This window comes from Amblyomma maculatum, chromosome 1 (genome assembly GCF_055883805.1).
Source record: "Amblyomma maculatum isolate TAMU_Amacu chromosome 1, ASM5588380v1, whole genome shotgun sequence".
Classification (NCBI taxonomy): Eukaryota; Metazoa; Arthropoda; class Arachnida; order Ixodida; family Ixodidae; genus Amblyomma; species Amblyomma maculatum.
In genome coordinates this window covers 79568911-79693176 of record NC_139344.1, presented here as the reverse complement: position 1 = coordinate 79693176, position 124266 = coordinate 79568911, and the positions used below count along the sequence as shown (strand labels likewise).

The 124266-nt window shown below is 45.0% G+C and overlaps 2 protein-coding genes across 5 annotated transcripts; both read left to right on the top strand.

The window, feature by feature from the left end:
• The first annotated feature begins 26988 nt into the window (after positions 1 to 26988).
• shi (dynamin-1 shibire) lies at positions 26989 to 94735 on the top strand. 4 transcript variants are annotated; one of them, XM_084588418.1, is made up of 20 exons: positions 26989 to 27337; positions 31425 to 31498; positions 31640 to 31789; positions 32366 to 32569; positions 35411 to 35509; positions 36149 to 36257; positions 39304 to 39498; positions 39912 to 40050; positions 40174 to 40380; positions 43120 to 43277; positions 44403 to 44420; positions 46747 to 46801; positions 52060 to 52071; positions 55628 to 55741; positions 57503 to 57612; positions 60776 to 61076; positions 69408 to 69464; positions 71267 to 71448; positions 76508 to 76696; positions 92400 to 94735. In XM_084588418.1, the coding sequence occupies exons 1-20, from the start codon at positions 27174 to 27176 to the stop codon at positions 92470 to 92472; spliced, it is 2610 nt and encodes an 869-aa protein (XP_084444544.1). In that variant the 5' UTR covers positions 26989 to 27173; the 3' UTR covers positions 92473 to 94735. The 4 variants fall into 4 exon arrangements, with proteins under 4 accessions (XP_084444544.1, XP_084444546.1, XP_084444545.1 ...); XM_084588420.1 differs by lacking the exon at positions 44403 to 44420 and having other exon boundaries at positions 57503 to 57613; positions 60774 to 61076; XM_084588419.1 differs by lacking the exon at positions 52060 to 52071 and having other exon boundaries at positions 57503 to 57613; positions 60774 to 61076.
• A 17723-nt stretch (positions 94736 to 112458) lies between these two features.
• On the top strand, positions 112459 to 115740 carry LOC146202874 (F-box/LRR-repeat protein 12-like). Its single transcript, XM_084588416.1, has 2 exons — positions 112459 to 112811; positions 113276 to 115740. The coding sequence occupies exons 1-2, from the start codon at positions 112636 to 112638 to the stop codon at positions 114231 to 114233; spliced, it is 1134 nt and encodes a 377-aa protein (XP_084444542.1). The 5' UTR covers positions 112459 to 112635; the 3' UTR covers positions 114234 to 115740.
• Positions 115741 to 124266: the final 8526 nt, after the last annotated feature.

Sequence of the window (124266 nt, the reverse complement as noted above, 5' to 3'; positions counted from 1 at the left end):
AATCAGGACTTATTTTAATTAGTCAGTTAATTGTGCCGCGTTAGCTTGCGGCCAGTGAACAGTGCGCGCCAGGGGATACGTTGAAACTAGATTGCATACGATCAACAAGTGAACCGAGCGTGTAATTGCTCTGATAATGTACCCGGGCGCAGACTATTTACGCTTAGGAACTGTATTCAATTACTGTGTGGCGTGGACCGGCAGCCTCGAGGGGGACCCACAATGCCGCGTGTATCTAATCGTTGCGGCATTAAGCTGCCTCCCAGCGAGTCTTCGATATATTGGGGCGATAAAAAGGGTCATTTAGAACTCCCGTGAGGGTGGTCTAATTTCGCGGATTTAGCAGTGCCGTACGAGCTCCCTCGAATGCACTTTTTTTTTCCCCTTTTTATTTTTTATTTTGTGTCCGTCGTTACCTTTCCTTCACTGTTCTTCAGGCTAGTGATGACCGGCTAGATGCCCTTAGCTTTGCATTAGTTTCCTCGGTATTTCAGCAGGCAGGGGGAAGCTTTTCGTTCTTTTTTCTTGCCCGCGATAATGTATGTCTTTCCGCTCGTTACCGTCACAAGCGGGATTCGTGAAGCGAGGAATTTTGTGAGAATGGCGGAAGGCTGCTTAAGTTGCCTTCTAGCGCGCAGCGCAGTCTTATTTATGACGTGCATTAATCTGCCCAAGGGAAACGAAGACGGGAGTGCACGCTTTTAGTTTTCGTCCCGTCGAGTAAAGTATGCAGCAGCGGGAATCGTCGTTCGCGTAAATCATCTGCAGAGACGATCAGTGCAGCTAAAGGCCACGACAAAAGCTGTAGAGTTTTTGTTTTATTGTTGGTGCATGTGATATTGCTAAAACGCCGCCAACAGCGTTTATTCGGAGTAAAAAAGTTTCGATCACAATGCATTGTTCGAAATTTTTTTCCCTACGTCAGTGTCGAAGTTTCTTAGAAGTCTGCGGCGGTCATTTTTCCACGATGGCCTTGCATCCGAATCGCCGCTTTGAAATTGCGTTTTGTTTTTTACGTATTTGAGTTTGCGATTTCTCTACTCCGACGGAGAGCGGGAGCAACTCGGGCGCTTGCGTTTCGTATTCGTGTACAGAGGAGTCGTGGTTGGTGAACAAATCAAAGGCGGTCGGAAATGGAGCCACACAAAACCACTTAGATCAGCGTGCCTCGATTGGGCCTTGCATTCGACCAGTCCATCTTCGTGCCTTGGTAGGGCCTCCATGTGTCTATGCTACAATTGTTTGCACAACTGGCTGTTACTCATCCTTTTGGTGATACGCACGGCCACTCGCTGCTAAAAAGGTGTTAGCGATAACGACGAACTATCTCGCTTCGACCGAGACGATTAGGTCGCGCGCGGCGTGGAAGAGCAGGGTGCCAGGCCGTCCGCCCCCCAGCACAGGACGAGCAGCCCCGTTACAAAGCGCTTGCGTGGACGTGATGCTGTTGCAACAGGACCTCCAGCCACCCTCCCGATCCGCGCGATTGCCCGCCGTTTCACGTTCCTACTCCGCTGCGATGACGCCGAACGCGCGCCGAGGCTCGGCCTCTGCGACTTTGACCTACTGGACGCCCGGCTTGCTGACGTGGCCGCGCGTCCTTTCGCGTCAGCTCGCCGTTACGTAGTCGTGGCTGCGCCTTAGGCGTGCGTACTGCACCTGTTGCAGAAACTCCAGGCCGAGGCGCCCACGATTGTAGTGAGCTCAGCGACGCAGTGGTCGCGGTCTCCTGCAAGTGTTGCAAATAAAAGACACTAACGACGCTAACAAATGAACGGAGTGGTTTGCGACCACTGTGAAAAACAAATGTAAAAATTTCGGTTTTCAAAAAATGCCGTGGAATGCGTGTTACTGCCATGCATTTCATGCTCAAATCTACTCCCGACAAGGAGATCGACTGTTTTTATTTTTGTTTATGACCACTTTCTCCAAAAATCAAGCAAACAAAACTGAAATTTCTACTGTCACTGCTATTACATGACAGTACATGACAGGTACTTCATCTTGTTCCCCGCAAAATTAAGATCCAAAAAGCACTTCTAAAGGAAATTCTGGCTGTCGTCATAAGTCTGTCGTCATAAATTTACAGTTTGTTATAAAAAATACCAACTGCGAAGAATTTCGAAAATAAGGGTAGGTGTGATTTTGTCTTGACTACCTTTTTTTTCAACTAAAAGTCATTTCTGCACATGTAGGACCTTCTTTTTCGATGGTGTGTGATTAAAGGGTCACAGTTTTTTTTTTTTTTTTTTTTTTTTTTTTTTTTTTTTTTGAGGGCGGAAGCCTTTCTTGGCTCACGCAAGGGATCACGAATTGACACTTAAAATCAGTCTCCATCGGGAAGCGAACCACTTTCCCTCCGATCTAAGCCGAGCGCTGCGCCACGCCGGGCTCGCGAGGAACCGATCGTAATTCTTGTCTAGCGTGAGGATGATAGCAGCGATGAAGATGCATTTAGTGATAATGATGATAATGGCGCTGCAGCTAGTTAGCGGCGATGGCAGTAGCATTATGTAGGCCTATGCATTTAGTTGATAATGATGATAGTAGGGATAGTGAGGATAATAGGGATGACACTATAATGATGCAATTAGTGAAAAGTCTTGTGAAGTGGTTTTCGCCATTTCCGCTCTTAAACTGACTGGAACGCAGTCCTGTCATTTGGCGGGGGGGGGGGGGGGGTAGAACTATGCAGCGACTTTCGTTCTACTAGTGGCAGAAAAAAAGCCGAACGTTAAAGACAAGCGGTGAGACCCTGCTTTTATCGAAATTGCGAATCGCAGATTTAGAGTCGCTGAAGATGGTTTCTGCAGAGGTGGAGGCTATCGCCAAAGCTATGACCGCCTTCCCGGCCTCTTCAGGCGCTGGGGAATGGAGCACGGAACCAACGGCCGTTCACAGTGGTTTACTACCACGAGCGATAAAGCATCGCGATCAGGGTATTCGGCTGCGTGGACATTGACCGCTGTTCGATCTGTCAAATGCCTTTTGTGCGGGGACTTCGCCCTGCCCTTGCGGCGAGCGACCGTGATACACAGGGTGCATGTTTTTAAGGATAGGAGGAATGATAAGCTTACCATGGATACGGTACGAAAGCTGGGCCCTGCCGGCGACGGTCGCTTCAAAGTTTATTCCAAAAAATAAATAAATAAATAAACGAGACTGCGCGAGGGAAGGAGTCAAGGCAGTTGAGTATAAGGACGACCACAGTGGTTCTCTGAAATGCTATGGCTGCGACAAACCCACCCATGTGCGGTGGAATCGCCTTGACCGAAGGTGCCTAGCCCCCAAGCACGCCGCAAACAACAGGACACTATATGATAGCTGCGAAGGCCGTGTACGAGCCCTTAGCCTAAGCTGATTAGGCAGTGAGCGGGTCAGAGTCGGTATCACGGCTCACCTGGGTAGGCCTCGTTTGTGGAGAGCGCGCCGAATCTAGGCCGCCTCTGGTCTGCCTTCTTCCAACTGCCCTGCTCCCTGCCGTGAATAAACCGCCTTTTTCAAGCAGTATCGTCTGACCTGCAACGTACAGTCATGAGAAATATGAGCTAGAACAAAGTTTGAGCATTCATTTATTGATTACTGTATAATTTTATTGGACAAGAACAGATTATTTATTTTTTTTTTTTTTTTTTTTTTTTAAGAGGTTTCCTTTGGATGCATAATGTATAGGTCGCCATCATATTTAAGAAATACCGAGAATGTTCGCAATTTTGTGCAAAACGTTTGTTCTTTCTCATATTGCTCATGGCTGTACGTGTCTCCGGACGAGCGAGTGAAGGAGCTTGGCTTTCTTCGTCCGACGCCCGATCATTTCATCGTGTCATCCCAATATAATAAGCCCGCAGAACCTGGAAGGACTGAGAGACCTCATTACGATCAGCGGACTCGGCCAGGCAGAAGAGCCACACATACGTCATGGACCGACACAAAATGAGCGTTTAATTGTGAGTGGGGTCGTACGAATATATAGGGGTCTGCGTCCCTCGGCCTTTCGGACAAAATAAATTTTTGCTTTTCCTCCCGCAGGTGACCGCTAAAGGTGAGATTGGCTGAGGCTGAAGTTTAACCCTAGTTAAGCGAACCGAAAGCGTGGTTTTGCTTTGGTTAGGCTTACGTTTAGACATGGTTTTGCAGCGATTAAATTGCCGATACTATAGAGTCGAGCATGTCAACCACACGAGGGAACACGTGATGCTGTATATGCCCTTAAGAGCTGCCCCGCTGCGGTGGTTTAGTGTTTAAGACGCTCGACTACTGAGCACCGGGTTCGAACCCAACCGCCGGTAGCTGCGTTTCGGTAGATGCAAAACCGAAAGGTTCGTGTGCTGTGCGATATCAGTGCACGTTAAAGAGCACCAGATGGTCGAGATTACTCTTGACCCCTCCACTGCGGCACCTTTCTCTCCGCTTCTATTCCCACCTTCCTCCCTCCTTCCCTTACGGCGAGGGTCAAGTGTCCACGGAGGAAGGTTGACGGATACTTTCCTTTAAACCTATTTACTTTTTTTTTATATTTTTTCTTTAAGTTAGGTTTTGGGGAAAGGAAGGACCAGTATACTTTTGGGTGCACACCACAGAATGATGGACACCTACACTTCATCAGGTCAAGATCACACCACCTTTTTAAGGCTAAGCGGCCGGACAGGTCGACCTTGGCTAATAACATGGCGTAGTGAAGCTTTCGGTTCAAAATTATTTTCAGCCCCGCTTGGTGGTGCAGTGGTCAGGGCGCTGACTGCTGTGCCCAAGGAGATGCGGGATCGAATCCCGACCGCTTTTCGATGGAGGCGGAAAGCAAGGCGCCCGTGTGCTGTGCGATGTCGATGCTCTTCAAAGAACCCCAGGTGATCTAAAAGAACACATCGCCTGTCATATGCTTTTATATGAGGCCGTGTTCTAAATTTCACGCCTGATTCGGTTCAGACACTGGCAGTGTCTGCTTCTTTGCTGGCATGTTCAAAATGTTTTCAACACTGTCTGTTTTTTGAAATCATCACTATGTGCATAGTTCGACCCTCTTCAAACTATTTTTGCGATATATTTGTGCTATATGATCAGCTTAACATCTTAGCTTCAGAAACTGTCATGATAGTCTTCAATAAATTCTCTTTCCACACTATCATATATATATATATATATATATATATATATATATATATATATATATATATATATATATATATATGGGGGGGGGGGGGGGTGCATGTTAAGACAATCTACCATGGCGTCGCTTTTGAGGCAAAAGCTTCACTATATGTTGGTTAAAGGAGTCGTCGCGCAAGCCTCACTTTCACCTTCAAGTGACTTTGACAGATACTGCGACTTTCTTTTCTTATAAACCGATATACAATTGAAGCTCGTGAAACGTTTTATTTCTTGCAGTCAAAGAAGACGCGGGCGGGCGAAGATGGTGAACGCCGAGATGGCGAGTGGGGGTAGGAGGAAAGTGGGGACTAGATTGGCCTGTCCACACCATAGCCTCCTTTAGTATAATGGAGGCTATCGTTGAACTTTATCCCACATGGTGTTTAGATGCCAACCTAGTCCCCACTTTCCCACCTGCAGATACTGCAATCGCCAAACTCTAGCGCACCGGGGACATGGTGGGCCACATGCTGGGGCGGGTATCGAGCCGGCGCGGGGGTCTGCGGGGACGCGATGCACTCCGTCTTGCTCAGGCCCACGTTACCAGCCGCATCCTAGAATTGAAGTGAAAGCTTTACTACGCTATGTAGAGCTGGTCTTCGCGCGGTACTATAAATTTGGCCTTCGAGTGACTTTGAACTAATTAAGTGTGGTGTCCACGATTCCGTGATGTCCACCCAAAAGTATACAGCGCCATCATTTCCCCAAAGCCTAACTTAAACGGAGAGGCAACCCTGTGTTGTGCGATGTCAGCGCACGTTAAAGGGCCCTAGGCGGGCGAAATTATTCCGTAGCCTTCCACTACGAGACCTCTCACTCTTTCCGCTTTCACTCCCACCTTCCTCCCTTCCCTCAAGTCTTATAGATACTTTACAAGAAAAGAAAAATGTGAAAACGTCACCTTGACCTGGTTAGGTGTAGGTGTCCGCCCAAAAGTATAAGGCGACTTTATTTCCCAAAGAAAAATTATGAGAAAAAAAAAACCGCGGATTGAAAACGCGGATGTTACAGGGGCTATCGCCGCAACACTCACAGCTTTCGCTCTATTCATAGTATCAAGCCATGCTTAAACCCCCATAATTTCTTTTTTTTTTTTTTATTTCAAATGCGACCCGAGGAGCCGGCGCCACGCTTCGCACGTGCACAGCGCGGAGACGGCGGCGCTCGCTTCTTCCTTTCTTTCTGCTGCCTCCCTTCGTACACCGGCTACACCTGGCAAACTTTATTCTCACTGGTCCTAATATCCGCATATGTACAATATTGCTTGACACAACGCCTCGCAGCCTTCCAGCTCCCTGCCTACCCTTTCCCTCCACCGTCAGCGCTGCCCGTCTGGCTCACATCCCAGGACCGCCCCCTTCAAAATGCCCTCATCACCTTCGGGTCGTCCAGACCCGGCTGTGGTGTCTTTGAGGTTGGCAGCTGGGGTTAAACCACAACAAACCGTGCCTGGCCATTGCCTAATCGAACTCGATTATCTATGAGTCTATAACCTGGCTTAGCAACACAGCACAACAATGCTTTCGCTTGCATAAGCGGGCTTAGCCGAGCTAAGTCGCAGCATTCTTTAGAGCGTGAGCTGCGCATCGCATTTGACCTTGAGCCGAGAGACGCCGTAGTGGAGGGATACTTCGACCTCTTCGTACTGCGTCTCCGAAGGTCTTTCACTTCCACGTTTCACCTGGGGTTCTTTAACGTGCACTGACACGTGGCTAGGCGGTGGGTGTTCAACAAGTGCTTCACCGGCGCTTGGTTGCTGTGTCTCGCCACGGCTGAGGTGCGTTCCGATCCGAGTGTGTCAACGCTTTGGCGCAGGCGTCAGCCTCATGACATGCTTAGCAGAGCTTACGTTATTTTCCTCTTTTTTTTTTTTTTCGATAAGGAGGGGGATGGAGGGTGCTCTACAGTTGCCACCCTGATTAAGGCCCAGCTCTGTCGCTGTTCATTTGCCATTTCCCGCTGCTGCTCCAATATCAGCCGCACGTATATGACACCTCACAGATACAAGCTCTCGACACGACGTCTTCAAGTATATATTCTGGTTCGGACTGAGTTCTTAGCCGCCAACAGTGAGTACGTGGCGTGGTGCTGTTAGTTTTGGTGCGTGTCGTAAATCGGTGCGCTTGTAATGAATCAAGCGAATGACTTAAAAATTTTAAAATTGGCGTTTGAGGAAAGAAAAGGTGCAGCATCTGTCACACTTTCTCTGTGGACACCTGAGCCACACCGTGAAAGAAGGGAGAAAGGTGGGCGTTAAAGGTGAAAGAGAAAGAGATCATAGTCTAGGGCTGTGGATTTAATTGCGACCATCTGGGGATATTTAACTCGCACTGACAACGTACTGCGCACGGACACCTCTGCGTTTCGCCTCCATCGAAACTCGGCCGCCGAGGTCGGGTTCGAACCCGGGTAATCCGGTCTGCGCCACCGTGGCGGCTAAGAGAATGGCATTCGGATGTACTCGGAGTAACTAGCAATTTTTAATTCGAGAAATAAAGCTTCATGGACATTTTTGTTTGCAGTACACAGTAGTTGGTTGTGTTGTGTTCCTGTGAACGCCTTCTATCAACCAGGGTCTCCGTCTAATTCATAGCAATCGCAATGAGGCCTCCGGCATGTGTCTACTGTATCCGCTACAGTGAGGCTGCGATATCGTGCGATTCGTTTAATTCATTCGGCAATGTCCAAAAGGGCGCCGCTCGAAGACTACTCTCGTTACTGTCAGCGTGAAAAGATACCTTTCCTTTTACCTGGAAGGTTCAAATTCAGGATAGAGCTACGTCGATGGGGAAGGTGCAGATGCGACAAAACGAGAACCTAGCCACTATTTGACAGATTATGTGAAAGCAGAAGTTCAGCTAAATTGCTAGTTACTCCGCGCACGCCTGAACGACTTGATTTGCTGCAAACGCACTGAGATTACAATTTGTAACGAAACGTATAACCTCGCGTATATCCCTGTTAGCGGTTAAAAGGCTGGCTCCACAGGCGACGAGCTACGGATACCAGACACAGACCGCCATGTTAACTGAGGTAAGCGGGAAGCTGAAAGTACCTATACAGCCTGTTGTCGGCGCGCCTGCCGCATTCCAGCGCCTGCGGTTGCGCGTTCCTGCTGCGCGGCTCATTAACATCGCCCTGAACGATCGTCGCGGATGGTGCACAAAGCTACCGCGCAACGCAGACCGCGTGCCTCACTGCGGGCCTCCTTGTGTTTTCTTATTTTGCCTCGCCTGTTTCAGCTGCGAGGGAACAGAAACGTTGCGGCGTGGTTGAAGCCAAACATATGGCCTGTTTCACCGCTTGCCGCGCAGGTTAAACAAAGCTACAGCCTTCAGTATGAGGGGAGTGCCGCCTCTCGCCGTATAGAGAAATTGACTTGGCTTTGGAAAGTTTGTTGCCATTGTTTAAAGCGATTTTTATAACGAAAGCTGTAGCTACTGCATGTGCAAACCAAGCACATCTCTAAGAATAAAAATGTATGCAAAATGGTTTGTATAGGAAAGGAAAGACGCAGTAACTGTCACACTTCTTCGTGGACACCTTAACCACGCCGCAAGGGAAGGTTGGTTGGTTGGTTGGTTTGTGGGGTTTAACGTCCCAAAGCCACTCAGGCTATGAGAGACGCCGTAGTGGATGACTCTGGAAATTTCGACCATCTGGGGTTCTTAAACGTACACTGACATCGCACAGCACACGGGCGCCTTGCTTTTCGAGTGAAGGTAGGACTGAAAGAAGAAAGAATTGAAGTTTTGTAGGGGGGGGGGGGTGAAGGGTGGCAGTTCCTGGCCCTACGGGGCTGGAACGGTAGGTCAACGTCGCTTGCGGCGGGGGCTAGCCAGCCACCAAATTTTATCTGTTGTAGGCCGTCATTGCACCCGCCACTGCTTCGGTGGTGGACGACGGCTGTTGTTGCGGCGCGCGTCTCTCTCTCTCTCTCTCTTCTTTTTCCCTTTTTCTCTTCTGTCCGCACGAGGCAGCGGAGGTGGCTCAGCTACAGAGCCAGTAGCAGGCCCGTGCATTTTCTTTTCCTTCTTCCTACAGCCACAGCAACAACAACTCCCCTGATGGGGCTGGGACAGGTAGGTCACCGCCGCTTGCGGCGGGGGCTTGCCTGCCACCGAATTTTTATCTGTTGAAGGCCGTCACTGCACCCGCCACCGCTTCGGTGGTGGACGACGGCCGTTGTTGCGGCGCGCGTCTTTCTCTCCCTCTTTCTTTTCTTTCTTCTCTATTTTCTCTTCTGCCTGCACGAGGCAGCGGAGGTGGCTCAGGGCTCCGGAACATTTTCTACAACCTGGGGATCTTTAATGCTCACTGACATCGCACAGCAAACGCATGCCCTTGCATTTCGCCTCCATCGAAACGCTGCGGCCGCACTCCGGTTCGAACCCGAGTACTCCGGTTTAGTAACCGAGCACATAACTACTGAGCCACCGCAGTCGGCGGTGTCGCTCTTTTTAATCGTGTTTAAGAAGGGTTAAACCTGCACCATTCTTTTTTTTTTCCTTTTTTTTTTATCGAGGATTCTAGCGGAATTACTGGTCTTATCTGGGTAATTTTATGACAACTTCTATTCGAGTCGATCAATGTCACGTCGAGGAGAAAATGTACCCTAACTGAAGTCCGATAAAATTACTGCATAGTATATCGGTTTTTCCCCGGTCGCATTTTCGTCTTTGCCCGGTTGACAACCTCTTGGAAGGCGAGTCATCCGAACAAGTATTTGAAAAGTGATACAGATGTATCGGTGAAGTTGGTTATGGGACGCGCGTGAAATGAACAAGGAGCACTCGTCATATCTTGATTTGCGTCCCTATTTTAGACTTTACGCATACATTACGCATACATTGTCGCTGGAAAAAATCTCTGAGGCGCTGTCACAAGTCGTTTATATGGAGAGGGAGCGCTGATCCGAACTTCACTAGTCCTTTTTTGTTCATTTACCGATCTTCCGTGATCAGCTAGCGAATATTATGCATTCGTATTATCCGCTTCTCTTGGTCGTCCGCTCTTCCGGGACAAAGGAACATCGCTCATCCAATTCTGAAGTAGCCAAGATTATACGCCCCGCCGCGGTGTTGCAGTGGTTAGGGCCCTCGACTGCACTCTTAAAAAAAAAAAAGTCGTGCTACTTACTAAGGTAAACCTAGTAAGTTCTTGTCACATATGTTGCTAGATTCTTAGTAACTGCAGTTAGTAAATGGAGTGGTATAGTGGTATAGTTCAAAAAGCTAGCCCCTGTAACTAACCTATCCAGGCGAGCCTAGTAATAAAAACTAGCTTTTGACGTGCACCCAAACAACGCAAAATGACGCCGAAACGTTGTCTGAATGTCTTCATATATCAGTCCGTAACGTTGCAGATGTTTTGACAGAGCACGTAATGCACACCGCGGATCAGGTCGTATATATCAGTCGGACAAGAACTACGAAGCGCACCATCGCTCTGCACGCGCACACAAAACACCTTTCAGCGAACTTATATCCGACCCTACATGATGACACCCTGGTTTAGTGCCAGTGATACTCGCAGGTTCAGAGAAGATTTTTCAATTAATTTTGCTCTTGAAATGGCAAAAATGAAAAATACAAGCATGTATGATTATGTTGCTAATATTTGTAATTTTAAATGTCCGCTTTGCTGTCTTAGTGCGAGCCTTGTCCACATTATTTTACAAATTTATGTTCACCTTTTTAGTCCTAGTAACTGCTGCTAGTTCAGTTCTAGTAACTAGTAATCGCTGCGGCATCAACTACCTTGGTTAGTAATAATTCCAGTTACTACCTGCACTGTGTTTGGGGTAATAAACAATTAGTAGCGTTGCTAGGGGCTCTATGTACGTAAACGTCGCGCAGAAAGAGAATGCGGAGGCTAAAGGAGGAGGAGAGACGTTGCAGCGTCCGGTCGCGGCGCGGCCGCGCCGGCTTAAAAACAAAAGTGACGTCAGGGGTCAGGGCCTCTCCTAAGTTCTTTCCTTCCTCCATGCATGCTAGCAACAGTCGCGGAAAGGTATAGTAATGGCTGTGGTTTCTAGATTCCTTTGTAACTCGCACGAGTTTATTTTTAAGAGTGTGCTGTGCCCAAGGATGCTGGATCGAATCCCGACCACGGTGGTCGCTTTACAGTGGAGGCGAAAAGCTAGGCGCCTGTGGGCTGTGCGATGTCACTGCACGTTAATTGGATTGGATTGGATTGCAAAACATTTATTTCATCGGTCAAGCAGGTCTAAGGAGAGACGCACTAGGTGGAGTCCATGGCTGGCGGCGACCTCATTGGCCCGCTCGATGGCCCGTAGTTGGATCTTCTGGTCCGAGCTGATCAGCACGCCTTCCCACCGCTCGGGAGAAGGGAGCTGTATTAATTCCACCGCAGGTGGATCATTTGCGCAGTTCCAGAGAATGTGATCGTATGTCGCTCTTTCGCCGCATTTACTGCAGTTTGGGTTGTACTGGCCTGGGTACATCAGTGCAAGCACCGCCGGATTTAGGAGAGAGCGTGTTTGTAGTCGGCGCCAGGTAACTTCCTGCGCCTTTGTTAAAGATGAGGGGGGGGGGGGGGGGGGGGGGGGTTATATGCTCCTTTCCAGCCTGAAGTGGTGGACAATATCATGGAAAGAAATTAACCCGTCCTTCGTGAAATTCGAGTCGGAGGGCGCGCTCACTGCCGGTCGACGAAACCTCTGGCTTGCGCGTGAGCCACCTCGTTCCCCGGATTAGACTAGTGGGCCGGGACCCAGATTAGTTCAATTTCTCTAATCAGAGCAGCGGTACTTTGGAGGATGCGGAGGGAGGTGGATGTGATGCGGCCCCTTGCGAAATTGCGAATGGTTGTTTTAGAATTACTGAATATAATATCAGCGAACGTGTTTGATATAGCTAAAGCTATGGCCGCTTCCTCCGCCGTCTCGGAGGTGGCTGCGATTGATGCGGCCGCCGACGGGGAACCGTTCCCATTCACAGTGGCCAGTGCGAACGCTTGTCTCTGGGTATGGCGATATTCCACCGCATCCACATACGCTACATAGACGTGTCGGCTGTACTTGGCATGTAGGGCGCGAGCCCTCGCCATGCGTCGACCTTTGTGGTGCGCGGGGTGCATATTCTTGGGTAAGGGTTTAATTAATAGTGCTGTCCTAACGTGTGTAGGTAACTGTGTTTTCACATCCTTCTCTGGAAGTGCTCGCACGTCTGTAGTCTGTATAGGATGGCCCTTCCCGCGTTCGTGGGAGTGAGTCGTCCGAGCTGGGAGACAAGGTGTGCCTCGCACAGCTCCGATAGCGTGTTGTGAACCCCAAGGGGCGGCAACCTTTTCGTAGACATGCTGTGCGGGAGGCCAAGGGCAGCCTTCTAGGGAGGGAGTAGACAATCCTCCTACTCCAATCCTGCTCAGTACGAAAGCCTGAACTAATCGACAGAGATATTTCTCTTTGTTGTGCGGGAGCCCAAGAGCAGCCTTGTAGGGAGGGAGTAGACAATCCTCCTGCTCCAATCCTGCTCAGTACGAAAGCCTGAACTATAATCGACAGAGGTCTTTCTCTTTTGCTCCCTTTCGTTTGTTGGCGATCCGTCTGATGAGTAGTACAGCCTGATTGACCGTGGCCGTGAGTCTTGATTGTTTCGGTGTTTTTGCGATTGTTCTGTATTACATGCCCAGTATGCGCATGGTTTGGACTTCCCTGACCGGTTGGCCTCTCACACAAACATTCAGGGCGATCGAGGGGACCTGGTTTGCATTTTTTCCGCGCGGCTTGGCCCTGAAACCAGCAGTTCCGATTTCGCGTGCTAACATTCAAGGCCCGCTCCCGACGCGTAAGTTTCGATTACGTCGACTGCCTGCTGCAGCGTATCCTCTATTTGGCCGTCATTCCCCGTGGTTACCCACAGGGTGATGTCGTCGGCATAGAATGTGTGCTGCAGCCCTGGCAGGGCAGCGAGCTTGAGGAGAAGTGTAATGAGTGCAAAATTAAAGAGGAAAGGCGAGAGCAGCGAGCCTTGCGGCGTGTCTCGGCTTCCCAGAGGAATGGGATCCGATTTAAGGCTATCCTAGAGGGATCTCTGCTGTCCGATCGGATAGGAATGGTCGGACATAATTAAATATCCGTTCACCCGGGTCCAATTTAGAGATTCGTGAGGATTGCCTCGTGCGAGATGTTGTCGAAGGCTTTGCTCAGGTCTAGCCCGAGTACCGCCTTCGTCCCGGTTCCACATGGAGGGTCCAGCACGACATTGCTGGAGGAAGTAAGTCGCGATCTTCCGCTTAATTTTGCAGCCGGTTAAGAATGACATGTTCCATTAGCTTTCCGATGCAAGACGTGAGGGAGATGGGCCGTAGATTCTCGATCGAGAGTTTCTTGTCCGGTTTTGGAATGAAGGTGACCCGCGCGTACCTCCTTTCCTGAGGGATCTTGCCTTCCCTTCAGTAGGTGTTCATTAGTTCCGTCAGGGCCGCGACAGACGTGTGGTCTAGGTATCTGAGCGTTTTGTTTGACACTCCGTTAGGTCCCGCCGCGGTGGTGGTACGGAGCTGACTGAGAGCTAACCAGACCTCGGCATCTGTTATGTCGGCATCCAGGGTGTCGTTGGGGAGACCCTCATACGCTGGTAGGGGGTCTGTATGGGACGTGTTCTGGTAGTGTGTTCGCAGTTCTGCGGTGAATTAATTTTGGGAACCGGCCTCGTTGTGTGCATTTTGTCTGTGTGGGGTCGAGCAAGTGTCGGAGGAAGAACCATGTCTTTTTGTTTCCAAGCTGCCCGTTCATATTATCACAGATTTGGCCCCATTGTTTTTCTCGCAGGTCTATAGTGTATGCTGCAATATGGCGTTCGAGTTGCGCTATACGCTTGCGTAGATTTCTATTGTGTCTCTATCTCTTACAACGTTTTCGTAAGCTGGCATGCGCTTCATGTGGAGGAGTTTGGAGTCAGTCGTCTGGTGCGGCTCTTCAGTCGGCGTCTCGACCGTGGTGGTCTTGACGTTCTCTTTAAGTGCAGCGATCCACTCCGTTAGGTTGTTTATCTGACTGAGGGCAGTTTGCTCTCGTTAAGTGTCTGAACCTATCCCAGTCGGTGATGCGTGTGCGCATGGGCTCCAGTTTGTGAAATGTTGTGTCAAATGTCGTAGCTATTATGTAATGGTCGCTTGCTAGTGTGTTTCTCGTGTTGGACCAGCAGGCGTCGCTAATGTTTTTGGTTAGTGTGAGATCGGGTGAGGGGGTATCTGCGCTAATGCTGTTGCCGACCCGCGTGATCTCTTGAGGATCGTTAAGAATTGTGAGGCCCAGGTTCTGGATAGACTGCCACAGCTTTGTGCCCTTGGGGTTGTTCTTCCGATAACCCCAAGCCGAATGGTGGGCATTAAAATCACCCACCTCAAGGAGCTGGGTTCCCGCGGCGAGTCGAGTTGCCTTACACAGCAGGTGGGGAATTCCTGACCCCCTGTCTTTCGGTGAACTATATTTTGAGTATAAAGAGATTTGCGTCACCCTTTTTTCTGGGCACAATTTCAAGTAGCGTGTACTGTTCGCTTGAACTGTCGATGGTTGTTGTATAGCCGTAATGTTGCGTTGCACAATGTGGCTGTGAATGGGACTGTCGCCATCGTCCTTGCCTTATATGGGGGAGTAAACGCTTTATAGCCCGGTAATTTCACCGGACCGCTAGCTTCTTGAAGTGCTATTACGTCCAGTTGTTGTTTAGTTAGGCTTTGGATGTGAAACAACAGGTTACTCCATTAGTTGCGGAACCCCCTGCAGTTCCCCTGCCATACCTCAATTTGCTGGCGAGAGGCCATGGTGAGACATCGGAGGGATAATTACGGGTACTGTCGCGGATGCCAGCATTACATTACGGCTTGCCTCCAGGGCCGCGAGACGCTGCATTACTTCCTAAAAAAAAAAAAAAAAAAAAAAAAAAAAAAAAAAAAAAAACAGCGATGTTTGTACCCAGCTCAGTTACTTCGCACGTGATAATGTTAACTTGCTCCTCGAGACCGCTAAATTTGTTCTTGAGTGCGCTCATTTGTGCTCTTAGCTTGTCTGCGGACTTATAGGTAGTCGGTTGCGGGTTGGCATCTTTAGACGCTTCCGCAGCGCGTTTCGATCCGGAACCCTCATCGAAAGGAGCCGGTATTTTCAAGTTAATGCAGCTCTCCGTCTCCATTGCATTACTAGTGGAGGGTATAGCGCTTCGCGAGGCGGATGAAGGCGCACGGTGTACTGGTGCAGTTGTTTTTGCGGGTGGTTGTAGAGATTTAAATCGACTTTTCATTTCTGCTATTTCCCGTTGCATTTGCGCAATGTGTGCGTCTCGAGACTGTATTTTAGCTAAGAACTCCTTCTTCCGAGCGGCGAGAACCCCCGGTGGTGGAAATTTCCGGAGCCCTCCGCTACGGCGTGTCTCATAGCCCGAGTCACTTTGGGACATTAAACTCCACACACCAAACCAATATTATGCGGGAGCAGCCGCCTTTTTCGCCATGTCGCCATTGCCCGCAGAGGACGCAGCATTCACGCTTTTTCCAGGTGGGACGTGGTGCACCGTCTTCGCTGTCTACATATTTTTCTCTCGGTTCTGCCTGTAGAGAGAGAAGTACTTTATTACTGTACCTCATGTACGGGCAGCTTATTCGGTGTAGCACCTCTGCAGAAGCCGTGGATGGTGGAAACTTAATAAGTTTACCCAGGCTTAGTAATAATGAGAAACGACGTACAAAACTTGGAGTTAATTGTCAGACACCCCTCAAATTTACTTTTCTGCCATGTCCTCTATACCCGCATGTGGCTCCCCCTTTAGACGGGACCCCATCCGCTGTCACAGTTGGGCAATAAGTGTCGATAAGATAACTCAGTTTCGAGGCAGTATAATACGTGGGCGCTATCGTGGCTTCTGGTGCAGCTGACGCCCGCTCGTGTAAAAAGTCTCCAGTGTATTTAGACTAGAGACGAAGTAGAGAATGGAAACGCCTCGTGAGTGTAGCGACCAATATGTGCCTCTGGCCCTCAAGACTCCCGCACATGGAGCGCGCGGCTTAAGAAAAAAAAAAAAAAGACCTCATTGACGCTACACAATGTTCGTGATTGATTGAAAAACACCATTATTTACAGAGTCTTTTAAGACGTTTTGGTGGGCCGCCCAGTCCGGTATAGTGTACTGGTTATCGCTACCGCATTGGCCCTCCTTATGCTGACGGTCAGAATCATCGCTGAGCAGAATAGCCTCCCACTGTTCTCGTGAAAGGTTTGGAATGAAGTCAGCTATGGAATTGAATAGGCATGCCCGCATCATGTGGTATAGGTTAGCGATAGCATTCGCATGGTATAGGTATAGATGGCATACCTCTGTGCCATGTGGTATATATAGGCTTAGTCATGTATACAGTCGTGAGCAAAAGTGGTGTACAACACTCAGCCGGTGGTGGAGCTCGATAAAACTGCATCTAAATGCCATCTAGTGACAACGACAGGGAGAGCGACAGCGGCACATGCATCTCGATGAAATTGAGCACCATAACAATTGTCGTGATCCCAGATACCTGTTGCTTAATAGCGTTGAAATGCATTTTTTCCCGAGCCCTGCCAGCAGCTGCGTGTTGTATATATCACTGTTGCTCACGACTGTACATAACATCCCAGCGGCAGCCGATGCCCCTGCAAGTTCGTGAGACCATCGAGCGAGCCTTCATTCTTTCCCAGTGCCACTGCAACGGATAACAGTGCAATAACGGTGCACAATGAGCCACCGCGCTATCACGCGCAGCGCACGTTCCCTGCTTTTTCCGCTGTCGAGCGCTATCCGTGAGTGTTTGGCTTCGTTCGCATGTAAGCCAGAGTGCAACAACTGTATATTTTGTTTGGGCCATATAGCGCTCTCCTTTCTTTTTTTCTCGCCGAGGCTGCAACTGCTCGGGACACAAGAGGCGGCTTTGAGGGCCCGCGCAAACAGAAGGAAGGGGTGCTTACGCAAGCAAGCCTTCAGATTATATAAATCGCCTCTCGTAACCCCACGTTCTCCGCTACTTCATCGCATAAGGTGCATGTAGCCGTGGCGCGTTCCAATCTCAGCAAGGGCTTTTCGCGCTTAAGAACGCTTAGTGGCCAGTCGCCTCCTTGCCACATCGTCCGCTGGCACTCTGTAGGTCTTATATAGGCGAACAGCGCACTGTGAGTGCGGGCAACGGGTAACCACGCTATCATATCCCTGCTGCTCACAAAATGCGGCGACAAATTAGGTTGATCATACTGAGGACTACAGCGCAGTAGCAACGCGAAAAAGAACACGGGAGACGGGCGCAAACACGGGCGCTGTTTGCGTCCGTCTCCCTTGTTCTTTTTCGCGTTGCTACTGCGCTGTAGTCCTCAGTATGATGAACCAAGAAACCGCCATTGCGTATTAAACAAATAAGTTGATTGAGGCTTTCGATATTTTCGCTTTTACGCAGATCGTTATGACGCAAAGAAGGAACACTATGCATGTGAAACTCAAATTATCGTATTTTCGGGAAGGGAAGGTGGTACAGAGGAGGAGGAGGGAAAAGCTTTAATGTGGCGCAGTATTAAGCTTCAAGAATATCCTAAGCCATCAAGGTCACCAAGGCTGGACCGAGGCTTGCCAAGTCCACCACAGATGTCGCCACTTAGGTATAGTAGAGGAGAAGACGACCATACGACCACGTAAACGAAGATCAAGCTTTTTAGGATTCTCGCTACTATACCAGCTGCCGCGATATATATATATATATATATATATATATATATATATATATATATATATATATATATATATATATATATATATATATATATATATATATATATATATATATATATATATATATATATATATATATATATATATATATATTCCAAAAACAATTGCGAAGCGCGACTCAAGTTCGTCGAGTGTACACAAGTAGTACAATGTGTGCTAACTTTCCTTGTCTTGCGGAGGAGACTTTATTTTTGGCCAATCGAGCGTTGCCCCATAGAGATGTCAACAGAGATGAGCAAGTGCACGAAAACAATACTAAACCTTGCATTTCACTCTAAAATGGCTTACTGCTCGTGCCACCCGCAGTTTTCAAGCACAGTTGTCCCAGTCTCTTGTTTCAGGCAAGAACTTGACATATAAATTCGTGAAGCGTTTTTCAGTCTGTCGCCCGAGTACTGCTTTACCACTACACCACTCCTACAGATGGAAAAAATAAATATAATTTATTCGTTCCGCGTAGCTTCAGACTTCTTTTTTTTTTTTCCCCCTCTCTATGCATAGGTATGCTTGTCATTTCTTGTATTGTATAATGTCTGAATGTGCCCCTCCTGCTAGGACCACGCATGATCCGCAGTATTTCAATATAAAATAAAAATAAATAAAATGAATACGCGACCAATCGCACACACATGCATGTTCCGCCATTCTTTCCCTGTCACGTATAGCTGTTGCGCTCGGGCATGCGTCTGCCCTGCTTTGAGTATACAGTGATCAAACAAGCGTACAAGTGAAAAGTTGCTCTCAAAACTTCGTTTAGTTATGAAGTAAGCTCGTCAACTTCACCGTACAGGCACAACAGCTAGAAGACTGGCTGCACGCCGCAACGACCGAAGGGCGGTTACGTTAAACTAATTAGCGCACTCGCATCAACAAGGAAAGTCTTCGTTCGAAAGAAGCGTTAGAAAGGCGAAGAACGATGGGGAATTCAACGTGGCCCATGGAGACCATATATTTACTCTACAGATCTATATACGAAAAAGCGCCAGCTTAGGCAGCGCGCGTGACTGTCGATGTGAGCCTTCTCTCCCGTCGGTAGAAGGGAGCGAAGGCCTTCTCAGCCGCCGTTTACTCAGTAGCGTTGCATACGTCGCGTCATTCCGCCGCTTCTGCACGACGGAATGAGCCCGCCTGGTGTAACTGTACTTGCTCACTCGAGGACCTTAAGTCCTTAAGTTCTCATCATTTCTTGTGTCGTGGTTTGGAAATTACAAGTGTAGCTAGAGGCACTTCTTTCAGAATTTTTATTCCTCGCTGACTTCATGCTTGACAGCATTCATCATGACGGCTTGTTCGGGCCGGCTCTCAGCGCAGTCGATCAGGTTGCCTGAGTGAAAGGAAGAGCAATAAGAAGTGACACAGGCTGCTTGAAAGCAAACACATGATCAGCACTCGTAGAAGATAAGCAAATAAACATTAGCGTGGTGACGCGAGCGCGTTGCATGCGAACAGCATAACAACGGTGCTTGTGTACCTTGCAGGAGGACTTAACCCGTCCCCGGAGTTCAGCAAGGCTGTTTCATGGGCTAGTTTGTGGAGTCTGCTCATTTTGGCTGAGTCTGAAGAGAGAGAGAGAGAGAAAGGAGACAGGGACGTGAGAGAGACACAGGACAAAGCGCCCTGTCTTGTGTGTCTCTCAGGTTGCTGTCCTTTTTGCGCTTCAGGCTTCGCCAAAATTAGCAAATAATTTCTCCGGAGCCCTGGAGCGAAATTCATAGCTGTTCGTTCTGTTTTCCTGTTTTTCGCTTCTTACATTTCTGCAGTCACATTGTTTTTGTTGTTTATTTTTTGTTTATACAGAAATGAGCGGAGAATGTAAAAGTGGATGCTAAGGAGTAATCGCTCCCTAAATTATTACAAATCTAATCCACCTTGGGGGATTCCCCTAATCATTTGTCCAACAGTGTTTTCGCTTCGAGTTGCTGATTAAATGGCTCTCGCCGTATTATCTGCTTGGTGGCCGTCCTGGTTAGCTCAGTTGCTATAGTGAGTACCCCGGACAGGCGGTGATCCCGAGTTCGAACCCGACGCTATCGTAGCGGGGGATTAGTTGAAACAAGTGAAAAGGACCGCAACGGCTGGTTTGGAATTGGGGATGGGGGCCGACGCCCATGGCTACATAGACCTTATTCACTATCAGGTTTAGCAGGCGGCAGCTTTGGCAACCCTGCATTTCGCATCCGCCATAACATCGGGCGGTTTGAAACTTTAGAAAATAAACAAATAAAATGTCCCAGCGGTGACGGCGCCGGTCTACCGGCGTCCGTGCTGCGCGCAGCTAATTTGCCGGACACTTGAGACGCTTTGCAACGCCATCCAACCAGAGCTCGGATTTCACCGACGCCGATTCGCCGTAGGCCCTCTCTCTCTCTTTCTTTCTCCCTCTTTGATGTTGCGTCGTGCGTGCCATGGTTGCCAGTAGAGCTACAACGACGTCACGTGAATAAGCTCTATAGGATTGCAGCCAAACATCACATAGGGATCCCTTGTTTTGAAGTGTGTGTGTGTGTGTGTGTGTGTGTGTGTGTGTGTGTGTGTGTGTGTGTGTGTGTGTGTGTGTGTGTGTGTGTGTGTGTGTGTGTGTGTGTGTGTGTGTGTGTGTGTGTGTGTGTGTGTGTGTGTGTGTGTGTGTGTGTGTGTGTGTGTGTGTGTGTGTGTGTGTGTGTGTGTGTGTGTGTGTGTGTGTGTGTGTGTGTGTGTGTGTGTGTGTGTGTGTGTGTAACATTACAATAGCATGAACTTAAAGCTTAGTGGTATAACCGTTCGGCGACTACAGAATCCCTGGTTCCATGGCTGATAAGTACATATTCAAGATTTTCTTTTTCTTTTTTCTACTTCATGACCCACTTTCTTCTCACCCATCCTCTCCTCCCCACTCTTTCGCACCCACTTTCCCCCCTCCCCAGCTTTTCTTCTTCGGAAGCAAAAGCGTATTTAAACCCCTGCCAGTGATGATCGCTATGCCCAGACGAAGTCAAGTCCACTTGTCGAAACGTTGGCTCATCTGCGACCTGAGGCGTACCCTATTTACCCTTGTTCGGTTCTTCTTTTTTATACCGTGCAAACCATCTTCTTCCTTTCGTTCTATCTGAATCCTAGTACAAATTACGTAATACGAAAAGTGAAAAGCCGTGCCCAATTAGAAGGCACGTAGCGAAGCGACAAAGTAAGTTACAAAAGCGCAAACAAGCAGTGACATGTATCAGACCTTGCGCCCTCTCTTGAGGCGAAGAAATGACTTGGAGGGCTCTGCTTGCCACGATCTCATAGCCTGAGAGCTCCCATCGCAGGAACAACTAGAGTCGCCTAAACAGGCACGCTGCGCATTTCTCGGACTCTTCTGCCTGTATAGCCGCTACAGGGCCAGGTTGCAAGCCTGCGGCTGCTTTACTCTCGATGAGCAGGGTGATTAATATCAAATGACAAACTAGAGCGGCACTTATAGGCTCTCGAATTCATACATACCACGTTATGATTGCACCGAGACAAAACACCGGGGAAGAAAGGTGCAGGTGGAAGCATCCGCCTGCCTGCCCGCATATGTTTACGAGGCTGCCACTGACTTCGGGGACCCTGAACTACATGCACTGGCGAAGCGACGACCGCCCGCGGTGTGCATGTGCGCTGCGGTGTTCGTCATCCCCGACGGAGCTGGCAGCGGGAGTCGTCGCCGCCCGCTGCCTTTCTCGGCTCGCGAGTGGCACGCGGCGCTCCAGGCTCCCCGGTGACAACCTGCGGCTTCCGGAGCCATGGAGGTCCGGAGCGCTCACCACTTCCTGCGGAAACGGGAGAATTTATTCCCCCATTATGCGGTCTCCTGGGTGCACGTCAAATAAATGCGTCCAGCAGAAGGGTTCGTTCTGCGCAATGCTGAGACGGGATGTTATTTATACATACTGTTCGTATACGCGCTACAACCGAGCACAGCCCTGACCCAATTCGCGCGTTGCGGCTTAATTTCTCGCGGGTTCTACAACACAACGTGCGCGGCGCTGATCAAGTTTTACGGCCACGAAAGATGTAGCGGAGAAAGGACGCCGCTAAGCCGCTGTAAAAGGCCACGAGCACTAAGCACTCGTGACAGTGTCCACCGAATTCTCTGTCGTTCGTCTTTTAAGTGATTCATTTCCGTACAAATTAGACATGTGGTTTAACAGCATGGTTTGTACGCAAACCAACTCGCCCAGTTTTCTGTCCTTCGAAAGTGTTTTCCGTCGCTGTAACTCGCTTATTACCGGCCTGCAAAAATTTGTATAAAGTAAAAAATAAGGTTTTGGAGTTGTCGCATTCTCGGTGGACTTTTCAACCGCACCACGAGAGAATGGGGTGAAGGGTGGGCAAAGAAATGAGGGTGAGATAAAGGAGGAGCAGCTCCAAATTAAATTCTACCACTCAGGTTCTTATAACGTGCCCCATACGGATGCCGCACAACACGCAGTTGCTTGTTACCTTAATCTAAATCCGGCCGCCAAGGCCCAGATTCCTTCTAGGAATCTTGTGCACTTTCATTTGTCCCAGCCTTGTCGTTCTGGGAACATGAACCGCGACAGTCCGACGCACTCGTGTCCTGTCGCTCCCTGCACAACTTGTGACCTCAGCGCAGCGAACGACCTCAAGTTGCGTGCTTCCGCGCTCGTAAGCGGAAGCTTTTCTCCCGCCCGCGCCTCCTTCTCTCCTATTGAGCGCTAACCTCGCGGCTCGAGATCAGTGACGGCGCGCTTGGCCTCCGAAGAAAGGTTCGTTTACCTACCGAGCGACATGTCTGCTCACTGAGCCCGCTGTGAAGGCAGCTGCACGCAAGACTTGAAAGGTCGCCAAACGCGTGGCTGGGCTCATTGCAAAAACAAGGCCGATGGCTACGCCCCAGGGGAGAAGTAGTGCACCTGCAGCTCTCTCACGGGTGCACACACGCGCTTGGTGTTTGTAAACGCGTTTTCGTGAGCGTGTCAGATACGCATATTTATTAGCCATCCTCCGAGAGAATTCTGGTCTCCTGCAACAATGCTCGTCCAAGAACATGCCGTACCACGTTTTCCCAAGGACATTTGAGGTTAAGACATCGGACGCTGAACTAACGATAAACGGAACTTATCATTCACTCTACTTGCTTCGCCCCCTCTTTAATTCATCCCATGCCTCGCGTCTTGGTTGAGGCGTCCACAGACAGAGAACTATTGATTACTGCTTCTCTGCTTTCCCCAAAACAAAATAGGAAACCTGACGGCCGGTACGTGTAAGTCGAAATAGCCAACAGAGCTTCTAGAACAATGTCGGTAAAGTCTGCCTTACCAAAATACACCCCGTAATCGTCCGACGCTATGCCCATCGACTTGCTAGCCCTTGAGCACTATATCCGGTCGCGCACGCATCGCGCGCGGGACAGCTTGCCTCACCTTGGTTTTGTGAATACGACATATAAGTTGCCGGGTCGTCTCTTTGGGTACTTCGTTCGATGAAACTGTTCCTTCTTTTATTATGTTATTATTAGAGCCGTGGATTTAGGAACCTACTCTAAATCTCTTGCCGCTACGTCCAATTATCACTTGCAGTTAACGTACCTTTTACAAAGCAGACTATGCCAGATATAAAATATTTATTTCACCTTGTAATTCGCTGTTACGTACACTAATGTTCTAGTGCGCTTAGACCGCGTTGTTTTAACGAATCGTTGAAGGTTTCATGAGCCAAAAAAATAGTCATTCGAAACAGCGAATTAGTCACAGCGTAATCGGACTTCGTGGCGGCGAGGCCGAGCAGCGTCATGAGTCACGCAGCAGCTGGCGAAGTATGCAAGCAAGTATGCAGGCAAGCCGAGAGAGCGTTCGGTCAGGAGGAGGACAAAGCATCACGCGGCGAGCCCCCTTTCGACATGTGCGGACGCCGCTGCAAGCAAGGTCACACGCATCCTTGTCCCCTCGATTCCCGGATGGCGTTCCTCTTGCTGGGCTCTGGCCTTCGCCCCCCCCCCCCCCCCCCCCCCTCTTCCCTACAACACACACTCCGATAGCGAGCCGATCAACACTTTTGCGGACTGGGATGGGAGGACGCGAAAAAATTTTTGAAATAAAAAAAGCAATTGTTTCTTCCTGCTTTGTTTTTCCTTTTTCGAAATGTAGAAAGTAGAAAAACCGGGCGCGTAAATATATTTAGCAAATATTTCAGAGAACATTCCAATCGTGATGACCGGCTAAGTGCGCGCCCTTAGGGGCGTCTAATTTAGCGTTATGGTTCATTTCAATAATAATAATGATAATAATAATAATAATAATAATAATAATAATAATAATAATAATAATAATAATAATAATAATAATAATAATAATAATAATAATAATTGGTTCACAGGAAAGAAAAAGCGCATTATCTGTTACACTTGTTCTGTGAACACCGGTATTTAGCCATTTCATCACGTTTCTCTGTCAGTTGGCAAAAAAAAAAAAAAGTGATATACGTTAATTTCGCTGTTCCTGTTCCTCATGACAATGCGGCTACGTGTGAGGAAGCATTTGCGTTCTTTTTTTTCTTTTTTTCGTATACTCTTCGATTGCTTCATCCTCCTGTCACGTCCAACCGCCGAGAGTTACCCGGTTATGACGATAGTTGGACGGCGTCTTGTGAACGTCGGTTACTAGCAACAATGCTGCCCCACAGGCACCCGTATATCTTCGGCACCTCAACAGGAATCTTAAGGGCCCTTTGGTGCTGCTCAATAGACGCTTCTAAAGTGTACATTTTTTTTTTCTTTTTTCAATTTCCTTCCTTTCAGCTTTTGACAGGATACCGGCGGATCTCAATTCACTAGATGGATTTCTGGAGAGACGGTAACCGGACGGAATCCCTGAAACACCATCGCTTAAAGGCTGTAGAGCTAACCTTCCTGTGCCCAACTTCCCGCAATTTACAGCGGTGCTCCGCATGCGCCTTCATTTGCCTCTGTGAGTGGAACCAAAGTACTAAGAAAGACTGGTACGTGAAGAATTCACGACAAGCATTTTTGGCATCAAACTTTTGGCGTCTTTGGATAAAAATTATCAGCACATTCTTGTTCTGAATAGCACACCAATGTTTTCAATATTTTCTATTTTGTTTTGTTTGTTCAGTCTCAAAGTTTCCGGAAATTTTACAGCTCTAGCTGCGCCGTTCCCCCATTCCCCCTAATTCTTTCCTCTTCGTCCCCACGAGAAACTTTTTCGCCGAAACTCTGCATTGGTCCCTACTCCCTCTTTTTAACAACTTATCAAAGTCATGCCGCAAAGAAGTAGTTGCTCCCCATGCTTAACCATGACACACGATCTATAGCGCCATTCAAGCATTGAAGCAATAACGGCCCACGAGACATTAATAATATGTAGTAAGGATAAAATACCCCATAACAAAGTGAATAATCAAAGCTACGTTACGCCTGACGAAATAACGGCCAGGACGTAGTTACAAAAAGTCAAATTTTCGAAGGAAATTCCCAATTTATTTAACGTCTTACTTTTTACACATCTGTACGCGTGTTTCCCTGAAATCGCTCGCAAGTCTTAACACAGACTGAAACTTCCTGTGCTTTAATTGTTTGGACGGCTACAGGTTACGTTACAGAACCATATAACTAGAATTGAACCTACAAGAAAATGTTGTAGTATAACTATCATAATTCATATCAGAACCTTCCGCATCATCAATATCTTTAATTGGGCACCCTGGTTTTCGACATTGCAATTACATTGTCGACAATGCAAAAATGTTTGTTTTTTAGGTACTGAGTACTTTTGCCTTACGTACTCTGTCAGGAAACTGAGGCTTAATTAAATATTCCTTATCGTGCGGTTCTGGTATCTACTGAGTACTTTTGCCTTACGTACTCTGTCAGGAAACTGAGGCTTAATTAAATATTCCTTATCGTGCGGTTCTGGTATCCAGCATCAGTTGGCGTCAAACAAAAAAAAAAAAAAAAATGACATGAGAATTTCGTTCACCTTTTGCCCAAACAAATGTACTCAATCATTTCTGGAGCAATACATTAGTATTTCAAGTGTTCTTCGTGGATTGTCGGCCTTAATTACGTCATACGCCCGTGCTTTCTGTTTCTCATACACGCACCAAATTTCGTTACACACTCTATCATATCAGCCAGGCATATTTAACGCTATTTGAAAATTATTTCCTGCGAATCGATATCGTATTCGTAGGAACGTAAATAATTTTTACACGCCGACTAATCACGGGTTGATTTCGTGTCACTATTTGTGAAATATTTTTGGGGGTTATTATATTCCTGTGGGGCGCCTTGCACTTTATTGTTTGTACTTTGAACTGATCATTTTCGTTGTTCTTTCCTAAATGAGTCTAATCTAATTTCGTGGCTTTCTTGCTGTTTATATAGACAGGTTTCACATACGTGACAAGCCGCTCCCCGATTATGACCGACCTAATTTGTGCTAGTTTGTTATTATTGTTAATATTATTATTGTGAGTTTTGTGCTTCCAGCGCAGGCCTGGAGTTCCCCTAATCCATACCAGATTTGGTCGAGCAAGGCGCGTGCGCAGGATTACGTCCTCAAACGTTCCGGAACGGAAGTGTTTGAGGGCGGCTGTTTTTTGGAGTGCGCAAAAACATCTGTTAAGGATTTAATTTTCTTTTGCAAATAACATTATTGTTATCATTATTCCGCAAACATAAACCTATAAACGCAAGGAAACGCTATGAATAGGCTGGCAATAGCGCAACCTAATAGAGTTGAATATTGTCTTTACGCAGATGCGTTAAACGTTCTGGTAGTTTTTTTTTTTTTTTTTTCTTTTTTTTTTTTTTTCAAAACGCAAGAGGCAAAGAAGTGTCGACCCAGATGGGTGCCGAGAAGCGCTGAAGGAAGAAAATGAAATACAAGCAGCCCACCTAATATGCGCGAAACCTGCTTCTTGGCAACTTCGCAGTGTATGTATGTACTCTGCCCCTTTCGGTCGCGTGCAGCCTGAAACCTAAGATACGCGCAATCGTCGAGCCAGTCGAACGCTTGATACTAAAACGTTTCCCGGGAGGCGGCGATGCGCCACGTGCTTTTCTGTGGGATCGTTGCGTTACTTGTATTGATCCTCTCTCCCAGTGACGTCTGCTGCACCCGGAACGCGCATGCGCTTGTCTGCTGCAGCCATTTTGATTTCGGCTTCAGCTGCCGTCACGACGAAGCCAACGGAGAGCATTTGTGATGCCTGTGCGGTGCGAGTTTTGCTGAGTGCTCGAGCTATCTTTCCAGCTGGAGGCCGCCGTTGAAAATGAACGGTAACGACGGCATGGAAGGCCTAATTCCTATCGTAAACCGACTTCAAGACGCTTACGCTCAGCTTGGATCGAGCCTCACGCTAGACTTGCCTCAGATTGCCGTGGTCGGCGGACAGAGCGCTGGGAAAAGCAGTGTGTTGGAGAATTTCGTCGGCAGGTAGGTTAACCATAATCATTTAATTCAATAGCGTGCTTAAGAATATTTTATTCTGGCTCGCTGTATGATATGCGGACTTTAGTTCACTGGCCGCCCCTGGGATGTATTACAACGGTCAAGCGACCGCCTCGGCGTCGTTAGGCGGCCGCGAAGCGGGTAGAGGAGGGAGGCAGTTTTGTCATTTCGTCGATTGCATTTCTTGAGTAAACATGTATGTTTAAATGAGACCTATCAGTAGTGCGATCGAGCGCGACCCGACTTCGCCGCACCATTCTTGCCAGCGAAACGAACCGTCACTGGCATGATGTTGACAGCGGAGGCGGTGGTCGCGCCGATGTTCCGACGCGAAACAAATAGGCCTACTACCGCACTGTGAACTGTAATCGATTTTAGCTTCCCTTTGAACGCCAGTGTCGTAGACTTTCCATGTTTTTAAACATTGCGTACGGCTTCTTATACGACGACTAGGCGGAATTTGAGGGTCGCTATGGCTTGACTTTCAGTTTACATTCCGGTTTCGGTAGAGGTGGGTCTGAGTAGTCGATTACGAGCTTTTTTCCTGGAAACACCCCCAAGGCTACGTATGCTGTCCATATCGAAACAAAGAAAGCTTTTCCCGAGTATATTTTCTCGATGTGGGAGTCATGATTGGTCCAAAGTGATTTCGAGATTTGTAATTTTCCTTTATGCGGTTTGTGTTCTCAAGTAGCATACCGCTTCACCTAGCCGGTATTAGATAATGATTGTAATGTTAGGAGTTGGCCCTTGTCCGGACCGCATTGCGATAAGGCCGAAGGTCGCATTATGAGCAAACCTTGAACATCGTACTTGTCAGGGGCGTGTTTCTGCGGCAGGCGTGATCGAGATCGGCTTTCATGCTGGACGATGCATGTGAAATGACGTCACTGAGTACACCCAGGTGTATTCTCCGCCCTCTTACTGATCAATATTGCTAAGGAATAATTTGTGCTATTTCCTTAAAATTAAGGTAGCGCGTCTTTGGAGCACTGGGGTCAATCTGAGTACGTACGTACTTAATTGGTCGCAAATGTATTTTGTGTGGGCGTATTTCTGTTAACCATTTTTCATAAAGTATTAGTCAAAGGCGCAAGAAACTACTCTCGTGAAGGAATGCATTCGTTGACAGGGTGCATTATTAATTTGTCCCTTGTGCGAAGCAGCGCAAGTCACACTTTTGCTTGTGTGTGTTTAGTGGCTCATTGTATATGCTGTGTAGGTTTGGCGTTTCGGTATTCTGTGTAATTAAATGCAAGAAAACAGGCCAACTTCCAATAATGGATGACCGCTTTTCGATTTCAATAACTATAGTATGAACTGTGCTGTTGCAGTGAGCTGCTTGGGAAGTCCTGCCAGTGGTGAAGGTTTTTACCGGCAGGGCTGTAGTCGTGTATAAATCTTGCAGCATAATGAAAGTGGTGGCGACAACATAAATCGGACATAATAATCTTGCTTTTAGAAAATCTGTGAGCTGTGAAAGCATGTGGATTTTAAGCTTGCATGTTATGTGAAACACAGAGACCTTTCTGTTGTTTTCACGATATGTGGAACGGTTAACCTCTGTCTGTCAAGATTGTTTCTATGGTCGTCTGAATCTAATGCAAATAAAATTCATGATCACTGGGGTAACCCTGCTTTATTTGAAAAGGCTTCTGTGTTAGCCAGAGGCAGAGGATGTATTTATGTGAGAACAGAAGGTAAGCACCTACATGTGAAGAGGTTTACAACAGTGCATGTAAGCTACATGCCACCTGGTCTGAATGAACACACTTCTAAAAAGTCAGGCTTATGTTTAGTATTGATGAATTGCTACATTTGATAATGGTTTGGGGAACATGGCACTACTTCAGCAATGTCATACGTGAATAGATGGCAGCGAGAGCATCGTGAGGTTGCAGTGGCATAATGAAGGAAATTAATATACTCCACAAGAGCATGCGTGAATGTAATGCACAGTATATTGAGAAATAAAGGCAGATTACCAGGGATAATGAAGTGAGTAATAAGCATTTTGTAGACCCCACTTTGGCTGAATGAATATCATGCAGACAACAAAACATGGTGAAGCAATTTTATGCCACCTACTCATTAGAAATGTGCTCTTAGATCACATTTTATCCTCGTGCACAAAACTTGGAGTAAACAATATTTTACTCTTTTCTGCAATGAACACGTTCCTTTTCACCCTGTTTTGCTTTTAGGTGGAATTGAACTTGGTGGTTTTTTGTCAGTTTTTTTTTCTCAAGAACGCAATTGTTTTAAATGGCTGGTTTTAGAAAATCAGCTTTAACGAGCATACAGACATTTCAACACTTTTTGGCACATGATAGTTCTAGGTGCTTAATTGCCTCAGCAGCACATGCTTTCTCTTAGGTTGTTTTCTTACCTGTTCATTGAACTTGCTGAAGCAAAGTACATGTCATATTGTTCAGCCATCTCTGCAAGCTTTACTGCTACAGTTGTGCAGGTCGCATTGTATCCAAAAGCGCATCACATTACGGTCACTGGCATTACTGAATTCCTTAGCATCACTTTCTTAGTGTAAATTTCTCAGAGTAATGCTTGCAATTCAATGTTTCTTACTTTTTACAAAAGCTATCCAGAATTGATTTTAGTGGGAGCTAGTCATTATGTGCGGTATGCTTGTCATTAATGGGCTAATGACTTTCCACAAACTTATTGGCTTCTTTGTATTCCAAAGCTGCCTGGAAGTGGTGAGGCATATTTTGTGAAAGGCTTTTGCAGTGGGTTATTGTTGAAATAACCATTCATTATACATAACATTTAAACATTGGCTGTCTTTAGTCTAGCCTGGCACCTGGGAATTTTCTTCTAGCAGTGATGGGCTTGCTTTGTTAAACCTAGCTTGTAAGCAAGGGGCTTAAAGGCTTTTTGTGAGCTGCAAGCTAGCATTTAAAAGTTGAAAGCACAGATAATGACGGAATACAGTATGATGGCACCTGATCCAGCAGCTGATTGCATATGCACATCTGTGTTTAAGATCTCCACTGCATTTGTGCCTGCCACTCAAATTCTTGAGCTAGTTATTCATAGCTGCTACTACATCACAATCCATGCTCACAGAGCTGCCTCATATGATCTGGTAGGTGGACATTCAGCGTTACATGTATTAAATGGAAATGTGAAGTGTGTATACAGCTGAAGGTTTTGACAGGAGGTGATATCTTGTTTTAAACATGTTAAGTGAATAAATAGAAGCTTTGCAGCACTGTATTGTGAACAGGCAATTTTGACTTGTCTTGCTGTTCAATGCTCTTGGTGCAAAATCATTGCATTCTAGATGCAGGAAACAGAACAAAACAAAGTCTGGAGAGGACTTGTTGCATGTGCCGTGAGCTCAGTAACTGCCAGCTTTGGCTGTAACTTTTGTGTTAATCTCTGCAGCCCAGCAGAGCTTGAAAGCTCAACCCATGACTTCATTATTGATGGTTAGCCTCGCTGTATAGAGTTTCATATTAGCCGGTAACTGATCAAGGCCCTGAATCAACCTTACAACATATGCTCCACTTCAGGCATGCTTGAGGTGTCTTGTAAAACCATTTCACAATGGATATGCCTGTGCTTGTTCTGGAGATTTTGCTGGGTTTATAGCTTGACCAACGCAGCAATACAAGGCAATGCCAATGCATTTCAAGTATTTGCTGCGTTTTCTCTTTTGCTCACTATCATATGAAAGTGGATCTTCATATGCAGAAAATTTGTCCAATGTATTATAAGCAGGGGTGGAAAAGCTTTTAGAAAGCATGCAGAAAAGGCGGCCACAGCAGTATTTTTAAAGGGTCTGGTAAATACTTGTGCACTGGGATTCAGTGGCATTATTTGATTGTAGTGCATCATGATCAAAAGTTTGCCTGTAGACACAAGGCTCGTCCTTGTTTTTCTCAACTTCTCACTGTATCTATGCGCAAAATTTTTCAGTATGCATTTCAGCCAACTTGCCCAACTTTCCGCTCTCCTAAGTAGTGAATCACTTGAAATGGGCCTGGCTGTACTCCATAGTTATTTTCAGCATAGAATCAACACGAGGCTGACACGACCTGCTTTTCAGGGACTTCTTACCAAGAGGGTCTGGTATCGTCACTCGTCGACCGCTGGTGCTACAGCTGATTAACTGCAACACAGGTACTGTTTAGTCGTATTGGGAATTGAATTTTGTTCTTTTCAGTACTATCTTTGTGGTCATTCTTAGACTTTTGTCTTTGTGGCCATTTTTAGACTTTTGTCGCTATTTTTCGGCGGTCAACCGATTCTCTGCATTTTCAGAGCATGGAGAGTTCCTGCATTGCCGTGGGAAGAAATTTACAGACTTTGATCAAATCCGCAAAGAAATCGAAGATGAAACAGATCGGGTGACAGGCACCAACAAGGGCATTTCAAGTGTGCCCATCAACCTCAGGGTCTACTCTCCGCATGGTATGCAACAATTTGAATTCTGCGTGAAATACTTGGAAAAAGATCAAAGTTCGGTTTATTTTGGCCTTCCACAACTAATAGACTTCGACTACAGGGGAAGCTGACTTTGTGGGTGGGGCAGATCTACGGGTCGTTGTAGGATGGGGCCGGTGGGGGCCCTTGCACTGCACTCCCCCCTTAAATCTGTCCCTGAGCCAACTAATGATGACCTGGACATCCTTCCTTTCATTTGTTTATATAAAGCGCATGACTGCAAGGGTCTTTACATGGCTTGCAGGGTTGGATGTGGTAAAAAAAAAACCTTTCAAAGGTATGTATGGTGAATAGGTTGCTATTTGGGAATGTTTGTATACAGTGAAAAAGTTTTGCATATGTCTCATAATGAAGTAATTACTAAGCTTTGCTTTTAAGTTTGGGGCACTCTCCGCTGAAATATGCCCCTTTGTGCCGCTTTTTATTGCTTTTGAATTTTGGGTGGCTAGTCATATTATAGAGTCCACTTGCATTAGATGTCCTGCACTTTTTTTCCTACGCTTTCATCACCTTGCTCTAAATGCCCTGTGTGGCCTCCCTCAGTGCTGAACCTGACCCTGGTTGACCTTCCGGGGTTGACCAAGGTCCCCGTGGGTGATCAGCCTGCGGACATTGAGCAACAGATCCGGGACATGATTCTCCAGTTCATCCGCAAGGAGAACTGCCTTATATTGGCAGTCACTTCAGCTAACCAAGATCTGGCCACTTCAGACGCCCTGAAGCTCGCCAAGGAGGTTGACCCAGAAGGTACTACTGTGAACATTTTTAACTGTCCTTTCTTTCTTTCTTTCCTTCTTTCCTCTCTTGGCCGTGGGCAGTGCTGAACCTGACCTTGATTGACCTTCCGGGGCTGACTAAGGTTCCAGTTGGGAGTCAGCCGCCAGACATCGAGATGCGAGTGCGGGACTTGGTTCTGAGCTATGCTTCTCGGGAGAACACAATCTTGTTGGCTGTGACACCAGCCAATCAGGACTTGGCCACCTCAGATGCGATAAAATTGGCCTTGGAGGTAGACCCGTCAGGTTAGCGCAACCATGCCAGTTGGCTTGGTGTGTGCACAGGTTGGAGTGATTTGGCTTGCTCTAGGTACTAACCTCGGTTGTTTTGCCAGTGTTACTAGATTATCAGTGTGTTAAACTGCTGCTAGTGTGTTAGGCAAATACACACACAGTTAGATCAGCGCAATGAGAGTGTCCGACTGCAGAGTTTGCAGGTTCTAGGTCCACATCCAGAGGTGGTGGTTGGAGGAACATGTCACAACTAGAATACCTTGTAGGGGTGCTGTCATCTTGCGGTGGCTTTTTTAGAACATCTAGACAATGCAGTACAAGAAATCTATATTGCTGGCTACGTGACATGAGAAAGGTGGATAGTTTGTGGCTTCATGACCAGCAGCAATTGCTTCATTAAAATTGACTGAGCTATTTAATGTAGTTGGTTAAAATTCCTGAATTCGTAGTACCATATTTTTGTTTTAGCGCCTCAGCCTCATTCCAACCAAACCTATGACGGATACTCTTGGAGGCGGGCATATTTTATCTTACCATTATTGACACAGGTTTTGTGTGTTGCTTGCAAGTGGGGCACCTTTTGAAACCACTGAGCTCATGGCTGCTTAGAGTGGCTACTCTCGCTGATTCTGGGCTTAAATGAAGTTTTATGTAGCTTAAAAGGGTTGCTGCAATGGCTTGATTCAGTTTGGCCTTAGCGTCTTGTTCTTGCCCGTATTTGCACCAAATTGCACCATCATGCGTAATTTTGCTTCCATGTGAATCAGTCTTAAATTTGGCCAATTGATGATCTGATCCCGAGGGCAGCCTATTTTGTAAGAATTGTCCACCCGTTGATAACTCTTCTGGCCTACTGAATGAAAAATGCTACTAGATTTCTTTTTAGCTAAGGACTCTCCACCTTTTTTACTGGCATCACAGTATGGGCTGCATTGGCTCTGTTCGGTCTCATGTGGGCGAGTGATGTTTGGCCAGTAGTCATGAAGGGAGACCAGAGATGGGAAAATGAAGAAAAACAGTATACTCCTCATGCCACCTATGATTACTTCAGTTCTGCCATTTCCTACATAGTGAAAGTCATACAGTAACCCAAATTTGGGGTTGATGCAGGGACATCACTGGGGAGGGTGGTGGATTTTTATGCTACACATACCTTGCTGCTGTCTTACAAGCAAGACACAGGGAGTAGTTGGGAGATTTCATGCTGAACAGAGATAAGGAGAAGCAGTATGGAACAGAAATCAAAATGTTACTAGGACAAAGAACGAAACATTGGGGGGGGCCAATGGATGGCGGAAGTCATGGTAGCTCTTGTATTAGCACTGGTTCTTTGTGAAACAACCTTAGAGCAGATCCTGCATAATTCAAATGCTGCTAACGCAAAATGATAGGCTTTTACTCCCTAAGAGCATGGATTTTTTTTTTTTTGTTATAACCATTGCCTGTTACTAATACGTGAAAGAGGTGATTATTAGTTCAGAATTGTCAGTTATGCTTCAAGAGTGTATTTTTTTTGCAGGTTTGGTTTTATTTTATTAATTCCAAAGCTGGACTCTTAAACTTTCTTCAATTTGTATTCATGAGCAATATTTATTTTTTTTTCACAAAAAATATGTTGGCTTAGATTGGTAACCCTTCTAGTTGCCAGTAAATGGTTTTCTTACAAATTTTGAACACATTCTTGTTTCTTGAGTTTGGAAGTTTGGACAAGTCTTCAGGACAGGTGTGGTTGGATGTCTGGTGGTCTTAATTTTTTGGAATGTATCGAATCCCAATGGTAGTTTAATCATTGCTTGCATGTTTGGCATTCTGTTTGCATTGCAGGTAATGAGTCGGGTAGTTGTTTTGCTAACTTTGTCATAGTTAGTGGTATTAACCAAATAATCTGTCATGTTGCTTTGTCTTTTTTGTTTTTTCACCAAACTTACTCACCATTGTGTGGCACGTATTGGTGTGCACATTTTGTTTCTTGCGTGTATTTGGCTAAGCTGCATGGATGAAGTTCAGGGCGTAGACACCAAAGTTTTTGTTGCATTTGTTTTGCTTTGGAATAGTGTGTAAGACTTATAATGTACATGAATCGCCATGCGAAATTCGCTTGCACTAGCGAAATAATTTTTAATTTTTTCTCGTGCAGTTCCGGTTTCAGCCACCGAACAACAACTGGGATGTCATATTGACATGTTTTGGTCACCTGAGTAATGAAAAAGGCTTCGATGTAATCATTGCTTATGCTTATTCATTTTTTTGTGACTTTTTTTTTTTTTTTTTGCATAAAGATCTATGCAAATTAAAATGATCAAAGCAGCGAGACTATACTGCAGTTTTTTACTTCTCGCATGACCTCAGTGCATCCATGAAGTCATAGCAGTCATTTGGCGGTGGTAACCAAAACTGCAACTACACTGGGAAAAAGAATTTTAACTGACTTGCCGCATTTTCATGCAGTCCACTTGGCCATTCATGTTCAGTACTGTGCTGCACATCTTTCCACAGGCAGAATACTCAACAAAAATTTGGTGTGTCTACTCCTTTAATATTCATAGCCGAGCTTTTCATACAGTCTTTGTGATTTCAGGTTTGCGCACTATAGGTGTAATCACCAAGTTGGACCTCATGGATGAAGGCACTGATGCCAGAGACATTCTGGAAAACAAATTACTGCCACTGAGGAGAGGTAAAAAAGCATTATTTTTCATTGAAATTGGGCAGTCCTGTGAAGGTATTGCTAGCTCCCTTGGCACCAGTGAAAGTGAAGTCTTGATATGGAGAGGGCTCTGAGTACTGTGGCAACTAAGCTTAAGTTTTCCAGATACGTAGCTTGCCGAGTTGGCATAATTCAAATTGTATACTTGAATAACCACACAGAACAGTCAAGTTTCATCATTCAGTCGGGTAACAATATTTTGCACAGAGAAAGCATGTTTTGCACTGTGAAATGAAATTAAGATAACATTGATGGGTGCGTGAGTGGTGCAGTGGCATGCCCCTCTAAGCACCCAGACGTTATACTGCTTGCATGCCATCTGTGGGGCAGTGACATATATAAGGTTAAGGGGATTTTCTGGTAGACTTTGTATACTGCTGCCACTGAGCCGCGCTTTTCTGAAGAATTTTCGCTCCAACCGTTGGGGCAGTGACGCTGGGTTTTCTGCGCTTTGGGAATCTCGTGCTGTCACCTAAAAGTGAGCAAGGCTTGTGCAGTGTCTTTGATGACCCCAGAGGGGTTGTGGGCTGATTTAAGGGTTACTGGAATTCAGTTTTGCATTACTTGCTGAGTAGTGTCTCACCTTTTGTGTGGGCCGTGTTCTTTCAGGATATGTAGGCGTGGTGAACAGAAGCCAGAAAGACATAGAAGGCAAGAAAGACATCAAGGCTGCTATGGAAGCAGAGCGGAAGTTCTTCCTTAGTCATCCTGCATACAGGTCAGTTTTGCCTTGTGGACTGTTATAAGGTTGTGAATGATGCATTATGTTTGAAGAACGTATTCCAACTGGTGCTCCAGAATTTCACTGCATGCCTCCTGGCATATCAGAAGTTCATCTTGAACACAAGTGGCCCTCCCCTTCCCCAAAAAAAGGATGAATATATAAAATGGTCTTGCAGTGAGATCGTTACGAATACAGTGACCTTTCATTAAGACAGACTCGTCTAAATTCTTGGATGAGGTGAACAGTGCGAGAATATATGGTTACTTTCCTGTAGGTTTAACATAAAAAGATCGAAATACTTTTATAGTCGTTCCTAATAGTGGCAGATCTGCAAGAAGCTATCCGTGGAGCATGCACATGGAGGTGTACTGAGGAGAAAAAAAAAAGAAAGATGGCTTAGCTCTGCTATGCCTGGGTATACATAGTGAAAAGCAGTGACTGGCTCGGGATCAGTAGTTAATTTCTCCAGTCTTTGTGCCGTTCGCCAGCAGCTACACTCTCCTTGGCTTCCATATAGAGAGGGTCTAAGTTAAGCGGCATTCTATAATTCGTTGCAGGAAAGGAAAGGCGCAGCATCTGTCACTCGTGGAAGGCAAGAAACGCTGCCCGGCGGCATTGGAGCGCACTCGTTCCCGCTTGGTCCTTATATCTGACAGCAGATGGGTGACGTCACATCCTTGACGTCACCCTATTTGAGTGACTTTGGTACTTTCAAATTGCGCGCCAATCGCAGTATCTGTCACTCGTGGAATCCCGCTATCTTCCTCACGGTAGACAAGTGGAATTATGAAGAGCATTTCACGACCTGGGGCGTGGCACAGCGCTAAAGCGCTCAGCTGGGGATCCAAGGGATGGAGGTTCGATTCCCGGATGGACTAATTCTTTTTTTTTTAATGAGGAGGAGTTGCGCACCTCTTAAGCATTGCTAGGCAACGCTGGCAGAGCTTGGCGAGGGGGCTGCGCAGCTGGCCTTGGCTGTGACGTCACTCGGTCGTGGCATACGGCATACTTAACTCGGTTTCACGCATGCGCAGAACTGGCAAATCTGTGCACCGGCTCACGCGAAGCTCGGCTCCGACCCTCTCCACACAACAGCTTTCATACACCTTCACTCAAAGTGCTGAGAAACTGTCTTGTTTGGGTGTGCTTTTTGGGGGATCTAGCCATCTTCCAAAAACATGGTCAGACCTTGGCATTTAGTGCATATCGCATGCTGCCTGTTTCCTCCAGCAGAATGCAAGGTGCTTGGGTGTGGAGTGCGCATGTTTGTTGATTTAGGGTTTAAACATTTGAGGGCTTAATTTTCAACTGACACATAGCACAACACGCATGAGTGAGGAACATAGATGGCCAGATATTGACACTGCATGTGTACCGTCTGGCAGACGGTGTCATTGAGCATGCTTGCCATGTACAAGTCTTCAAAAGTGAGACGTTAATTTACAAGTACTGCAAAAACTCTTGTATAATATGGACTCTCATATAATACGAGGTGTAGGTGTAATTTTGGGATAGTGAAAACTGGAGATAATGTTTTTCCTTATGCCAGTGAAAGAAAATCAGGAAAAGTATTTATTTACACTGCATTTTGTGGTGGCTCTGTGAGGCATACGCACTCCTTGCTTTTGCGTCTGTCGACCCGCACTAGGCGTCTCAAATAGTGCCACGCACCTTCATGTGCCGGTGCTCCCCTTCTCGCACCAACATACTTGATCAGGGAATTTCATGCAGCTTGAGAAGAGCAGCTCACATTCTCCCCGGCAATGGCAGAAGCCACATGGTCTTCCCGTTGCTGTAAATCAGTAGGCCGCTTCCAGCTCGCATGTGGGACGGCAGCGCACGACCTGCCGGTTAGCACGCGTCGCACCAACACCTGCTCGTGTACATCTAGCACCGCGTGCAGGTGTGCGGCATGTGCGTCCTGGAAGTGTTTTCGAATTCGGTGTTTTCACGATCACCGTCGTCCAGCGTATTGTCTGCTGAGAGTCTCTTGCTAGAGATATCCTGTAGAAACTCTTCTTCAGTACATATAAACGAGTTCATTATCCCGTATTTCTCGAAAGTGCGACCCCGGGAATGCGAGTCAAGCGTCCGCTGTTCCGGTGTAGGGCGTATCCAGCATGGCTGGGACGCCCTGCGAGGGTTGCCACTGGGCCTTAGTTATTTCGGCTTTTCTGGATGGTAGCGATATGATGTGAAAAGTAAATGCAGGAAATTAAAGGTTGACCTCCGGCATACCCCATACTCGCCATATCACATGGTATCACAGCACCAGCACTGCAGCAGTGCAGCCAGCCCGTCTCCACACGTGGAAAGTGATCAGAGAGTGGCGTTAGAAGCACCACATTCAGGTGTGCAGTGTGCTGTTCGATAGGTCTGACCACCAGTGAAATTGTAGTTTGATAGCAGTGCGACTTTCCTGTAGTTCTACTCGGGATTGTTCGAGGGGATAATTTTTATGCCGAGTGGTATAGCTAATAATTTGAGAAATCCGGGTTCAATATATCTAGGAATAACTGTGTATATACATGTATATGTGCACATGCATTTGTATGGAGTGTTTTGAATTCAAGCAGTTGGATTTTTGTCATTGAACTTTCCTTGAACTTTCACTGGTAATTAAAGGGTGGACATTTTTAGCCATTATCAGTGAATAAAGTGCATAAGTGGAACTGTTGAAACTGGGATAACATATGCGTGCATTTCAGCTTATAAAGGACTGGAAAATTTCGGGTACTTGTTCTGGAAATAATTTGGCTTTTGAAGGATTGGGGACCCTGCTGCTGTGTTAGGGTGATCTACTACAAAACCAAGGGACCTAGGTTTGATTCTGGCATGGCAGCCCCAATTTGATGGAAGCGAGATGTAAGGTGTCCATGTACTGTGTGGTTTCAGTGCTTGTTAAAGATTGGCCGAAATTTTCGGGACGCCTCCACTATGGTGTCAGTCACTCTGGGACGGTAAGCCTCCTAAACGAAACCGAATCTGGACCAAGGAAACTTAACAAATCAAAAATGTTCATTTTACTGTGGGTGTGCAGGCACATGGCTGATCGCATGGGCACACCTTACCTGCAACGGGTGCTGAACCAGCAGCTGACAAATCATATTCGAGACACCTTGCCGGGCCTTCGGGACAAGCTGCAGAAGCAGCTCATTTCCATGGAGAAGGAAGTGGAAGAGTACAAGAACTTCCGCCCAGATGACCCATCCCGCAAGACCAAGGCTATGCTTCAGTCAGTTACAGCAGTTTTTTATGCGAAATAGCCTATGGCACTATGTGGTAACACTTGATAATTGCCAGAATAGGCTGGTCACTTGTTCATTCTAACCAAATTTTAGCTGATCAGACATTTTTATTCCAGCATTTTTTTGTTCTAGGTTGTGACACTTTTTTTATCTGCCATTGCGGTTTCTTTTTCAAAGTATCCTAGCTCACTTTTGTCATTTGTATTGTGGAGCCTTGTGTGTGCCGTCCTTTTACCCTGATAACTGTATCAGCTGTTAACATACTGGTTTTCTCTCATAACTCCCACTGCACTATCTTGTGTGTTAAGATGTGTCCTTGCTTGAAATGGTTTCATATTTGAACTGTTATGCATGTCTCTTATAGTGGGAAAGCGCCAGTTGCAGAATGTTTTCTTTTCAGAATGATCCAGCAGCTTCAGACGGACTTTGAACGCAACATTGAAGGTTCTGGCTCTGCTGCTATCAATACGTCCGAGCTCTCGGGTGGTGCCCGCATCAACAGACTGTTCCATGAAAGATTCCCTTTTGAAATTGTCAAGGTATGCTGGTTTGCTTTTTGTTCACGGTTTTTTTTTATTTCTTGCCGTCATTCTAGGTTGCTTTTAATTAGATGGTGTTTTAGCGAGTTTGTTATTAATGATCAAAGGGAATTGATTTTTCAGATGGAATTCGATGAGAAAGAGCTGCGCAAGGAGATTGCATTCGCCATTCGCAACACTCATGGCATTCGAGTTGGCCTGTTTACTCCAGATATGGCCTTCGAGGCTATAGTGAAGAAGCAGATTGCCAAGTTGAAGGAGCCTTCCATCAAGTGTGTAGACCTTGTCGTGGCTGAACTGGGAAATGTTATTCGGCGATGTGCTGAGAAGGTGTGTGCCTATTCACTCATTGCTGCTACCCAAGAATGGACTGTGCTGTCATGTGTGTCATAGTTGAGGGAAGGTCGATATTTTCCAGGAATTAGATGATTGCTGTCTTTGTCTTACGATTACCACACTTGTGATGAAAACTTGGAAGCCTATTGTAACGAAAAAAGTACATGTACCTACGAATTGTCTAATATTGCTGGTGCGTGTAGGTCTTGAAATACAGTCAAATCCACTTATAACAATATTCAAGTGCCATGAAATTTTCATTGTTATAACCGATAATTGTTATAAACGGTTTACACGAAAAAAGCGTAACAACTGCAGAGAGGGGTCACGGATGACAAGTGACATGCGAGCTCCGCTGAGACATCGTTTTGGTGGCCCCGAAAGGGGTCTTGTAAAAAATATGAGAAGGTTGCCGCGGCTTTTTATTTAAAAGCAGAGTAGATTGGGGCACGCAGGCCCCTAGGATGAAATCGCCACAAGCATCTCGCCACCTACATCTCAGTGGCTTGCACGAGAAAACCCCATGTCCGTTAACCTTGCTTGCCTCACGCGAAGTGTGTCGACATCCTTCTCCATGGCATCTAGGTACACCACGTAGTGCAGCGGAAGGTCCCTCGCAAAAACAAAGCCCCAGAGGGACTGAATCAACTGCAGGGCCTCTTGCGAGAACAACGTTGAGGCAGCCTGCCCTACCGCGTCATCGTCGCTTTCGTCGCCGTCACTGTCGTCGTCGGGCGCCTTGTTGAACGCGCTTGCGCCCACTGTCAAGCGAGGAATTTTCTTTGTTGAAGTTCTCAGCGGAGCGGATGATCGTCGACACCGTCGGTTGCGATAGTGTGTACTCCTTCACGATATTGCACTTCGTCTCCAAATCGATAGCCGTGCGTTTTCTTTTCACCGGCAACGCCGTTCGATAATCATGCGGATGGATCAGCCATCTTCCGTTTCGGCAGCGATTCAAACGAGACTGAGAAACTGCGTGGCCGGGAACGACTTCGACGCAAACAACTTGCACAAGCAACCAAATCAGTTTGCAGAACTGTGCAAAATAAGGGGCAAGCGGGTGAGTGAGCAGATCAGCGGATCAGCGCTGTCGGCGCGTTGGCAAAGTCCATTTGTGTTCCGAGGGGTGGAAGGGCAGCGGGAAAAAGGCACGCGTGGCTTACAATGCGGAGAAGGCCAGAAACAGGTTCTATTGTATGAGCGCGCGGCGGGGAGGGTGCAGCAGCTGGAATTTTTTCTTTTTCTTTTCAAGGATTTCACATTCCACTATCTTTTGGCACGAGAACTCAGGAGCCAGACTTCGTTAAAGAACTCGAGGTGGCCGAAATTTCTGGAGTCCTCCACTACGGCGTCTCTCATAGCCTAAGTCGCTTTGGGACGTTAAACCCCACAAACCAACCAACCATCATTGTTATAATCGATAATGTGGCAAGGGGGCATTGTAGTAAGCGGGTTATTTTACCATAGAAAACATACAAAAGTGGACAGTACAGCAGGTTTTCATTGCTGTAACCAATATATATTGTTAAAACCAGTATCGTTATAAGTGTACTCTACTGTATGCCCAAATTATGTTTTTTTTTTGTTTAAACTTGGGGCATAGGGGTGTGATCATTAAAACATTTCTAATACAGATTGAATATTATACACTTACATTACATCTATTGAATTCAAAAACGCGTGCATTTTGAATTTTCATAAGGATAAGGACATAGGGACATATGGTGCTAATCAAATATCAGTGTCATCACGAGCTTGTTTTCTTTCATTGACAAGACATTGCACGCTTTGCTGATAGTGACATACAGGGATACAGTCATTCATTTTGATGTGTGTAGACTGTGACAGTCTCCAGTTTTCAGCACTTTGCTTTCTATCTTCAAAAACTTGTTTGGCTGCCTACAAAGCACAGGTGTAGAGCTTGGCAACAAAGAGTGTGCTTAGAAATCTTTGCTTGGTTGTTGGTGTGCATTATTGTGCAGTGTCAGAATAGAGGATGCATGAGCTAAACGGAATGGGCACTAAGCTAATGCGCACTGTGCAGTCTTGTAGCGTTCTTGAATATTGTGGTTTTATAGAACCTCTGACACACACTTGCCATTGCCTGTCAAACTCAACGTTGGCCTGTGTGCTTCTGGTGTGCATGCTTTGAAACATGCAATATGAGATGGAGGAGATGAGTAGGACATGACTGTTACGTTCATCAGCAGCATATTAACCTTTTCTCACTCCATACTTGTGAAACCGCTTACATTGCACTCGCTTGACATGCTAGCTGCTAGGCACAGTGCTGTTAATGTTGCTGCTTTCCGGGCTGAGATGCGCAGCAATTCGGATATTGGAGACAGTGATGTTGCAATTTGCAGTGTTTTTTCTGCACTTCATCAGATCTTATTGCAACTTGCGGCAGTGTAGTTATTGTGTTGCCATAAAATTCCATTTCAACCTGCAGTCTTATACATTGGAACTTGACTTTATCGTTAATGCCTACGGGTCTGGTGTTCAACTAAGTTCAGCATTGCAGTGCATAAGTATAAAAATGTTATTGTGAATAAATGCACCTTGGCTCACTCATAATTCTATATTCAATGCTAGTGGTTCATATTGGATTGATGTCTAGAAGTCTGTTTTTTATATATAATTGTAGTATTGTGTGTGGTAATGTATGCAAGCACTGTTGACCCTCCCCCTGAGCACTACACTGTGACCCACATGCTGTTTTTCTTGTAGATGAGTCGTTATCCAAGACTTCGGGAGGAAACTGAACGCATCATCACTTCTCACGTGCGTGAGCGTGAACAGACAGCTAAGCAACAGATCTCTCTTCTGGTTGAAGTTGAACTTGCATACATGAATACCAACCATGAAGACTTTATCGGGTTCACAAAGTGAGTTCAACTTTGGTTCAGTGACATTTTCTTTCTTCTAAGTGTACAGAAGGCACTTGTTTTCATATTGTGTTTGAGCATTGTGGCACTTGCACACATGTTCTCGACAGTGGTTGCTGTACGTATCTTTGTGTATGTTGTCTGTACCAGCATATTTGAGTGTGCATATGCACATGTTTGTGTAGTAGCCTTTAATTTTGTTTTTCTCACATCTGTGTAGAAGATGACACCCCTCCTGTCTGTTTTGCCTTCAGTCTGCTCCACATGTGGCTTATTGGAAGCCATCCATGACATAACCTAAATCTGTAGCATGACAAACAAGACAATCCTGAATGCTTTCTTTGCATGGCCAGTTTTCATGCCTGGAAACATTTCCTTTAGGACCTTGCTGCTAGCTTGCTTGCTAGTTGTCTTGAATGAATGACTAGAACTGGGTCGAGGGTTATGTTACATATTTGGTGCTTTTCGTTTCGATTTTTTGCGAGTCCATTTTTGGCCTGTGCCTCTTGGCTTCATTTTTTTGTGAGGGAATGCTTTTCTGAAAGCATTTGTAGATTATTGATGCATCATGTCTGAGGTTAATTTTTGATTTACCTTTTGGGGTATAACGTACCAAGCTTTCAGTCCTGGTTTCTTCTTTTAGAACAAACAGCTATATCTTTCCATGCAGCTTGTCTCCTTTCTCATTGATAGCAGTGCAGTGAATAAAAGCAATCTCGTCCTTCTTTGCAATACCTTCAGCATTTTTGTGCCTTAGCTTGTTAACATGTGCCTTATATCCGCATATCATCTTTGATGCTGCCTTCCTCCACATGTTTGCTTTGTGCTTCTGTAGTTAGCCTCTCGGGTTTTGCGGCTGTTCCTGTATGCTGCCTTACTCTTAGTCTGGATTAATAGAGTAGTGCCTGGCAGTAGCGGCACACACTAGATTTGCGCTTGTTCCTGGTTGCTTCACACTTTGTTGTAGTAGCTGCTGTGGATCTTCAGTGGCTCTTTCTTCTTCCCTTTTGTTCACGTTTGGTTCTTTTCCCCCATTGTTCTCTTGGCTCCTTGCAACTCCCCCTTCGTGACGGTTCATCTTGTGTTCGTCTGCGTGTGTGTCTGGGCAAAATGTTGCACTCACAGGGACGATTATCACTCTGGGTGAGTTGGACACATTTGAGCGTCTGCTTTTTGAAAATAGCACACCGATAGGTGGTCATTGGAAGCCATTATGTTTGCAGCCATCAGCTGGGGTTTGATAGCACTTTGTGAGGCCTGTGTCTGTCTGAACGGGGAGCCATAGTGCACCATGGGCTCATCTTGGATGAGCATGCTGTTTGAACAATCACAGCCATGCAAAACTCGAGGCAGTCAGCCTGTGAGTTGTTTAAAGAGATCACGATGTTGCCCGCAGTATATACTAGGTCTGTTCCATGGTGCATTTTGCGGAGGTTTGCATTAAAGTAGCATTTTTGCATTTTATTTCTTTATTGCAGCAGAGACTGTTCCAAAGGCTTTGCTTGCATGATAAAGCTGGGCATCTTTGGTTCTATGTGGCAGCTATGGTATTGATTTGGATGCTTTGTTTGACAGACTCCCGTGAAAACGAATCCTAGCTTAAATTTCGCTTTTAACATTGCGAAGACCATTTGGTTAATTTTCCATAAAATGCAACATAGTCTCCTTAATAGGCACTGGCTGATGCATGCATTTTGGTTCAGATGAACTTCTACAGCGACTGTGAACCATAGTGGCTCTGCAGCAATATGTTAAGCACCTGTGCTTCTTTCCCAAGGAAGGGAACAAAGCAAAAAAATTAAATAATGAAAAGGAGCTTTCCTGTTTTGTGCGTGCCAGAGTTGAATGTGGCAGGTGACATGCTTGTTTCAGAAGGCTTCACGTTTGCATCTGGAAAAGCACATTGCTCGTGGAGTAAAAGGGGCTTAAATGGTTGCAGGGTAGCTGGGGCCAAGTTCTCAGCTGTCTGCCAGAGGTGTGTGGTGAAGCGTGTCACGCATAGTAAACTTGGCCAGTCTTCAGTGTTGCCTGCCTACCTACCATGTGTTGCCTGTAGCAATGGAGAGGGGCGAGGTGTACTGTGGAACCGGTAAAACTGCCGTGCTGCGTAAGTAGGGATGAGAAAAAAGAAAATTGTGTGATCGTTCCACTTAGCTAGCCAGAGTCAAACCCTGGAGCAGTCTGAGCCAGAGTTAAAGCATAAATAGAAGAAAAAAGGTTTCGGGGCAGCAATTGCTACAGACGAAAGGTGATTACAGATACTTTGCCATTTCTATTTGTCATGCCGCTGCTACCAATCATGCCAGTCATATGCCCTCGCTCCATTGCTTTTGGCCATACACTAAGAAATGCTCTTTTCACAGCTGTCCTCTTACTGCAGAATTGTTTCACCTAATGTCTTCGTGTAATTGCATTTTTTTTCCCATGTATTTGGATACACCTTCACATTCATCTTAAAGGGAGTCTGCTGTCGATATTTGTCACCCAAGAGCTAGTGCATTGTGAGGATGTAGCTTGTCTAGCAGGGAATTTGATGGCTTTTATGTCCGAGTCGCTAGCCCGTAATTAAAAGCTATTATTTGTTTATTTGTGTCTTAAGTTAAAGTGAATTGGGTGAGGGATTTGAGAGGGGTCATGTACTTCTGTGGTGTCTAAATGTGTAATAATGTGTGGTGTGTGGTAGGAATGCAAATGGGCATGTTGCTTGTATGGCTGCAGCAAGGTGCTAGGGAGGCTGTAACCTGCGCTAGGCTAGCATATAGTGCATTTTAGGTCGAATTTGTTCTGTAATTGGAGACAAATTTAATGGTGTTTCATGGATTTATTTCTGAAGGTCCAAATCATGGTTTATGTTACAAGTAGAAATATTTTATTTTTACCAGTTGCAAGAGGATACAGTGGAGCTTTATGGCTCTGAAGAACAGGGTAATGCCATGAAGCTGGCTGTTGCTAGTCGACCTTCAGGCATAGAACTCTGGTGTACATGGTTTACAGGCATGCGACTCAGGTGTGCGTGCTAGTCCTTCAGGACAGCCAGTGGCTGTCAGTTGGCACATTTATGCCTCAGATTGCTGCTTGATGATGTTGGAAAGAGTTTATGGGCACAGCTTTGAGGGAGACTGTGTGCCTTGTTTGGGGTTCACAGTATTGGCTGCATGAACTCTCACCAAAGGGTAGTATTTGATGCAGCAGAATTGGGCTTTGATAAAGGCAACCTGTATTATTGGTTGCTTCACTCTGTTAATAACCTTCAGTTACCATTCTTGCTGGCTTCCACTGACTGTCTTTTGGTTTCCTCTTTGCTACATAAAGTGTCTGCTGTGGTTGTCTTTTGTGATGTGACTGTTTGTGCAAATCCATTGCAGTTTGCTTTGCTGCTTTTTGTATTGCTTTTGTTGCCTGCTTTGTAAGTTTGGAAGCACATTTCAGAGTGAATGTCATGTTAAGGCTGGAACTGTTTTTTCTGCAGTGCACAACAAACAGCCGATGTGTCTTCAGCCGGTAAAAGAAAACTGGGCAACCAGGTTAGTGAATTGGGTGTTTGTGCAACTAGGCAACATTGCATGCAATATTTGCAAGGTTATGTGTGTTTTGCTAGCGTTAGTTGCTGTGGAATGCCATTCACGCATTGCTGGTCATCATTGCTGCTTTTGGTGGGGAGTGAAGACTTCAAAAAGCTCACGTTTTCTGAGCTGTAAACATTGTCGCAGTTTATTAAGAGAAGCAATGGGGAGTATGATTTGAAATTACTTTTGTGTGTGACTTGACAAGGTGGTCAGTTTCTGTTAAAGTTAGCCAGTGGGTGTGGTCTGTCTGGTAGTTGCTGACAGCTAACACTTGCATGTTCTGTTCAGTCGCAATAGTAAGTACAGCTGGCAACTAGTGCAAAATTGTAGATGTAAGGAGCTTGCAGCTTTTAGCTAAAGTTGTGCTTTTTCTCTTTGTCCATTGCACGCTAAATCTGTTCACAGGGACATACCGAAGTAAACAGAGCACGCTGTGCAGTCATTTGGACTTATTAGAAAATTGTGCATGGCTGTACCAGCAGTGTTGTCTGTGCAAAAATCATACTGCCCAATTTTTACCATGCAATGCATGGGAAGAATTAAAAAAACCCGGCACTGTTGAGTTTTTCTGGCAGTTATGTAAAAGTTCCTTTTTGTTTCACAGAACTGTCTGCCAATGGCATATGTACCAGAGTTTTTCTCCCCTCTCATGAAGTCAGCCTTTATAACAAATATGCTTTTTGTCTTCACATACGATGGTAATTTTGTAGGTCGAGCAATATTTGTTGCATAGTGTCATGTTACCGTAAAAACCCGTATATAATACTGACACCGTGGAAAGACAATGTAACTTCTGGATAGCAAAAACTGAAAAAAAAAAAGTTTCACCCGCGTATAACGCGATAATGCGAACGAGGAAAGATCAGTACAAGTATTTATTGCACTACATTTCTCGGTTGCCCCGCTTCGCGCTTTTGCGCCCAACGCCACCCTGCACTTGACGCCGAATAGTGCCACGAAGCTTCATATGCCGGTGCTGGTTCGCTCCCCTTCTCATACCGACACGCTGCTTCTAGTAGGCTGCTTCCAGCTCAGACGCGGGACGGCGGCGCATGAGCTGAATGAGAATTTCACGTACCACGAGAAGAGCAGCTCACAATCACGGAAGGCACACGGTTCTCAGTTTGTTCTAAAAACTAGTAGGCTGCTTCCAGCTCAGATGCGGAATGGCGGTGCATGAGCTGCATGTCGGCTAGCATGCACCGCGCTCGCGCTACTTCGAGTCTAGCACCGCATGCAGGCACGGGGCGTATGCACCCAGGAAGTATTCTCAGATTGAGGGCTTTTGCTATCTTCGTCGTTCGGTGTATTGTTTGCCAAGAGTCCCTTGCTAAAGGCATCTTTTTCTTCAGTACCTCTAAACGTGTTCGGTATCCTGCATTTCTCGAAGGCGCGACAGACATGCTCCATGGGAATGCTGGTCAAGTATCCGCGATTTGGCTGTAGGGCTTGACTAGCATGGCTGGAGAGGAGAGGGCTGTGAGAGACCCATGCAACATGCCGAGTGATCCTTTTGCTATCCCTGCATCATGTGAGGTGCAATCAACCTCCTTCCGGTCGCGCATGCATAGCAGGCTCCGGGGTCGTGAGGATTTGCGGGGTCAGCTTGGTGAAACCGAAACCATCAAAAGTCATTCGATGCCATCACTAGATAGCGCCTTCTCTGGCTGGAAGCCTTGTGCTGATAGCGCTGATAAACGAGGCCGGAGCTGCGAATTTAGGATGAAATTTGTTATTATTCATATATAATATGAGGCAGAAATCTGACATGATAAAATGGAGTCAAAAAACCTCGTATTATATGTGGGTTTTTACGGTAATGCTGTAAACTAAGTTTTCTCTGCCCTATGTGCTTGAAATAACAGCTGCTAAATAGTACTCTCCTTTAAAGTAATAACCTACTGAAAGTGCATAATACTTAATGCTTATATTTCAATATATGTATTGATGACCTTTTTCAGAAGTAAACACTGTTATGCATATATATGTGCTTATGTTCAATGCACACTCATGTATGGCTTAGACTCTTCTGCATTGCCTTTTTGCGCACCACTTTGCATGAATTCAGATAAACTACTAGTGAGGCCATTGTTATAACTACAGCCTGTTGCTCCCTTCTGTACTGTGACTCTGCTGCAGTTGTCACTTGTTTGCACACGGCTTTTTTTTATGGTAGGAGTCTGGTCCCAGCCAAGATATGGATATTGAAAGCGAAAGAGGGTGAAATATATATTACATAGTTTGCAGAGTTTATACTTCAGTTTTGAAAATGGCCCATCCTGTCATTTTGTGCTTATCATAGCATTCCTTCTCTCTAGGTAGCCACACTGCTTTGCTGAATCCTGTATTACCAAAGTTCAGTATTCTTGAGAGGCAGTGGAACTCTAGTATAACTTACCCTCTCTACTCATCTCGCTACCTACTTATTAAGGTGGTGCATTTTTACGTGCCAGGAACTTTTGAGCCCGACAGCAGGGAAAAGTATTAGTTGTACTTTGTTGGTGGGGCTGTTCAAACCATGTCATATTATTGATGCCCTGTTTCCCCTATATTATGATGGTCTGCGAACCAGACGTCTTAACATGGTGGCTCTTTGAAGCTCATCACAGTGTGTCAAGTCTGTTATGTGGCATGTTAAAGTAACTTCTCTTTGTGTCCCATTAATTAGTGAAGTGAAACCACAGATTAATGAAATATAGCTGCCCCCCCCCCCCCTCCCAATCTCCCCCCCCCCTTACTTTTTTTTTTTTACATTCCCTAAAGCCATGCCTGACACATGGCTTTGTGGAATTCAGGAGGCATATGCTCATACAGAAAGCTTTGGTGCCGTGCCAGTGTTAGCACATGAGTGGGATATGTAAATTTTTGTTCAGAAGTTGTTCTGCACATGCAGATTGAGAGGCTTCGAAACAAATAGATATGATAGTCATCTTTGCTTTTGTAAGGGTCTCAAGAGTGGTTAGTGATGCGAAATATTGACCAGCCTTGAGGAAATGAGACACTGGAAAATAGGTAACTATTGGCTGGAAAAATAGGCTGGAAATGGCAAAGGGCAAAGGATGGGTATGAAGAGAAATGCGACTGTTAATGTTTAAAGGGAGCCTTTATGTGACCCTTGACACTTTACTGTTCCTGTGTATATGCCCCTGCAGTACCATGCCGTGTGATCTTCACAAGTTTTATGCTATCACAGCTAGACTAGAGCTTAATTTTGTTTACCTCTAGTCAAGGTTTGTTCTGTGAATGGCATTTGTCCTAGGTCATGAAGCAGCTGCTACTTATCCCCTTGTATTATGGACAGGAGACATGGCACACTGTTTGACCTCAGCAGTGTGCCTGTTCTCCTGGTAACATGGTCAGATCCTACTTGTAGTTGGTTATTTAAGGGCACCTGGTTGCTTTACTTGCTTTTATAGTATTTGGAAGATCTTCAAGGAAGGCTTAAATTTGTTAACTTTGTTTTTCAAAATTTTTTTTTTTTTTGAAAAGTAGGGAAGATACTGTTCATTTGAAATTTGATGCAATAATTGCACTTGCTGTTGTACACCATTCCATCGGGTGAAGAAGATGCCAAAACGCCTCCTCTCTGCATGGCTAAAAAACTAGTTCCGCTGTAGTTTCCCCCGTGCTGGCACCAAGCGCGAAAAGCAGTCCAGCGACCAATATGGCAGCGCCCAGTGACCCAGTTATTGGTAAAGTGTGTAATTACCATTCAAATTCTGAGGCCCTTGCTTACAACAGTTTTCATTTTATGGCTGACTGGTTGCTTTTCTTGGCATAAATGACCCCTCTAGGCAATTCTCTTACTTAACTAGATTAGGCAGGCAGAATCTGAAGGAAATTTTTTAAAGGCTCATTTAGAACTGTTTAGAAGCTATGCAGGCTGGGAAGTTTTATAGTAGGATTGATTCCTTTATTCGATTGCCTGAAAAATTAATATTACAAAAAAAGTTTGCCTAGCTTTGGTGAAAAATGCCTTTTGAGTCATGTATTCATGAATGGAGAAGTAGCACTTTTGTTTGAGCTAGGTAGGTGACCTGAAATCCTTGGAAATGTTTCCAGCAATGAGGTTATTTTGGAGGAAAAGCAAATGAGGCTATGACCTAAGCAACTTGCTGCCTTTTTCTTTACTTTCAGTTTTCAGAAAAGCGTACAATTTTTGATTAGCTTATGTGTAGCTTATGTGTAGACAGCTACTGGCGTCTTGTTTAAGTTTATGTAGGTTAACCAGCAGAGTCAGTTGGATGGTGTAACATCATCGTGAGAGTCACTGCTGCTTAAAGTACAAAAGAGAATAATGTGAGGCATATTTTTCAATGCACGTTGTCTCCGAGGCTGACATATTTTGCGAGAACAAGAAACAAAGTTACACTGTCTTAACAATCCACTAGATTACGCATTAAGCCCTTAATCACCCTTGTAGCAGTGAAACTGTGCTTCAAATCCATCAGCCACCGGTGATCGGTGCATAGTGCATGGTAACGAAAGAGCTTAGGATGGTTCAGGATACTTAAGTGCTTTGAGCTTTATTCTATTGTGCACCTTTCTCATGATATACTTAGCAAGAATACAACACTCTTACATAATTAGGGCAGTACTTTCAGTATTTCTAACATGCTGGTTTAAACTATGCCCTTGGTTTTTTAAAATTTGGTACCTTTGTGCAGTTTGAAAATGAGAGAAGGCTTAGAAAAAACGGGATGATTTTGTAAAGATACTATATTCTGAAGTCATGCAGTGATGTACTGTGTGCAGGCTTCACCTCACTGCTTTTTTTGCGTAGCACGTGCACAATTTTTTATGAACCTCTGACATGTTGTTCTTTGCCATCCTCATGTGCTTCGTGCCTGCAAATGATCTTGCATGCCATTATGGATGTGTGTTCTACTAACATGTTGCTTGACTCTCTATTAATTGATGCTTTGCTTCAGTTCTCATTTGCTTGCCAGCATGCCTGACATCAAGAGCACTGTAATTACTCATTTATTACAGCTGAGACATCTGTACTGTTGGTCAGTTGTCAGGGGCTTGATGTAGTCATCTTAAAATCAAAATTTATCATGACATTTGCATGAAAGAAATATTAAGAGATTTTTCCTCTTGCTATGTGATGCTAAGCACTAAAGGTTTTGTTATTTTGTCTTATTTTGCATATTTGGGTTTCCAAGTTGGCAAGAATTATGTTTCCTCCCCATTTTGTCCCTTTGGTTTCCTAGTCGGTTTTCGCTGTAAGTTGCAGTCATTCCATTGTACCTCTTTCTCTCTCTCTCTTCCTTTGTAGCTTCTCATGTTTTCTTTTGTGCAGCTCGGTTTTGGCAGATTCCCCACAGTGGCATTCATATGTACAGCCTGTAAACTAATAGCATGCTATGGTTTAACTGTTTAATGTTTTGTGCTTTTTGCAAATGGATCCATCCTGGGAAAAATGAGCATTTTTGTTCCAGGGTGAGCTTTGATCAGGTGGTGGGGGGCATGCGATTGGGAGGTGAAACTGGGGGCATAGGTCAAAGCTCTGAGCTGCATGTTAACGAGGTGTGCTTTATTTGCTATGTTGGTGCTGGAGCTTGAGAAGGCTTGACAACTGTTTGCCATGTTGTTTAAGTGGAAAACGCTGGCCACCACTGCTTGCACTTTGCGGCCAAAATAAAATCGCTAAAGCACTCCATGTCATGCATAGCTGGTAGCATGTTGCTAGGACGTGCCTGTCATGCAAGAGTGCTGGCGGTCATGCAATTATCGGTCGGAGACTCACTTCTGTGGTTTCATTAGTAGGCTATGAATGCCAATTTGTTTTTTTTCCTCTTTGTAGATGAAATGGGTTGAGAGAATCGCCGAGGGGGCATTATGCATTCCTTGTTTCAGTCAGCACTTGTTAGAAGAAAATGAGGAACCTTAATATGTTTCACACGCTACTAACGTTATTAATAGTAGTATTCATTTTGCAGTTTTGAAGTGAAAAGCAGTAACGCATAGTGTTTTAACATCTCTCTATTCTTTCTTAGTATAGGTCACAAATACGGCTATTTAATGACCTTTATGTAAGTTTTTACCTTGGTTTCTTAATACTGGTAACGCAACAGGAAGGCACCATTGCATGACAATAACTCAAGCTTCTATGTGAGGCTTGTGCCTTGATGCAAATGCACAGTAGCACTCTTCATCAGAGTGACTGAAAGTGGCAGCAGTGCCTTCCTTCCTTGTATGGTGTGTAGTAAGTTTTCGCACCACATCTGTGAATGTGCATGTAGGTTGTTTTCTATGCTTTTGTACTTCTGCAAATGCTACTGCAGCCTAACCCTTTAAGTGCCTGATAAAATGATATTGAGCACGCTAGGTTGTTTGAACTGTTCTTGTTCTAAACGGCAAATGTTTATATCAAGTGTAGCTGCGGGATTTCATAATCTATGTATTAAGAAGGGGTTTGTTACTTAATCATGCTCCATGTTGTTGTCATTGCTACTGTACACCTGGACCTGGACATAAGGCCAGGTGTAAAATCAGTCAAGATAAGATGTCTTTGTAAAATATGCATTGACAAATGAAGTGTAATATAAACTGCATGAAAAGTTTTCTGGTATTATGAAAAGACGTTTTTCAGTTGGTTTAGTTTTTTTTGGGCCCAAAGTTTTGTTCTGAATTAATGTTACGGTTTCGTTGTGATTGACACCATTGTGAACTAGTATTGCTGCAACATCTGGGCAGCTATTGAGAAAGGAAATGGCAGTTGAAGCATGTTTTCAATGTTTAGCAGTTCATATTTTTAACAAACGAGCATAAAAAATAAAGGTTATGGTAGTTGGCCTAAGTTGTAAGTTTCTTGGAATGCCTAAACTTATATTTAACTTTTCAAATTGCCTCTAGACAAATTTCTTTTGTGAGTGAATGTGTTGTAGAAATTTTAACAGAAAAAGTTTCTCCCCAAAGTTTAGATTTATTTTTTGCGATGCTTACATGAAGTACGTTTGTTAGCAGTCAGGTTTGGTACTGTGGTGTTCTGTAGAAATTGTATCAAAGTTTTAAGGCCACAGTTAGTTCGACTGTTTTGTAAATATTACTCGTGAGGACTGCAGTGTTTGCCTGAACAGTTTTTTATTTCAAAATTTCGAGTGAGTTCAGCTGTCTGAAGAGGAGACTAGCAGTGACATGGCAGGTTTTACAAGGTTCTGCAGTGTACTGGGCAGCTTGTTCTGCATACTGATTTGACGCTTTAGCTGGGTACCTTTTGTGTAAAATCTTCACAAAAATTGCAAACACACATATTTGCATGTCACTACTTGGCTCTTCTGCGGCTTGGCACGTAAAGGGTTAACCAGGGATAGATCAAAAGTGCAGTTTCTGTTTTTCTTTCTTTTCTTAAAGTTTACTATTAATTTGAACAACTGTGCTTATGCTGTAAAAGACAGAGTTCATTATATTGGCAGATGTAGTGTGCATATGAGAGTGTGGAAGAATGGAGTCCCTTTTATATTATGTACAGCTGAGTGCATTGCATGCCTAATTGAGCATTTCTTGTTCACGCACAACTAACAAGTGCAGTAAGTACTTTTGGAGACTAGAAAGCCCGCCTGCAGCTGAGAGTCTAGCATTATTGAAATATTTTCTAAGGTATGCTACAGCTTACCTGCATTCACTTTGCATATTTTTTCAGGGTCATGTTTGTTTTTTTTGTACTTTTGGCAGTCTGGAATATTGTGTATCATTTAAATGCGGGCAAGAATTGGGAATTTCAGCAATTTTTGTGCAGCCAAGCACGTTACCCATTCATGCTGCTCAGGTGTGAGTAGTACAAGCAAAATAGCAACAGGATTGAGGGGCCCTTCTTGTTAGCACCACAGTGGTGCTTTTGATTCAAAAGTTTCACATGCACACTGCATCTGGACTCGGCAGCAAAGGTGGCCATACTTGCAAGGCTGTCATGTGCCTCTCATTCTTCGCACAGTTACATTTTGACATCTAGTGTTTGGTACAAATAGCTGTTGTGTGCTGCAGTAACATTTGTAGTTGTATTCTGTGCTACACAATTGGTCAGTTTTTGTGTATGATGTTGCTTTAGCTGCAAAGTTGGTGCATCGGGCGCATTAGTGCTCGGTAGTGTGTGCGTCATGGAGATGACACCAGAGTTCGTATTCAGCTTTTCGCAACATACTGAGCTGCAGTATTTACTATTAAGAAATGTGTGTACAGAGACAGCTCTGTTTTTGTGCAGGTGTATCAGTTAGCATGGCTGGAAGTGCTGCACCCTGTACGGTGCACTTGGCCAGACCTGAATGTTGCAGATCATTTTGAACACAGCTGTGCTTGCAAAGGAATTGTTGAAAGTGAGGGTACTCTATTATGTAGACACAGCTGAAGTTGAGAAATATGCTGTCTGGCACTTGAAGCCTATAAGTTGGCAAAGGATGACACTTCCTTCTAGTGCAGTTTTGGTGCAAGAACTAAAAAAAGCCATACGTTGTTATGCTACAACCATCTTCTTGTAATTAACTTTGGCACGTTGGGGGTTATAATATTGGGTATACGTCATAAAGTGTTCTTAAGGGACAGGTTTACAGGATCTCAGTAGTCATGCTGAGACATTGTGATCTGTAACTTAAATAGAGAAAGAAAAAGTGGCTGTTGAATTTAACAAGCCTTGCTTGATTAGTCTTTTTGGGTTTCAGGTTTTGAAAAATTCAGGCATGATCACTTGCAGTCCAACATTGTCGGGTGGAAATCTACTGTGTGTGAGGCTGGCTTTATGTTGTGCAGTCTCTTATGGCATTATTTGCCATGTGTGTGATTCAGGTGATTCGCAAGGGGTGGATGTGCATCCACAACCTGGGCATCATGAAGGGTGGCTCCAGGGACTACTGGTTTGTGCTAACATCAGAGTCTATCTCATGGTACAAGGATGAAGAGGCAAGTAGAGTGATTTTGCTCTTTACTTATCAGTATCATTAAATAGAAAGTACTACTAGCAAAAGGTGCTAATACCAGATTTCTGGCTAGCGCTTAAAGACAAACTGCTACGGCCCATTGCTGGTATGAGCACAGGGCAATATCAAAGGTCATATCAGAGAACTGATAACTCAAAATGTATCACCCAGAGTTGGCTTGACTATGAGGGACATGGAGAGATTATTAAATTTCAGGCCCTAGAGGTTCTTAGTTTCCAAGGATTTTTATACTTTGAAATGTGGTTACTATGAGTGGTAATGTACGGACACAATGACAGAAAAACGCTCGTGGCGTGTTGCCAGCAGGTAGATCTGTCGCGCACCGAATGGGTCGAGGAGTTATGTTCGGCAACTTGCAGCTTGCTGCGAATTGGGTAGAACCAATGAGAGACGTCCGGCTCAGTGACGCAAGAGCTTTGGTGTTGCCACCTCGTGGCTACTACCGAAGTTAACTTCCAGTGGTGGAAGCGGCGAGATGATAGTGTCCCGTGCCAGTCACGACAAAGCAAGAATTCTCCTTGCGCGTGTCCGTGTTGAAAACTGAGCCTCAGTTGAGAGAACATTATGGATCAGTTTCTTGAGGCTGTTTGCGGTTATTCCTTTTCTGTACGACAAAACTCTCCCCGAGTTTAGATTGGAAAATTGACCGATGGTCGACCATCGTCAAAGCATTCAATATCATAGGTGAGTTGTTTACGTACTGTATCTGAGCACCCAATGAATATTCACGTCTGGAAGAATGTAGAGAGGTGAGCACACTTGTTTAGAGTGCTTCAAGCGGTATTCTATGGAGCAAACACGATCAGCGTGGTAGTAAATGAGGTGCGAGAAGCTGGAATGCGTTCTGCTAGTCGAGAAAAAATCGAGTTTGAGACAAGGTGAGACCAGCAAAGTCACGTGACCTCGACGGGGGCCACCATGCAGAACTGATGTGACCTCTGCCTCACGGGTGGCATCCTCCCGCTGGCGGCATGCTGCACGTGCTATGCTGGCAGTGTGTCTGTACCTGTAGAAAGCCTTTGCCACTAAGCCACCTTGCCAGCTACCCCATTAGCTGATTTAAAGCTTGTCGAGGACTTTGAATTGTAGCAATTTTAAAAATAGCTTGGTTATTGTGGGGTGTTCTTGTGGGATAGCTTAGCTGGAAGACTATTAAAACCATTATAGTAAACCCCCTTAAACTTTAGCTCCATACTTTTGCTGAGTTTTTCGCATCTCGCAATAAACTTGCTTGGGTAATAAACTTGTATCAAATTTGCTTTTGGGTTGGGTCGGGTTGGGTTGTGGGAATTCAAAAGGCCCATCAATCAGTAGTTTGCATGAACCACAGGCTACACTGAGTGAATCCTCGAATTGACGAGCATTTTCTGCTGACACTATGCAGTGTGTCCTCTTTGCTGCCTTTCTCTATTGCTGTGTACTTAGTACAATTTTGGAATGCACTCATAGATGCATGTGCCCTCCACTCCTGGTTTCACAGTGGAGATGTGAGGAGAGTTTGTTTGAGGCAACTATGGCCTTGCAGTCAGAAAGAGGGAATGCATGGGAAGAGGTAGGAAGTCCAGTTAGTAAAGTGTTGGTTGGTAAAGTTGGCAAGTAAGTTATAAAAGCGCAATGTTGTGAAATTGGATAGCTATGGTGTATTTAAATTTCTTGTGCACTGTGGAAAGGCTGCAGACCCTTGCTGCTTTTCCATTGAAGCCTTTTTTATTGTATATTTTAGGAAAAAGACAAGAAATACATGCTCCCTCTGGATGGCTTGAAGATTAAGGATATTGAGGCTGGCTTCATGTCTCGAAGGAATACATTCGCACTTTTTAACCCTGACCAAAGGTAAATTTTTCTTTGTTTGGCATGTAACCTTTTATGTTTTGTTGCGTGTTAATTTCTTGTTCAGTGGTTCCTGATCATTTGGATATGTAGCCTAGTTTGCTTGAGCCTTGGGTAACATGGGCACTGAAACAAGCGCTCTATATAAGGTACGACAGTGAGTCAGGCAATCCGTAGTAGCAAAACCACTGAGGAAGCAAATTTTTTGCATTCTCGCGAGAACTTCACTGTTGCAAAAATGGACAAAAGTGCATCCATTAAATTCCGCAACCGAAATTAAATGAAGTTGCCTCTTTCACCCTGCTCGACTTTGCTGTGGAAGAGCTTCACGACATTAAACTTTAGATTCCTTCCCGCAGCTTCGGTATTATCACGTGAAACATTACATGCCTATGTAGTTGCCAACTGATGTGCTAGCAAAACGCCATTTTCAGAAGAAAAAAAATTTTTTGCTATCTTCATCATTGTCCAACTGACCAAATGTAGACAGCAACAGCTGTGCTGACGCTTGCTAGTAGAAACGTATAGGCTCAAGTTGCTGGATGAGTTTGCCGCTGCAATTTTCTTACATCTGGGTTCCCAACTTGCTCATGTGCCAAGAAAATTTTGCAGGTCACTATCACAAACTTCTGTTTATGCGGGACTGCTCTTTGCTGTTTGAGAGGGGGCAGATGCATTGATAATACAGTACTGAATGTTTGCTCAAATAGTTTAATATGTGATATTTGATTCAATCGTAATGTTTGGTATTTGGAACCCTGCATGTATTCATATCAGGTGAACATTTCTGGAATACTTGTTTCACGCGTTTTTGGTTCATTATGCTTTCTCCGGGAAGGCATTGTAGTGTGCATATGCAGCCAAAAGCAGTTCGCTTCACACGCACACCGTGGTCTCGTGGAGTTGCAATCAAAAACAGCAATGGTAGGCAGGTGGTGATGAAAGGTGGTAGAATGGCACGACTTACATGCTTCTCGCTCACCACGTAGCTTGGCTGAACAAGTGGCAAACCAAACTCACCGGTCCTCTAGCTTCAGATCCAAATGCGACAAGTGCTAATTCAAATTGTTATTAGTGGAACTGATTTTTGTAAGAATTGACATGGTGAAGCTCAATGAATCGTGGTGGAAACTGCCGCGAGCAGGAGGCGCATAATACCTGTGGCCCAGCCAAGCCTACCTCCGACCTGCAGATAGGTAGGCTGCGTGGTTTAATTTATGCCCTCAATATAGGATGGTCATTTGTGCTAAAGATGTGCATTTTTTGGCATATGGAGCCCAATGAATTGTGGCAGAAACATGCATTGGTACGAGGTATGCAATACCCAAGGCTTGCTGAGCATTCCTAGACCCTACAAATTAGTCGGCCACACGTGTAGTATCAATGTCTCTGCAGCATTGTGGGCTGTACCTCTGCTTGTGAGAAGCGGTTACAGCAGCATGAGAGGCAAGTCCGGGGAAAGTGCACCTTGTACGGTCACTGCATGCAGCGTGTGTTGTACTGAGTATGCTAGTGAAAGTCTTATTTGATATCAATGTGTAGAGATTTTTGAGGGGCTGCTAAAAGGATTTTTAGTAACAATTTGAGTTGCATAATTGCTGCAGTTGATTGGAGTGTATTGCATTTTTACCCTACTTTCGTTTAACAGCAAGCAAGGATTCTTGACTGGCATGGTACTACAGTCAAATCTCGATATAACGAATCCCGCGGGACCGTGAAAAATCATTCGTTATTTTGAAATATCGTTGTAATGAAAAGTCTGCGATTATAAGCCAGTGGTCAAACCTAGGTATGAAAATGACGTACCTTGGCAGTAGGCACGTGTGTCGACAAGCAAAACCTCAAGTGAAAAGGTTGCACTAACTCCAAAGCTGATTTATTTGAAGAAATCCATTATTTTCTTCTGCCGCGTGCAGCAAACACGACCGCGCACTACATTACACCACTACAGCACATACACTTTCCGCTTTCCGGAACACCTCATCGTGTGCGTGATTGCACCGAGCGATGAAAGTATGGACTTCGTTCATGTGCAAAAAAAACAAACAAAAAACATCTGAGTTTTTTATGACCCCATCTTCAATGCTCCCTGAGCTTTGAAAATCTTGTCTCGGTCTTTCATAATGATCGCGGCAGTCGATGGGGCAATGCTAGCTGTCTGTAGAGGCCAAATCGCTTTTTCCCTGCGTCGATTTCTTGCAGTGAAAGCAGCTGCGTTCATATCTTCTTGGCACTTCGCTGGTTAATATCATCGCCAATCTCGCACAAACTTCGCAATAAGATAATCAGCGGCAAAAAAAAAAAAAAAAAAACCCGTCCCGCATGCGCGAACGCACGAACGACCGAGTCGCGTATGGCACACAACACAGGAAGCAAAAAAACGCAGGCAGCTAGGCCTGCTGGCTACTGCGTAATAAACCATAGCTTCATGGTGGTGCTAGGAGCTGGTCCTAGATGTCCTGATGATGATAGCTACAGCCCACAGACCATACACACAGAAATGGCGGTTTCTGTTTCGTTTCACGCGAGAGTTGCAAGCTGCGGTGCTGTTAATTTTAGCCAAATTCGTAATACTGATGTTCCAAAATTATAGAACAAGAAACAAAATACGTTCATTATTCTGAAATATACGCTATTTTGAAATTGGTAATTCTGAAATAGTTTTACATTGAAAACATGGCAAATCTGCCGGGGATTCTTAAAAAATTTGTTAATTTGAAAAGCTCGTTAATGTGGTGTTTGTAGTAACGAGATTTCACGGCTGGGATACTAAGATCACTGAAATAAAAGCAACCTTTTAAATTCTCATCTCAATGCGGGGCTTTTCAGTTTTATGTACTTGGCAGGTACTCATGAATTGTAGCAGCCTTTGGCGCACTTTAATTGTAATAGGGGCATGTTGCACATAGGTACGATCCCTTCGCTCACTTAAGCAACTTACTGTTGTGTTGTCCCAGGGGTTTCATTTCAGGTTAAAGTAAAAGAGGTTTTGTGCTTGGCTTTTGCTGGTTCCTGTATTTTCCTTCTTAAGAGAAAGTAGGCTTCAAAGCAGCAGATTCCATGTCCAAGAGCAGTGGCACAAAGGGGCATACAGTAGTTTGCCTAGTGCTTAGCTGGGGAAGAGGCAGGTTGTGATGTGGAGACTGTGCATGGCCCCCTACTGGAGGAACGTATACAAGGACTACAAGCAGCTGGAACTGTCATGCGAGAGCCAGGAGGAGGTGGACTCGTGGAAGGCATCGTTCCTGCGAGCTGGCGTGTACCCAGAGCGGGCACAGAGTGCTGCAGGGGACGGCGAGGGGGGCACGGATGGCGGAGGCCCTGAGGGCAGTGGGTCGTCCATGGATCCGCAACTGGAGCGCCAGGTGGAGACCATCCGCAACCTGGTGGACTCTTACATGCGCATCATCACCAAGACCTTTCGCGACCTGGTGCCGAAGATTATCATGCACCTCACCATCAACGATGTGAGTCTCGTTTTGTGACATTGCATGCCGTGCTCCCCCTCATGTTGCTGATCCTTAGTATTGAGTGCAGAGGTCAGCTTATCTGTGAACAGTTTTCCTGTCTTAGGGCTGTAAAGTACATGAGATGCTTACAGACACTTGTAGACTGGCTGCAGCATGAAATGCTTGTGTCGTTCACTAATATTTGTAATAGCTCTTTGGGCTTCATCTTTTGCCCGTCTGTGACTTCACTTGTTATTGCTGTCATCAATGTCATTGCTGCCATGCGTAGTGAAAAGTTGTTTCCACATTTCTCTTAATGCTCAGGGCATTCTGTGGCCATATCATTAGTCTTGCTTTTAAAGGTGATGTTACAGTCTTAGATTCGAGCTTCCTTGACACACATCTTCTTTATATATGCCTAGTATGGTCTTCTTTCTCCTCTAGTTCCTCAGCATTTATTAAAACTGTCTGAGGAGTGTTTATTGTTTAATTACGGTTGCTCTTGCCTTGTTGCTATCCAGGAATTTGTTGTCAACCTGGTGAAGAAATGGGTTATGTACACATTCCAGTGCGTACTGCCAAGTACGTTGCTTCACATGTTCATGAGTATTTGGTATGAATCATAGCATTGCGAGTGAGATGAAGAAATGTTTTGCATACCTAGTGGTGGTACAAATTAGTCATGCAAGGTAGACTAAGCAGTGACTCCTTCTTTTGCTTCCTCTTGCTCTTCGTGGCTGTCTGTGCTTGCCTACTTCTGAGCATTGTCTTGCTTTCTTTCCATTAATTTTACTAGAATTCTGTGTGTGAAGCAAATATGAATGGTAATTTAGAATAATTTCAGGTATTTTCAAATTATTTCAATTGTTAGTAATTCAAACTAAAGAAAAATACTTTTCCACAAAGTACAGCTGTGAAAAGCAGAGCTACTGCAAACAAATTTTGTTTTTGCCCATCATAAGATTAATTTACTAATATCTGCAAGGTGTACCTAACAATTCCTCACAGTTGCATTTAGTGAAAAAAGTTTACTATCATAGTTGACTTGGTGCTCACATGACTAAGGAGCCTACTAAATGCTGTCATGGATCACACTAAGGACCCCATGCAGGTATATCCTCACTGAAGGACTTCCTCTAGTGATTGGTTGGGTTGAGAGGTGAAGCAAAAGGTATAGATGGCAAATTATAACAAGATTGTCTGCACAACGATCGAAAAAGTAGCAACCTAAGCTGCAATACTAGTGGGACCATTCGTTCCATGCTCCCTTGTGATGTGTGAAGACAAAGTGCTGGTTGTGAAATGCCTCCACGAAGTAGCATTCACTACAACAAAGAGCTTTTGTGTATTGGCTTCACCGAATCGCAAGCCCCATGATAGGCCCAAAACTTGTTTCAAATTGAAGATGTGAAAACGAAACCGTACCATGAGATGACCCAGTGCGTACACCGCATATTGCCGTTCCCCGAAAACTGCAGCAACGGAAGTGCCGGGTGCTTCACTCAGAAATAAAACACAACCTTACATTGTGTTCGAGCATGAAGCGCAGTACAAAAATTGAAATGCAGTATTAATAAAAAAAATTATGAATTAAAATTACTTACTGTAAAGAGCGCAATACATCGGTGGCGTCTGTCGGGCCATCTTTGCGACGTTGAAAAAGTTAACTTGAAAAATCGACACGGCGTAAATCTGTAAAAAAGTTTAAAACATGTTAAAAGGTGAATGTTGCTTAGAGCTTTTTCAGAACGCAACCTAAAGGTAACATTGCATTCATTGAAGACAGGAATCGATTACGGTGAAGGTAATTGTACAGTACAACCTCGTTAATTCGAAGTCATCGGGACCGCGAGAAATCTTCGAATTAAGCGGATTTTCGAATTAACCGAACACACCAAGAAATAAGACTTAGGCAAAAAAATTCGTTGCAGGAACGTGTTACCTTTATTCGGCATATTTTGAATTACTACTGAAAGTAATCAGAGATGCTGGTTTGCAGTGTCCGGTAGTTTGAGGCTCCTAAGGTCACGAAGAGTCGGACACGACTGAACGACTAAACTGAACTGAAGGTCATGCTCTCGAGTTGGTCAAATAGACGAAACATCTCTGAACTTCCACCGCGGCACTCAACAAAACTGCGGATAACGTTCAGCGATCCGATAACTTCACCAAGAGCAGGTGCTCGGGGAGGCTCGTCGGTGTCGTCATCGCTATCGTCGCTGTCATCGCGCATGTTCGTACCAGCAGTGATCTCACTCTCCAAGTCAGAGTAGCCAGTCTGCTCTTCGCTCTCAATGTTGATATACTCGGCGAAGCCGACTGCGTTGGACTCATCCTCTGCGCAGAGCGCATTGATGCGGTCGCAATACTCTGCTCCTTCTTCGTCAAGAGTAGTAGTACATGGGTGGTCTGCATCGGCATCAACAGTGCTTTCACTGGAAAAACCAACGTGTTCAAAACACCGCCTGATCAATGTGGGCTCCACTTGTTTCCAAGCGTACACCGTGAGGCATATGGCTCCGAGGAGGTCGATGGAGTACTCCTTGCCATTGTCGTAGCAAAGGAGCATGCGCTTGAGCAGGTGGTACCGATAAATCTTCCTAGTGTGGTGAATGACGCCTTGGTCCATCGGCTGTGAGATCGAAGTGGTGTTCGGAGGTAAAAATACCATCCTGATGGCCTGGAGATGTGGGATGTCGCTATGTGCCGGGCAGTTGTCGACGACAAATAGGACATTCCTGCCCGTGGCCGCGAACTTGCGGTCAAGTTGCCACACGTACTCTTCAAATATTGCACCTGTCATCCAGGCTTTCTTATTGTGCCTGTAGACGAGTTCATCCTTTGGCGGCAGCCGCGCATTTTTGAAGCAGCGAGGCTTCCCCGTCTTCCCGACGACCTGGATCAAGCAGAACTTCTGCTGCAGCGCTAAAGTCTTGTACTTTGGCATTTCTGCGCTGCTACGGTCACAAAGCTAGCACTTCTGCACAGTCCCGCCCAAAAAAACGGCACAGTAGCCGACCCCTAACCACAGCGCACAACACAAAGAAATGGCGCAGGCGAGACCGGCGCGGCGGTGGTGGTGGCGTACTTGCAGCGTCGGAGGCACGGGGGAAGAGTGGGCGAAGCACACCAAGGGATGGAGTGGGGGCGAGGTCACGTGATAAAAACCGGTATGCCCGCCGTGTTGCAGTGAAGCACGTCTTCTCCTCTGCAGGCGCGTGTTTCGGCGGTGCGCGAGGCGCACTGTGGACCGATTTTTGTGCAGAGAGTGCTCCGGCTGGGGCACTTCGCCTATAAATCATCACCATTACTATGTGGCTTTGCCTCGCGGCTCCGTAGGACCGTCGTTTCGTCGGGTTTGCGGCGAAACATGGATCAGGCATTGCCGCATAGCAGTCCAAATTTTCGAATTAACCGGGCTGGCGCAGACCGCCTGTTCGAATTATCCGGCCAAATTTACATTGGAAAATGCGGGACCGCAGAAAACCTTCGAATTATCCGGGATTTCGAATTAACAGAGTTCGAATTATCGAGGTATTACTGTATTGTGTAACCGTTGTCGTACATTCACATGCTGGCTGCGTTCGCGGCTGGTTTTTCTGCTGTTAAGAACAAAAAACATGGTATAGTCGAACCCGGATATATCAAATTTTGGTTATAGCGAACTCACAGAATATCCCCTTGAACATCCCATGCAAAAGTATAGGAAAGCCGCGTCATATATCGAACTCAATTTCATCGGTCATTCGATATATCGAACTCCGCACCACGCACTGGAAAGTGTGCCTTTCCCAAAGACGATCGCATCACCCTTGGCCGTTTGCCGCGTTACGTTTTCAAGTTTTCAAGCCAAGCGCATAAGTAATGAGAGGGGACAGTTCGGCTAGGGCAGCGCCGCACCGCGCCCATTCCCTAAAGGCGAGCGCATTTGCGGTTGTCGTTTCCCGCGCGCCAGCATGACGTTTGCAAGCCATGTGCGTGAATGAACCAGAGAGAACCGGTGGGAACGAGAGGGGAAAAATGCGACAGAGCGAAGCGCAAGGGTGTGCCCATTCTTTTGCTGAGCTATCTCTCTCCTTCCTCTTTCCCGGCCTTCGTTCGCAGTAGCACGTGCTACGCATGCACCAAGCCAGCTCAACTCGTTTTCAGACAGAACGTCGGAAGCTTTCTCCAGCGCGTGTTGCGAACCCTCTGCGTGCGGCGGCTGACCTGGCTATGGCGCCTGCGGAAGTCAAGAAGCGGCAGATCTATTTTTTTTTTATTTTTTTTTTGCGAGAGTCGTTTGTTCTTATCGTTGTGCTGTAAGCGCGGTGTAGCGTAAGATATGGCGTTACGAAGGCATTTTTTTTTTTGTGGGAGTCGTTTATCTTTGCATGTATGAATCAACGCAAGCACGTGGTCAGCTGCTATCATGATACCGGCTTTTAGCATTTTTCGCTTCAAACAGCATTTGTAGCTACTGTATCACGCTTTTCAATGATTTTGTGGCAGTGGACTACGCCCGCCCCAAGCGCGGCGTGATAAATCGAACCAGGCTTGTGCAATCAAGCCATCACGGGCAGTCTGCAAAGTTCGCTACCCCCTGCCGCAGTAGCTATCAAAGCTATTAAAAGATAAACACTCTGCGATGTTATCACTGCGCGACATCTTGGCACGATGCCAAGAAATGAGCTGTGGATGAGACGACCGAAACGGAGTGCGACATGCAAGCGAAAACGCTGGCAATTTCTGCCGCGACGACACAGCAACCTTGTTTTGAGCTGCCGCGGTGGCTCGAACAGCAGAGGGACAACGGCAGAGGAACAAGGGACAGACGCAGTTCCAACAAGTTGGAAATTTTTTGCTCTGTCGCTGCCGCTCGTCGCTGAGATTGCTTAATCGCTTGCATGTGAGCGAGCTGGCCTTAACGCTTTTTTTTTTCCTCCAAATTCTCGGTTGCCAAAGTGGAGGGTGGGTTCATTATGCGAGTAAGTTAATTACGCGAGAAATACGGTATCGTTTTTTCGCATCGTAAGTGCCGTCCCAAGCCGATTTCTGTATATCGAATTATCGATATATCGAACTATTTCGCGATCCCCTTCGAGTTCGATATATCCAGGTTCGACTGTATTATGCTACCTAAAGGGGAACATACCCCAGGAAATATGGTCGTAATTTATTTGAATGTTGTGAATTTAAAAAATAAAAAATTGTACCTACAGAAATCGAACACGTCTTACAATCGGGTATGTGGTTTTAATCCATTGCACCACAGAAGCGACTGGTAATACGGGTTTTAAATGTGCTCTTATTCGTTTTGATTCAACATACTAAAGATGGCTCGACGGATGCAACTGGCATGATCAGAGGATTACTGCAAGCAATTTTAATCCAGCAAACCATTTTATTGCGTATGCATTTTAATTTATGCACTGCAGTGTATACTCAAAAAAACATATATAGCTCTAGTGACTTCCTTTTTGTTGGGTTTTATTTTTTAGTAACGCCGCCCGGCACTTTTGTTGCTGCAGTTTTCAGGGAATGGCAATATGCACGTACACCGTGCTGAATGCGTTGCATTTGTGCAGGCTTGTTTCAAGCCCATTTTTCTCTTACTTTTTTTTCATGTTTACTGTGGTCAAAGATGTGCAGTTTCTGGATTCTTACTGCCATAAATTGTGAGTGATCACTGCGAAGCAACTGCAGCAGTGCACTCGTGCCACATTTTAACTCCTTTTTAAGGTAGCCAGCTTCTGATTGATCGGTGCTGGAAAATGTGCTGGGTATATCTCGTGCTCTCTGGCACACATTGTCTGCTGTAAACAAACTTAATTACTGGTTAAAATAAATAAACGATAAATTTAATTGACCACGATGAGATGTTGGAAGCAAGTGTGGTGCTGAAGAAAACGTTTTGCAGACTTCCGCTTGAATCCGCTGATTTCAGCAAAGTAGTCGCACTGGTTCTTGGAGCGGCTTTGGCTTAGTGACTGCACCCTAGTCTGCCATTAGGAATATGCCGCATGCAATTACAGTTTGCCATTGGAATGGCCTTGCTACGAAGAGAGCAGGAAAGTTGATCTGAAAATGCTCCGAATCTGTATTTGGAATTCACCATATGTTCACTTCTGAACACATTTTGTTTTCCTGCTAAGTGGTATTCAGGCTACACAAGAACTTTACTGTGGACGGCCTGACGTAGCGTGACTATGAGCTTGTCTACTATATTGTTCTTCTCATTTTTTTTAATGAAGTTCACTGCTTGAAAATGTGTTCAGTACGCTCCATGGAATGTTTCCTCTTGTCACATTTCTTTAAAACTTAACTTTATAGCCTGGTAAGTGCACTGTTGTTCAGTAAAACCTTGGTAATTTGATATAGGTTAATTCTAGATTCTTGATAAATTATGGAATTGTTGTAGTCCCACAATTTTCTGAGCTAGTAACTTGCAGTGGCTATTGTTAATACAAAGATCAGAGGTGCTATGCGGTAGCTGCTGAATTCATGGTCGACTGAGAATGCAATGTCATGCCACTGTAATAGGCATGCAAGCTTTGCTGCATAATGCCAAATTGGGCTCTTAAATGCCTCACACTCCATTGTACAGACAGTGGTGCCACTCGTGACTTGGAGGATGGCATGGGAACTTCATGCTGGCTGAAGCGACCTTGTAATTGATTGACACCTGACCGCTGTTGTGCTTTGCAGCGTCTATCAGGCTGTAGCCACTCTAGCCCAGATACACAGTCACCTCTATTTTGTGCACAACACTGAATTTATCGGTATAAAATAAATCGTGCTAGCCTTGGATTGTTTGAATGAATCATGCATGCTCTCTTCTTGAAACTCCTTTTCGATAGACAGCTGCTCTTATGTATACTCCCTATACCCGTTTTACGCGCAGTTGCAACTGCCGTTGAGTTTTTCCAACTGACGTTGAGCTGAACAGCAGTCTGCTGCAGTTACACGTCACTTCTTGCAAAACTCTTTTCTTTCTGAATCACTGGATTCTGCCACATACGAGCAGTTTAGTAACGAAAAAAGTGGTTTTAATATTACAACTATTGGGCAGTATTTTCACAACTGAGCACTACACAGAACAAAGACAATTCATATGAGGCACGTCTGGCTCCACCACTTGGTTATCATTTTTCCACTGCCACTTCGCATACTTCAGTATTTACGCTCACTTGATTAGTAAAAGTTGCTGATCAGATGGCAGTTGGAGATGCCACCGACTTGGCCGATGTGGCATGTTCTCTTACTGTTATCTTCTCAGTTGACCAGTTAAACTGCGACCCCTGACCTCAGCTGGATTGAACTGCCGTTGAAATCTCGACTACAGTTGACTGTCGTGTAACACCACTAACTGCTGTTCAATTCAACTGATGGTCAGCTGAACTGCTGTTGAAAACGCCCATGTAACAAGAGTATTATATTTGTGCCACACCACTAGTCTGATGTATCTGACCTTGGCCACTGGTTTTGTATGTGCTGCAAATGTCATATATGGTTTCATACGTGCTGCAAATGTCATAGTATAACATGAGCAGCAAGCCCTTTGCCAATTGCAGTTACATTTAGAGAAACGAGTGACCATCATCAGATTCATCGGAACTAGCATGACCAATTTCAGGTGACCAGCGATGGCATTTTTGAGGTTCTAACATGCTGCAGAAGGAGATCATGTCGACACACCTTTGTTAATTGCAGTGATAGGATAGGATGTGAAAACTCATTTAATACGAATACATATTTTACTTTGCCCACGGGGCTTAAATTGAAAATTTTCTACTTTATATCTTCTTCATTCATGTGAGGAACATGCCTCGATGGCAAAAGAAATTCTTGCCCATATAATTATGCAAGTCCTGAGGAGTTCTCATGCGTTGGCAATGCAACTCTACACTGCTTCACAGCCAGGTGAATAGGCATTCTGTGATGCATGATCATAAAGGAAAAATTATAATACTTCTCTGTCTTGGTTTAATGGCTCTAGTACAAACTGTGTGGGACCGGCATATTGCACTGTTGACTTGCTTTGCACAAAAAGCTTTTCCTTGTGGATTGGTAGAATTTGTTATTAGTTTGTGCAGTAGTAAGGGTAAAGTCCTAATGCGTTGCCCATCAAAGAGCAGATGACAGCAATGATAACAGACCTGAACATAAATTCGTTTTCTAGCTGTTCCTTCTCTGGTTGAGCTACATGTCAGAATTCTCTCTCCGACAAGATTTAATATTATTGATAATGCCGGCATACATATTGAATTGCTTATTAGTATGCTTGGGCATTTATGTTTGTAATGTTTTCAAGCTGTTTTGAAGGGTTGTTGCTTACTTTGAATTTTTTGCAAATGTTTTCTTGTGCAGACCAAGGAATTCATCTATTCAGAACTACTAGCAGCTCTGTATGCTTCAGGTGATCAGGTAAGCAATAAATTTTAAAATTGCTCACTTGTGTTTTTACCAAAACGCGTACTTGTGTGTTGGCAAGCCACGAATGATTGCAGTTTTTGTTCATTGAGCTGCCAAGTCATTTGTTCACTGCATACATCAGCATTTCTAAGGCTGAGTGCACTATTCAATTCCGCACAGAGAATCAGCTGCCTCGCTTGAACCCCTAAGGTTAGTGAGAAACTCACTGATCAGTTGTCTTTATGCAAAGTTGTGTGTGGTGTTTGTATATGAAAACTCTATGGGAGACCGTGCATTGTCTTGAAGCCGACCCCCCCCCCCCCCCCCTTCCTTCCCCGCTCACACATAAGCACATACAAATAAAAAGGTCGCTGATAACCCTAAATCCCCACTTGCTAAACACGTTTTTCTCTAATTCATGGTGCGGATTGCACGCAAGAAAATGCAGTATATTTCTGCATGCATTATGAAAGCTCCTCTGTTTTTGTTCTGATAGGGTTAACACATTTATTCACACAATACTTTTTCTTGCCGGTATCTTAAAATGGGTGGGCAGTTCATTCAATTTTTCGAGCATGCCCTGAAAGCTTTTGCAAGGCTGAAAAAGTGCAATATAGCATGCATTGCCACATAATACAGATTCCCAAACACATACCCCTCACTATCAATAATAAAAAAAAGTTTCCTTCCTTTTCTTTTTGCTTGACTTATTTTTATGTAGTTCCCTGCAGCATGACATGACAGTGTATGCGCAGCTCAGGGCAATAAACATGCGGCAGTGTAGTCAGAATGGAAACCTTGCTCAAGGCCAAAGTTACAAATTGCACTCTGTTGGGTAGTTTTTATATTAAGGTGAGCTGTTAATTACCTACTGGAAGTTTGTTGTTGCATCTTTGTCCGAGAACGCATCGTCCGCCAGCAAAAGCAAGCTGATGAACAGCACACAGTTGAAATTTTTATAACCAGCTCCAGTACACAAATGAATTAATGCTGGTGGTTGAGCACAGCAGTGTCTAAAATTTGAGAATAAAAGGGGGGCTCAATAAGGTAGTACTGAGACCACGCATTCTGGCTTTTTTGACGTCGAAAGCTGGGTTTGAGTGGGCGTGCATGCTCTACCATCACTTTTCATTATTAAGTAGGCATCACATGCGCCTTGAAAGCAATGGTCTGCAGAACAGATTCTTCAGAAGTGTTGTAAGACGTGTGGTACAAAGATGCTGGTGACATGCCTTCCACTCAAACTATTTAGAACCACTGTCACCGCAACATTTGCACCATACAGGGGAAAAAAATAAGAAATCTCAATTCAGCTGCAGCACGGATGGACGGGTGAGCCATGCTAGTGGCGCGCTTCCTGTGGTGATATATGCTTATCTTATAGCATAAATTCGAATTATTGGCTGCATAACAGCCAATAATTCGAAATTGTCAGGTTCAATACATTCTGGCTGATAACTTGTCATTCTTGGCAATTGGCACATGTGGTTGGTGTTGTATGAAAGGTTTGGAATGTATTGAGTGCATGAAGGGCCTGGCACATTAGAGAGAATGTGTGTATATAGCCATATTGGTGTATGTAGCAGTTTTTACTACTCAATTGTTGCCTGCAAAGCGTCTGCTATTCTTAGTAGTGGCTGCTGAAAAGCTTGTGTATTCTGCGGCTGAGTCTCAGTCTGTTACCGCACTTTTGCGTCACTGACTTGTGTGCAGGCTTGTTCTGTTCACATGGCTCCTTCTGTATTGTGCACACTGCCGAAATTCTGGTCTGTTTGATTTTTACGGTACTTGGTGGGGCTGCCACATTTGTGCAGACACAACTCATGGAAGAAAGCCCTGAAGAGGCACAGAAGCGAGATGAAATGCTGCGCATGTACCACGCCTGCAAAGAAGCTCTACGTATCATCGGGGATGTGTCCATGCAGACATCGTATCAGCCAACGCCGCCACCGGTCAAGGATGACTGGCTCAAAATGCAGCCCCCCGATTCGCCACGGTGAGCATTTATAAAACATTATACTTAGTTACATAGGCGGTTTATTTTTTTTTTGCTGAGGCATGTAGCTTTGTATCTTTTCAGCTTGAAGGATGTTGCTTGAAGCCCCCAATCTTCATTGGCGATTCTTCGCTGTTGGTCTCTTGTGTGCTTGCAATGACAGTGAATGGTGACTTTTGTAGATCTCAAGATTGACAACTAATGAACCTCTTGCTTTTTGCAGAATACCTAACCAGGCAGTTCATTTATTAAAATGTACTGGTTTAGTTGGCTGGTTAGCATTATACACAGAGAATCATTATTAATGATTTTTTTTTACTGCATAGTTCTGCTCTCTGTGCCTAGATTTCTTAGGTTGCTGAATAAATACTTAACTGGGATTGTTTTCTCTGTTTATTCCCTGCAAAAATATATTCCTGGCAGTTTGCATGATTGTCTTAAGCTGCAGAAGTGATTGCACTGGTACAGTTGCGACAATAAGCTTGCCGTGTGCTCCCATTGCTGTTGAGCAAATAAAGTAGAAAACAGCCAGAGAAAACATGCTGAGGTAGTATGGTAAAGATATATTCCTATTCATAACCAAAAAAAATTGTAGCTGATGCTTTGAGATGTTCATTGAGGTAGTGTAATTCTTCCCAAGTGCTTTTTCTTGGAGAGACCTCTGTTGCCCTTTGGGTTTTCGTGGAGGCTATAGAACAAATACAGTGTAGACCGCCTATAACGTGGGTCGTGGGAGCCGTGCAAATAAGTGGTACCACACTATAATTAAAACATTTTTTTTTCCATGTCAGAATACACGCCAGATGAGTAGCTTTCCTTTCAAAAATGCTTTATTTATCACTGCACAAAAAGCAAACCCTCTAAGTCCGCTGTTTGTGATTAGTTTTAGCGTACTGTCAACATACTGTGATCGAGGTTGCAATCATGTATTAATCAAGAGTCTGGCACATTGCAGTGCTGTTTGCCAGCACACACTTTACGCTCAGTTCTGGTGGCATGTTGTGAGCTGTTAAGTTGCCGAATGATTCGTCGTTTTGCCTGGACCATGTTGTGATTGAACTTCTTAAGCCAGCTGCCAAACAATTCTCTGGTTAGCTAGGCCTTCAAATTTGCCTTGTATGTCTCTGGAAGGAGTTCTCTCCTTGAAACATTGAGGCCTCTTCAATTTTCCAATCACAAGCAAGCACCACTCGTCAGTTCTGTCCATGTTGGCACTGAACAAAATAGGGATGCGCTCCTTTGACACCGTGCAGCCGGATCAAGGTCCCCCCTTTTAGTTTGACAGTTTAGTTCGGAATCACGTTGTAGCACAGACCAGCTTTATTGGCATTTGTACACATTCTTTTCGCACATGCTGAGAGTAGCGCCTCAGGATTAAGGGTCGATCCATGCCTGAATGCTGGCATCATTGACTTCTCCATGCTTGCCCAAGATCATTCTGCAACTAATCCCACAGCAATCTATAAACTGCTGAATACACCCATTCCATGGATATAAGCCTTCACGTCCAAACAGGTATGCGGAGTTAGTAGTCTTCACTCATGACATCAGGCTGCTTATTGGGGCATTCTATGCTTGCACTTCTCAGAACTTCCTAAACAAGATCTGAGTGTCTGAATGCTTAGGTGAAAATATCCTTTTTCTTGCGAAAACGTACAGTCTTTCCCTAGCTGCTTTTATAGGTTTTTGTGTTTCTTCCTTCTTCCAGACAGTGGAAGCTGTTGTCAGTGGCACCGTACCTTCTGGCAACCAGAGCTTTTTTTGCACCAGTTTTCTTGTCCTTGATTATGTACCCCTTCATTTCAAGGGATGAGGCCTGTTGTTTGCCTAGCTTTTGAGACACGGATGATGGGGACGGCGTTGGGATGGCAACTCGATGATGAAAGGTGACTTGTAGAACACGCCGATACGCTGCTGCTACTGCACACTCATGCCCCAAACTAACGCAGGTGTGGCCGGTTGTTGGCCAGTCAGACTGGTTTGAAGGCTATGGACCAAATTAGTGGAATCGAAGAGGCACCACTGACAGCAGCATGCTGAACTTACTACAGGTGAAGAACGGAGACACAACCACAACAAGCATTTCCGCTTACTCTTTTACAAACAGAGCAAAGTGCCAGTGAAGGAAAGCATTAGAGTGTAGTGGTGAAAAAATGTGGGTGGTTTGGAAGCATGGAAAGGAAGTGCAATTGACAGAGGGAAGAGTGTAGCTGTTATGCCATTTTATGTAAGGCGGAAACAGTATGCAGAGCCTGCATTTGTGTCGCGCCCTAAACACGTGGTGTGATATGCTGTGCCACGGAGGGAAGCCCGATGTGGCACAGGGAAGCACACTTGCTGTTCTGCACTTTCACCGAGCGGATTTCAAGCCTGTTTTCTAAGTCAGTATTTTGGTTCGCATGACTGCATAATAAGTGGTATGAGTATACATAGTTTTATGAAAGGCACACCAGTGGCTGACAAAAACCGAATTATATCCAGTCCTTGACTTTAAGTGGTTAATTTGTAAGCAGTCTCAATTGTGCAGGTTTTGTATTGAGCACGTCTCGGTAGGGACGCTGTGGTCCAAGGATGCTGGGTATTCCAGCTGAATTCCGGTTCTGCTTTTGCTGTTTCAACTGGTTATGTGCTACAAAGGGTCACTCCTCACAGGGTTCGAAGTCAGAATATAGTCCTTGGTATACAATTTTATGGCACTGTGCGTTAAAATTTCAGGTTACACACATTAGCTAAAGGCCTCCCTATGGACTCTTTCCTGGTTCAGTGTTTCGGAGTGTTATGTGGTGCAGTTTAGTGCCATTTTTTTTATTTCAGTTGGGATGCATGCTGTCATAGCTAGGTTGCTTGTGCAAATGACACTGTGTCGTATGAAATGTGTACCTTTGGTCTGCAGATGGTTGGCTATCCTCTGTTGAGAGTAAAAATTATGTATCTTTGCAAGTTAGGTTGTCGAAGTGCACATATAATTTGTACTTTAAATTTGTTCATCTGATTGGCATACATTAGATTTTGTCAGTTTGGACATTATGCTGCCAAGTAGCACATCAGCTTAAAAGGACAGGCAGGAAAAATTGTAAAATTAAAAGGTGGCATATCAGCATAAGTATCAAGACAGGCTTATCAAAGAAGTAACATTTATTAAAGTGATGTATATAGTGAAATGAGCTTCTGCCTTTTCGGAACATCTTCAAGTGGGAAAGAAAGACTTGACATAGGTCTGACATAGCCACTCATGGCAAATTTGAAGTGCATTAGTACTTTAGCGTAGTTTACGTGTAATGTAGTCCGATGGTGCTCTTTATCTGGCAGTCCGGCCTTTTCAGGGCCATGCTAACTTGAGAAGCAGAGCTACAGCAGAACATATTCAAACACTGATGTGCTACATTTCATACATAGCATGCAATGCTGCCAAGGCTGAGGAGCATAATGAGCACCCTTTGCTATGAGAATAGTGCTCAAGGCTGCTCAAAGCAATAAAACTGCAAACACTGTGAATGTAATTTTAATAAATACGACTTCATTAGTGTTGTTTGAACAGACAAAATTTATGTGCATTTACTGCTGCAGTGTTGAAAGCCTCTTACTTTCAATATCCATCTTAGTTTGTGTCAGCTTTTACGCTGTCCGGATAGCCGGTACTAAGGAAGTGGTGTCTCCCGTTTTAGCCAGAGGTGCTTCACCTGCTCACTTGTTTTTGAAGGTATGTTCTGCAATGTTCTCAAGGCAGTGCAAACAACTTTTTGTCGTAGTCTAAGCAGCGACAAGTTCATGCTTGCTGGAGTAGACAGTCTGTGAAATTGTCGACATTGTGAGTGCTGATATGAGTGTTCGCACGCACTGTCGCGAAGTACAAGCTGGAATGTTCGTCCGGACTCACCTCGCTGAAGCAACCCAGAAGGATTATGCTGTGGAGGCTGTTGCATGACATCTGCTTAAATTTTGAGAAAATGAAAGCTGGCGCTCATCTGTGACGACATTGCTTGGCATCTGTGGTGCTCCAGAACCATCAAAGAATTTCGGAACTGTGCGCCGGCGCCTCAGCTGCCGGTTTAATTGGAAGTGCTTGGAGCAAGGGAACGTATGGAGACATAGATATCCGGTGATTCCAGGTTTCACATTTGTCATTGGAGATGTTTGGCAGATGGGGACATGGCAGGCCTTGCATCAACGGCGAGTTGCTGAACAGTAAAGTCTTGTTTTCTGTTTTCAAGACTGGGGCAATGTTTCTTTATTTCTTAAGCACAATATTCAAAATTTCAGCCAGTGAATATAGCAGTCCACCTGCGTTATTTTTATCATTGCCAGAGTAATGCATCGCAGGTACTTTAAGTCCACCAGAAACGCATGCAGCAATCTTCTTTCTCTGCAGTTAGTTTTGTGTTAAGAAGGCACCAAAGCATTAGCTTGTCTGCGCTTTTTTTTTTTTTTTTTCGCTTTTTATCAATTGCATCACCTCTCATTGCTCCTTGCTTTAAAATAATTCCTATTAAGAAAGGTTGGTCAGACTGCATTTCAAACCTTAATCCTTGAAACGTGTTTGCATGCTGTTCTAACACTTAACTAATGTATCCCTCATGTGCATCCACATGCGGCTTCCAGTATGCACGCTGGTCATGTGCATTTTCACTGCACTTGGAGCTTCACTGCAATGCTTCATTGTGTAGACTGCGTGGTGAAAAATCCTCCAAACATGGTGGGGCTGTTTCTGAAGAGGCATCCCTGTTACTATGTCACATATTGAAAAGGGGAGCAGAGGCCTACAGTTTTGGAGCACTACATCAATGTTCCCGACAGTGTGCGCAAAGCAGGGCACCTGATGAATATGGGGAATACTGTCGTTCTCACTTGGGTTTCAACTGAAATGCAAACAATCGTTGTACAGGTGTTCATTAGATGAAATTACTCTGAAGCGAACGGTTTTGGGCAGCATGTCTATTTGATAACTCGAACTATTGGTAAATCCAAACATTTTTGGTCCCTCGAATGCTGAATTAACGAGAGGTGACTGTGCTGAGGTTAAATGTGAATGGTGTGGCATTCATGTGTGGCTGCTGTGCAGGCCGGCCCCTCCCTCCCCGGGGGGTCCCCGGAGGAATGTGGGATCTTCCCGGGCACCCCCCCCAGTCCCAGCGGCGGCCAGCCGGCCAGCCCCAGTGATCCCATCGCGGCCCGAGTCAACGGGCAGGGCGCCCCCAGCAGCCCCACCCAGGCCTATCAGTGCCGGTTTCCAGGCACCCCTTGTGCCTTCGTGAGTGCCTCAAATTCTTTTTCCTTTTTCTCTGCTCCTGCTTGCTGGCTAATTGGTTGAAGCTAGTGACATGGCCAGCACTTTTGATTTTTCTGAAAAAAACAGGAGTAATTACTGCATTATTACAAAGGTTTTAGTGTTAGTTGGTTGCACATGTGTACTTGTATATTCTGAGCTTGTTGGCAATGGTGGGGCTCCACTATAAAATTGCCTCGTGTCCTTGAACCCCTCAGCAGCGCTGGACAAGTTCAAGGTGACAGTGTTGGTCTCTGGTCTCTCGTATGTGATACTTGTATATCGTCGACACTTTTTTGTCTTGTTTTGTGTGGTGCAGATGAATGAAAAGCTGATTAAAACTGGTAGTAAGCTATTTGTCATATCTGCCACTTTCATTTCAAAGCCAATGGTCAGGCAGCTCCATAAACCTACAGCGAGGTTGCAGTATCTCTTTTTATTTGAAGCAAGAAGTTGCATTGATGTTTAAGTTCATTGTGAAGGTGTATTATAGCTCGTTAAGGCGTATATAGTAGTAAGGTGAAATTTTTTGTGTTGCTGTCTGTCATGTGCCAACTGTCTGACTGCATCGTGCTCAGAATTTTCTTTTCAGTCAGTGATCTTGCTTTGCTATTAGTTTTGGTATTCAATTGGAGGCTTTGGAAGGACTGGCTGAAGAGATTCAGGAGCTTTATTCTTATTGCTTGCAGTAGTTCTGTTGTTTATTGCACAAGGTGCAGCTGTATGGAACTGTATACTCCTGTTCACATTGGTTTTGGCTGCACATATATTTTAAGACACTGAAAATAAATTTGCCTGGAAAAGTTTGTATGCATAGGTGGCTCTATTATGAAAAGGAACATACGAATTTTGAACTAATAATTCCTCTGAAAATGGGAGTGATGCTTTTTCTCCTGTTTTCAAAGTACTGCAGATTTTTTTTCCCCCTCTGGGTGTATACAGTCGTGCCTCGTTAATATGGACACTTTGGTTTCCGACCAAAACTGTCCATAAAGCGAGTCATCCATAATAACGAGTCATGAATAAAAACAAAAAGGATTTTATTGAGAAAAGAGAATTGTAATTAACGACTGCTTTTGTACATAACTATGTGCACTGGACTCAAAATTTCACAGAACACCGGCAATTTTGAGTGCATTATCCTTGTCATTGTTGTCTTCAAAAAATTGTAGTGCAGTCTGAAGAGACTCTCTTACCATGACACCCGTGACATTGGGCTTTGTGTTGGTCGAACTTCGAGCACGAACTTCTCACTGGCCGATGAATCAGCGTCTGATTCTCTACTCACCGCCACTTCCAAAATGGCCTCTTCACTGAGGCCATTTTGAGAGTAGCCGCTAAGTAGCTGCTTGAGATTCTCCTGAGGCGAGGAAACTGCTGAGCTGTCGATACTAGTCCCTCGCAGCTTGGATTGACTGAGATGGCTTTTGCCGCTTGTATTCAGATTTTTTCGCGCCTACGTTCAGCTTTGTTCTTTTGCGTTTAACTCCCGCCATGCCAAAAGCCAGACTCAAGTTGAGGGCTACAAGCTCCTGATGCTGTGCACTTTTTTGCCTAGTTAACCTTTCTGCCTTTTCGTTCTTCTGATTCTTTCTTTTTTTGCCTTGTACTGTTTCTGTGAGGAAGCAAGAGAGTCAAGTTGGCAAGCTGCTATGCAGAGGGCTATTGAACATCTCATCTTCTTGGCGCCGTTTTTATGTGTTCCCATAAAACAAACACTGCAAGCTGAAGTACAGTTTAGAACGACGGCTAGCCGACTATGAAGAGCTCAGACCTTGTCAAGGCCGCATCGTTGACTCAAAGCGAAGCCGACATACGGACCGCCTTGTGTGCAAAATGTGACAGTTCGCAGCGCAACAGGGACTAAAACCAGGAGCATGATAGGGAAGCACGGGATGCCCGGTTCCGGTTGCGTGTTCGTACGTCGCCTTTCTTTTGTCGCTCTGCTTTGCGAGTGTCTTAACTCTCACCGAAAAGCGTTAACGGCTTCATGGAACACACATTGCGCTTTGGGAAAGAAAACTTCAGTTCCCACCGCCACTGTAGGCACTTGTCTTTCTTCCTGTCATTTCTTCCTTACGCTTTTACCGGCCTCTCTGTTCACATTCAGCAGAATTTATTGCAACCACATGTTGCCGTTTTCCCGACTGCGGCGGCACTTCCGCTGCACCCAGTAATCTCCTGGTTCCCCCCTTTCGAGGTCTTTCTTAAGCTGGCCCTCGGTTTACTGTGTACGTTCCTCTCCGCTCTTGCGCTCCCCCCCCCCCCCCCCTCTTTTAGAACGGCGACACGCCAGCTTCTTTCCAACCCCACAGGACTCGTTCAGGCATTCCGCCATATCGGCTGTCGCGTATGTTCGCGGGCGGCGCGCCCTTCTTTAACTTGCGTTCGGACTCCTCTGCTTTTTTTTTCAAGCACTGTCCATATTAACGAGACAAAAATACATGGGCCCAAGTGGGGCGCGTGCATTCTTCCCCTGTCCATTGTCCGGACAGCGAGTTTCCATATTAACGAGGCATAAATACATTGAAAAGGTTTCGTCCCCAGAAAAACTGTCCATAATTCGGGTCGTCCATAATAACGGGGGTCATATTAACGGGGCATGACTGTACAATCATCACTTGTAGGAGGAATGGGCTTTCAGCAGTGTATCGTGTGTGGTGAGGAAGGTTGTGCGATGAGCTTTTGGGACCCTTATCGTAGTTCAGTGCCTTGCAGCAAAGAAACTGACTAGTTAGGCTGTTTGATGGATGCCATAACAAGTTTCCAAATGTGTAAGCAGGCTTGAAATAAGTGATGTTGATTGGGGCCTGTTACACATCCTTGATCGGCAGTGTGTTGGAAGGGGTATGCAGGGCTAAGAAGGGAAATTCTAAAGCATTTCTCTGATCCCAGTGAAAATCTGAGTTGATATATATATTAGCACTAAGTGCACTTCATCAAAGTTCTGTCATTCTCTTGTTGCTTTAGGTGAAGTTACGAATGCTAGAAGGGGAAAGCCAATTATCTACCAAACTATTGGAGATACCATATATTTTCAGCTTTGTTATAGCCACATGTATAAAGTCTTCTAATACTCTTCTAATGTGAACAAAATTTGGCAGTTTGTATAGTTACTAAAATAAATTTTACCTTGAAATGTCCACCAACTGAAATTCTTCACCCAGTTTTCGCCCAGAATGCAAGTTCAAAGGTATTGAAATGTGGTTTGTAATGCTAGTTAGTTTGATAGTGTGGTGGTATGAGGGGTGCAGTCTTCCGCCCTGTCACCACTTCGCGGGTGGAGCGTCCTCGCTAGTGATCCGCGGAGGGATTAAAGGCACAAGGAACGGGACGACACAGCAATAATTTGCATTTTGCAAATAATACAGATCATGCCCGGCTAGCTATACAACATCAAGGTTTTCCTTGGAAGGAGAAGGCTATGCAAGAAGGGTATCTGACTCACCGGCTAGGGAAATGGGGGTGCAACTTCGGTGGTGAACATTTGCGCTCCGAATTCTTTGGACAAAGCCTTACCACGGCGTCTGCCTCAGAAGGTGGCGAGAGGGTGCGGTATTTACCGGACGCTTCGCTGTTGGGAACCAGAAGACAAGCGGTCGTGCACGACGGATCCTCCCGAGTGCGCCGCATACTCGGTGCCTGTTATCCACCGGCATTTGCCGGGAGAGGCGGCGAGAGACAACCGCTCGCGTTGTCAGCTGGATCCAGAAGTCCCTGTTGTCTTCTCATGGGAATCCGCGTAGACGTCTTGGTGATGCACCCATCGCTGGTTCTCCTTCCTCCAAGGGGAGGTAATTACTTCTCCCAGCCGGCGCTGCCAGACGCTTGCTGGGGTGGTGATCGGCAGCAGTGAAGGGGGAGGAAACTGGTTTCCCACAATAGTTGAATGATATTGAAATGATAATTTTCTGAAACAAGCAGTTTGATTAAAAATTGTGAGCTGAGAAAATGGGATGCTGCAAAGAGTGGAACATTAAGAACTGGTATTTTTGAAAACAAAACTTCAAACTTGTTTATAGTGGATGTCTCAATTATTTTTTTTTGCCATAAAATGCTGTTATAGCTATGGAGCATTGCTTTTGAGGTTATCTGACTAAGGTGCATGCATAGTTCTAGCATATTTACTATGAATTGGCTGACATTTTCAGACTAATCTTCTAAAGCAGGGGTTCTCACTTTTTTGCCTCAGAAAACCCAAACAGTCATCACTATGTGCAAAGAAGTGCCAGCCCCACCTTCTGTCACAAGTTTCAGTCAGGCAGTGTTACTTGTGCAAGGACCCTTTTTGCTTTTCTTTGCTGTCCACATCTGTAAGCATTTGTTTGCTTTCTTGCTGTCGGCGGTCACGTTTTTTTACTGCCCATATCTTACTCATGCTTACTCCAAGACGAAAATGCAGAAAACTACATTCACTATCGCTATGCTCGCCCAACTTTCATTGGCTATCTGCCACTCCCTGCACTGGTGGCAGTGCGATGTAAACCTTTTTTTTTTTTTTTTTTAATTATATATTGGAGTTTTGGTGCAGGTGGGCTTGCCAGTGCAATCATCAAAACAACTGAAAAAATGCCCAGTGAGACACGCAAACTTTTCTTTTTTTTTTTTATTTTTTTTGCCTTGCCTCGGATTGGTATAGCTAACTCGGTGATGCGGCAGACACAGCGTGAAACTGATCAACGGGCTAGTATAAGAGCTAAAACGCTCTAAAAAACAAATTAACAAAATAAAACACTGTCTGGTGCACATACACCCACAAGAAGTGGGACAGGGGAAGAAATGGGGGGAAAGAAGAGCATACTAGTGTGGGTGCTCACTGAACCCACAAAAGCAGCTCTGGTTTTCTGCAGAACCTATTTTGAGAAGCCCTTTTCTAAGCAATCCCTACTCAATTTGTATGAAATTAAATGGAACGCATTGTAATACTTTGTAACCTGTTGTTTGGAAACTGACTTCCTATCCATGTGTATTCACAGTGCAATCAGTTCCTGTTGAGCACCACAAGTGCACTTTGGAAAGTACTTTTGCAAGCAGTTTCTTTGTGATGCATCAGCGCTTGTGTAAACTCGGGTTTTTTTTTTATACTCTGCTGGTAAAGATGGAATGCGACTTTATGTTCAAGTGCTTGAAGGGTTAGGCAATCAATTAATTGGTTGCAGATGCCATTCAGATAGGATGCTTTTTTTATTGGTCATGAATTGACTTTTAACCCACATGCTTCCGTAGGTAACAAGAACTAAAAGAGCTGAATAACCTATGGCATTATTTTCAAGGAAGGCTAAAGGGCCATGTTTCTTGACCATGGGAAAAGTTTAGTTTCTTATTACAGTGACATGTTTCTTATTGGTTATTGCCCTCTGCAACTCTAACTGTTCTTTCTGCTCCTTTTCTTCCTCGCCCTCTACTTCCTTCCTGTCCACCTCACCACATGAATTTGGCTTATTTTGTTCTCACCTGGGTGATGCTGTATCAATTTGGCTCTTGCTTTAACCTACCTATTCCTGTCTCACTTTCTTTTCCATGCCTCCTTTGTTGGCTTCTGTGGGGTTTCCTTGTTGCTTAATTTTACCCCCTCCCCCCTCCAATCGTTCGTCGCACCTTCATGAATCTGTGGCACGCACGGTGGCAGGCGTGGCTCATTGCCGAGCGTGCCGCCGCGCGTCGCTCAGGGGGCCGTGGACACGATGCTGGACGCATTCGGCATGCCCATGAGCAAGTGAAGAGCCCCAGCGGGCAGGGTGCAGCGGGAGCCGTTCGCTTCTGTGGCTCCAACTGCTTCGTCCTGGGCTGCCCGCTCTGCAGCACTTCTTCCCGCACCTTGGGCCATGGCAACCTGGCTACAGTGGGGCGCTGCCCCGGCTGCTGCACCTGCTGCTCCCTGTGTTCAAGGGTGGCCAGCAGCCACCATGCCCACCCTTCCTCCTCCTCATCCTCTTGACACCCTCTTCTCTCGCATGCAGTGCTTGTTTGTGAAGCCACAAGGCTGAAAAAACGCTTAGCCTCATTCAATTTTCGGTATCTCAGTTGGCAGGACGACCTAGAAGGAAAGTGTTGAGGGTGCATTGGTAGGGATCGGTGTACACTGCACGTCTGGACATAGCAGTTCAAGAGTCTAGGGATAAAGAAACTTATATGCCCTTCTTGCACTTACAAATACCTTATACGCTAATATATGTTAGGTGAGATTGGCTAAAAACTGGCTGTGGAGTAGGCTAAACTTGAGGCAGTATCAGTAGTGCCCTTTAGAAAGGGCACTCTACTACACCACTGTGCACCTGGGCACCAGTTTGCACAGCTAGCAAAAGAAATAAGTTGTGTACCTTGCAGCTGGTTGTAGCAATCATACTTCTGTTAGGCTTCAGTGAAAATGGCGTACGAATTGGCTATGCATAACCATGTCCTTAATTAGGCCTTTGTTGCATGTCAGTGGCATGTCACATTCTCTGTGTCCTTGCCACTCCCTCGTGCAGTTAGAAGTGGTTTTCAGATATGTCAATGGGTGTACAGGCTGACAAAATGGTGGGGCTGTTCTTTTCTACTGTGCTGCTGCCTTTCAAGGCTTTTTGAGACAGAATTGGTAACTGAGAAGCTCTTGTGCATTATGAAGGAAAGCTTTTGAGTGAATCATGGTTCCTTTACTCATATTTTGACAGAGCTTGTATCCCTGTGACATCTGCGTGGAAACTTAAATCCCAGTGGATTTGTTCGTGTAATCAGTTCTACTTGGGCATCAGGTTTGCAGTATTTGTTCAGGTTTTCATTTGTTGTCTCGTGAAGAGCTGAAAATTTTTATTTATGCGCCATAAAATATTGCATTTCAGCAGACTGTATCTTTCTGGTGGCATAGTAAATTTGAGTTGATTTACTTATCAATACAATGTTCTGCGAAGCTGGGCTGTGCTTCTAGTGATAGTGTTTCACTTTCTGTGTAGAAAAGGTTTCCGTCGAGCTTTTTTGTGTAACTTTTTCCGAGTGCCTTCTACAGTTGTGAAGCACCTTTACTGGAGCAGGCATTTAATTTTGAAGGACTTTACGTGATGTTTAGAGTTGTGTATGGTAGATTTTTTCTGTGCGAGATATATGCAAGCTAGCAGTTCTCATGCCCTGCATAGGAAGCTGAACAGCTTTACAGGGTAAAATTGTGGTAAAGTTAAGTCCAAAGATGCATCAACTGCAACACACTGACCTGTGCGCTTGGATGGCCGATTCATCAATAACACTGTATACCTGGAAGTTCATTCAGTGCAATATTTTACTGCGCTTACTTGTAGGTAGTTTACGTATGCGTCTAAGCCTTCGCTGTTTCACTGATGGATGCAAAGCTTGACACTACATTTGCATACTTTGTCAAGGGGTTGAGTTCATATTTGGTTATTCATTGTTTAAGTGCTACGTGGTAAAGGGTACAGTCATGTGTTTTATCATTAGGTGGCTTTGCCATGCACATGCATTGCCTTTGTGAAGAAAAGCTTGTTTTCAGCTTGAGGAAAATGCCAACTACATGAAAAAGACTCTTGCAAGTAACTGTTAATGGCATGTTAGCGGGCAAAGTCTTTCAACTTTTTGTCTGTACTGATAACTGGTGCCAAAAGGGCACATTTATATGGAGCTGCAACAAGAGGTGAAAAAAAAACAAACAAACCCCCGAACGCTAAAAAGGACATGCATGTGCACAAATATAAGCACATGTTAGGATAGGCTGCAGGGACACTTACACCCAACTGAATTCACTCATGAATGAGACTTGCTATGGTACATCGCGAAACGTTTGTACATCAATGTGTTCGTTTCTGGTGAACATTCCAGGTGGTATTCTTCTAAGAAATGTTAAGAACCCTGTATACAGATGTTTTTTGTGGGTGCCAGTTTGAGATAGCACAGATTTTTCTGGTCATTTGTCTATTGTTTTCATCCAAGTTAATTTATAATTCAGTAGGTAGTGTGACTTTTTATGGGGATTAAAATTTCTTGTGACAAGTTCCCAAATTGCATGCAAACATAGGATAGGCCTTACGATAGGCCTTGCTTGCAGTAGACATATTTGGGTGGTCCTGGAGCTGCGTACGTAAACTTCATTACTTTGGCGAGTTTTGAACTATTATTCGTTGGGAATAGTATTTTATTATAGGATGAAAGTGAAGGTTTATTACCTGAAATACATAAAGAACAGATTTAATCACGCCATGGCAAAAATTTTTACTGGAACTGCAGACGTTAACATTAAGCTTGCATTTGTTTTGAGGAGTGGGGAAGGGGAGAAGCAAGTTTTAAGTCTGAGTTGTGGCTTCACGAGTACTTCATTTGCTTCTTAAGCCTGCATCAGTTTCATTCCTTTGGTGTCATGTTTCTTTTATCTATGGCAGTTTGCATTTTCCTCAAGTTATATATGGGACTTGCCATTCTTTCCCTTTTCATGCCCATCTTCCTTTTTTGTCTCCGCTCGTATTAAAAGCAGTTCCGTTATTGTTAGCCTGGTGTATACAAGCATCTTGCGACACAATATTCACTTAATGGGAAATTTTTTGCTAAATAATTGGTAATGTTGCTAGGGCCATTGCAAGCATGACATGTCAGTGTGCTGAGACACAGGGTACGCCTTTGAAGTTTGCGTCTCTTTAACATATTCAAGGCTCATATGACATGCACAACTTTTAGAGCTTTCAGAAACCTTCTAGAGCTTAGTAGCTCAAGATTGGCAGGCGTTTGCTTATAATCTTAATGTAAGTAAATGAAATCAAGAGGTGGACATGGGCGGGTCATGTAACGCGAAGGAATAAGGGATGGTCGCAAAGGGTAACGGACTGATGCCAAAGGAAGGCAAGTGTAGTAATGGCGCGGCAGACAGTTGGGTGGGCATCTGAGGTTGGGAAACGTGGTTATGTGTATGCAGCTAGCACAGGACCAGCACAGGCATAGTATTGGGGGAATATAGGAGAGGCCTTTGCTCTTATATGGATGTGATCAGAAGGTGGTAGTGATGATGGGGATTTGTACGAGAGGTGTCCAAAAGTAGTGGTCATTTTTTCTCAAACAGTTTCTTCAAAATTCATGAAATTCACAAATATTGCACTATCATATCTCCTGGACCTATATTACTTTTCAAACTTATCTCAGTCAACATGTATGGCTTTGCTTGCCCAGTGAGCAAGCGCATGCCTACTTTGTACCAGCTTCTTTCTTTTTTTTTTTTCTTGGCAGTAACACAGGTGATAATGCTTACGCCAGCTTGAAAACAAAAATGGTTGCCAAATTTCTCTGGGCAGTAATGCCCTATCCTCCTTACAGTCCTGACTTGGCACTGACTTGGCCACTATGGGACACTTAAGTTCACCTTAAGAGTATGCCGCGATAATGGTAAATGGTGCGTGCAGTCACTTGGGAGTCCTCTGGCACACCCTAATGCAGACGTCATCGCTTGTTGCCTTAACTTCGTACTTATTAATCCAGTCACACTCTCCACCATGGCATAGGGGTAGCATCTCTGACTTGTGACCAAAGGGTCAGAGGTTAGGTTTCAGAACTTGATGAGGTAACTTTCTTTTAAGTGCCCACACTACATCTAACCTCATGGCTATGTCGTGACCCTCTTTCGACCAGTTAAGATTCTCAAGCTATGCCGATGCTTGGTTTTCCACTGAACAGAACCTTTAACGCTATCACATTCAACGCTAACATAAAGGAGGCATGCACGCCGTTGTTCACCAGTGGTGCAGAGCAATACATACTGACCTAGATTGTGTTGAAAAGTAAAATGTGTCCTGAATATATGTGGTTGTAATATTTGTGAATTGCATAAACTTTTGAACGGTGTTCAAGAAAAAAGAGGGGCATTGCTTTCTGTACATCCTTCATGCTAGTACTTGGTGAAGGTATTCTGCAACAGCTCAGCCCTGCTTAGCAGACATTTAAGAATTTTTCCTAGTAGTGTTTTAATGATCAGTAAAAATTCATTGGTGGCAACTTCACTAAGTTGTCTCCTCAGGTGCATAAGAGTTGCACTGCAAAATATACCTCTGGTTTTTATGAAAGTTCTTTTCTAATTTTTTTTTTACCTGTTGACTTTCATCTTCTGTGTTGTGTGGCATTAGAAGTTTATTGTTTTCTTGGAAAACATATAATGTGGTGTTCTCATTATGCATATGGATACCAGAGCTAAATAATTCTCGTGTGCAATACTTGCAAAACAATTTTCGAAGTGTGTTTTTGTATTATGCTTTTTTTTTTTCAACACCCACAAGATGTTCAGGGGAATTCTGCCTTGTAGAGTACATTTCTACACTAGTTGCGGAATTTTTGCAGATTATACACCTTGTCTCGGTAATTTCATTGAGTTATAGCGAAGGCCAGGTTTTCAGACATGTTTCCTGTTTGAGCTAGTGCTGTGTGTCCAGTGCAAGGTTTTGGCTCTTGGTGTGGAGCAGGCTTGAGAATTAGTTATGTAATGAACTGCAAGCCACTGTTGCACTTAATTTTTTTTTTCACAGCCAAGTAGACTGGGAGTAGATGTAAATTAATTCATTCCACAGTACTTTTTCTTCAGACCTGGTTATTGAAGGTCTGCATCAAAATGTTTTTAAACATTGCATGCGTGACCTCTTGATCCACTGGTGATGATAAATTATTTGCGACTGAGTGCTGCAGACAAATGCATAATGCACGAGAGAACTCCTTCCTCTAACCCATCCTCACCTTCAAAACTGCATGTAATGTGGTAGTCACCCCAAGGCAGAGCGGGTACAGCTTTCCTGTGGTAGCGCTTGTGTCGCTAGTTGTGATTGCAGTTGTAGGTGTGTGTGAAGCTGCAGAACTTGTGGGGAGGGAGGAAGGGAGGGTCATTGTGATGCTTTGTAAGTTTTAAAACCTGTCTTAAGCTGCCTGAATGTGCTGGGTCTGCCTTGAAGCAATGGGTTATGCTCTTGGAATGGTGATCATTTTTGCTGTGTGTCTGGGCAAACCATGTGAACTTGCTAATGGTTTTGCGCTGGTGCTTGGGGCAGACTAGTGGCAACAGCAGGTTCAGATGGCAGATTTTTCTTTGTTTTTGTGTTATACTGTGCACACCGCGTTTAGTTTCTCTTCTTTGTGCCACTTCAGTGGTGTCTACATGGCAAGCAGTAGTATTTCTTAAGAGCCATGAGAAAGACCATTTTATTTACATAAACTTTGGCCTTTGTGATTTCGCTGTTTTTTGGGGGTTTGAGCAATTGTCATGGTCATCATTTTTTTTTAGGAATGAGTCTGCTGTGCAGGAGCTTCCCACTTTGTCTTGTTTTGACAATACCAGCCCAGCTGCAAATTTTTGCGTAGCCATTGTACTTGGAATGGAAAGCGTGGTCACTGGTGCATTTAGTTGTAATGTATTCTTGACATAGTTACTTTTTAAAAAATTGCTTGGAGGTGCTTCTGAGCTCCTGTTATTAAAGAATTTCTCTGTATCACTTAAATTCCTAACTAGCCTGTGTGTGATTGACAGTCTTCACTTGAACAACATTGAGACCACTAGGTGACTGCTGTTCACATTAGACGGCAGGCTTTATAGTTCCCTGAAATTGACAGCCTTGGATAAATTTGTATTGATTGCAAGGCTCAAAGGGATAATCACACAAGAGAATGAATATTGATCATGATCTGGAAGCTTTGAGAGAGAGTTGTAGTTTGTCTTTATATGTCTTGAAGTGGCTGGGTACATTTTAACTGCTTTGTAGTTTTGCTTGCACTGCAGTTCACTTGTAGTTGCCTGTTCATTTCATATTAATCCTTTTGGTTCTTAATGGTTCTGTGGCAAGAGCTGCAGCATCCAAGCAGTCAAGCAGAGCATTTTTTTTATGTACTTTACAGCATGTCTTGTGTTTCCAGGTAGGCACACATTTTCAGTAAGCAAATTCTTTGTGTGTTCAGCACATCATTGTACAGTCTGAAATGTGCTTGGCAAAACCTGAGTTGGTAGCTCAGTATTTGGTCTATGTATCTGTCATTGCATTTTAAAGGACCAACACTCATTATTTTTATTTTATTTCTGCATGATCTACCTGCAGCTCCTCTGAAGAGTTTTTATTTTTTTATTTTTCACATGATGCTAGAGATTGTTGCAAAATTACATTTGGATTTTAATTCATCAATTCAGCCTTGTAATAAGTCTCGCTATTGATTATGTTAGGGAACACAAAATTTGAACATGTGTCTCTCTACTTTGCACAGCTGTTGCCTTCTCGTGTTTAGTGCTGAATGGCATTGGCTAGCACTCAGACTTGCAGGTTCATGAAAGATGGAGTATTGGCATTCATTCAACTTTTTTGTTATGTACTCATGTTTATGATTCTATTAACTCTCCTCTCGCGTTGTTGTTGTTTGACAGTTTAGGTGCACTGCTTTCACTCGATTGTTGCTGGTCATATTTGCAAGCACCCCTGCTTTTGCGCTCTGGAGAAAACTAGCTGTCTTCCACGTACAGCCACCCTATCTGCAGTCATGTTGTTAGGCTCTTGGGCACTGACATGGGAAAATATTGTGGTTGTGAAGGAAAGCATTTGATTTAGCAGTAATTCAAACCACATTATTTAACATAGATTAAACAGTTGTTCTGCATGTTTGCTTGTCTAGTCAGTTGCTTTATGCAAGCTGTGCTTAGCTTCACGCGAGTTTTATTCATAAATGGCTGAGAAACCAGATGATAGCTTTTAACACTCATTCTGCTGTTCCCCTTGCATGAAGTAATTTCCCTGCTAATGGATCTATGCATGTTTCAAGGGGTTCGTGTTGAAACAGCTAATACATAGGCACCTTAAGTGGCGAGCAAAATATTAGCTGCATATTCATATTTAATAAAATCGCTGTAACGTTTGTCATGCATAATACATACTCAGAGGCGCTGCTTTGGAGGTACACCAAAGTATGCAAGGGTTGGAGTACATGGAATGAGTTCATTAGTGCCTCGTTCTCAGAGCCAAAACTGCTGGGGTGGCATTCAGCCACTACTGCTTCAGTGCTTGAAGTGCAAAGCTTCCTGCTCTAGAAGCCTTGTTGTTTCTGCGGCATTGTTTCTTGTTTGGAAGTTTGTCGTTGAAGAAGCATGAGCTGCCACTAGCAGGTTACCGCTCACGTCAAATGCTATGCTCCTTCTGCGGATGTATCGGCAGCCGGTTCTTCACTAGGCAGTCTGTTTCTACTGACTCTGGGCCAAGATTATTTCCTTTAATTTTGGTCTTGTTTTATCTGCATGTCTTTGCCTGAGGTTTATAGGCAGCAGTGATGCAGCAGGCATGGCAGGCATGCTAGAGATTGTTGCAAAATTACATTTGGATTTTAATTCATCAATTCATCAATATCTTAGCTCTCATTATCACTTTGCCTTACAGTCTCTGTTGCACTGTTCAAGGCTGTGAATTCATAAATACTTTTACTACCTATTTTTTTGCCGATGCACAAAGGGCTATTACTCAAAGCTGCCGGCATTTATGGTTCATTTCTAGTGTCATTTGTTTGATCTGCATTTTGCTGCAGAGTGTCAACATTTCATCAGTGTTCATTTCCTTGTCTGTCCTTCTCTTGAATCATGTTATGAATAAATATCCTCTTTTGTTCAGACAAAGGCCATAGATGCTGCGTATTTTTCTTCAAGAAAAAGTCTGTTCAGTACTATTCAGTGAAGGCTCGCAAGATATATCACTCACTTTGTTGGGCGGCCATTCATTTGGTGAAGGAGCATTGCTTGGCAAGTTGCGTTTCAGGCAGACAATCATCCATCACTGTCCAGAAACAGAAACACTGCATTGTCGTTGTTATGAAGTTGCCCTCAAGTTGAGTTTGAGTTTTGCTGTTGGTGAGAAGTTGGAAGTGCATGCTTGCTGGCAACCATCGTTCTTCTTTTTCTGGCCTGTGTCTGTTGGAGTTGTGCTGTAGGACAGGCTAATCTGCCTGTGATGAATGAGAGGAAACTGGACCTTCTGGCTGCATTGCTATTTGTGCAACCCCTACGTACATTGTGGGATCAACCTTTTTGTGTGCCTGCTTGTAGTTGCAAGTAGCCAGGTTTCGCTCTTCAATGCAAATCATAATTTGTCTTGCGACCTATGCTCATCAGCTGTGAAAAATTGCATGTATATCCGTAAACAGATTGTAATGTGTGACATATAACAGTGCTAGAGTTCTATACGGTATCTATTTGTGACAGTGGTAATGAAAACATCAATTTGTTTATGTTCACAATACTTATGAAACTGCCTAGCATAGTGAGATACCTCTGAACGTTGAGTTTGAAATGTTCTTTTACTATACTTGATCATGTCACTTGATGTTTGCTATAGACTTTTCAGTATCTAGAAAAAAAGGAACAGATTTGACAGCACTGCATCTTCTGTTACTTTATCTTGTTTGTGACTAATAAGTTTTAAATTGCTTCAATAGCTAGAAAAGCAGTTTTGACTGTATGGCAGTCTTTTACATGTGAAGCCATCGTAGTTATAGTATAGGTTTATCCTGGATGGTGGTGTTGTTCTTCTGACATTATTGGCTCCTGATGAATGGATCTGAGTGAAAGTACTGTAATTAGTGTGTGATTATTGCTAACTGCATCTGCCACACTTATTGCCACACTATTAAAGAAAAACCTAGGCTGTTCTGCAGTGTTGTGTCTAGAACTTAATTGTGTGAACAGCAGATAGCAAGCACGTATTTGATTCATTCGATGTTAGTGGAGCATTACAAGAGCAAGGAGAAGCTGGTGAAAAAAAAAGCTTTTGGTCTAGTGCATGCTAGTAAAGAAAGCATGCAACACGTAGTGGACGAAACTGAGTTATAGTTAACTGAAATTCTCCCATTGCGCTTCTAGGTATATTGCTGGGGTTTTTAGCCAGCTGAGCTATTTGTTATGCAGTCCTTATTGAAATTTGAGAAAAGTAATCTTTTAGCTATTTGTAACTACCTTTTTTGAACAACTTTTTATCTTAATTTTAATTACTATAGTCAAAATTGGTATTTGGGGCTTCAGCTACGTGATCACTTTTGTTTTGCAGTGGTAAACCAACCATGAAGCCTATTAGCCTAGCCATCTGGTTGTTATGGTACACTTGGACCTCTTGGTGCATAAACTGGCTTACACATTGTGACTGTTGGTTTTATTAGCTCTTTAATCACTGTACCCTGCGAACCACTGTTTCTGCATGTCTTACTGGTGAAAAGTTCTGTACTCTTGTTGAAAATAATCGATGGGGGTGTTACCATGACTTGGCGAGGTATTTTTGCATAGCTAAGGAACACAGGACTTGGGTCTTTTTCTTTTGGACAGTTTTTTCTGCATTATGTGTCCATCAGGGTAAACAAATATTGTTTAATTCAATTTCACAGCTGTCTCTTGCATATCAAATTTGTTCATGAAACAGTTCTTACTTTGAAGATACCGAAAAGAGCTTGTTTTTATTTTTACTGTGACTTGTGTAAAATAGTTTCTTGAATCATGTTGCATGAAACATTAAAAAATTTTATTTGTAATTATTGTATAAATTGGTCTTTTTTCCTGTTGCCCATGTGGTGGCATGGAGAGGAAAATTAACGGTATTATGCATTCGCTACTCCCATCTGTCTAGGGGCTTTGGTATTATACAGTGCAGTGCTAGGACTTTTTATTTCTATTTTATGTAATGCACTTATTGTTTTTGCTCATTTTACCATTATTGTTTCTTTTGTGAAACAGGCGCCCCGTTCCTTCAGTCCCTCCCAGAATCCCCGACCGGCCGCAGGTTTCATCTTCACAGTGGCCCTACTGAGTTTTTCATCCCCGTGCTCCGTGGAGGACTGCCAGCCTGAGAGACTGATAAAAGTAGAGCAATGTGAAAGTAAAGGTCCCAGTGAATTTGGGGCGAGGTCCAAAGGCCATGGAAGTAGGGTTGGTGGAACTGTGTGAAGCACCGAAAGAGCATTCCAAGCAGCAGCGTGGCACAAAGGGCAGCCAGTCGCCTGTGATCCTCGTGCGTCCACAGCACCCGAGATTAGGCGAAAATCCTGTGCCCTGCTAGTCCCAACTCTGCCTCACTCGTTTGTTTGGATTGTGTAAGTTTTGTAACGTAATTTTTTTGTGACTAATTTCTTGGCCACTGTGAACTTTCTCTTTCTGTGTGCCACTCGTATTTTATTCTGTGTTTGCACAGTCTGCTTGCCAGCACACAAAGCCAGAGTGCCCTTGTGCACTGTCACTGGTTGGCAGACTGCTGCTTCATTTTGACATGGTCCTTGGTGCCCTCGTTTCACTGGTTCTCCTTGAGGCAGTTAGCCAAGCTTTTCACGCTGCCCCTGGTGATTGTGGAAAAGGTATTTATTTGGTGAGGCATTCTTAGGGGAAGGCTCCGAGTGAGTATTGCATCACAAAGTTGTAAGATTCCCTGTATGTGTGCCCGAAGTGTACTGTCTCATATTGCTGTTGAATTTTTTTTTCTTGCGGGGCAATAGGGGCTTGATGTAGGTAGAGTAAATGCCTTTTGCTTTTCAAAATCTGATATCCAAGCATATCTGGTAGTTAAGGCATTCAGGTTTCCCACTTGGTGTTAGTACACAGCACCGATGGTAGAAAGTTTTGTTCATGCTTGTATTTTATTTTTGAGCTACTGGAATTTAATATTAAACTGTTCCTGAATGAGCTTCTGGCCCGAAGTCTGGTTGAAGGGTATTTATATTTTTTTGTTGCACCTATTTTTGTTTTGTACCAGTTGGGCAGAGTTTAAATGGATGTATTCATTTGCTGTAAACTTGCTTTTGCTTTGTCCCACCCCCATTTTAGCTTGCATATCTGCTTCAACCAAGAATTAAAAAAAAAGCACTTTTTTTTTTTTTTTTTTCTGGAGAACACCGTAAGCTGAGAATCTAGCTTGCCAATTTTTTAAAGACCTTGTAAAGTGTGAATTATTCGCTTTCAGGGGCACCTAGGATGTGGTTGTAGTCTATGTGCCCTTTGTAGGCTTGAGTAGTGTTTAGCAGAGCTAAGTCCCTCATCGTTTCATGTGCTGATGCTAAAACTATCGAGTAATCGTCTGCAGCATGAGTGATTCAGTACAGCCGGGCGCACACATTATGCTTGCGAAAGAAAGTGCACGCTGTAAGAATGTATGATATGACAACAGATTGCGGGAGGGATCCTCACGCCAGTAATGTACACATGCGCAGCAATGTGTGTTTGAAGTTGTAAATTAAAGTATCGATGTTGGCGAACATTAGCATCCTGTCGAATGCTTTTTATCACTGACCACCACTGACCCTCCTTAGGCCTGTGTATGAGAGAGCATGCTGTTTTTGAACTTAAAATTGTATTGAAATGAACTTAATTGTGAATATCTAACCTGGTTGAGCTTTTTGCTCTGAACTGTGGTTATGACAACCAAAGCAGTTGCTTTGTGGTCGCTTTGGTATCGCATTCTGTTGAGTTCATCCATATGCCATTTCTTATAAGAGGGTTTGCTTGAGCTTCTCTCTGGAGACATGAATTTGCATTAGATTACCCAGCCAAATACTGTTACTAAAAATTTGAGCCCACTGTGGTGCCTCAGTGGTTAGGATACTTGAACCCAAAGATTCAGGATGAAGTCCTAGCCACGGTGGCTATTTTTTAGTGGGGGTGAAAAGCAAGGTACCCTTGCACTGGGCAATGCCAGTGCTTGTTACAGAATACCATGAGGCCGAAATTTTGTGAGTCCACTACGGAGCCTTTCATAGCCCAAGTCATTTTCGGATGTTAAACATCATTAACCAAGCAAACAAACAAACAAACAAAAAAAAGATTGAAAATTTGAATTCAGATTTGGAATCCAATTTTGGAATGCTGTATTTCTTTAATGCTTTAATGAGGATTGCGGCACATGCATTAAATGCACTGTTCTTTATTTTGATATTATTGAGCTAGGTGTTGATGCAGAACAATTCTTAAAGCTGGTCTGCATACAGTGGTGCACAGCTAACTAAAGAATACAGCCTAGCATGCATGCTTTTACTTGGTGTACTTCGGTGTGAAGTATGGAGGAATGCATTGTTTTGGAGTCTGCACTTCTGGAGTGTCATTTTTTTCCCCAATGCATGACAATCTTTCACTCAAAAGGAGCATCTCTGCCAAGAAGTAAAGCAAACAGTTTTTTAGTCATAAGTACTTTCCAGCTCTGCATGAAGCAAAAAATTGTGAAGAGTGCTTCCTATTCTAAATCTTCCAGTAGTTGCATGGTTAAAATCATTAGGATGTAGCTGGGATGTTTGAGGTCACATGCATGTGCTTCTGTGCAGCCAGTTCTTCACTAACACTTGACTGCTGGCATGTGCAATCCTGATTGTAGGTAGGGTAATTAATTTTGAACCTGTACTTAGCTGGTGGGTTTGCAGTAAACTCTTGTTAAAACAAATTTCCAGGTAAATCAGCGTGTACTAATAATGCATTGCGGAATTTTAGGCATCGCCCGATCGCATTGCAGATGCGGTAGCGGCAACCTCCGTGTCTCTAATGGTGCCTGCTCTCCCCGCATAACTCCTTTTGTCTGCTTGGCCGTTATACCATGAGCAACTGACTCTGCCCTCATCTTCCGTTTGCACCTTAAAACCTTCAAGCAGTTTCGAAGCCGGCAGTGCGCAAAGTACAAAGTGGCAAAGAGGGGTGCGCGCTTCAGCGCATTAGCGCACATTTTTTTTCTGGACGTGGCTTGTGGCTTGATCTGTGGGTTGCACAAACTTGCACAGCAACTGTCCCTTGTGATAACCTTCCATGGTAGAGGTACAGCAGTTAGTGTGGGCAAGTGCAAAAAATTATTTCCAGCCATCATCTCATGAAGAACGGCACAGTTGGTACAGTCGAGCCCACTTATAACCTACCCTATTCACCTGTGTATTTAAAGGGCGGCAGAATACTTCATGACAAAACTGTATCCCACCAGTTTCGTATTGTTGCGAGGTTAGAAACAGAACTGAGGGCTGCTCGTGGTCCACGCACAGTGGGAAGAGGGGATGGTCACCCTCTCTCGTCTTGTAGCTTGCGTTGCTTTGGGACATTAAACCCCATAAACTAAACCAAATCAATTAATTATCAAAAAGACCAGGAGAAGTCACCCGTTCCAAGTCTCGCACCAGAGTGTAGTTTGACACTACTGCACTGTGTCCCCTAGAAATGGGATGCGCATCACCGAAGAATTTTATTTCATCTATGTGTTTGTCGTAGTTCATGTTCACGCTTTAAGTATGGCCACACAAAGCCTGTGCCGAAGTGTTGACGCACTCGGGCCGATACGCATCTCCCATGGCGAGACAGGAGCTAAGCGCCAGCGAATAAGTTCTTAAACCTTATTGTCCATACCTGCCAACTCTTCCAAATTTTCCGTAAAATGTACGAATTTTGACCAGTCTTACGATTTTACGAATCTTGCGGGAAATTTTACGGAAAGTGTTTTATTTTCGGAAAAAAAAAAAGAAGGTGCGGACATCTATTAACATCATGGCCTCCGAGATAACACCACACGCTCGGAAGGGTAATCTCGGAGGCCATGTTAACACTATTATGGTACCTTTGGCGGCCACGAGAGGGCAACACATATTTGTGATATCATCAGCAGCAGCTGCAAACGTTGTAGTGACTTCTATCGTCTACTCGGGGGAACACCAAAACTCGATACCGCCTCCACCAGGCTAGTGGCTGTTTCTTTGTTCACGTGTTCGAACAACTTTGGTGTTGGCCTCTGTTTTTGCGTGATCTGCGGCCGCGTCCAACTCAGCGCGACTCTGAAGTCTTAGTAGTAGCGGTTTCGCAGTGCAATGGCGGGCTCAAAGCCGCGACAGTACTTCCAAGTGTTTTTGAAGTTGTACACGGCAGAATTTCCGTGCTTCGTGCAGTCTAAGAAAGGAGAGAAGTTCGGATTTTGCACCACGTGTGCCTGTGATGTTAACATTTCACATGGTGGCAAGTCCAAAGATTCACATCGCTTCGAAAAGGCACCAAGGATACGTGCGAGCCGCGGACAGCCAGCCGAGCCTGACAAGTTTTGTTCGCAGTGACAGCGACCTCGGTCTGATTCGTGCAGAATGCTATTTCACGGCGTTTTTAGTTGAACAAAACATACCGCTCAGTGTCAGTGATCACGTTGGACCACTTTTCCGGAAAATGTTCCCCAGGTGTGAGGAAGTCAAACGCTACGTCTGTGGACGGACGAAGACTACTGCAATTGTTCGTGAAATGGCCACGAACGCAGAGACTCCTTTGCTGGATGCCCTAAAAAAGCAAGTATTTTCGATTGCTGTGGACGGAAGTAACAATAGGGATACGCAGCTTTACCCTATTGTTGCGACATACTTCGTTAAAGAGACCAGTAGAGTTGAAAGCTGCCTCCTTTGCCTCTGTACAATCCAAGGGGAAGCGACGGGTAAGAAAATTGGAAATCTGATTCTGGACGAAATGAAGTCCCGAAGTTTGCCTCTTGAAAACTTGTTGGCATTGTCTTTGGACAATGCCCATGTCATGATTGGCAAAAATAAAAGCGTTTCGACTGTATTGAGGGAGGCCCAACCAGCTTTGATCGGGGTTGGTTGCCCATGCCACCTCATCAACTTGGCCGCCCAAAAAAGAGCTGCATGTCTTCCTGTAAATGTTGATGAGGCCTTGGTTGACATTTTTTTTTACTTAGAGAAAAGCTCAAAGCGGAAAGATCGACTGAAAGACTTTCGACGATTGCACGACGTCGACGTCGGGAAGATGCTGAAGCATTCGCCGACGCGTTGGCTGTCTTTGGGGAAGTGTTTGAAAAGGCTGCTGGACCAGTGGAAACCACTACTTAGCTTTTTCTTGAATGAAACAAAACAGTGCAATAAGCAGAGCTTGTTTTTCGAGTCTTACCAGATTCCCAAGACTTCTCTACAAATCGCCAAGAACCCTGCGCCGGCCTCAAATACTGCTGCACACCTTCCCAAGGCTGTTGCAGGTATTGGGAAAAAAAGTACCGACTGTGATGGACCTTCACTAAAAAGAAAAGGAGTTCATTCTGACCCACAAGCCAAGAAACTGAAACTTCAATGCGAGGCATCTGCAGAAGCTAGCCACGTGACCCGTGAAGAGCGCCTATTTCTTTGTCATCGGAGCTAAGCAGGGCATGCTGTCTTTTTCTCCAAAATGTTATACCTCTTTTTGAGAAGACAAACTGCCTACTTCAGTCACAGGCTCCTCAGATTCATGTGCTCAGGGGCCTCTTGAACCGCCTTCTCGAGGATCTCTTGACTCGATTTGTGCGGCCAGGTGTTCTCAAGGGGTGCCATTCATTGCCTGAAATTGCCTATGGAGCTGTAGAGAATGAAAAAGATGATAGACATCGTCATTGGCATGACAACCTCCTCTGTAGTTGAGACGCTGACCTCAAATGAGAAAGAGCAGTTCTTCTCGGCTGTACGTCTACTTCACTGCAGCATGTGATTATATTCGCCACAAGTTCCCGCTGGAAGACGTCAGCCTGAAGATGGCTGAAGTTGTCCTAGTGCAGGCTCTAGGAACTGCTTCATTCAGCAGTGTACTTCATTTTATTATGGCATTTCCTGCTATTCTGCCCCAGCAGAGTGGGGAAACGAGAAGAAAAAAATTGATGCACTCGAAGTGGAGTTTGCCAACATACAAGCTTGCCAGATTCCAGCAGACATACTGAATGAGCCAAGGTGCGACATGCAGTGGTCGCAATTGAGAAGCACTCGAGATGTCGACGGATCACCCAGATTCCGCAGAATCTCAATGGTTATGCTGGGCATACTCTCCGTTCCCCACAGTAACGCTGAATGTGAGAGAATATTCAGCTCTGTCAACAAAACTCGAACGGAGTTTCGCTCATCTGTTTCCGAGAAAACTCTAGAAAGTCTGCTGATGGTGAAAGGACACCAGAGTGGCACCTGCTTTGAGCAAGCCTACACAGAGAAGTTTTTGAAGCAGGCGAAGTCGGCAACTGCAAAAGCGTTGCAAAAATAAATCGTGACACAATGGAGTTTTCGCTCATTACTCTACGGGACACGGATTTTGCTTGTGGGTGAGTGAGCAAGGGTGTCGCTAAAGATAAATTCTTGGAAAGTGGATTTAGTGGGCCAGCCACACTGTGCAGACAGCTGCCACTTAATTTAGTGGACCACTACCATTTTCCAAAGCCCTCCATTATGGCAACTCTGAATCCCTCCGCCTTCTTTAATGGCATGGCTCAGGTGTCGACCTAGAAGTGTGACATACTAGAGTTGTGCACGGGCCGAAATTTTTAGCCCAGCCCAGGCCCTATGTTACAGCCACGAACCCGGCCCGGCCGGGCCTGGTGCTCAGACTTAAAAAGCCCGGCCCAATATTCTATCATTGAAGCTGAAAGGGTGATACAGAAATAATTTCAGAGCGGTGAGTTTTTTTGAAATGTTTAGTTTCATGTTTAAGATGACAGATTTGTAGAACATATAGATCCGCAGCATAATTGCATAATTATCATTCCAACTTAGTATGCAAAAGCGTTCTGCATTGTTGAAGGCTTGGGGGATTTGAGGCGCTTGTGCTGAACTTTCATTCTGTGCTCTAACCGTGGCTGGAATGACAAGTTCTTAGCAAGGAAAGCAAGGTTTGGGCACGTAGCTTCTTTGCTTCCCCAAAAGTGTGCTAGCTCTAAATCTAAACAAGGGATTGATTCTGTAGCCAAGTACCTAGCGTGCTCATCTCGCTCACATGTGCCATTGCTGTGTACCGTCTTTGCCAAAAGTAACCAGGCTGCTGGGTTTTCTTTTCAACCATGTTTGGAACCCTTGATCTATTTCAAAAGGCAAAAATTGGTCTTAACAGATAACAGGGATGGGCGTTTTTTCCGCACAGGTGATTAATATTTTGGCATGTCCTGTAAAACTCTTAACTACCAGGCTAAGGAGCAAATCTGGCAGCCTGGTAACTTTTGGCAAAGACGGTGCATTGCATTGCTACTGCTTTGCCAGCACTGAAAAATAAGAGGAAACCAAACTACCGCAGATGGTTTGAGCTAGGTCCCGCTTCTGTTGACGCTAGTCGAGACAGGAGCAAGCCACAAGACTCGTGAGGGGCGACGTGGCGCGAATCGTGGAACGGCTACCTAAACGTCTGCGCTGGTGTTACCGAAACGGAGAAGACTCGACTAAACTGAATAGCCAACTAGCGTTCATTGAGATTATTGACGGCTACCTGAGATTTGTTCATGGCCAGGTGAGGAAGGAAAGGTGGACCAACGCCAGGAGAGAACTCTGAAGCTTTCCCATGGACAGGACGCGGGAAAATGCTGTGCATTCTAGAAGTCTATCAAACCGCGCTTTCGCAGAAGTTGCACATGCTGGGGATTGAGATGTCCGGCCCGGCCCACTTGAGATCGATATAGCCTGGCCTGGGCTCGGCCTGAGCTCGAGGCAGAGGGCTTCCAAGCAGCCTGAGCCCGACCGGCGGGCCCGTGCACAGCTTTTTTTCTTCTAGACCTATTTACAGTTCTACTAATAAACAGAAACCGCGGCAGTTTACTACAGTGATCACAAGGCTCTTCGTAATAATTAAAGCGTGAAAAAAAATAAACTGAACATTAAACCAGCCTTGTGTCACATCACCAAAAATATTGCCACACATTCGGTTCAGCAGTGTTGGACCCCTCATGTTTTTCAAATTTCCGGGAGATGAAGTCCGACACACCCTGTCCATGCATCTCTTAGCTAGGCTTCTCACTCGGCTTGCTCAATTTCCGGGTCTGGTGCACAATTACATGCGTGCCGTAGAATGCTTCATCCATCTAAACCGCTGAATTCTTGCAGCATGTGCTTGCCTGATTTGATCAGAAGTGGATTGTTCGCATAGTATGGGGCGACGGTGAAGCAAAACGAGCTACTGTCCCAGGTGGCGCCATCTCGTTTGTTCGCAGCAACTGTGGTCAAGATTGGCGAAGGAAGCTAGGTGGGTAGTGTTTTGCAGAAGGTTGGAATTAAGAGCTTTATCAATAATAATAGCTAAACGTTCGCCTGGCCCAAACTCCACTAAATTTGAAGTTTTGTTTGCATTTTGCAATACATCTTTTAGAACTCGACGTTATGAGGTGGTGCCACCGATGCTATCGCTGGGACATCTGCATGCTTGTTCTGCTCTGTCGCCGCCATATACGATGCGAACAATCGACTTTTGATTCAATAAGGCAAGTACCCCATACAAATTTGGCAAAAAGGTACTGACGAGCAGATGGAATAGGTATGTGAAATTCAAGCTGCAGGGATTCAGTGGTTTAGGTGGAAGAAGCATTTATATGGCGCGTATGTAACTGCGCAACACTCTGTACATGATCATTTACAGCTGGGTGCTTGCAGTGAGCGTTAGTGCCAGATACAGCCCAGTAAAAAAAATCAATGGGTCTAATTGGGACGACCAGTCAGATTGAATTGGTTCTGCTAATCCCAAATGATTTGTCCAATGGGTCCTGTTCAACCCACTGGTTTCTTTACTCCCAATTGGGAAGCCCAATTGGTTTCTTCACTCCCAATTGGGATGCCCAGTTGGTTTTGTTGTTGGTTTCATTCCCAGTTGGGAATGAATAAACCAATTTAAACCAATTGGTCTTCCAACTGGGCTTCCCATTGGTTCTAATTGGTCTCAAGGAAACATTCCCAATTGGGAAAGTCAAGTCAGTGATATCCTTGACTGAGATGTGCACATATATGTACCTCTATAAAGAGACAACAGTGAAAAATTTTAAGTTTGTATAAAAACTATATGCCGCTTAATCTCATTAACTGATTTTATTGTGTCCACTGTAAGTGCAGGTATAATTAAATAAGTTAACTCTGAATAATAGAGATTTGTCACTGGTCCCAGCAGCACTGTTCAATGAATGGAGTATATAAGTGTGCATAGTATCCTGTGGATATATACATTGAATCTATGCAAATTTGTTTCATGCGTGGGATGCATGCTTGTCTCATGATTTCTGTAAAAACTTGTAATTTCATTCCACTTGTATAGAAGTCGGCTCCCTTGTAACTTCTCGACAGAAAACATTGAAATTGCATCTCCATTCTTTTTTTTTCTTTGAGTTCAAACCATTTGGGCTCAATGGGTATGCCATTTGAGTTCAATTGGTGAACTATTTGGTCTTCATGGGTGACCAGTTATTTCCAATTGGAAGCACCAATTCATATCAAATGGTCAGGCCCAATGGGTGGCAAAAACAATTGGTTTTTGAGCAATTCATTTCAGTTGCGAAATTCCCAATTGGACACATTGAATTTTTTTGACTGGGAGGAGCGGGGCAAAGCAAAAATAAAATTATAGATTTGTTTGAACGTTTCTTAATATAACGTTGCTAGTGTGTGTACGCCCTCGAGCTCGCAAAATTTCAGTTGTCCAAGCATGGCGTGAGCCGAAATAGATCAGGTACACGAAGTAGACCCGTAGACCTACTTTTGGTAGGTAATTTCCGGTTGAATAAACCATGCTGGAGATGGAAATTGCACGTCGCAATGTAGTAGAAGATCTGGGTTAATTTTGACCTCAGTGTACCTATAAACACCAGCATTCGGTACCTCCAGCGTTTTGATGCGGAAGCTTCACACTAGAGGTAGAGCTGCGCTTCGCGTGTCTGATAATTTGCCCTTTAAGTGATGTTGACAGATGCTGCGCCTTTTCCTTATAAACAAATTCACGATTGCAGCGAAAGCTTCACTATGCCAGGTAGAGCCGGTCTTCGCGTGGCAATAAATTTCGCCTTCAAGTGACCTTGACCTAATTAAGTGTGGTTGTCCACGATTTTTTTTTAATATAAAAGAAATCTTTATTCGGTATATTCAAAGCAACATACAAAAACGGAAGCGCCGAAGCCACTAGTGGGCTTGTGCGGCGACAACTGGCAGCCGCGGCAATCTTCGCGCTACATATGACCTGCAGGCCCAAAGGGCCTTCGTCGAGCTCGCCCGGGCAGCGGCCGGCGCCACTGGTGTCCAGTACTAGGGACCCCACCTAGTATTTGTAAGGGCCGGATTTTCAAAGATCCGGCTCATGCATGCCTCCACACCTTTCGACTCGTTAAACGTTTTTCACCACCACCACATCAGAGCTCCATCAGAGGCAAAAAAAAAAAATGGCACAACACTATGAAAAATGCGCTGATAATATTAGTACATATAGGTTCTCATCGCTTGAACAGGAACTCTCGAATATGGGACAGCCAACCGAATACTCTGTACGTAGACGCAGCTGCTGGCCCTGTTATCGGACACGTGGCCATTACTGTGACATCTCCAGCGGTATACTCTCAACTATGCCTTTCTTCGTACCACAGAGTCGAGTATTTCCAAAGAAGCAGCCATCACTCTGGCCGCCGCCACTAATGCACAAGCTACAATCATGTCAGATTTCCGCACGGCTTGCCGTAACTCTTCGCGGACGCATCAGTGCCACCAGCCGTCGAATCCTCGTCGCTACCCTCTGAAAAAAGATCAGTGTGGTCTGGATTCCGAGACACCAGTCGATGCCTGGCAATGAAGCTGCCCATCGACACGCTCGCGCGCTCCTTCCCCGATCTTTGCACAACTGCTTGAACACTACAGGCTGTCTCGCCGTACAGCCGTACATTACCACCCCCTTCTCCCACCCCGTCTACTCAAGAAGCAGCAGCTTAACGCCGCCTGCAAACTAATACATTTGTTACAATTTCTCCTAAACATCTGGTACCCCTCCCCTTATTCCCCTGAATGCCCACATTGCGGTGAGCGGGCAACGCTCTACCACATGGTTTGGGCGTGTCAAGTTACTCCTCTATACCCACTCCCTCACACAACAATGGCTGGCTCGCCGCGCTGTTACTGCAGCTACGGCCAACGGTACCCTTGGACTGAGAAACGTATTGTCCTCCTCCTTTTCAGTGTTTTTCGGGTGGTCAAAGAAAATACATCGTCCGGTAGTTCGTTGAAGATAGCTGGAACATAATCTTGCCACGGGCCACGGCCGCTCGACGGAGGCTCTGCGGCCCGTCGTGTCGACCGGAAGAGCCGTATTGCGCCTAGTTCTCATCGCCACCGCCGCGGCGCCACCGCCACCACCGCTCCGTGACGAGTCCGGGCGGAGAGCTGCGCGCAGCGGCCGTGGCTGTGCTTTCGTTTCGGCGTCCGCGCGGTCGGCGCTTGCTCAATTTAGGATTTATGAGCGACGTTTCACACATTATGTGATGCTACGTGCAAGTTTGCTATTGATAAGGTGATAACGGCATGTCATCATCACTTGGCTTTTCCAAGTCATTCGTGGTCTTCCGTTTACACGAGAATCGAGACAGTCGTGTCCTTCGCTGAGTGGGCACTCATTTAGTTGCATTTCAACCACTGTAATAACGTATGACATATTAGAATCTTGAAATCGGGAAAAGGTTTGGGGCCATTTATTCAGCGTGCACTTTTCTGGAAACATACAATTCACGACGTAGCAATTAACATTATTGTTCAGCCTGTTCCTCCGTTTTCACTGGAAATAATATTCAAGTGGGTACCACCACCCAAACATACTAGCTAACACAAACTGTAGCAAAAGAAATAACACAAGACAGCCGATTCAACGACGCCCGCAGGCTCAGGCATTTTTTTTTTTTTTTCGTTTGATTATGAAGCCGCGTGATTCACAGAAGACACGCAAGCTTATTTTACAAGTGCGGAACTTTTCTCGGAAAAGGTTTATGTGCAAGCGTGATTTTTTCCACTGTCAGATTGATGTTGCCTGTCCAGTTGGTCAGAAATGGTTGCATTAGTTTGGTTAGGTCATTAGTGTGACTGCGGTCTTGTCTCTCGCAAATGAACTCCGCAGATTGCACAAAATAGGGAAGAAGGGATGAAACTAACATGTTGCATAGTTGCTGCTTCTTCTGACCTCCAGGCACTTCATCACCTTGCTAACAAAGGTGCATGGTGATTTCAGATACCTTAGGCGTCCATCGTCAAGAATTTTGATAAGTCCAGGGTTTTAGAGGAAGCGCAAGGCACAAAGTTAATAAAAGGATGAGGACTAATAAAATAAAATTATTGACACTCTAAAGTAAGAACTAGAAGATATTTAAACTTTGGTAATATATAAATAATGAAAACACGGGCAGGCACTGAAAACAGAATAAATAGAATTGTTTCATGAGATTCTGTAAAAATATTCATACTTTCACTTCAAATGGACATGCAAGATAACCAACCAAGAATGCAATCGGTGCTAACTCTCTGTCGTGCTGGTTCACACCACACATGAAAATCTAAGCTGACTCGAAAACTCTCTCGCTGCAGACGTGATAGCAGTTGGCAAGGTACGACTTTCATAATCACGAATGCCAAGTTTTATAGCTGCCTAATTGTTGATAGGCGCAGTTGTAGACTTTGATGCTTGCAAGATGCCTACCTGCTCAAAGCATGGCAAAATGTGTATAATTTCAGTCGATATATTATTTTTTTCGCTAGTGGTACCTTCAGTATTTTCTCAGAGGTGAAAACTGCAGCCCTTGCGTCAACTTTGTCGTTCACGCCTTTGAATTACCTTAGGCTGCTGAAAAGCGATACTACAGGCCCGCTGTTGAGGGCCTGATTTAGGGCGTATCGGAAGCTGAAAATAAGATTCGGTTAAATGTAATGCACTAGTAAGGCACACAGAAGACGTTGTAAGATACTTGATGTGATCAAGAAGGTACTTAATTTGCGCCAATGTGGATCTGGTTGTTATGATTGTTGCTTCGTACGTTTGCTTGGTTAGCCTTTGCTTCGACGTGCCTCCTTGGACCTCAATGTCTTCGATATGGCAAAGTCCAACTCTAACCAAGAGAGTCGCTCGTCATCTGACAAATAGGCCGGCTCCTCTTGGTGTCTCCATGGCTTCACTTATGCGATGTTGTGCAAGGCATACAATTTTGATATCATTGTCATAAAAGTGATCGTGGCGGAGCTATCGATGAAACACACATGCTTCAGGAGGACACGGGGTGTTGTGCGGGAGGAAATGAAGTGTAGCTATAACAAGTGGGGAAAATATATCTATTGGCCTGCGCACATTCATTTTTTCAAGGTTGTTTGGCTCAACATGAGCCCGCGTGAGTACCTTAACGTGTATTGTGGGCAGTTCGGGAACAAGAAGGGGACGGCAGTTTTATGTTCTTCCTGTAATCGTCATCTGTGAAGTGCAGTGAACATACCAGTGACTTCCCACTCGGCTCCCACCGGTTCCCTTTTCTGTCCTAGCCCTCCCGAGATGTGTTTTTCAGCCATGCTGCTCGACGTTGGGAGTCGCACGGGAACTCGGGGTAACCGATCTTTTCTTGCTTTCGTGGTGTACAGCGGCACACAGCAGTTGCCTGGCATGGTGCTGCATACGCTTAGGACGCTGTTGACACAGGTACCGATGACACGCATGCAGAACTATAAGGACCACGCGGTTATGCTGAGTAGTCAAAACGAAAACACGCGCCAACACAGCCAGCGCGCTCCTTCCGCGTCGTCTGCTCGTCTGCGCCGGCGGCTTCTCGTCATGGAGTGGTGGCGCCCCCGCGGAGAATGACGGCGGAAACTGTAACTTCTGTTGTTGTTTTTGTTGTTGTTTGGGCTGTAGGAAGAAAGAAAAAAAAATGCACTAACCTGCTACCGGCTCTGTAGCTGAGCCACCTCCGCTGCCTCGTGCGGACAGAAGAGAAAATAGACAAGAAAGAAAAGAAGAGAAGAGGGAAAGACGCGCGCCGCAACAGCCGTCGTCCACCACCACCGAAGCGGTGGCGGGTGCAATGACGGCCTACAACAGATAAAAATTCGGTGGCAGGCTAGCCCCCGCCGCAAGCGGCGGTGACCTACCTGCCACTGCCCCATCAGAGGAGTCCTGACACCGGCTGTAACTTCTCCCAATACGCGCTTCCCCAGCCATTGAGGCGAGACGCGACGGGCCGCACCAAGTGCGCTTCCATTGAGCGGCCGTGATCTTGCTTTACCGTAGTGAGTGCGCACTCTCGGTTTAAGATAACGAGGAACATGTTAGCGGTACTGGTTTCGTATTTATGCGCCTGTATGCACTGCTACAAAAATATTTTAGTATTACAATTTGCTTAAAAAGATTGTCAAAAGAAGGCAAACCGTCTGTTCTAAAGAGCTGGGCAAATTTTCCTGTGGCATGTAGAGAATGCTTGTAGCGACGTTTTCCAAAATCCTATTAACTCGACATTTCCATGTGAAATAGCAGTTTAAAAAACAACACATACCGTATCTTAAAACACTAATCGCCAGAGCCTGGGCGGTTAGTTTTCTGATAGAAAAAGGCATCATAGTTTTCAAATGAACAAACATATGCAACACTTCTGAGGTTCTTACAAATGTGGGTCAACTAAGAATTCCATGTCAAATCACTATGTGTACACCAAGATACTTAACCGACGGGACGCGCCTATAGGTTGACAAGAACTCAAAGAGCAATGTGAGGGGTGTAAATATATGGAACCTACACGTGGTACATTTTTGTGCGGGTTACGAAAACAGACAAGCCTGGATTTAGTGCTATTTATTTGTATTCGTTTAAGGCCAACCATCACTAACATTAATATCGTCCGCCTGAAGGTTAGCCAGGTCACATGAAAACTCGGGGTTGCTTGATACTAGTAAAGTGTCATCGGCGTAAAGGGATATAGTGGATGCTTTCACATGGTCACATATATCATTCACATATAAGTTAAACAACAAAGGAGATAAAATAGACCCTTGCGGGACACCGCACAACAGACTTAGTGTCACTGCAGATAGGCCCAAACATGATTACTTGTTAGCGATTGCGAAGATAGTTTTTAATTAATGACAAAAAAGGACCCCTAAATTCATATGAGTACAGTTTAGAGCCTAAATTTTGATGACCTGCTTTGTTGAAAGCTTTCTTTGCGTCCAAAAAAAGCCCAAATGCCACCTCATTGTTCTCAAGGCTCTGGTGTCCAATAGCACCGGTGTTCCTGACCCACTGACAAATCCGTACTGATTCATGCATTCAGTAGGTCATGTTTAGTAACAAATGCATTCATCACAGAATTGTTTTTCTGATGTCAGCGATACGCAGGAAAGAACAGATATAGGACGGTAGTTGGCAATATTCTTCCCACTTTTATACAGAGGAAAAACGCGAGCACTCTTCAGTGATTCTGGCCATGTACCACTTTTAATTATGCCATTTGAAATAAACAGCAGAACATGTTTCAGAGCTGTAATATGCTTTTCAGATCACCTATGAAAATGTTGTCAAGTCCGGCAGATTTATTACGTTTCAGACTAGACAAAATGCTGAAAAGATCAAATTCTGTGATAAGAGGAAGGAAAGTCGATACGATCCACTTTTTGTAATTTTCGTCGAGCTCAAAGTTTGGACTGCGACCCGTTGCTCAGTGGAAAAAACGTTATTGAGCTCATTCGCCAAAATATATATGCGACACTAGCTACACCGAAATTATGCTCCACTGATTCCTGGATGGACAAGCGTATGTTACCGCGTGTCTGGTTTATCAGAGACCAAGTGTTCTAAGTGGGTGCTCACCCAAAAGTATACTGCGGCTTCCTTTCTCCAGAACCTAACTTAAACAGAGAGGTAGCCCTATGTTGTGTCACGACCGCTCGACTTTCATCAAGCGGCCATGGTTGTGAGATGTCGGCGCAAGGAGTATAGACACCAAATATTTGTGGCTTTTTTCTTGTTAATGATGCGTAAGATACATTCCTATGTAAGGATCCCCACGCGGTTTTTGTATGCGACCGCTGAATAAGTTTTAATTGAATTTTCTCGCCAGTTTCGGTTTAGGTTTCAGCAGCCGAGAGCATGGCTGTGACGTCACAATTAAGTCTAGGTCATGAGCGGCATGAAAAAGCTATATATTCACTGACTCTTCACTTTTTGTAATTCGTGTCCTTGAGGCAGGCTGGCGTTAGCGTTCTGGCGAATTAAAACAACACAGGAACGATTATATTACTGTTTTATTCAGCCCTCACGTACGTGGCCTAGACTTGACTTTGACGTCAGAGCCATTGCTCGGATGTTGAAACCGACCCTGGCGAGAAAAGAAATTCGATTATAAATTATTCATCGGCCATAGGCGAATATCACGAGGTGATCCGTGTACAGTAATGCCTTACGCATCAGGAAGTGTTTATACTCATTCTAAAACAGCGCAAAAGAACAGGGACAAGAGAACAAAACGTACAACACGAGCGCTGATATACATACCATAATGTATACATACCAACTCGCCCAGGCTTCTATTTTGGCTGTTTATACTCCCCAGGTGGCCTAAATACTCCGTAGCCCTCCACCACGGAACCTCTTTCACGTTTTCCGCTTTCACTTCCACCTTCATTCCTTCCTTCAAGTCTAACAGATACTATACTGCTCCTTTCCTTTCTTATAAATCACTTTACAAGAAAAAAAAAATGAAAACATGGTCTTCATCATTCCGTGGTGTCCACCCAAACGGCTGCCGCGCGGGGGACGACGGGAACAATGAAGCCGTTTTCCGCTTCCGGTCCTCCATCGCCTTGGTCATCGTCGTCGTCTGTTCAGGTTGTTTCGTTTGGGTAGTTCGGAAGATCCAAGGTGCTGTGAACTCTGTAATCTGCTACAATAAATGGTGTAAAAACGCCGAGAACAGCACAGCTGTCAACTTTTTGGGGTAGACGCCTGCTGTGGCGGGTCTTGCACTATTGCTTCTGCATCGTCGTTTTGTTAAAGCATTGCCGTGCTTACTATCCCGCTCGATGCGATATAAACGCAGTTATGTGTGTGCAAGTGATCACGCTTACTCAATGACAACTTCATAAACATGCGACTTTCAACCCTTGGAGAAGAACATTTCGGACTGCTCCCCCTGGGCTCCCGGTACGTGTTAAAAGCCGAAGCTTATGCAACGTAACTACAAGTGCGCTAAAGCGCTAGAGGAAAGCGACGAATACCGTCAAGCTGTTGAACGTTACTAATTAGCTCTTCCTATCTTTTCTCTGTGACTGTGGCCTAGGTAGCACCGAAACATTAGAGCAGTGTTACATTTTTGTTTCAGTAGAACGTTATTTTGATGTTGTACTGTCCTTTTTTTTTATAATGTTTTAGCAATGTTACATCTAAATATTGGTGTAATGTTTCTATAAACATTTAAACAACATAAACCTAATGTTTATGCAGCATAAATGTAACATTCGTGAAAAAGTAGAGCAACCTTGCACAAGCATGTAAGCCCACTGCTTGTGATGGTACACAGCTTCCACCGTTTTACAAAGACTAAAATACAGCACAACTCCATAATACAACATCATTCCTACACTCACCTCTGAACAAATAGCATAGAGACAACCTTTTATATATATCGCCAACGGGTGTTCCATGAGTGGTAGTGGCGAAATGATAATAAGCAATCAGTTCAGTTCAGTCGTGTCCGACTCTTCGTGACCCTATGGACCATATCACGCCACGCTTTCCGGTCTTTCACTATCTTCCTAACATCACATAACTTCATCTGCAGCGCCTCGAGGATGCCATCTAACCATCGCGTTCGCTGCCTACCCCTAATAATAAGCAATACTTTCTTGCAAAATATTAGGGCTGTGCTTGCATTTTACGGTGGGCATCATCTCAAAGCTCTAGTTGCAAAGAAGTGTTATTGAAAAAACATGGTTACTGGAAGAAAAAGGGCAAAAGTCCTGGGACTCAGTGTTTGAAATATATATGCTATGTTGTTTTATAGTTATGATCCAAATATTACTTTAACATTTAGGAGACGATATTAGAACATTTGTTTGTAATATTAAAATAATGTTTACAATACAACATAAACATTAATTAAATAACATTATCACCCCGCAGTGGTTACGGCGCTCGAATACTGTTCCCAAGGGCGCGGGATGGGTTGCAGAAACCTAGAAGCCAGCTTCTCTGCAGAGCAAAAACCACTTCACCATGGCGGCCAAACCTGTTTTGGGGGCAGAAATTAGGTGCAGTGCAGGAGATGTCTATTGTGGCAATAATGGCCACTTCCATTTCCTGCCCCCCTCTTCTTGTTGTCGCAATTATGGGATTAAGAACCCCTCCGTTTGTGAGTGCCATTCAAAACGCCTCCCCCGCCCCTACCTCCTCCAGGCTCTCAACAGTGAAGGAGTTCTGCTCAACAGGTTTGTGCATGACATCAGGCTGGACATAGAAGTATTCCGCGCTGCACCCAACTTCTGCCCCCAAAACAGGTTTGGCTGCCATGGTGAAGGGGTTTTTGCTCTGCAGAGAAGCTGACTTCTAGGTTTCTGCAACCCACCTGTAGAGGCGAAAAGCAAGGCGCCCGTGTGCTGTGCGATGTCAGTGCACGTTAAAGAACCAGGTGGTTGAAATTTCCGGAGTCCTCCACTACGGCGTCTCTCATAGCCTGAGTTGCTTTTGGACGTTAAACCCCACAAACCACAACCACAAATAACATTATCATAACATTCAAAGTCAATATTAGTAAAATGTTTCTTTTCATTGTTCTATGTTATGTTTATGTCACAGAATGTTAAGCAACATTCAGGCAACTTAGATAACAAATTTATAACATTATTCTAATGTTCGGTGCTAGCTGGGGGGGGGGGGGGGGGGGGACCATACATACCGTTACGCGCAGTACAAACGTCGGGCGATCGGGACGCCCGTTCGTGCCTTTTTTTTTTTTTTTTTTTTCGGCCATACAAGTCAGTTCCTCAAAACCCGCCTTCTTCCAGCGTTTTAGTATGCTTGTGGGCACCGGGGTTTGGCTGTAAAGCTGTCTGCTACCAGAAATAAAAACAAAAGGAAGGTGTAGTTCGTGCAAGGTATATGGTTCGTGGAGAAACCAAACTGCGATAACGCTGCTCGCCGACCGAAGCAAAGCAGTCGCTGACGTAAGCGCCACGTCTACAGTGTGCTAGAATATTCTAGCTCACTATAGCCACGTAATGAAATATCGCGATAGCCTTCGTGATTTTGTCCGTCGTGTAAGTCCACCACACGTCAACTTTCAAAAAATGGCGGACAGCGCTCCACCAAGGGTACAGTGGCTTGAGCTAGAATATTCTAGCACACTGTAGACGTGGCGCTTACGTCAGCGATTTCCACTGCTTTGCTTCGGTCGGCGAGCAGCGTTATCGCAGTTTGGTTTCTCCACGAACTACACCTTCCTTTTGTTTTTATTTCTGGTAGCAGACAGCTTTACAGCCAAACCCCGGTGCCCACAAGCATACTAAAACGCTGGAAGAAGGCGGGTTTTGAGGAACTGACTTGTATGGCCGAAAAAAAAAAAAAAAAAAAGGCACGAACGGGCGTCCCGATCACCCGACGCTTGTACTGCGCGTAACGGTATGTAAGGGCTCCCCCCTTTCGGGCGATGACGTCATGTGAAATGAACCTTCCTTTCCCCAAAACCCAAAGAAAGAAAACCCCGACCACTATGCCTTTTTGCGAGATGAATTGTTTATTTCAACTCGATACGTTTCGATTCCTAATTAAACGTGAGAGCGTTAGTCCTGTGTTGGAGAAAAAAACAATTCTGGCGCCATCGCGTCACCTGCTCGAAAAATCGTGAGCATGCCTTAGTTAGGCGGTGTCTTCACTTCTTTGACGACAATACGACGATGATGCCACTGATTTCGAAGCCTCCACCGAAAAGCAATGTCGATGGCATGATCAATTCGAAACCGAAACCTTTAAGCAACAAGTCACGTGCTCACTTTTGGGCGTGTTGCTGTTGCTGGCGCTCGTGCTGGTGCTGGCGTCATTCCATAGCCTCCTGTCATACAATCCATCGAAAACAAACATGGCAGCCGTGGCGATGCGACGTACCGACAAAAAATCGCACATGTCGTCGCTGGTCTAGAGAATGCAGCTGTTCTGTATGTGCAAGAAACCTCAAGACTTGTTCACAATGCTGAGTGTTAAGCACTTAGAACGTGCAGCCTGACAAGAAATGGGGAACGTTTTTGTTGGCGGTGGTGATTCCCTCAAAGAGATCGCGCTGACCCACTTCAGCACTTTGCGTTTTTCCAAGAGAAGATTCACGACGACAATCGATCATCTTCCAGACTATGTTCTGCTCAACATCTTCAACTATCTTGATTTCTTGGAGTTATGTGTTATCGGCCTGTAAGTATGCAAAATCTTCAGTACAGAATTCTCTTTTTGTTTAAGTATATTTGTTACCTAAGTAGTGGCTTCGCCGCTTACCTTCTTAGGTCAGATATTTCGAAAAGTTTCCTGTCTGCAGCTGCTGATGTGTTTGTGCGCGTTGACTCTGCACCTTATCTACTCGTAAAAAACAAAACAAAACAAAAAAACACCTTAACGTAGAATCTTGTTCGTGCTTGAGTGTAATTGTTCCTTTACAGCAACCACATTTAATTATCATAAAAGCACTGAAGGGATATACTTATATGGCATCAGTCAATAAATGATCTGATTTTTGCCACCGAACAGCTAAACAATTGGCAGGTGTATACGTTTTGGTTACACTACCGGTGTTCAGTTCACAGTTAGTAATTGCTACCTCTTCCTGTTATGGCAAGTTTTTTAAAATATATTTTGGTGTTGATTGCTTTCAATCTGCGTAGGGTTTGCCGCAAGTGGTACGCGCTGTCGCGCGACCGCACCCTGCACCGGCGCGTGGACCTATCTCATGTGCAGCTGACTCCCAAGCAACTCAAACTGCTGCTTCAGATGCGTGCAATGCCTCCTGCCGTCGAGGAACTGCGAGTGTTCGGCGACCACCACTGCTTGTGGGCCTGTAGTGTGTCGCCGCGTGCCCTGAGACGCATTCAGAGTCGCTGCCCGCGCCTCCGTCGGCTGCGCATCCACAATTTCAGCTTCCGCTCATCTTCACGGGACAAATGCGTGCGTTTGGCTGACTTCCCAGACACCTTGGAGCATTTGTCTTTGCGTGGCTCTATTGTGGGGCGGTCGTCATTCTTCAAGGCGAGCCGGCAGGGACAGAGCCTGTCGCGACTCCAGGTGCTCGACCTGGGCCGCTGCTTTTTTGTGGCTGATGCTGAAGCAAAGCCCTGGCCGTGGCTGCCAAGCCTCACACAACTCTACCTTGAGGGCTGCCCATTTTTGGACAGTACGGGATATTTTCAGGACATGCTGCGCAAACTGTCTAAGCTAACCTTGCTTGATGTGGAGGGAACCTATATTGCAGAGAATGCATTGGAGACAGTAGCCTCACACTGCTCTCTCTTGGAACATCTGTACGTAGGTTGCACAGCAACAAAGGATAGTTCGCTGGCATCAATGGGCAACTTCGGTGGGATGACCAAATTGCAGTCGATCTGTTTGGTACAGACCCAGGTGACAGATGTGGGCCTACTGCACCTGACTAGGGTGGCACCGGAGCTGAAAGTAGTCATGCTGGAAATGGACCAAGGAATCTCTGACCAGGGCATAGCTGAGTTCTGCAGCCGGCTGCCAGGTGTGGCTGTCCGGATTGGTGAATGCATTGGCCTTGTCTCGGCTGTCTTTCGACATGAGGGTTGTGGCCATTATGAGCTGCGATATGTTGACAGCACTACATGACCACTTTCTGCTCAGCTTTTGTCTCACTTCATGCAGGATACATAGGCTAAGACTTCACTCTTCTAAAATTTTTCATCTCTTGAGAACCACAACAATGCAAAGAAAATAAAATGCAGCATTTTTGGCATGTCTTTCATTGCCTTCGCTTATGCCTAGCAGCAGCTTTTATATTTTCCCCGAAGTGTTCTTAACAGTGTAGAGCTTAATATGTGAGTGTTGGATGTGTTATTTTTACATTTTCCTTGTCGAAATACTTATGTGGAGGTCTCTTGTGAATCATTTTTTTGTTTACATTGTATACCTTGTATTTTAATGCCTTTTGATTTGAGGTTGCCGATCTTTAACCTTCACATACACATAGGCGTGCGCAGGGTTCTGCATTAAGGAAAGCGAAGCTTCACTGCAGCCCCCCCCCCCCCCCCCCTCCTTTTTCAATGCCCCTACAGCCAAAACACAGTGCAAAGATGAGGAATGGCTATAAAACATTTATTTTGATGTGATGAAATAGTAACACATACAAAATACTCCGTGCTTAATAAACAAAACAAGCTTCGCCGTGGATGCAGAACTGAAAATTACTCGACGACGTGCTTCTCACAATGATTCCTTAATTAGGTCCCCAGCTTTCTGGAGGTAAAGGTAGCTTTGAACGCAACAGCAAGACTCCTCGGCTGCCGGTATAGTAAAAAAATTTGCATAGCTATAATTGTACTTTTAAAAACGACAGTACAGGTCCAACAGAGTGAAGGTATGCGGGCGAACTTGGCGCCCCCCTTAGAGAATTAGGGGGGGGGGAGGGGCACCCCCCTTTTGTACCCCCCTCTGCGCACGCCTATGCATGTACAGTCGTGAGCAAAAATGGTATACAACACATAGCTAGTGGTGGAGCTCAGCAAAACTGCATCAAAACACTATCTAGTGACAGGGACAGCGACAGTGATACATACATGTAGATAAAATGGGGCAGCTCTACAATTGTCCCGATCCCAGATAGCTGTTGCTAGATGATGCTGAAATGCAGTTTTCCCGTGCTCCACCATCAGCTAAGTGTTGTATACCACTTTCGTTCACGACTGTACAAGAATTAAAATACTGTTTGATGGTATGCTTGTTTCAAATTGCAGTGATTAACTCCTAGTTGTAGTGGCTCTCTATGTCAACATTGGCGAAACTGGGCCTTTTGTCGAGCATTAAAGTTAGGGGTGCAGTGGGATTATTGTGGAAGCCTTATGTGACATCTGTGAGATGCACTGGGTTATAGAAGTTACACCTTGCAACTCACCTCCCCTTGCATGCTTCTAATCCTGGTTGTTGAAAGGTTTATCGATGAGTGTGACTGCAGGATCTCATTCTCTGTCTCAAGATACGAGTGCATTCACACGGCATCTGGGCTCAGTTTTTTTTCGTGCAGTGCTTTTGGTGGTAATGATAGAATTACGTTTTACACTGCCTGCATGTACTAGTAATGGCTTTGTAGCAGCGCCAGAATTCAGTTTTTTTTTTTGAACTTGGGCTTCACTTTAGCTGCTTGTGATGACTGCTTACTGTATCCTTTTTTGTATTAGTTTTATTTGTGGATTTTTAACATCTTGGAACTAAATAGGTTCTTTTACTACCATGTGCTCAATGTTATTACTTTGCTCTGCACTTTCTGGTTAGTAAGGTTTAAGTTTTCAGCGGTCATATCGGCGAACACATCTTATAGCAGCAATTTAGGTATCTCACCCTTTATATTTGTATGATTGACTGCAGTGTTCATAACTGTACAAACAAAGCTGCCGTGCAGTCTCACTGTGAAATTTATCAACTGTGTCTTTTCAGTACTATAAGAGAATATTGACTGATACCCTTATTGCTCCTGTGACTGTGTGCATTAGTCTTAAAAGAGTCTTTAAATTCTGTTGTGTTTTGTCCAACTGGGTTGCTTGTGTGCTACTGATTTTACCCCGACAACATCTCACCTGCATTTCAAGCAGTGTTCTGCTTTACTTCTTACATAAGAAACTTGCTTAGTCACAATGATGTGTAAAATGCATTGCATACAACCTGTTAAAAACTCACTTTTATGTTATTTACATGTGACTTTAAAGCTTGAAGCCTTTGTCAGTGTCTGTTAATTTAGGTTTCTGTTCCAGGCATTGGTGTAGTTTATGTCAAGAATGAGTGCAGTATGATTGATTGTTTTGCAGGTCCTTGCATTGTGCAATCGCTTTTTTTCAAGTGCAGTGATTTTGCTGCATGTTGACATTATATATACATATTACGATCAAGTTATTTATTGTAAAGGCAATAAACAAGTAATTTGGCTCATTTGCTGAACATGTGTCAGTGGTGGAAAAGTAATTTGACCTGTCGTGCTTGTGAATTTTTAGTGTGCACCTCAGCGATATGTTTCCGGTAGTGCTTCTTTGCCCATTGTGTCAGACAAAGGCGATATTTTAATGTGCGTTCACAGTCTGGAGTGCTTAGCGAGCGATTGACAAAATTTCTCATGTATCCAGAGCTAATGTTGAAAAAAAAAAAGAGCAAAAAGAGCATCCTTATTGCGATAGTTTACCTGAAGCAGTAGTGGCGACTTATCGGGCCCAAGCAGTTATTTTGTCTGATCAGTATGCTCAGTCAGTAGAATTTTAAACTGCCGAATATTGCATACTGTTTCTACAGGAGGGTCACAAACAAATTTTCAGTGATGTAATATTCTTGACAGGAACATGATAATGGAATACCATTCTGTGCTTTGAAGACTGCAAACTGAAATGTCTGTGGCATATCTTGGCTTGTTGTTGCCATAGGCAGGAGGACCATGACTGGGCTCATCACAAAATGCAGTGGCTTCATAATGTGAAAGTGAACAAGAAGGCCTAAAACTGTTGGGGAGAAGCAATGAGAAATCATGACAAAAAAAAACAAAACATCTCATTTATTTAAAAGCCAAGGAGTAAAATGTGAAGAGGAAGTAGTGAATAACATAAAGTGCAGTGTACTAAAGGTACAAAAGAAGCCTTACCATCTGCTTAACCCCTTAATGGACATTTCCTGCAACAAAGTTTCAACCAAAACGGTCTTTTATAAAAAAGCCCATACCAGTATCTATCAGCTCAACTAAAATTTGTGTCCGATGGCTCCTGCTTGTTACAGGCTGGACGCAGAGTGCCACAATATACGTGACAAGTTGGGCTCGTCAGGAGCCAGAAATAACTTTCTTGTGACAAGTCTGGTTTGTCCAAGTCCACTAGGGTGTTAAAGGGAATATACATATTATTATTTTCTAGTACCTCATCTTAAATGTACAGTAAAGTGGAATTAGATCAATGCCGTGATAGCAAAAATGTCATTTTTCTCAAGGACAGAGCTTGTATAAGTAGTGAAAAATGCAAAATTGGAATGCTGTAGTGGTGACCAACGAGAATGCTGGTAATAAGCCCTATCAAATTACTTCCTCTGTGACCATAATTGCTTCCTCATATTCACTTGCAGCACACATGCCCAGCTTTTCCTGCTTACCTAGAATTATAAAGCGAACCGCACACCTACTAGTGACATCCCAATAGAATTGAAAATGTCTGCGTCCATAGGAACCGTCTCTTAGATGTCTAGCTTACCGACCATTTTTGAGGAAACAACTAAAAATGTACTCGCGATATTGTTCCTGCATCAGTTGTGGACTATGAATAGATATTATTTAGTAGCTTCCAAGTAAAGTGAGACTTTACTTGCCTATTCAGGACACCTATTCTAATCTTGGGGGCGAACTTTAAGCTGTCACTTCACCCTATGACTATATTTCTTTATGTGCTTGCCCAACCATTTGGACAAAACAGCTGTTGAAAGCAGTAATTGATAGAAAATTTATTAATTCAACTAAGTTGTTCAACAAAGCTGACATTTCTTCATTTGGGACTAGATTAGGCATATTTTGCATGACTTTCAGTCAGGCACGTCCAAGAAGGTGGTACAGTCGTGCCTCGTTAATATGATCCCAGTTAATATGGACAACTCGAATTATGGACAGTTTTTCTGTGGACCAAACTTTTTCCATGCATTTACGTCTCATTAATATTGCCACATAGAAGAGGACGCAAAAGATCATGACTGGGAACAAAAGCGCGAGCCTGGAAGAAGAAAGAGGAAGCTTGAGCGCAACACTCGTTCCAGTCGATTATTAAAACCTTCTTATCTTAGGCCCTCCTTGGCGTTCTATCGAGACGTGACACTGGTGGAGCGCGCTGGGGTATGCATAAGACTCCTTCCGGCAGTCCACAGCGGATCCCAGACATCGACACGCCGGTGCATCGCGCTAGCCGCCGCCTTTTAGGCCTATCTCCGGAGTTCAGCCATCTGCCGAACGACTCTTCAAACGCCCAAGTTCACCAGGTCTCCCATGCAATGGCACACCCCAACCCTACACCGGTGACTCTTCAGAACACCAAGGTGCCAGAGTGCTTTCGCGGGGAAGCGTTTGAAGATGTGGAGGACTGGCTTGACCAGTTTGAGCGAGTGGCCAAGATAAATCAATGGAGCGCAGACCAGAAGCTTTCCAATGTTTATTTCGCCCTTCAGGACAATGCGAGAACGTGGTTTGAAAACCACGAGGCCAGCTTATCCACATGGAATGACTTCCGCCGCCAGCTGGTAGACACATTTGCGAGAAGTGATCGACGAGACAATGCGCTACGCCTGCTTGATGTGCGCGTCCAGAAGCCGAATGAGAGCGTGGCTATGTTTGCGGAAGACATGGCACGCCTTTTTCGCCGTGCCGACCCTGATATGAGCGAGCCACGAAAGCTACGGCATCTCATGCACGGTGCTAAAGAACAGGTGTTTGCCGGCTTGGTACGCAACCCACCCAAAACCGTGAGTGAGTTCATTAAGGACGCTACGGCTCTAGAGCGAGCCCTCCAAGACCGGTACCGCCAGTACAACCGACCTGTCAACTGTGCTGCGACGACTACGGCGGCGCTGACTGCAACAGATAAGACCATTCTTCGAGGCATCATTACAGAGATTGTCCTTGAGGAGTTGCAGCGAATTACGACTGCGAAGGCTCAGTCGTCAGGGGACCTCATGGAAGCTGTGAGTAATGAAATTCGGTGCGCCCTATCACCGTCTGCACCACGCAGCGAGTCTCGTCCAGTCGACAACGCGGAGGCCTTTTCCGAACCATACCACGCTCCCCAACCGGTCAGCTACAAGACGGACATTCCTGCACCTTACCGCGAGCCGCGTCCCGAGAGCTATGCCGCGGTCTTTCGTCGCTCATCTCCAGACCACGCCCCACCGAGCTCACTGAGCTCACCGAGCCGTCAGGAGACGCGGTTCTACCAGGGGCCTCAGTGGGCGCCTTCCAGGCGCTCTCAACTGCGCCGAACTGACAGGTGGCGCAGTTATGACAGCCGACCACTCTGTTTCTACTGCGGACAACCTGGCCATGTATATCGGTACTGCCGCTACCGCGAAGAGGGGCAAGCCTTTCTGCCTGCTTCTGCTCGCTGCCGCTTCGACGCTGACTCTGTTCAAATTGAGGACGACCCTCCGGTCAGCAGGGAAACCGAATCCCCGGGCTTCCGCCGCCGCTCCTTCCCATCGCCACAACGTTATTCGCCGATGCGTCACAGCACTGCTGACGTTAGCGGACGGCGGTTCCCTAGCCCTGGCCGGGGAAACTAACAGCCGCAACCTCGCGAGGGGAGATTGATTGATGGGCTGGAGGTACAGGCTCTGGTGGATACTGGGGCGGATTTTTCAATCATTAGCCAGAAACTGGCCGACACACTGCGCAAAGTCAAACCTGAATGGACTGGGCCAGTCATAAGAAGAGCTGGAGGTCAGCTACTGGCACCGACAGGGAAATGCACTGCCCGGATAGAAATAGGAAACGCGGTGTTTGTTGGCAGCTTCGTTACTCTCCCTGACTGCTGCAAAGACCTCATCTTGGGCATGGACTTTCTGCGTCTTCATGGGGCTGTAATAAGCATTCGTGACAGCGTCGTCGCCTTCACCAATAACCAGGAAGACCTTGGTTATGCGCAAATACCATTATTGCCTTTACGCGTCGCCAATGAGACGGTGACATTACCTCAGCGACCATCACTCTCTCTGTTGGCTGACGAACTTAAAGGACCCTTCAGGGAGACTCGCGCGTTGGAGCCTTCGATTACAAGAATTCGACATGGCAGTTATATACAAATCTAGAAAGAAGCACACGGATGCAGATTGCCTTTCGCGAGGGCTGATCGAACCTTCCACTATGACTGATGAAGACACTGCGTTTTTAGGTGTCATAGATGACGCAACGCTTTCCCAACAGCAGCGAGAGGACCAGGAATTGCTCCCTCATTGATTTCTTGGAGAAGCGAACTACAGTTGGGCCTAAGATTTTCGCCCGAGTAATCTCTTCATTCTTTTTTCGCAATAACGTATCTTTACAAGAAGAACTTCCGTCCTGGGGGAAACAGTCATCTACTCGTCGTTCCATCGGCTATCCGCACTGAAGTTTTGCAAGCGTGCCACGACGAGCCAACCGCCGGTCACCTAGGCTACACCCGCACGTTGGCTAGAGTACAGCACGGATACTACTGGCCAAAACTGCCGGCGACAGTGAAATACCATGTACGTACGGACGTCGTAGACTGCCAGCGCCGTAAATCACCCCCTGTAAAACCAGCCGGCCTACTCCACCCTCTTCAAGTGCCAACGACACCTTTTAAGCAAATTGGCATGGACCTCCTGGGACCATTTCCGACGTCTACAGCCGGGAATAAATGGATAATTGTCGCCACCGATTATCTGACCCGCTACGCGGAGACCAAGGCTCTGCAAGGGGTACCGCTGCCGAAGCAGCTAGGTTCTTCGCTGAGAAAATTGTCCTGAGGCATGGCGCTCCGGCACTTATCACAACTGACCGAGGAACTGCATTTACGGCCGAACTTTTGGAGACCGTTCTTCGCCTCAGTGGTACCAGTCACCGTAAAACTACAGCCTATCACCCTCAAACCAAATGGTTGACAGAACGCCTCAATAAGACCCTCGCAGACATGCTTTGCATAACCATAAGAATTGGGACGAAATACTTCCCTACGTCACGTTCGCCTACAATACCACACGCCAAGACACCACTCGCATGACACCATTCAGCCTCCTTCACGGGCGACCGGTAACAACTATGCTGGATGCAATGTTGCTACCGAATGCCGACACCGATGATCTCAATCAGGACGCCGAGGAATTCGCTCAGCGTGCAGAGGAAGCTCGCCAACTAGCGCGTGTGCGGATCAAAAATCAGCAGGAGCATGATGCACGACGCTACAATCATAGACACCGACATGTAATGTACGAACCTGGCGACAAAGTGTGGGTCTGGACGCCTATTCGCCGCCGTGGACTTTCCGAAAAACTATTGCGGCGATACTTCGGACCCTATGTTGTTCAGCGACGTTTAACCGACGTCACTTATGAGGTGGTGCCAGATGGGGTGTCGACGTCAAAGCGACGCCAGCACCAAGCTGACGTCGTCCACGTCGTACGTATGAAACCGTATCACTCGGGCTGAGCTTTTGTTCTCATCGGGACGATGCTTCCTGAGGAAGGGGGCAAATGCCGCATAGACGAGGACGCAAAAGATCACGACTGGGAACAAAAGCGCGAGCCTGGAAGAAGAAAGAGGAAGCTTGAGCGCAACACTCGTTCCAGTCGATTATTAAAACCTTCTTATCTTAGGCCCTCCTTGGCGTTCTATCGAGACGTGACAATATGGAAACTCGCTGTCCGGACAGCGGACAAAGAGAAAATGCACAAATACCATTACGGTCCATGTATTTTTTAATATGGCCAGTCTTGAAAACCAAATCATTGTAGTGCTTCAAAGATAATTTCTCTAATAGGTTTTGTTCTAGGCACATGAACGTAGTGGCAATTACTGAATGATTGCCCTTTTCGCTTGTGGTTTTATAGTTTACTCTAAGAAGTTGCACAGCTAATGCACATCACTATTTTTTGCATGAATTCATTTGAACAAAACTCTGACAGCAGCTTGCGCCTTGTAGAAAGTTGGATTCAGCAACTTTCAGCCGACTAAATGCCGATACGTAGCAGGGGTTCGTGGGAGATGAAAAGTAGAAGTCAAGTAATTAATGAAATGCCATCGAGAACAATATGCAACTGCATCACAATACTTTCAACTGCATCACATTTGAAGCATACCTGACTTGAATAATAAAGCTGACTGAATAATAAAGCTGAAGCATAAAGCTGACTTGAATAATGTCCTTGTAGCTCCTAATGCCAACTTTGCTGGCCTACCTTATGCTCTAAAGCAGACTTTAGCCTTGGCGTTTTTTGTTGTTCTTTTTTGCAGGAAAAACGTTCTGATCAATTATTATGGATGACTCGCTTTATGGATAGTTTCGTACGGTAACCAAAGTGTCCATATTAACGAGGCACGACTAGTTATGAGGATAAGGGTTGGTAGAGAATATTGAGTAATCTGCGATTAGCTGATGACATTGCCTTGCTAAGTAGTTCCGGGGATGAACTGCAAATAGTGAATGATGAAGACAGCAAAATCAGAAAGTTAGTCCTAAAATCACTATGCAGAAGACTGAGGTAATGCTCGACGGCCTCGGGAAAGGATAGCAGCTTACAATAGGCAGCGAATTACTGGTAGTGGTAAGCGAATATGTCTACTTAGGACAGGTAGTAGCCGCAGATCCAGACCATGAAAGATAAATAACTATGATAATATAAAATTGAGATGGAGCTCACTTGCAAGTACTCGCAGATTATGACTAGCAGCTACCAGTATCATTCAACCATTCAAATCTTTGTTGCTTTTAAACAGCCGCCGACATGCGGCCACGGACCGATTTTTGTGCTCTTTGTTTGCTCATGCTCGGTGTCGTGAAACTCGCCATTATCGCTTTCGTTGTAGCGCGAGATGCGCCCAGATTACGCTGGAATCACCGTGGCTGGAATATTCGCAGGTAAGCACAAGCGTTTTCGTAATGTTCCGGAGTTTTGATCTACAAGGTCGCGTTAGGAACAAAACGTGCCGACAGCTGTTGCCAGCGACATCAACTAAATGACGATGACGAATGACGCAAAGGGCCCCTGCGAGCGGTGATGCCACATTATTAAACACGAAAAATAAAATAACAGGATAGAATTAAAGATAAATATAATAGTTAAGCGTATAAATGAATGTAGCTTACGTTTTTTGCCTTTTTGTTTTTTACGTTTGTAATAATATTTTATATTGTTTTTGGCGACCTTTCTCGGCCATTTAGTATCTGCTGCCACGGCCGGTCTCGCTCCTCGAGACCAGCCGTGCTGCTGCAAAGCCTTGTCCACTGCGTAGGTGGCCGATGATCAGAGCGAAGTCTGGCGAAGCGTTTTTTTCACGCGGGGTGGATGCCACAGCAGCGCCGATGCAACGTTTCCTGCTGCTTTTTGCAAGCGCCTGCGTGCAGTGTGATTACCTGCGTCAAACTGTGAGTATTTCGTTGTGCTTGTCGTGGTAAAGCTTTACAACAAGGCGAAGGCAGTGCGTGCACCTCGCTGAGAAACTTATATCTGTTACATGCGTGCGCTCACTTTCGGACGATGCGACAATGAGTACATTCGATTTCCCAGTCTCGGACTACTTGCTGGCAGGTATCGGCTTCCGCTCTGACAGTAAGCAGCGTGACGGTCACATGACCTTTCAAGCTCCCACCATCGTTTGATCTTAGCAGACGATGCAACCATCAGTTCTTTCGAAATGACGGTGAGCGCGCGTTTATCTTTTGGCGTACGTGTAATACTGTCACTAGGTGGTGACCAGGGTCGATGACACAAATGAAGACACAGGCTTGATGGTACTGAAATTAGCTCTTTATTGGGCTGACTTGCGCCCTCAAAAGAACTAAGCGACTCGGCGGCGGCGACAGCAACAAATGTGCTGGTCGATCGTCGAACAAAGAATGCCCGTCATAGAGAAAGAGATTGGTAAAGAGCGGTCACTCGGCGAAAACTAGCCCCAGGAAATGACGCGCGACTT

Coding starts and splice junctions, on each gene's coding strand:
- LOC146202874 (XM_084588416.1), top strand. CDS start 112,636: ATGGGGAACGTTTTTGTTGGCGGTGGTGATTCCCTCAAAGAGATCGCG. Junction 112,812..113,275: donor GAGTTATGTGTTATCGGCCT/GTAAGTATGCAA, acceptor CAATCTGCGTAG/GGTTTGCCGCAAGTGGTACG.
- shi (XM_084588418.1), top strand. CDS start 27,174: ATGAACGGTAACGACGGCATGGAAGGCCTAATTCCTATCGTAAACCGA. Junction 31,790..32,365: donor CAGGGTCTACTCTCCGCATG/GTATGCAACAAT, acceptor GGCCTCCCTCAG/TGCTGAACCTGACCCTGGTT. Junction 76,697..92,399: donor CAGGCACCCCTTGTGCCTTC/GTGAGTGCCTCA, acceptor TTTGTGAAACAG/GCGCCCCGTTCCTTCAGTCC.